General features: G+C 38.9%; 2 protein-coding genes and 1 long non-coding RNA gene across 6 annotated transcripts; 2 read left to right on the forward strand and 1 right to left on the reverse strand.

Annotated features, from left to right (window-relative positions):
* Nucleotides 1-5194: 5194 nt before the first annotated feature.
* Nucleotides 5195-104560, forward strand: APOOL (apolipoprotein O like). 4 transcript variants are annotated; one of them, XM_064278614.1, is made up of 10 exons: nucleotides 5206-5300; nucleotides 27220-27400; nucleotides 67114-67218; nucleotides 79390-79509; nucleotides 82534-82588; nucleotides 84053-84151; nucleotides 90796-90887; nucleotides 95126-95263; nucleotides 95442-95559; nucleotides 104028-104558. In XM_064278614.1, exons 3-10 carry the CDS (start codon nucleotides 67114-67116, stop codon nucleotides 104114-104116), a joined length of 816 nt encoding a protein of 271 aa, XP_064134684.1. In that variant the 5' UTR covers nucleotides 5206-5300; nucleotides 27220-27400; the 3' UTR covers nucleotides 104117-104558. The 4 variants fall into 4 exon arrangements, with proteins under 4 accessions (XP_010591001.1, XP_064134684.1, XP_064134683.1 ...); XM_064278613.1 differs by lacking the exon at nucleotides 27220-27400 and adding an exon at nucleotides 9801-9945 and having other exon boundaries at nucleotides 5249-5300; nucleotides 104028-104559; XM_010592699.3 differs by lacking the exon at nucleotides 27220-27400 and having other exon boundaries at nucleotides 5195-5300; nucleotides 104028-104560.
* Nucleotides 9953-12634, forward strand: LOC135228969 (uncharacterized). Its single transcript, XR_010319818.1, has 2 exons — nucleotides 9953-10218; nucleotides 11937-12634. It is a non-coding gene; the product is annotated as an uncharacterized LOC135228969 (long non-coding RNA).
* Nucleotides 104561-106988: 2428 nt separating the features above from the next.
* On the reverse strand, nucleotides 106989-121704 carry SATL1 (spermidine/spermine N1-acetyl transferase like 1). The gene is made up of 6 exons (XM_064278450.1): nucleotides 119691-121704; nucleotides 115795-115846; nucleotides 109726-109806; nucleotides 109023-109124; nucleotides 108383-108423; nucleotides 106989-107747 (listed from the first exon to the last, which is right to left on the reverse strand). Exons 1-6 carry the CDS (start codon nucleotides 121320-121322, stop codon nucleotides 107577-107579), a joined length of 2079 nt encoding a protein of 692 aa, XP_064134520.1. The 5' UTR covers nucleotides 121323-121704; the 3' UTR covers nucleotides 106989-107576.
* Between the last annotated feature and the right edge of the window lie 22475 nt (nucleotides 121705-144179).

Genomic DNA, 144179 nt, shown 5'->3' on the forward strand with positions numbered 1-144179 from the left:
ATAATGATCTCTGCTTCCTGGTATTCACATGCTTGTATAATCCCCTCCATTTGAATGTGGGCTGGACCTAGTTACTTTTAAATAATAAATAGAACATTATGGTGTGTTGTTTCTGTTATTAGGTTACAAAAGACTGCAATCTCCATCTTTCTAGCACACTCACTCTGTTTTTCTGGAACAATCTTGCCCTCTCTCTTGCTCTAATGAAGCTGTGAGATGTTCTATGAAGAGGCATTTGCAGAAAGCAACACAGGGAGGCTCCCAGCCAACAGCTAATGCGGAACCAAGGCCCTCAGGCCAACAACCCACAAGGCACTGAATCAGGCCAACAACCACATGAGTGAGCTTGGAAGTGGATCCTTCCCCAGTAAAGCCTTCAGATACGTCCATGACTGTGGTCAAAACCTCCATACAAGTATGGCAGGCATGGAGGTATTACACTGACCCTGGGCGTGTGGCACCACTGAGTAGTTTCTATTAATCCAGCAGTGACCTGAGTTTGGCTACAAGCTTCCTTCCGGAAAAGTGGGCATTGGAGGCTCTCCGTGGTTGCCAACATATTAACCTGTCTCTCTATGAGTACTTCTCTACTGCCTACTAAAACTCGAGCTCAAGTCTAAGACATAGCTCCAGGTACGCAAAAAGATGAGGCTGGAGAGATAAACAGTGGCCAGATAAATAAGAACCTGATGAGCCATGTGTCTTAGGTTAGGTTCTCCAGAAAAGCAAAACCAGTAAAGCGTATAAATACATATAGAGATTTATATCAAGGAAAAGGCTCACACGATTGTAGAGGCTGGAATGTCCCAAGTCCATGGGTTAGGATACGGGCTTCTCCTGATTCTCATAGCCACAGGCGTTGGTGAACCCAAGATCCACAGGTCAGACAGCAGGGCTCTTGCTCACAGTACGAAGATCGATGAATCCCAAGATCAGCAGGCAAGATGGCAGGTAAGTTACAAGCTCAAGTCTTGAAAACCAGAGGTCAGACAAACAGGAGACGGCTGCAGGATCCAGAGTGAGCAAAAGCCCGTGAGCCTTGCCAAAAAGTCCACTTATATTCGATGCAGGCCACATGCCCAAGGAAACTCCCTTTCAACTAACTGGCTTCTCACAGCAGATCCCATCATGGAGGTGATCACACTATATCAAATCTTATCATGGAAGTGGTCACAACATCATATGACTGCCAAACTACATCACAAATGCCAAACCACTAAGAATTACAGCCCAGCCAAGTTGACACACAACCTTAACCATCACGCCATGTTAAAAATTTGGATTAATAACTATGTGACCTTGGACAAATTAGCCAAGGAGATCTAGGCAGAAGCAGCAGCATAGTACAAAAGCCCAGAAAGGTGAAAGAAAGTGGAGGATGTTCCTGGTACTAGAAAGGCTTCAGTGCGGCTGGAGTATTGAGTGTGAGGACAAAAGTAGCCTGAAGGTGAAAAAGTAGACCAGATCATACATGGCCTTAGATAAGCAGGATGACCATACACCCCTGTTTTCCAGAACAGGCCCAGTTTTTATACGTTGCTCCAGGGTAATTACATATAGTGTCCCCACAATGTTCCCTTAAAAGTGTTGCAGTTTGGATGATTCAATTATTGGTCTTGACTCAATACTCCCATTTCATTCTCTACAGTGAAAATAAAGTGATCATCTGATAGCATCTACCCATTTTCCTGAAACACTTCAATGGTCCTCCATTGTTTTTAAGATGAAGTCTAAGCTCCTTAACGTAAATACATATATAACAAATGAATACATGAATGAATTAATATACATAGTCTGAGGTTCAGATATAGGTCTAGGCAGGAGATACAGTTTGGGGTCATCTCCATATAGTTAGTAATTGAAGTCATAGGAAGCAAGAAATTATCCAGAGTGTATAAAGTGAAAAGAATAAAGGTCTGTGGAAGAAACTCCAATGTCTATTCTCCCCTTCTATAATAATAATAGATCCCATAATTTTTAGCTGGACGCATCACTGCTCAGAATATAGACTTAATTTTCTAGCCTCCCTTACTACTAAGTGTGGCCATGTGACAAGGTTCTAGCCAAAGGAATATAAGCAGAAGCAGTGTATATTACACTTTTGAGAAGTGTCGTTAATGTGAAGGGGTGTATCTCTCTTGTCCCCCCTTTCACTTTCCTGTTATTGGAATACAGATGTAACAGCTGGAACTAGTAAAGCAATTTTGAACCAGTAGGTGGAAGCGCATGTTGAAGATGTTAAAACAATGAGATAGAAGAGGCCTGGATTTCTGAAAATCACAGAGCCACCATATCAGCCCTGAACTGCCTACATTTATAAGAAAAGGCAACAGACAGTAGGTTATTACTGATATATATGATTTTCTGTCACTTATAGCTAAACCTAATCAAGACTTAGTGAATGGAAAGAGAGGAGGAGCCCCCAGAGGAGAATGAGACAACAGTCAGTTTGTGTTCATTAAAAAAAAGAAGGTTTAAAATAGCCACCATAAAGAAGAGGTGAAACAGCTACCTAATGTTAGTTAGATTGGTCCAGAATGGAGGTTTTTTTCAGAGGATAAAACAAAATCGTTCCAATAAGGTCAGGTAGTTGAGTTTATTGCAAACAAAGTAGTGGAAGAGATGTACCATGAGGTTTAGATTAGCTGGAAAAGAAAATGTGACTGGAAGGGCCTAACAGTGAAAAAGGAGAGATGTGGTGGTGGTTTTAAAACATGCCTATAAATTATTTTGTATATCTTCCTTCAAAAGTAGAGCTTACTTCCTCTCCCCTTGAGTATGGGCTGTACTTAGTGACTCATTTCCAATGAATAGAATGTGATGTATAACATCCAAGATTAGGATATAAAAGGTAATATAGCTTCTACCTTGTTCTTTCCCTTGGGTCACTCATTCTGGGGCAAGCTAGCTGTCATGTCATGAGGACATACTTGTTTTTTACACTGCTAAATTTTGGGGATAAATTGTTATATAGCCATAGATACCTAATACAGACATAAAGGACCTAAAGATCTTGATGAGGTTAAAAAAAAAGAGTGTGGATCAAAATCAAAGAGCTTGAAGAATAATAGTTGAGGTCAGAGACGAGAGTACCTGAATTTAAAATCTCAGAGGTGGAGTAGTTCTTAATGATAACAGAGTCAAGGGTATGGCCATTGTTATGGATAACTGAACTGGAATGAGTGTAAAAGTCACTGGAGATGAGGGTATCATGGGTCTACAAGGATACTGAAGTTGCCAAGGATCACCAAACATCATCAGACAAGAGCCCATACAGAATCCTAGAATGTCAGAACTGGAAATGACATATAGTAAGTCATCCAGTCCATCTAGTTTTTCTAAGTGTGGCCCAAGGACTACCTGCATTAGAATCACCTGAGGTACACATCAGACATTTCCCTACCTTAGGCCAAATGAATACTAACATCCAGGGGGTAGTACACAGGAATTTGCATTCTATAAAATTGTCCAGGTGATTCTTACACACACTAAATTTGAGCACCTTTGGTCTAGTTCAACCCTTTAGTTTATAAGACTCCTCCGTTAGAGGGGTCCCTGGATGGCAAAAACTGTTAAGCACTCAGCTACTAGCTAAAAGATTGGTGGTTTGAACCCACCCAGAGGCACTTCAGAAGACAGGCCTGGCTTTCGAAAGGTCCCAGCCTTGAAAACCCTATGAAGCAGTTCTACTCTGCACACATGGGGTAGTTGTAAGTCAGAATCAACTCGACAGCAACTAACAACAACCTCTTTTAGAGGCCAAGATCTTATTTTGATTCTAATACTTTCAATTACACAAAGCTGCCTTTTGTGCCCAAAACAATCTGCAACTTTGGTAAATCCATAATAATAATCAATATTTAAAAATAAATTAAAAAAAAGAAAATCCATATTCTTTATACACGATCTGATTCCCGTGTGACTTCTCTTCTGCTTTCTACCTCACTCACCAAGCTCCAGTAAATTTGTTCCCACCTCAGGGTCTTTGCATTTGTTGTTTCTTCTGACTGGAACACTCAGATATTCATAAGTGGACACTCATGTTGCCAAGTCTCAACTCAAATGCCATCTCCTTCAAGTTTTCTTTCCTTCCAATCTAAAGTAACTCCAGCCCCAACCCTGTCACCCTCTATAGTATTTATCACTATCTGCAATGATCTTGTTTATTCATTTGTCTTTTTTTTTTTTTTTGGTCAAAAATGTACACTTAAGGTCCACCAGGTCAGGGCTTGTGTGGGTATTGTTCATTACTTCATGCCCAGCAGCGGGGCACCAAAGGCAGGGGTGGAGTGGTCTACTCTGAGTGCAGGCAATAAGGAAGACGGATTATCTGTATTTAGAAATAATACATAATACAATGAAATAAAGTTGTTCTGATTTTTATTATCATCGCAGAGCTGGTGATCTAAGCAATGTCTGTGATAAAATACTTCTCCCTACAAAACTTTTTTTTTTTTTTTGCCTATGTTCTAAATAATTTTTGTGGTTAATGTCGAGTGTCATATAACGTATATGAAACCTTCAAATTAGCACACTGTTATAACATCATTTTACAGCCATTGTATTCATTAAAGTAAGTTTGGAGAACTCCCAGTTATACAGTAAGTCCTCAACGCATTCAGACTGAGCTACATGCATTCCTTCAGAGAATAAGTTCACAAGATTCGGAATTTTTGGAACTCGCTTCTAGTGCAGTTTGTGTCTCCAGCCCCTGTGGTATGTATCCCTGCATTTAAACAGGGACCAAAAAGAAAAATCAAACCCACTGCCCTCCAGTCGACCCCCACCCCTACTTGCCCCGTAAGGTTTCCAAGGCTGTAAATCTTTAAGGAGGCCGACTGCCACATCTCCTCCCAGGACCAGACATCTCGGTTAGTAGTCGAGCGCTTTAACCACTGCAACACCGGGGTTATCAGGGTCAAAACTCAAACCCGTTGCCGTGGTGTACATTCCGACTCATGGTGACCCTATAGGACACAGTAGAACTGCCCAATAGAGTTTCCAAGGAGCGCCTGGTGGATTGGAACTGCCGAGCTTTTGGTTAGCCATAGCACTTAACTACTAGCCACCAGGGTTTCCTTACCAGGGACAGGGAGCGTCGGGTACAAGGATGAAACTGTTTCTCCGGCCCGCAGCCAACGAATAGCTGCAGCAGCTTCCTGAAACGGCTCCAGGAGGGCGGAGAAAGGGCGGGAGGGCGCGGGGCTGCCCTGAAGAGAGCCAAGTCGAAGTGTTTTGTCCCTCTTCGCTCTCCGTATGAAAAGTTGGGCGGAGAGGTCACAGGCATGGCGGCCGTTAGGGTAAGTGAAAAGACACCTTGTTTAGCTTACTTGGGTACAGATAGCCTTTCTAGTAAGTGTAAAAGTGATCCTCTTAACTTCAGAAAGAGGCCTGACAGCAAGGGGCGGGGTGGAAGTAGAGTCATAGGAAGATAATCAAGGTCAGGGAGTCATTAACGTTTGAAGCTTCAAACTCTTAGCCTAAAAACACCTGCCTTTCCATTTAGATTTTCCTCGGCTTGGGACACCGCTTTCCTCAATTTCCTGCGGCTGACTGCCTTGCCGAGGCACAGTAAAAACTGCTGAGCTGCGAGCACCAGCAGAGGTTTGGGTCTCGAACTGGAAGAGAAATTCTGGGCGTTTGTCTCGGTGCACGGGGCGGGGCCTCTTAACCCTATCCAAAGACTTTGTTCGGACATGTTTGAGGGCGAAATAGGCTAGAATAGAGAGGTCCCAGAGTCTCTCTGCGGTACGCGGGTTTATACATATTGTTACTACTCCCTGGGTTCAAAAATTTTATTTTGCGTTCTGTAATGAAAAAAAGGTGCTTTTACTTAGGAAGGAGCCCTGGTGGTACAGTGGTTAAGAGCTCGGCTGCTAACCAAAATGTCGGCAGTTCAAATCCACGAGTCGCTCCTTGGGAAACCCTATGGGGCACTGCTTTGTTCTGTAGGGTCGCTATGAGTCGGAACCCGCTCGACGGCAACGGGTTTTTACTTAGGAATCTGTGTACGGGAAGTGACTCAGCTGGCTGTTTCACTTCACGAAGTAAGTTCAGTAACAGCAGTTTACAAATATTTAAGTAGCGGGTTTTAACTGAAAAATGACCTGCCAGACTTGCTGGAGATACAAATATGAATTCATTTCAGCCGAAGTTTACTTGAACTTTGCTCAGTATTCATCTTGATTCGCCTTTCTCACTTTGTTTCTGAAATTCAGGTTCTCATAATTTATCTGAACTATTGCAGCAACCGCCTAACTGGACTCATTGCCTGACTCTCCTGGAATCCATTCTCCTGTGCTGCCAGGGTAGCTTTACTAAAACGCAAATCTGATTATGTCCCTCACCTACTTAAAACCCTTTATTGGCGCTCCATCATCTGCCTTCTGGAAACAGGTCAAACTCCTGTACCTAGAACACCCTACCCTGCTTTAGTTCTCTAGCTTCGTTGCCTGCCATTCAGGAACCCTCCTCCCATCAATACTGAACTACTTGTTTCACCCTTCCACACCTTTTTACCTGCTCTTTGGCCCCTAAATGCCCTTCCCCATCCTTATCTAGTAAGTTCCTACTCACGGTTCATTCATTCATGTAACAGATATTTATGTAGGGCCTCCCCATATGCTAAGTACAGAGTGCCTTTTTCAACAGTGTATCCTCAACCTCCCCAGTCTAAATAACTCCTCTTTGTGCTCTCAGAGCACTTTAGGCATACTCTTACCTTAACGTTTATCACATTGTGAATAATAAACTATTTACTTGTCTCTTCTACTCTCCTGAACTATAAGCTTGAGCTCTATAATTATAACATATTAATCTTTGTATCCTTGGTACCTAAGGAGCCCTGGTGGTTCAGTGGTTAAAGCGCCAGGCTGGTAACTGAAAGGTCAGCGGTTTGAACCCGCCGTCTGCTCCACGGGAGAAAGATGTGGCAGTCTGCTCCCATAAAGATAATGTACAGCCTTGGAAACCCTATGAGGCAGTTCTACTCTGTCTTATAGGGTTGCTATTAGTTGGAATTTTTTTTTTAATCCTTGATATACCTAGCACAGGTCTGATTTATACTAGGTGATTAATATATTCTACATGAGTAAATAAGTGCCAGGCAATGAGAATAAAAGAGATTAAATTAAGCAGTGGAGATGCAAAAATAACACAAAGGACTAACTCACAGTAAGGGAAGTGCCTTGCCTCAAGAGGTGTAGGAAGTGCTCTGAGGACTCAAAAGAGAAAGAGCTCATACTTGGTTGAAAGGGGATTAAGAAAGGCTTCATGGAGCAGTTACAGAGACAGAAAAGGAATGGTCATTGGTAAAAATCAAACCAGAACAGTGTGTTGTCACAGAAGCAAAGAAAAGGAGAGAATTGAACAGGTCATCTAATTTGACAATTAAGAAGTTGCTGGCAACTGCCATTTATTAAGTGCTTACTACAGGCTAAGCACCGTGCTAAAATACATATGTTATTTCACTTAATTCTCAGGACAACTTTATGTGGTAGATATTATGATCACTGTTTTACAGAAAAAAACTAAGGTTTATAGAAGACAAATTGCCCCAAATCATAAAGCTGGTAAGAGCTGAAGTGAGATAAGATGTTTGAGTGGTAGAAAGAGAACCTAGATTGTAAGGGGTTAAGGAAAGGATATGGAGTGGTGAACTAGCATTTGTTTAGCACCTACTTTAGTCAGATGCTTTACATATATTATTTCAGTTTAATCTTCTTGATGACTCTAAGAAATGGGTAGTATCCCCCCTTTTACACATGAAAAAACTGAGGCTTGTATTAAGTGCTTGTCCCAGGTCATAAAAACTGCTAAGTGGGAGAGCCAGGTTTAAACACAGGTATATTTGGCTTTGAAGTCCATGATGTTCTCACTATTCATTGCTGCTTCTGGTAAGGTTGGTGTATACTATTTTGAGAAGTTTGATGGTGAAAGGAAGGAATGAAATCTTGGGATGAGGTAGGAAATTCTTGAAAAGGTATATATTACTTTAAAGAAAAATCAGGAGAGTTGAGCAAGTTTTGAGACAACGGGAAAGGTGCCTGGAACTAGTATAGAGGGAAAGATAATAATGGTAATCACAGCTGTTATGCTGTTGGACACACTAAATGTGTGCTAGGCATTTTGCTTAGCACTTTATGTGCATTTTCTCATTTATGTGTCATAGTGACCCTATGAGTAGGTGTTATTATTAACATCTTTTTACAGGTAAGGAAACTGAAGCGTTGAAAAGTTGAGTAGCTTGCCCACATCATACAGTTGTAAGTGGTAGAGCTGGTATCTGAAATCACATGGTCTGGCTCCAGAGTCTGTTTTTTTTTTTTTTACCCATATTTCATAGAGAGGTGTTAAAATCAAGAGGACAGGTGGAAGGATTAGCCTTGGCAAAGAGGAGACACCCTTTTGCTTTGGAAGCTGGAGCTGGTAGAGATAAAAGGTGAAGATCCAGAGATTTTGAGGAACAGAGGAAGGAAATTGAGGGAGTTCACATTAGATGTCTGAGTCTTCTGTGGGTAAGATCATCTGCTGAGAGAGGAAAATGTAGAATGTGCCTTTAGGAGGTAAAGAATGGAAAAGGCTTGGAAAAGCCACTGTAGAAAATTCAGTTAAGCATCAGTAGGCATTGAATAAAATAATTGCTGAAAAATGAGCCCAGCAGAGATTGGCTCTGTCATTGTGAATTTCTCCAGCAGTGCTCATAACAGCCTAACCAAAAAAACCAAACCCAGGGCCGTTGAGTCGATTCCGACTCATAGCAACCCTATAGGACAGAGTAGAACTGCCCTATAGAGTTTCCAAGGAGCGCCTAGCGGATTCGAACTGCTGACCCTTTGATTAGCAGCCATAGCACTTAATCACTACGCCACCAGGGTTTCCCATAACAGCCTAGGAAGGGAAAAATAGTGGGAATGCTTTAGTGTTGAGCATTGCTAAAGTGGGAATAATAATAATGTTCTAGGGAATTTGGAAGTTAGGAATTATGGAGCAGACAATTTATCCTAATAGTTGCCCAAACTGGATAAGGAGAGAAATGAAGAAAATGGAAGTGGTAGCCTAAGGTACTAGGGAGGGATCAGGAGACTGGCAGGCATAGTGAGGGAAAAGAGCAGGTTCAAAGAAATGGGAGAGGTGAGAGGGCATAAGGCACCAAAAGGGTTTATCTGTGTTAATTTTGAAGTCCTAGAGTTTAATAACAAGGAGTACGGTAGAGAGGAGTCCTGAATGTTAGTAGGTAATTGTCAGAATAGTTACCACATGTTAAAATATAAGAACCTGTTCGGCAAATGTGATGGAACATGGATCTGGAATTAGAACCGAGGAACAAGAATTGTGCTTATCTCCCTTGCTTCTTAAATCAGGGGTAAAGGCTGGAGGACTGACCTTCATTTAAAAGGATTGGGAAGACTATAGTAGTGTCAAACAAAAGCTGAGTTTCATTAATGCTAGAGGTTAGGAATGAATTTGGGGCCTGAAAGGGAATTTGTTTATAATAGAACATCAAGTAATTAATATGAAAATGTGGCCACCATTTATTGAGTACTTCCTGTACAGAACCAAATTCTGTAATTTCACCTCAATGAGACCATCTTTTTTTTTTTTTACATAATTTTTGTTTTGCTTTCAAGTGAAAGTTTACAGATCAAGTCAGTCTCTCACACAAAAACCCATATACACCTTGCTACACACTCCCAATTACTCTCCCCCTGATGAGACAGCCTGCTGTCTCCCTCCACTCACTCTTTTCATGTCCATTTCGACAGCTTCTAACCCCCTCCACCCTCTCATCTCCCCTCCAGGCAGGAGATGCCAACATAGTCTCAAGTGTCCACCTGATCCAAGAAGCTCACCGCTCACCAGCATCCCTCTCCAACCCATTGTCCAGTCCAATCCATGTCTGAAGAATTGGCTTTGGGAATGGTTCCTGTCCTGAGCCAACAGAAGGTCTGGGGGCCATGACCACCGGGGTCCTTCTAGTCTCAGTCAGACCATTAAGTCTGGCCTTAATGAGAATTTGGGCTCTGCATCCCACTGCTCTCATGCGCCCTCAGGGGTTCTCTGTTGTGTTCCCAGTAGGGCAGTCATCAGTTGTAGCTGGGCACCACCTAGTCCTGCTGGTCTCAGGATGATGTAGTCTCTGGTTCATGTGGCCCTTTCTGTCTCTTGGGCTCGTAATCGCATTGTGTCCTTGGTGTTCTTCATTCTCCTTTGATCCAGGTGGGTTGAGACCAATTGATGCATCTTAGATGGCTGCTTGCTAGCATTTAAGACCCCAGACGCCACTCGTCAAAGTGGGATGCAGAATGTTTTCTTAATAGATTTTATTATGCCAATTGACTTAGATGTCCCCTGAAACCATGGTCCCCAGACCCCTGCTCCTGCTACGCTGGCCTTCGAAGCATTCAGTTTATTCAGGAAACTTCTTTGCTTTTGGTTTAGTCCAGTTGTGCTGACCTCCCCTGTATTGTGTGCTGTCTTTCCCTTCAATTAAAGTCGTTCTTATCTACTATCTAATTAGTGAATGCCCTCTCCCACCGTTCCTCCCTCCCCCGTCTCGTAACCACAAAAGAATGTTTTCTTCTCAGTTTAAACTGTTTCTCAAGTTCTTATAACAGTGGTCTTATACAATATTTGTCCTTTTGCAACTGACTAATTTCACTCAGCATAATGCCTTCCAGGTTCCTCCATGTTATGATATGTTTCACAGATTCCTCACTGTTCTTTATCAATGTGTAGTATTCCATTGTGTGAATATACCGTAATTTATCCATTCATCTGTTGATGGGCACCTTGGTTGCTTCCATGTTTTTGCTATTGTAGACAGTGCTGCAGTGAACATGGGCGTGCATATATCTGTTCGTGTAAAGGCTCTTATTTCTCTAGGATATATTGCTAGGAGTGGGATTTCTGGATCATATGGTAGTTCTCTTTCTAGCTTTTTAAGGAAGTGCCAAATCGACTTCCAAAGTGGTTGTACCATTTTACATTCCCACCAGCAGTGTATAAATAAGTGTTCCCAGTCTCTCCACACCTCTCCAACATTTATTCTTTTGTGTTTTTTGGATTAATGCCAGCCTTGTTGGAGTGAGGTGAAATCTCATTGTAGTTTTGATCTGCATTTCTCTAATGGCTAATGATCGTGAATGTTTCCTCATGTATCTGTTAGCTACCTGAATGTCTTCGTTACTGAAGTGTCAATGAGAGCATCTTTTCTATACAGTTGATGAATATTAGTGGTCAAAGCCAAAGCATGAGTTACATACTTAATACAAATTTGGCCTGGCTGGTTTTGGATCTTTTCTCAGTCAATTTGTAACTCAGCAGAGACTTCTATCACTATACCTATTTGATATTTTTAAGTGCGTCAAATTCAGCAGGTTCAAAATCAGTTTATCTTTACTAAATTTATTTTCCTTCCTACCAAACATTCCTAATTTCAGTTAAGAACATCAGTATCTTACCTCAGGATCATCTTGAAGTGTCCTCCACATCCAAAGTGTTAACAAGTACTATGGATTCTACCTCATTCGTTCACACATTCATTCAAAAAAATGTTTTAATGCCTGTTATGTGCCAGAGATGGTGATAGACGTTGGGGACACAAAGATCAGTAAGATATGAACAGGTGGTATATAGAAGAAACACAAACTAAAAAGCACATGAAGATATGCTTAAATTCATTAACTCTCAGATAAATGCAAATTAGTACAATGAGATAACACTTTACACTGTGGATTAGAAAAAAAAGTAGGATGCTGGATAAGTCCAAATGTTGGTGAGATATGGAAATATAAGAACCTCCATGTTTTACTGGAGGGAATGTTGACTGGTGGTATATATAGCCTTTATGGAGAGCTGTTTAGTATTGTTCTGTCAAATATATATACATATATTTGTACTTGTATAAATATATGTGTGTGTGTATATATATATAGGACTTGAAGCACGTACTGATTAAGATCAAAGACCGCAGCCTTCAGCATGGATTACACCTCAACGTAAAACAAAAATCCTCACAACTGCACCAATAAGCAATATCATGGTAAACGGAGAAGAGATTGAAGTTGTCAAGGATTTCATTTTACTTGGATCCACAATCAACACCCATGGGAGCAGCAGTCAAAAAATCAAAAGACACATTGCATTGGGCAAATCTCCTGCAAAAGACCTCTTTAAAGTGTTGAAAAGCAAAGATGTCACCTTGAAGACTAAGGCGCACCTGACCCAAGCCATGGTATTTTTGGTCGTATCACATGCATGCGAAAGCTGGACAATGAATAAGGAAGACTGAAGAAGAATTGATGCTTTTGAATTGTGCTGGTGAAGAATATTGAATGTACCACGGACTGCCAAAAGAACGAACAAATCTGTCTTGGAAGAAGTACAACCAGAATACTCCTTAGAAGCAAGGATGGCGAGACTGCGTCTTACATACTTTGGACATGTTATCAGGAGGGATCAGTCCCTGGAGAAGGACATCATACTTGGTAAAGTACAGGGTCAGTGGAAAAGAGGAATACCCTCACAAGATGGATTGACACAGTGGCTGCAACGGTGGACTCAAGCATAACAACGATCGAGAGCATGGCACAAGGCTGGGCAGTGTTTTGTTCTGTGGTACATAGGGACACTATGAGTCGGAATCGACTTAACGGCACCTAGCAACAACATGGTCCTGAGTGTATATTGCAAAGATGTGCAGGTTTATAAGGGCACTTGTACAAGGATATTCCTTACAATATTATTTATAATTGTAGGGAGTCGTAGGGAATTTGGGTGTCCATCACTGACAATAGATGACATGCAGTAGATATCCATCAGTGGAGTACTGTGTAGCAGTTAGGAGCAGTGGATTAGATAAGGACACAGATGGATTTAAAAGCATAATGCTTTATGAAAAAAGATTTAAAAAATTATAAATGTAACGTAACACCAAAAAAGTAAGAAACAAAATGAGAAATGTAACAAATTTAAAAGACATATTTACATTACAACAGGATAGTTTTGTAAGAACTCAAACAAAAAGTTATTTGTTAAACGTAGTCAAATAACTACCTATGGTGGGAGAATGAGACTGATATTTGTAGATTAAAGGATATAAATGAGTGAATCAGTCAATCAGTTTTAAGAGAGGATTGACAGAAGAATGAGACTAAATTCTCAAGGAATGGACTCTAGTGGGTAAAACTGACAAGTAAATAAACAGTTACACTACAAGTAAAGAGATATCTAAAAGTTAATTATGAGAGCAAGGAGGGAATCGTTTAACTGCTTACTGAAAGTAAGGGTTGTTCATTATATTCGTTTATTCATTTTTAATTCATTTAATTCTTCAACAAATATTTGTTAAGCACCTACCATGGGTTAGAAACTGCTGGTTGCCAGGTTGTGGTAGATTTTATTTTTGCTCCCAAGTACTTATTCCCTCTTCCTTATATACCCCGGCCCAGATTTTTTGGTCCTTCTCTGCCAAAAGAATGACATATCTCAAGTAGGTGTGCTCCTTGAATCCTGGGTCCTGGAAGAAGAAAACGTGGAACAGGAGCAGAACCTTCAACAATTCATAGCCAACTTGCAATGTGAGCTAGAAATAAACTTTGTTGTTATAAGCCATTGAGATTTTGGAGGTCATTTGTAACTGCAGCAAAGCTGATACAGAAATATACTAAAATGAATGAAGAATAGGTCCTTGATTGGCCTACCGCCTATTTAAGAGAGGCAGACATGTAAACATAAATATCGTACCCTGTGTCTATAACGGAAACCCTGGTGGCATAATGGTTAAGTGCTACGGCTGCTAACCAAAAGGTCGGCAATTCAAATCCACCAGCTCTCCTTGGAGACTCTATGGGGCGGTTGTACTTTGTCCTGTAGTGTTGCTGTAGTGTTACTATGAATTGGAATTGACTTGACAACAGTGGGTTTGGTTTTGTTTTTTTGGCTTGTAACTATAAACCTGTAATATACCAGAATGCATAAGGGTATGCAAGAGGAGCCTGGGGAAGTCTGGGAACTCCTTAGAGAGGACTTTTGAGCTGGGCTTTGAAGTATGAGTGGCTGTGTGGTAAGCCTAAAAAAAAAAAAAAATTGCACCTCATAAATCCCCTGTATAGTCTACCGTAGGCAGGGGGCAGTGATTTTCTGTTCTGTATTTTAAAGGGACTAAATTGAATCTCACACAAAAACCAAGACGGTAGATTTCAAAAAATTGGTGTGCAAATATAAAACTGTCATGAGCAAGGAATTGCTAGGTAAATAATTTTATGATTTGTGTTTTGGCGCTGATTAAAATATGATTAAAGCAAAATATCTGCTCTGACTTAGTGTAATTGAAACACAAATCTTGTGTTTATCGTGAAAGAGCCAGTAGATACTAATCAGAACATAACTTTGTAAGCAGAGCTCTTTGCTCATCTGGTCTAATGGAAAGAAACAGCATAGATAATGGAAAAATAATATTTGTATTTAACTTTGGAATGTATTTTTATATTTACTTTCCAGCCTATAGTAAAAAAAAAACTGAAATTTTGGACCCCCATGTAAAAATTCATAATAAATTTCTCACCCTTATTTATTCAAAGCAAACTTCTACACCCTCACCCTTGCAATATAGGAACTGCATTGGGCAGAGCTATGAAACTGGCAGGGGCTGCCTCCCTTGCTCTGCTTGTCCTCCATGATCTTCTCTCCTTTTCTTATGTAAAGCAGAATAATTTATCCTTAATATATTGAATAATTATTTGTCACACTTTACCTAGGGTAAGGAAGGTGATGCAGTGCTTTGATTTAAAGGACCACACCTAGACTTGGTTTAACTGCTGAAAACCAAGCTACGTGAGGAAGTTGTATTTTCCTTTTATAAAAAAAAGTTACATAAAATAACTTCATGACTGATATTTTTAATTATATCAATAAAAATATAAAACGAGTTTCTACTGAATCATCATTGTGTTGACTATGAAGATAAGATTTATTAAAGAAATGAAAACTTACAGTAAGTCAGTTTAAAACCTCTTGAATTGTTTGATGGCAAATTATTATTGGAGAGGTTTGTTTAGCTGTTGCTGGTCCATCAGTGTTGTGTGGTTTAAAAAATAAATGGGATGCTGTATTCAAGATTTGCTTCATAATAACCTCTTATGGGAAGACTTTTCTGATTATTTCTACCTGCCTCCTCCCAGTCTAATTTAGATGTCCTGTGTCTTTATAACTCCATCATGTCCTTTTTGAAATAATTAGATTAACAAGATGTTGCAAAGATAGTACAGAGAGGTCCCATGTGCCCTTCACACAGTTTCCTGCATTGATTATATTTTACATAGGAAATTGACATTAGTTCAGTTTCTATGTATAGTTCTATGCTAGTTTATCACATATATAGATTCCTAACTACTGCCACAATCAGGATACAGATTCCACTACTAAGATCATCACCACTTAGATCTCCCTAGTGTTACCTGGGGTAAGTTCAAGAATTTTGGAGTTGATCCAGGAATATACAGGACAACAAGAGGCAGCAACACACACCAAGCTTTATTGAGTGGTTCTTAGAGGGTTGCTTGAGGGAGGAAGTCTCCCAGCAAGAGACCTTCCAGTGACAGAAGCGCAAGGCCACCAGCCAGAAGGGGAGTCATTTTTCTCTTGCTTTTTTCAAGATTCTTTGTCTTTGTTGCCTATTAACATTTTCAGTATGATGTGTCTGGGTGTAAATATCTTTGCATTTATCCTACTTGGAGTTTGTTGAACTTCTAGATGTGCAGATTAATTTTTTTTAACTTAATTGGGAAATTCTTAAATATTTTTCTCCATTCTCTCTGGTGCTCTCATGCGTATGTTTGAGCATTTAATTCTGTACTACATTTCTCTGAGAATCTGTTCATTTTTCTTCATTTGTTTTTCCTGTGTTCTTAGATTGCATAACCTCTGCTGATCTAAAAGTTCACTGATTCTTTCTTTTGCCGTCTCAAAGCTACCGTTTAGCTCCTCTAGTGATTTTGGTTCTTTTTAATAATTTCTCTTTACTATGTCCTCTATTTTATGAGGTAATCATACCTTCCTCTAAGTCTTTAAAAATGATTTTGTGTAGTTCTATGAACATATTTACAAAAGCTGCTCTGACATCTTTATTATGTCCATCATCTGTGCCCCTCAAAGACAGTTTCTATTGTCTGCTTTCTTTCCTGTGTATGGGTCACACTTTAGTTTCCTTGCATGTTTTCATAATTTTTTCATTAAAAACTGGACTCCTAGGTAATAAATGGTAAAACCTTGGTTTCTGGTTGTGGCCCCAACTGGAGGTTTTATTGTTGCTTATTTGTTCACTTGTTTATTTGATTTTCCTTAACTAATTTTGTGGTATCTCTATCCCCTGTAAGGTGTAGTTTCTGATGTCCCTGCCCAGATACTTTTACTGTTTTTATTTTTTCTTCAGTGATTCAGCAGAAATTTATTTTTATAAAAATATCCTTGTAGTTAGTTATAACAACAAGAATATTTTTCATAAGCCCAGCTTACATGTATCAGTATACCTACAAGGCTAAAACTCTATGCTAATTTACTTTTTTTTCTTTTTTTTTGTTGTACTTTAGATGAAGGTTTACAGAGCAAGGTCGTTTCTCATTAAACAATTAATACACATACTGTTCTGTGACATTGGTTGCCAACCCCACATGTTGACAACATTCTCTGCTTCTCAACCTTGTGTTCCCCTTTACCAGCTTTCCTGTCCCCTCCTGCCTTCTCGTTTCTGCCCCTGAGCTGGTGTGCCCATTTAGTCTCATTTTGTTTTATGGGCCTGTCTAATCTTTGGCTGAAGGGTGAACCTCAGGAGTGACTTCAGTACTGAGTTAAAAGGGTGTCCAGGGGCCGTACTTGGGGTTTTTCCAGTCTCTGTCAGACCAGTAAGCCTGATCTTTTTGTGAGTTAGAATTTTGTTCTTTTTTTTTTTTTTTTCCAGCTCTGTCCGGGACCCTCTAATGTGATCCCTGTCAGAGCAGTCAGTGGTGGTAGCTGGGCACCATCTAGTTGTACTGGACTCAGTCTGGTGGAGGCTGTGGTAGTTGGGGTCCATTAGTCCTTTGGGCTAATCTTTCGCTTATGTCTTTCTTTTTCTTCATTCTCATTTGCTCCAGTTGGAATGGGATCAGTGGAGTATCTTAGATGGCTGCTTGCAAGCTTTTAAGACCCTAGACGCTAGTCACCAAAGTAGGATGTAGAACATTTTCTTTATAAATTATGTTATGCCCAAATGTGGGAAGAAAACGTCCTGCATCCCACTTTGGTGAGTGGCATCTGGGATCTTAAATGCTAGCAAGTGGCCATCTAAGATGCATCAGTTGGTCTCAGCCCACCTGGAGCAAAGGAGAATGAAGAGCACCAAAGACACAAGGTAAATACGAGCCTAGGAGACAGAAAGGGCCACATAAACCAGAGACTACATCAGTCTGAGACCAGAAGAACTGAATGGTGCCTGGCTACCACCAGTGACTGTCCTGACAGGGAACACAACAGAGAATCCCTGATGGAGCCAGAGAACAGTGGGATGCAGACCTCAAATTCTTGTGAAAAGACCAGACTTAATGGTCTGACTGAGACTGGAGGGACCCCGGATATCATCGTCCCTGGATCCTGTGTTAGCCCAAGACTGGAACCATTCCTGAAGCCAACTCTTCAAACAGGGATTGGACTGGACTGTAAGACAGAAAATGATACTGGTGAGGAGTGAGCTTCTTGGTTCAAGTAGACACATGAAACTGTGTGGGTAGCTCTTGTTTGGAGGTGAGATGAGAAGGCAGAGGGGGACAGGAGCTGATTGAATGGTCATGGGGAATACAGGGTGGAGAGGAGGAGTTTGCGGTCTCATTAGGGGAAGAGCAGCTAGGAGTATATAGCAAGGTGTGTATAAATTTTTGTGTGAGAGACTGACTTGATTTGTAAACTTCCACTTAAAGCACAATAAATATATTAAAATAAGTAAATAAATAAATAATGTTATGCCAAATGAGCTAGAGGTCCCTTGAGACCATGGTCCCCAGCCCTCAGCCCAGTAATTTGATCCCTCAGGGAGTTTGGATGTGTCTGTGAAGCTTCCCATGACCTTGCCTGGGTCAAGCTGTGTTGACTTCCCCAGTATTGTGTACGGTCTTACCCTTCACTAAAGTTACCACTTATCTGCTGTCTAGTTAGTGTTTTTCCCTCCCTACACTTCCCCTCCCTAGCAACCATCAAAGATTGTTTCTTTCTCTGTGTAAACCTTTTCATGAGTTTTTATAATAGTGGTCTCATACAGTATTCTTCTGTGATTGACTTATATCTCAGTCATCTAGTGCTGCTATTAACAGAAATACCACAAGTGGATGGCTTTAACAAAAAGAAGTTTATTTCTTCACAGTAAAGTAGGCTAAAAGTCCAAATTCAGGGCATCAGCTCCGGGGGAAAGCTTTCTCTCTCTGTCACCCTTCTCATCAATCTTCACCCGGACTAGGAGCTTCTCCGCACAGCCCCCGCCCCATCCAAAGGACACACCCTGCTCCCCGGCACTGCTTTCTTTGTGGTATGAGGTCTCCCATTCTCTGCTTGCTTCCCTTTCTTTTTATCTCTTGTAAGATAAAAGATGGTGCAGACCACACCGCAGGGAAACTCCCTTTACATTGGATCAGGGATGTGACCTTAGTAAGGGTGTTAAAATCCCACCCTAATGCTCTTTAACAGAAAATTACAATCACAAAACGGAGGAGAGCCACATAATACTGAATCATGGCCCAGCCAAATTGATAACACACGTTTTTGGGGGGACATAATTCAATCATCAACTTATTTCACTCAGCATAATATCCTCTAGATTCATCCATGTTGTGAGATGTTTCTTCGATTCATCATTGTTCTTTATTGTTGCATAGTATTGTGTGTATGTACCATAGTTTGTTTATCCATTCATCTGTTGATGGGCACTCAGGTTGTTTTCATTTCTTTGCTATTGTGAATAATACCACAGTGAACATGGGTGTGCGTATGTCTATTTGTGTGATGGCTCTTATTTCTCTAGGATATATACCTAGGAATGGGATTGCTGGGTCGTATGGTATTTCTATTTCTAGCTTTTTAAGGAAGTGTCACATCATTTTCCTAAGTGGTTGTACCATTTTACATTCCCACCAGCAGTGCATAAGAGTTCCAAGATTCCTGCAGCCTCTCCAACATTTGTTATTTTCTTTTTTTTTGCTTCATGCCAGTAATGTTGGGGTGAGATGGTATCTCATTGTAGTTTTGATTTGCATTTCTGTAATGGCTAGTGATCTAGAACATTCCCTCATGTGTCTGTTGACTGCCTGAATGTCTTCTTGGGTGAAGTGCCTATTCATATCCTTTGTCCATTTTTTAATGGGATTATTTCTCTTTTTGATGTAGAAGTATTAGATTTTCCTATACATTTTAGGGATTAGACCTTTGTTGGATTTGTCATAGCCAAAATTTTATTTCCCAGTCTATAGGCTCTCTTTTTACTCCTTTGGTGAAGTCTTTTGATGAGCATAAATGTTAAATTTTTGGAAGATATCGGTTATCTTGCTTATCTTCTGGAGTTTGTGTATTTTTAGTTATGATTCGTATGCTATTTATGCCGTGTATTAGGGCCTCTAGTGTTGACCCTGTTTTTTCTTTTATGGTCTTTTTACTTTTGGGGTTTATATTTAGGTCTTTGATCCATTTTGAATTAGTTTTTGTGTATAGTGTGAGGTATGGATCCTGTTGCAGATGGAAGCCCAGCTTTGCCAGCACCATTTGTTAAAAAGACTGCCTTTTCCTCATTTAATGGACTTTGTGCCTTTGTCAAAAATCAGATGACTGTAGGTGGATGGATTTACATCTGGGTTTTCGATTCTGTTCTTTTGGTCTATGTGTCTGTCATTTTACCAGTACCAGGCTGTTTTGACTACTGTAGTTGTACAGTAGGTTCTCAGGGCAGGTAGTGCAAGTGCTCTGACTTTATTCTTTTACTTCAGTAGTGCTTTGCTTGTCCGGGACCTCTTTCCTTTCCATATAAAGTTAATGCTTAGTTTTTCCATCTCATTAAAGACTGCTGTTGGCATTTGGATCAAGATTGCATTGTATTTGTAGATTGCTTTGAGTGGAATCGACATTTTCACAGTGTTGAGTCTACGTATCCATGAGCAGGCATGGTATGTTTTTCTGTTTATGTAGGTCTTGTTTAGTTTCTTGCAATAGTGTTTTGTAGTTTTCTTTGTATAGGTCTTTTACGTCCCTGGTTAGATTTATTCCTAAGTGTTTTATTTTTTTAGGGAACATTATAAATGATGTTGCTTTCCTGATTTCTTTTTTGTAGTTCTCTTTATTAGTGTATAGGAATCCAACTGATTTTTATATGTTGATCTTGTATCCTGCTACTCTGCTAAATCTTTCTATAAGTTCCAGTGGTTTTCTTGTGGAGTCCTTTGGGTTCTCTATGTATAGTATCATATCATCTGCAAATAGGGATAGTTTTACTTCTTCCTTACCCATTTGGATGCCCTTTATTTCTTTTTCTTGCCTTATAGCTAGGACTTCCAGCACAATGTTAAATAGGAGTGGTGATAAACAGCATCCTTGTCTTGTTCTTGTTCTCAGGGGGAGTGTTTCCAATCTCTCTCCATTAAGAATGATGTTGGCTGTTGGTTTTATATAGATGCCATTTATTATGTTGAGGAAATTTCCCTTCTATACCTATTTTATTGAGAGTTTTTATCAGGAATGGGTGTTGGACTTTATCGAATGCCTTGTCTTCATCAATTGAGATGATCATGTGATTCTTTTGTTTTATTTATGTGGTGGATTACATCGATTGATTTTGTAATGTTGAACCATCCTTGCATACCTGGTATGAATCCCACTCGATTGTGGTATATTATTTTTTTGATATGATTCTGAATTCTATTGACTAGAATTTTGTTGAGAATTTTTACATCTGTATTCCACAATATTGATCTGTAGTTTTCTTTTTTTGCAGTGTGTTTGCCTGGTTTTGGTATCAGGGTTATGCTAGCTTCATAGAATGAATTCAGAAGTATCCCTTCCTTTTCTGTGTTCTGAAATAGTTTGAGTAGTACTAGTGCAACCTCTTCTCTGAACGTTTGGTAGAATTCTCCAGTGAAGCCACCTGGGCCAGGGCTTTTTTTTGTTGGGAGTTTTTTTTTTTAATTACGTTTTCAATCTCTTCTCTTGTTATGGGTCTTTTCAGATTTTCAACCTCAGTTTGTGTTAGTGTAGGTAGGTTGTGTATTTCTAGAAATTTATCCATTTCCTCTAGGTTTTCAAATTTGTTGGAGTATAATTTTTCATAGTACTCTGTTATGATCCTTTTTATTTCAGGTCGGTCTGTTGTAATGTCTCCCGTTTCATTTCTTATTTGGGTTACTTGTGTCCTCTCTTGTTTTTCTTCTGTCACTTTGGCCAATGGTTTGTCAATTTTGTTGATCCTTTTAAAGACCAACTTTCAGTTTTGTTGATTCTTTCTGTTGTTTTTCTGTTTTCTATTTCATTTATTTCTGCTCTGGTCTTTATTATTTCCTTCAGGTGGCTGTGGACTTCCTTTGCTGTTCTCTTTCTGTTCATTCAAGTTGTATAGCTAATGTCTTGATTTTGTCCCTTCTTTTCTGATGTGTGGAAACCCTGGTGGTGTAGTGGTTAAATGCTACGGCTGCTAACCAAAGGGTCAGCAGTTCAAATCCACCAGGTGCTCCTTGGAAACTCCATGGGGCAGTTCTACTCTGTCCTATAGGGTCACTGTGAGTCGGAATCGACTCGACGGCACTGGGTTTGGTTTTGGGGCTTTTTCTGATGTGTGCATCTGTTGCTAAAAATTGACCTCTGAGCAATGTCTTTGCTGCGTCCCCGAGGTTTTGGTATGATGTTTTCATTCTAGGAAATTTTTTTCCATCTTTGATTTTTTTCTATTACCCAGTGGTTTTTAAACAAAGTTTAATTCAGTTTCCATGTATTTGATTTTTTTCTTGCTCTTCCTGTTATTAATTACTATTTTTATGGCATTGTGATCAGAGAAGATGCTTCTGTTATTTCAGTGTTTTGGTTTTGTTGAGGGTTGCTTCATTGCCTAAGATGTGGCCTATTCCGGAGAACATTCCACGTGCGTTGGAAAAGAACGTGTACTTTGCTGCTGTTGATTGGAGTATTCTGTGTATGCCTATAAGGTCAAGTTAGTTGTTGGTGGCCTTTAGATCTTATGTATGTTTGTTGAGTTTCTTTCTATATTTTCTGTCCTTTACTGTGAGTGGTGTGTTGAAGTGGCCTACTATTATTGTGAAACTGGCAGTTTCTCTTTTCAGTTCTGTTAAAGTTTGTTTTATGTATTTTGGAGCCCTGTCATTGGGTGTGTAGCTATTTATTGTGGTTATGTCCTGATGGTGGATTGTCCCTTTAATCATTATATAGTGTCCTTTGTTTTTTATGATGGATTTTGTTTTAAAGTCTATTTTATCTGAGATTAGTATTGCCATTCCTGTTCTTTTTTGGTAGCTGTTTGCTTGGTATTTTTTTTTTTTTTTCTGTCCTTTGATTTTTAATATGCTTGTGTCTTTGTTTCTAAGGTGTGTCTTTTGCAGACAGCATATCGATAGGTCTTATTTTTTTATGCATTCTGACCCTCTTTGTTTCTTCACGGGTGCAAAAAAAAAAAATTTTTTTTTATTATTTTTTTTTAAGTTCAGTGTGATTAATCATAGGTAAAAGTTTATTGCTGTCATTTTGTAGTGCTGGTGTTTTCTTTGTTCCTGTTACTCTTCTGTGCTGAATTCCTTTTGGTTGTGAATTTTTTTTCCGTCTCTTTAATTTTTGTAGATTTTATGTTTACTGAGACTTTATATTTTCCTTCTTTATATTGATGAGTGGGTTTGTTAGCTTTCTTTGTGGTTACGTTGAAATTTACCCGTCTTCCTGTTTAAACCAGTCTTTTATTACTCGATAACACCTTCACTTCCTCTCCATTTGAAAGTCCTATGCGTATACAGTGTATTCCCTCTTTTATTGTTCTGATGTTGTCATTTACAGATTGATCTTTCTGGTTCCCTGTTGCAAGTTTTTGGTTTTGTTTTTTCCCTGACAGTTCATTATCTGCATTGGTATCTAGCTGATGCTTTCTTTTGTCCTAGATTCAGGTTGTTGTCTGATATTGTTGGTTCTCTAACCAAAGGACTCCCTTTATTAATTCCTGTATGTTTATCTTGATATGTTCTAATTTTGACATCATGTTTGAGCAAGAGTTTTACAGGATACATTTTTCTTGGTTGGCAGTTTTTTTTTTTTTTTTTTTCCTTTCAAGATTTTATATACGTCATCCCATTGCCTTCTTGCCTGCATGGTTTCTGCCAAGTAATTAGAACTTAATCTTATTATTTCCCCCTTTGTATGTGACTTTGTTTTTCTCGAGCTGTTCTCAGGATTCTTTGTCTTTAGTTTCAGCAAGTGTGATTATGTCTTCATGTTTTTCTTTTTGGGGTCTATCCTATGTGAGGTTTGTTGAGCTTCTTGGATGGTTGGCTTTTCCTTTTTCTTGATATTAGTGACATTTACTGTCAGCAAACCTTCAGTGATCCTCCCTGTTTTTTCCATTTTCTCCCCCTGTTCTGGAACTCCAGTCACACACAAATTCTTGCTTTTGATTATATCCTACATCGTTCTCAGGGTTTCTTCATTTTTTTCTTTGAGTTTTCCTCAAGGTGATATCCAAGGATTTGTCTTCAATTTCACTGATCCTGTGTTCCATTGGAAACCCTCGTAGCGTAGCGGTTAAGTGCTACGGCTGCTAACCAAAAGGTCAGCAGTTTGAATCCGCCAGGCGCTCCTTGGAAACTCTATGGCCAGTTCTACGCTGTCCTATATGGTCGCTATGAGTTGGAATCTACTTGACGGCACTGGGTTTTTGGGTTTGTGTTCCATTACTTCAGATTTCCTCCTAAAACCTTCTATTGCACTTGTCCATTTCTGAAACTTTGTTGTTCATATTTTGGGTTTCTAATTGCTGTTTTTGTATGCTTTCTCGTTTTTATTTATTTATTTGCTGTTTTGTACCTGTATCATTTTCCTGAATTCTTCCATGGTTTTATGTGCCTTTTCCATAATTTTGTCTGTATTTTCCAAGATTTTGTGTATATTTTCCTTATTTTTGTCTGTGTTTTCCTTCATTTGTTGAAGAACCCTGAATATTATAGTTTTGAATTCCCTGTCTGGTAGTTCCAATGCCTTTTCTTCTGCCAGAGGGTCATCTGGTGTTTTATTTTGGTTGCTCTCTTGAGCCATCCTTTCCTGTTTTTGTTTTTGTTTTTTAATATGTTTTGATATTGTCTGCTGTCTCTGGGACATCAGGAATTATTTTCTTTGTCTATTGATTACAGATTTGAGTGTTTCATCCTGCTTTTTTGTTTTATTTGGTTATGTCTGGGCAGGCAAGCTGGGTATGTTTTGTTGCTTGCTTGCCTGTGGGCACAATATCTCACCACCTTGTCCAGGTGGGCAGGGCTGGTCACTTAGCTGTGGTGCAGCAGGGTGGGTCTAGTGGGCATGAAGGGATGGGGATGGGTAGTTTGCAGCACAAACTGGGGGCGACAGGGCGGGGCTGGGTGGCAGTGCAAGGCAAGGTCCAGGGGACTCTGTCATTACTGCTTGGGGGCGTGGCACTGGGCACATGGTACAGATAGGCAGGAGGAAAAGGAGAGGATGTGTTGTTCGGAGCTATCTGGGTGGGTGAAAGAGAACAAAACAGAAACAAAAGCAAAAAGAAGCAAAAAAAAAAAAAGATAGTAAATAAAATGACAGCGCAGTAGGGTTTGGTGGGTGTGGGTGAGGCAGATCCGGCGAGGCTGTGTGCTGGTTGTTCTCTTGCTGAGTGGTGTGGCCCGGCCTGTTGAGAAAGGGCATGAGTGGCACACAGGCTACGTGGGCAGGAGAAAGAGAGAGAAGACACCAACAATCAAAAAAAAAAAAAAAAGGTAAAGAGCAACAACAAAAATGTGGTAGAGGAGCTGGCCGTTGGGGGTGGGGCAGAATTGGGGTGGCAATGAGCTGATGTCTTTCTTGTCAGGTGGCATGGCACAGCCGGTCAGGAAGGGGCAGAGGCAGCACAGGGCATAGGTGGGAGGGAAAGAAGAGAAGGGGAAAGATAAGGAAAAATAATATGGCGCTGAGGGAACTGGCCTGTCAGGGCGGTGCAGACCCAGGGAAGCAATATGTCAGAGACTTTCCAGCCAAGTGGTACAGCGCAGCCCGCCAAGAAGGGCGAGGAGCCAGTTGACGGGGCTGCGTGGATGGAGAAAGGAAAGAGACAAAACAAAAAAAAATAGGACAAAGCAAACAAACTAAAGAATCACAGCCCATCAAGAAAGGGAGGGGACGGCACATGGGGCTGGCTGGGTGGGAGAAAGGAAAGGAAGGAAGGGAGAGAGACAGAAACAACAAAAACCAAAAAAAAAAAAAAAGTACAAAGCAAAAAACAAAAATGTCACTGTGAAGGGGCCTAACGGTAGGGGCGAAGCAGAGCTGGGTGTCAGTGAACTGGTGTCTCTCCAGCTGAGCAACCATGGCCCTTAGGAAAGCAGTGGAGGCTGCATAGACGGAAGATGGATGAGGGGTGGGAAAGCATGTATTGCTGGTTACTGGGTGCTCTGTCTCCTGCTGGGAGCTCCGTGGAGTTGTCTTCCCATAATCCCTGCCTGCAGACCTTGGTGGCTGAGGTCCAAGATGGCAGATCCGCTCTTCATTATCTGGTAGGGGACCTCCACTCCATAGCTCTCCTCATCTTCTGTTCTCTGTTAGTTTCTTATTACATTCAGTGCTTGATCAAGCTCTTCCTTTCTTAATGTGGTGCTTAGGGTTCCAGGATTGATGTTTGTATCTGTTTTACTTAGTTTTTCGGGTCTTTGCTGAAAAGGGAGAGCATGGTGCTTCTGTCTATAGTGTGATGTTGGCTTCCCACTAGTTTACTTTTTCTGCTGTTTTTATTTTTAAACCTGGATTTCTAGGGGTTGCCCCTCTGTCAGTTCAGCACTGCTTAGTGGTCAGCCAGTGATTGGTCAGAGGTCGTGCTTAAGCCACTAAACCACTGAGGTTTTTCAGCCTTTACCTTTGAGCCTGTTTGTGGCTTGAAGACTGCTTTCACAGTTCAGGGAGTTTACAAGTTTGCCTCATATTCAGCCAGGGGTAGAGGCTCAGTATTTTCCTGTGCAATTACTCTTCAGGTGGCTCAGCCTTGGGCATGCACACAGCCTTCTGAAACCCTGAGGGTGACTGTGGTTTTAACAGGGCTGTCTTCCATTATCTCTTTCCTGATCTCTCCAATAAAAGTCTGGCTCTTCTGTTTCTACTGGTGTCATACCAAACAATTAGTCTCCATTGATTTCTAGCTGATAGTTCTATTTTTTTTTAACACCTTCCTGGGTCATAAATTGCTCCATCGTCTGATCCAAATAAACTTTGGCACACTGGCAGAAATAAGGGTTGCCAGTGTTTAAGGCTTGTTCTGATGCTCCCCTGGGTAGAGCCCCTGCCAAATGTACCCAGAATAACTTTTGCGTAACAAAATATGTGTGATGGTTAAGATTGTGTGTTCAACTTGGCGGGGCCATGATTCTCAGTGTTTATATGTGATCACTTCCATGACTGAATCTGCTGTGAGCAGCTGATCAGCTGAAAGAGAGCTTCCTTGGGGGTGTGGCCTGCATCCAAACATAAGCAGACATTCTGGCTTTTTTGATCACTCTGGATCCTGCACTGCCTCCTGTTTGTCTGAACTCTAGCTCTTGGGACTTGAGCTATCAGCTTATCTGCACTCCTGGAATTTGTCGATCTTTACAGCCTGAGAGCAGGAGCCCCTTTCTCTGACCCGCCCGTCTTGGGTTCGCCAGCCCCTTCAGCTACGTGAATTGAGAGAAGCCTTTATCCTGATACACAGACATGGGGCATTTCAGTCTCTACAATCGCATGAGCTGTTACCTTGATATAAATCTCTCTAAAACCCTGGTGGCATAGTGGTTAAGTGCTACGGCTGCTAACAAAAGGGTCAGCAGTTCGAATCCGCCAGGCGCTCCTTGGAAACTCTATGGGGCAGTTCTACTCTGTCCTGCAGGGTCGCAATGAGTTGGAATCAACTCGACAGCACTGGGTTTGGTTTTCTGGGTATATGTGTATTTATATGCTTTACTGGTTTTGCTTCTCTAGAGAACCCAGCCTAAGACAACATGGAAGATGCAACTCAGATGCTGTGACCACTAGAACAGCTCTTCTGCATCACAGAGCTGTGAGGGAACAGGGAACTGTAGTCTTCATGTCCTTCCCAGCCTGGACCCTCTTTATGGAGCAGGAGCTGGGGAAGGGAGAATGATCACCACCACTCACCTTGGTATAGATCTTTCACGTCATGAAGCTTGACTAGATGGGATCTGCCAGTTTTCACCAGCTGCTTAATGCACCCAGAATACCTCTTTTAGCTCAGGGAGGTGGAGGAGATGAGAACTGCCACTCTGCTGGAGAGCTCTCCGAAATAGATCTACTCCAACATAGAACTGTGAGGGGATGGTTACAGTTCCTAACTTCAGTGCCACTGCCTCCTGCTTTTCTTACTAAGTTCTCAAGTTCTGTAGATTTTTATTGAATAAATGCTTCCTTATTTGTTATAAGGACTTTAATTAATATCCAGGGAATTTGCTAATTTTGACCAGTTTAATAGATGTCTCTCTGAGGGGGATGTTTCACCAAGCTTCTCATACTGCCATTCTGGAAACAAATGTGAATATCTGATTTTGGGCTGTTTACACATAAAGCTGTATGAACAGTGGTGTACAGATTTTTGTGTGGATATGAATTTTCATTTCACTGGGATCAATGTCCAGAAGTGTAATTGCTGGGTTGTATGGTAAGTATGCTTAGTTGTTTAAGAAACTGGTTCTTGGTGTATTATCCCTTGTATTAGTTTCCTATTGCCACAATAAGAAATTATGGCAGACTCAGTGGCTTAAAACAACACAGACTTGTTACCTTACAATTCTGGAGGTCAGAGTTAGAAATCATTTTTGCTGGGCTAAAGTCAAGGTGTCAGCCGGCCTACATTCCTTCTGGGGGCTCTTGTGGAGAATACATTTCCTTGCCTTTTCCAACTTCTAGAGGCAGCCTACATTCGTTGACTCATGACCTCTTCCTCTGTCTTCAAAGCAATTAGTAGCTTGTCAGTAAGTCTTCATCAGTAAGTCTTTGATTTTCATTAGTAAGTGCTTTAAGCCCTCTTCACCTTTCAGAGGGCAAGTTGTGTCATCTCCAAATCGCAAGCTGTTAATGAGTCTTTTTCCAATCCTGATGTATGTTCTTCATATAGTACAGCTTCCCAGATTATTTGCTCAGCATACAGATTTCAATAAGTATGATAAAAGGATACAAGTGTGCCACATACCTTTTCCAGTTTTAAACCACATGGTATTCCCTTGTTCTGTTTGAACGACTGCCTTGAAAGTATTGAAGTTGTCATCTGTGACCCAAAAAGTGGAACTAAGTCCAGTAACTATTGTATGGACATGGGTGTCAGTTTAGTCTACAGAACAACTTTCTCATAGAGCTGTAAAAAGATGGAATGATCTATTGATAATTTCCTATTACTGAAGGAGTTCATATATAGGCTGCAGGGTCACTTGGTAGCATGTTTTAGAGGGGATTTAAGCAGCAGTTGTGTAGATGGACCTGAAGACTTTCAAAGCCCTTTTGCATTCTGAGACTGAAACTCTAATGTTAAGAAGGTGATATGCCTGATATACAGCCTTTAATTTTGAAGCCAATCTCTCTTTTTACCGTTTTATGTTAGAGTCAGTAATCATTAGGTTACTCAGGAGCTGTACTAGATTTTTCGGGCCAATTTGTTTGTTCCTCCCATCTCCTACCTGGTATCACAGAAGAGGCTAAAATTCATCGGTTGTATTGCTGTGACTGTGTTTATTTCCTCAGGAGTGTTTGTACATTAGATCTGTGAACAAAATAAATTACCCAGAAGAGAAGAGTACTGATGTAGTTAGTCACAGTCCTCCCTCACCTGCTGGTAAGGGCAGGCTGTTAGCTCCTCGTATCTCTCAGGAGAAGGAAAGGGAAAAAGAAGAAAAAGTAGGAAATAGAGATAAATTAGGTATTGAGAAACAACTATGAAGAAATAATTGCAGAAGAAAAGACAGGAGTGAGGAAAAGAGGGGAGAAGAAGAAAGCAAAAAAATGGGAGAAATTGGAGATGGGTAAGCTACTTTTTCCTTTACCAGAACTAAACCCAAACATGTTGCCGTCGAGTCGATTCAACAGGGAAGGAAGATTATAGCTCCCTTTTTTTCCCCACCCAAGTGACGTGATCCAGAGTTCATAAACAGCCCTATGGTGATGAGATTTTCCTTGTGAACGACCTGTCACCCACCAATTCCACACTGAAAGGAAAACTTTTCATACCTTTATAACTCCCTCCATTCCTAGATTTTTGGCCTCATAAAATGAAGCTTTTTGAAGAAATATATATGTATATATAAAATCATATGTATTTAATCAATTATAATAAAGGAATAGTTCTCCCTCGATGACTCATTGATCTGGGCATTTTTGACCATTTAGCCAAAATTGCATGAATTTAGATAGGAAGTCTTATATTTTAAAGTATTTATTTGATACAATATAATAATAATCACATTAATTTGACCAAGAAATTTTGTAATGTGACATGCAAAGTAGAATGCTGTTTCTGGTAAGAAAGAATCAGGCTTGTTCTATTGCCCGCTTAGATACAGACTTTAGGAGATTGAAACTTACCCAAGAAATACAAGGGTGGTGTTGCTAGCTGTTGTCAAGTCAACCCCCAACTCACGGTGACTGTTGTTGTTGTTGTTAGGTGCCGTCAAGTCAGTTGCAACTGATAACGACCCTGTGCACAACAGAACAAAACACAGCCCCGTCTTGCGCCATCCTTATGCTAGAGCTCATTGTTGCAGCCACTGTGTCAGTACACCTCGTTGAGGGTCTTCCTCTTTTCCACTGATCCTGTACTTTACCAAGCATGATGTCATTCTCCAGGGACTGATCCCTCCTGAGAATATGTCCAAAGTATGTAAGACACAGTCTCACCATCCTTGCTTCTAAGGAGCATTCTGGTTGTACTTCTCCCAAGACAGATTTGGTTGTTTTTTGGCAGTCCATGGTATATTCAGTATTCTTCGCCAACACCACAATTCAAAGGTGTCAGTTATTCTTTGGTCTTCATTATTCATTGTTCAGCTTTCACATGTATAAGATGGGATTGAAAATACCACGGCTTTGGTCACGCGCACCTTAGTCTTCAAGGTGACCTCTTTGCTTTTCAACACTTTTTGAAGAGGTCCTTTGCAGCAGACTTACCCAGTGCAATGCATCCTTTGATTTCTTGACTGTTGCTTCCATGGGTGTTGATGGTGGATCCAAGTAAAATGAAATCCTTGACAACTTTGATCTTATCTCCATTCATCTTGATGTTGCTCATTGCTCTGGTTGTGAGGATTTTTGCTTTTTTTATGTTGGGGTGCAATCCATACTGAGGGCTGTGGTCTTTGACCTTTACCAGTAAGTGCTTCAAGTACTTTTCACTTTCAGCAAGCAAAGTTGTGTCATATGCATAACCCAGCTGGTTAATGAGTCTTTCTCCAACCCTGATGCCCCGTGCTTCTTCAGATAGTCCAGCTTCTCAGATTATTTGCTCAGCATACAAATTGAATAGGTACGGTGAAAGGATACAACCTTGATGCACACCTTTCCTGACTTTAAACCAATCAGTATCCCCTTGGTTCTGTCCAAACAACTGCCTCTTGATCTGTGTAAAGGTTCCTCATGAGCACAATTAAGTTTTCTGGAATTCCCATTCTTTGCAATGTTATCCATAATTTGTTATGATCCACACAGTCGAATGCCTTTGCATAGTCAATAAAACACAGGTAAACATCCTTCTGGTATTCTCTGCTTTCAGCCAGGATCCATCTTACATCAGCAGTGATATCCCTGATTCCACATCCTCTTCTGAAACCAGCCTGAATTTCTTGCAGTCATCTGTCGATATGCTGCAGCCATTTTTGAATGATTCAGCAAAATTTTGCTTGCATGTGATGTTAATGATATTGTTCTATAATTTCTGCATTCAGTTGGATCACCTTTCTTGGGAATAGGCATAAATATGGATCTCTTCCAGTCAGTTGGCCAGGAAGCTTTCTTCCATATTTCTTGGCATAGACGAGTGAGCACCTCCAGCACTGCACCCATTTGTTGAATCATCTCAATTGATATTCCATCAATTCCTGGATCCTTGTTTTTCACCAATGCCTTCAGAGCAGCTTGGACTTCTTCCTTTAGTATCATTGGTTCCTGATCATATGCTACCTGTCGAAATGGTTGGAGGTCAACTAATTCTTTTTGGTATACTGACTCCATGTATTCCTCCCATCTTCTTTTGATGCTTCCTGCGTCGTTTAATATTTTCTCCATAGAATCCTTCACTATTGCAACTCGAGGCTTGAATTTTTCTTCAGTTCTTTCAGCTTGAGAAATGCCGAGCGTGTTCTTCCCTTTTGGTTTTCTATCTCCAGCTCTTTGCACATGTCGTTATAATACTTTACTTTGTCTTCTTGAGACGCCCTTTGAAATCTTCTGTTCAGTCCTTTTACTTCATCAATTCTTGCTTTTGCTTTAGCTGCTCGACATTGGTGAGCAGGTTTCAGAGTCTCCTCTGACATCCATCTTGGTCTTTTCTTTCTTTCCTGTCTTTTCAGTGACCTCTTGATTTCTTCATGTATGATGTCCTTGATGTCATTCCACAACTCGTCCAGTCTTCGGTCACTAGTGTTCAGTACATCAAATCTATTCTTCAGATGGCCTCTAAATTCAGGTGGGATATACTCAAGGTCGTATTTTGGCTCTTGTGGACTTGCTCTGATTTTCTTCAGCTTGAACTTGCATATGAGCAATTGATGGTCTGTTCCACAGTCGGCCCCTGGCCTTGTTCTGACTGATGATATTGAGCTTTTCCATCATCTCTTTCCACAGATGTAGTCAGTCTGACTCCTGTGTGTTCCATCTAGAGAGGTCCTTGTGTATAGTCACTGTTTATGTTGGTGAAAGAAGGTATTTGCAATGAAGAAGTCGTCGGTCTTTCAAAATTCTGTCATTCGATCTCCAGCATTGTTTCTATCACCAAGGCCATATTTTCCAACTACTGATCCTTCTTCTTTGTTTCCAACTTTTGCATTCCAATTACCAGTAATTATCAATGCATGCTGATTGCATGTTCTATCAATTTCAGACTGCAGCAGCTGATAAAAATCTTCTCTTTCTTCATCTTTGGCCTTAGTGGTTGGTGCGTAAATTTGAAAATAGTTGTATTAACTGGTCTTCTTTGTAGGCATGTGGATATTATCCTATCAGTGACAGTGTTGTACTTCAGGATAGATCTTGAAATGTTCTTATTGACAATGAATGCAACACCATTCCTCTTCAAGTTGTCATTCCCAGCATAGTAGACTATATGATTTTCCAATTCAAAATGGCCAGTAGCAGTCCATTTCAGCTCACTAATGCCTAGGATATCATCGTGACTACTCCGTTCCATTTAGCTAGTACTCTACAGTTTATAAACCCTTTTATCTATTATTTTGATTCTTAGAACATTGCTGTGGGAATTTTTAATAAGAGGAGAAATATTATCTAAGGTATGTATCTGCATTTTAGGATAAAATGTACTTGTGATAAGTTTTAGTTGTGATTGTGCTGGATCAATTGGGTCATTAAATGCTTCCGACAGTCTGGAAGCCTGCTGCAAAATTTTGAGATAAGTGCATTTTGGGGGAAGATATTTCTTAGTTTTTATTAGAGTCTCAAAAGTTAAGGTCACTAAATCAGCCTTAGAATTTCAGACTAGTTTTAGGACCTTTAGTTATTGTTCATCTGCACAAATATTTGGCATATAGGTGTTCAATAAATGTTACATAAAAGAACTTAACTAGGTTCTCTATGTGTACTGCCTTTTAAAATCTGATCATTTTCTTGCTTATTTTTTAGATCTTTAGCCCTACAAAGCACTTTGGATACAAAAAGGTGTAAGAGTACTCACACCACCAAAACCAAACCCGATGCCGTTTGGTCAATTCCAACTCATAGCGACCCATTAAGTCAGAGTAGAACTGCCCCATAGAGTTTCCAAGGAGTGCCTGGTGGATGTGAACTGCTGACCTTCTGGTTAGCAGCTGTAGCGCTTAACCACTACATGACCAGGGTTTCCAAGAGTACTTGCAAGGAGCCTACCTTTTAGTAGGAAAATGGGCTACATACATTGTTTTTAAAAGGTAAATAATAACATAATATTGTGTTTTTTAAATACCAGATCAGTGCTTCAGACAAGTAAGAGCAATGTGAATTCAGAGTGAGTGAGCTGGTGGGGCTTGAGCTGGGCTTTGAATGAAGAGTAGGGTGAGTACCTACTGTGTCCCAGGCACTGTTAGGTACAAGAGACAGGAGAGCATTCTAGAATGGAAAATGGTGAAAGATAGGCACTGAGGAAATAATGTGCTTGACATGTTTGGGGCATAGGAAGACTTATTTGATTAGAGCCAGAGGGTGTATGGAGTGGGGTAGAGTGAAGGTTGTTTGCTCGTTTGTTTGTTTGTTAAGCTGGAAGAACAAACCAGTGTTTCAGAAAGATTAATTCACCATTGGTGTATACTTTATTTAATCCTGTTTTGAAATTTTATAATAACTGAATTCTAAACTGACAGCCTCTGGAAAATCACCTCTTATTGGATTGTTGTTATTTTTTCAAATAAATAGAATGCCCTCCATATTCTTCTCCCGCGTCCGCACAAGGCAGACATAGCCTTATTTATTGTCTTACTACTGTGGTGAAAATGTACCCCCCAAAAACATGCCAGTTCAACAATTTCTACATGTATAATTCAGTGACATTGATTACATTCTTCAAGTTGTGAAACCATTTTCACTATCCTTCCAAATTGGTACACCTCCATAACATAAACTCACTGTTCCCTAAGCAAAAGCTTCACCTTTCCCCCTCCCTCTCACCCCTGGTTTCTATATACTTGCTTATTTCATATAAAAAAAAAAGTGAGATTATATAGTATATGTCCTTTTGTAACTGGCTTATTTCTCTCATTGTAAATGTTTCATGTTTCATCCATGCTGTGGCATGCGTCAGGATTTCATTTCTCTTTATGTATGTACGTGTATACCACATTTTGTTCATTCATCTGTTGATGGGTATTTTGACTGTTTTGGCTATTGTGAAAAGTGTATAATGAACACTGGTGTACAAATTCCTCTGCATTCCTGCTTTCACTTCTTCTGGGTATATATTTAGGATTGGGAATCCTGGGTCATATGGTAGTTCCATGTTCAACTTTTTGAGGAACTGCCAAACTGTTTTCCACAGTGGCTGTACCATTTTGCATTCCCACCAGCAAGGGATGAGGTTCCAGTTATCCACAACCTCTCCAATACCTGTTGTCTGCTGTATTTTTTGATCATTGCCATTCTAATGGGGGTGAGGTAATATCTCATTGTGGTTTTGACTTGCGTCTCTGTAATGGCTAATGACTTTGAACATCTTTTCATGTGCTTGTTGGCTGTTCGAATATCCTCTTTGGTAAACTGTTCAAGTCCATTGCCTATTTTTTGACTGGGTTGTCTTTTTGTTGTTAAGTTGTAGAAGTATTTTATATATTTTTTAACATATATACTTTATATGTTAGACCCTTATCAGACATAAGGTTCCACAAAATTTTCTCCCAATCTTTAGGTTGTATTTTCACTTTTTTGATAAAGTCTTTTGATGAACAAAAGTGTTTAATTTTTACGAGGTCCCATTTGTCTATATTGCCTTTTGCTGCTTGTGTTTTTCTTTCATATTTGATAATCCATTGTTAAAAACTAGGTCCTGCAGCCTCGCCCCACATTCTCTTCTAAGAATTTTATTGTTTTAGTTTTCACATTTAGGTCCTTGATCCATTTTGAATTGGTTTTTGTCCTAATTTTTTTTTTATGGGGTATGGGTACACACAGGAAACCCTGGTGGTGTAGTGGTTAAGTGCTATGGCTGCTAACCAAAGGGTCAGCAGTTCGAATCTGCCAGGCGCTCCTTGAAAACTCTATGGGCCAGTTCTACTCTGTCCTATAGGGTCGATATGAGTCAGAATCGACTCGATGGCACTGGGTTTGGGTTTGGTTTTGGTTGGGTACGCACATGCACATGTAAGGGGCGCTGTTAGGTGTGTTTTAAAATCCAGTAAATGATCTTGACGATATTTTGTGTTTTTCTGACCCTTATTACCATAAACTGACTAAAGTTGAATTATGGCAATCTTTTGTGCCATTTAAATGTTTATTTGTCTTAACTAGTTGTACTCCCTATGTGTTTTTTTTATTTTTAATTTTATAGCTCTTCAATTTTTATTTAAGATAAACTTGTGAAACTTTCAGTTGTTAAAAAGTAATAATTGCATCATAATTACTGAGTGATTGAAATGTTCAGAAATTTCAAAGTAATTTAATTCTTTCATATAACATCATAATTAAATCACTTGGTGCTTGAAATGCTTTAACATCAATGCTCTGTAATTTAATAAAACAGTAAAAATCTCATCTATCCATGCCACACCGAGCTGGTCAGTTATGTTCTGGCTAATTTAAAATTGGCCTTTTAAGTGCCGAAGCTTTAATTTTGATGAAAATTATATCCCAGATGTACCATATATTTCCCATCCATCTTAAACCAGAGAGTTTAACCCATTCTTCATCACTCAGTGTTTTCATTATTAAACTTTGCCAATTGTAATATGCTGTAGCTGTTATTCCAAGTGAAAATGCAAATATAGATAGTGGAAATGAGTGGATATTGAACCCAAAAATAGCTTTAGAACTTGCTATCTTGAAAAAGGTTTCTGGTGTACTATGATTTTCTTTCCATACAGTGAAATGAAATATGTATAACTCCTTGGCTTAATGAGCAGTGTAACATGTTCAGTAAATCAAAGGAGGCTTTTTTTCCAGGTGTTTTTCTGTGCTTCAGAAAGGGTCACTGCTGAAACTTGCGTCTCTTGACTCGCCTGTCTCATTCAAAAAATTATGTATTCTTTCTGTACCATTAACATAAGTACTTCCAGATGCATAGTAGACATTCAACAAGTATTATCTTCCCTTTTCCAGTTACTGTGAAAACAGTTAAGCACTCTGCTGCTAACTGAAAGGTTGGCTGGTCAGATCCACCCAGAGGTGCCTTGGAAGAAAGGCCTGGCAATCTACTTCTGAAAGGTCACAGCCATTGAAAATCCTATGTACAGTTCTACTCTGACACTGTTGGGGTTGCCATGAGTCAGGACTCACTTGGCAACTGGTTTGGCTTTTTGGAAGTTTTTTCCCCTGTTACTAATGTATTGACCTACAGGTATTATTTTGTCAGCAAATTCCTCTTCAGGTTATTACACTTTTACCGATACGCTGCAGGCCACATACTTCCTCTGAGTGTTCCTTAATATTTAACTTCCAAGTAAATACCAGATGCTTGCACCATCTAAAGTCCAGTTGGGGTGGTACAAAATGTTAAGTACTTGGCTGCTAAAGGTTGGAGGTTTGAGTCTATCCAGAGGTGTCTTAGAAGAAAGGCCTGGTGATCTACTTCTGAATTGACTTGATGGCAACTGGTTTATACATGATTTAAAATTACATTTCCTCAGGGGACATCTAGGTCAATTGGCATAACAAAGTTCGTTAAGAAAATGTTCTGCATCCCACTTTGGTGAGTGGCGTCTGGGGCCTTAAAAGCCAGCGAGTGGCCATCTAAGATGCATCAGTTGGTCCCAACCCACCTGGAGCAAAGGAGAATGAAGAACACCAAAGACACAAGGTAATTTTGAGCCCAAGAGACAAAAAGGGACACATAAATCAGAGACTCCATCAGCCTGAGACCAAAAGAACTAGATGGTACCCAGCTACAACCAATGACTGCCCGACAGGGAACACAACAGAGAACCCCTGAGGGAGCAGGAGAGCAGTGGGATGCAGACCTCAAATTCTTGTAGAAAGACCAGACTTAATGGCGTGACTGAGACTAGAGGAACCCCGGAAGACATGGCTCCTAGACTCTCTGTTAACCCAAAACTAAAACCATTCCCAAAACCAACTCTTCAGACAAAGATTAGACTGTACTATAAGACATAAAATGATACTTGTGAAGAGCGTGCTCCTTAGTTCAAGTAGATACACAAAGACTAAAAGGACAGCTCCTGTCCGTAGGTGAGATGAGAGGGCAGAAAGGGATAGCAGCTGGTTGAATGGACACAGGAAATCCGGGGTGGAGAGGGGGAATGTGCTGTCTCATGATAGGGATAGCAACTAGGGTCACATAACAATGTGTATATAAATTTTTGTATGAGAAACTAACTTGAGCTGTAAACTTTTACCTAAAGCACAATAAAAAAAAGAAAGAAAAAATAATAATAAAATTACATTTCCATTGTGGAAACGGAGGAGTGAGATGGAAGAACCTGGTTTCTTGATAAGCCATTGAATCAACCAATCCTGAAGTCTGGCGTACTTCTAGACTTCCTGTTATATAAGAGATTTTTTTTTTTTTCATTGTGGAAGCCAGTTTGAGTTGGAGATTCCAAAACTTTAGCCAGAAGCATCTTAAATGATACCTACTGTATAGGATTGTTGTAGAGATTAAAAGACTCAGTGTATGTAAAGCACCTTGCACATAATAAATGTGCCTTAAACTTCTACAGAACATCCTGTGTTCAGAGATCCCTTAGGTTTTCAGGAACATTATATTTAGGTACAGTGTAGGTAACTAGTTGCCACCACTACTACCAAACTGTGTATCTGTTCCATCATTCACTTGCTGGTTCTCTTCTTTAACAGTCATAGTGCACCTCTGCTATTATCTTTCATTCTATTCTTTCTTTTCTATTTCTTGTCACTTCCTCTACTTTTTGGCATTTGCATGAGAAATCTAGCTTTTTATACACACAGCTAGCCAATCATTGGTCCTTTTGCCTTTTTGTTGGTTACTGGATGTTCAGGGATGGTTTTTTGGCCACAAGAGATTTTTGAAATATGATGTCTTCTTTTTTTCCTACTTCCTTGGGTTTAGAACCCCTCTAGATGCCTAAAAGTTCTAGATGGCTGACATCACACTTTACCTTACGATAAACACAATTCGTGAAGGAGACAGGTTTCCAAAAGCCACAGAAAAATTTATCTCCTTTGTAGTCACATCATGTATATTTTGAAACTTAAAAAACATTAACATTGCTGAAATTTGGTATCATTGAGGAAGAATGTCTTTTATTGTACAATGTCTTTCTTCCCCTCCCTTATTTCATCTTGGGATTGTACTTGGTCCTGTGTCCCCAGAGTGTTGTTAGATTTGAGGTAATACAGTTTGGGATTCAAATATCTTATAAATATTATTTTATAAAAATGCTGGGTGATATGGAATAATTATCACAGAAAGTAGCCTTATATTTATAGTACAAGTAATGAGCTTCATAATTTTCCCCAGGTGGTAACTTTGGGTTTTCTTGCTTGTTTGTTTTGTTTCAAATTTTACGGTGGTAAATATATATAACACAAAATTTGCCATGTTAACCATGTTAAGTGTACAATTGAGTGATGTTAATTACATTCACCGTGTTGTGCAACCATCACCACCATCTATTTCTAAAAGTTTTTCATCACCCCAAATGGAAACTCAGTACCCCTTAAGCAATAACTTCCCATTCTCCACTCCCCCTAGTTCCTAGTAACCACTAACAAACTTTTGCCTCTGTGTTTGCCTATTCTAGATATTTCATATAAGTGGGATCATACAATAAATGTCAGTTCAGAACTAGGGGAGGAATTAGCAAATTCATGATGTGTCTTCAGTTTTCAAAATGTCTCTCTAATAAGTTTTGGTTTTATATATAGTCCTTTGGTGACCATTAATAAACTGTGGTTGCATTTCATAACCCTTGTATTTCATATTGAAACAAATTTCAGATGGGAGACCTCGGTTTAAGGCATAAAGCTGGCTTTTTCCAACTTTAAGCCTATGGAATCATATATAAAACCCAGTGCTATCGAGTCGATTCCAACTCATAGCCACCCTATAGGACAGGGTAGAACTGCCCCATAGAATCATATATAATAATGTATAAATAGAAGGGTGATCTTGAATATGCTAATTGTTACTCCCCTGCTGTGAGATTTAACACATAAGAAAAGTGGTGATTTAATTTGTAGGCCAAATGAAAATCAAAAGAGTGTGTAAAGATGATTACTTCATATTTTGGAGCTTGGATCTTAACATTTGTCCTAGGATAGACTACTTTGATCTGATGATTTATGTCATTAACTTATACCAAAACATATACTTGATACAAGGCTGGGGCTAAAGTGGATACAAAGATGCAAAGTAAAGTTAAAGAACAAATCTAATTAGAAGGTAAGGAAAGACCTCATAAAAGGAGTACCTTATTGAGTAGTTCTTGGAATGGCCAGGAATTTGGCAAAGGGCATTCCTGGGGACATTGTGAATAATGATAAGAAGACAGGGAAACAGTTGAGTTCAGCAAGATCAAAGAATTCCTGAAGGAAGAAAAGACAAGGCTAGAAAGGTTGTTGTTGTTAGGTGCCATTGAGTCAGTTCCGACTTACAGTGACCCCATGTACAACAGAACAAAACACTGGTTCTGTGCCATCCTCACAGTCGTTATTATGCTTGAGCCCATTGTTGCAGCCTCTGTGTCAGTCCATCTCACTGAGGGTCTTCCTCTTTTTTGCTGATCCTCTACCAAGCCTGATGTACTTCTCCAGTTCTCCAGGGACTGATCCCTCTGGGTAACCTGCCCAATGTACGTGAGACATAATCTTGCTGTCCTTGCTTCTAAGGAGCATCCTGATTGTACTTTCTCCAAGACATATTTGTTCATTCTTTTGGCAGTCCACGGTATATTCAGTATTCTTTGCCAACACCACAATTCAAAGGCGTCAGTTCTTCAGTCTTCCTTATTCAGTGTCCAGCTTCTCATGCATATGAGGTGATTGAAAACACCATGACTTTGGTCAGGTGCACCTTAGCCTTCAAGGTGAAATCTTTGCTTTTCAATGCTTTAAAGAGGTCTTTTGCAGCCTATTTGCCCAGTGCAGTGCGTCTTTTGATTCCTTGACTGCTGCTTCCGTGGATGTTGATTGTGGATCCACGTAAAATGAAATCCTTGACAATCTCAATCTTTTCTCCATTTATCATGATGTTGCTTATTGGTCCAGTTGTGAGAATTTTTATTTTCTTTTTGTTGAGGTGTAATTCATACTAAAGGCCGTGGTTTTTGATCTTCTTCACGAAGTACTTCAAGTCCTCTTCATTTTCAGCAAGCAGAGTTGTGTCATCTGCATAATGCAGGTTGTTAATGAGTCTTCCTCCAATCCTGATGCCCTGTTCTTCTTCATATAGTTCAGCTTCTTGGATTATTTGCTCAGCATACAGATTGAATAAATATGGTGTAATGATACAACCCTGATGCACACCTTTCCTTACTTTAAACCACTCAGTATCCCCTTGTTCTGTTCAAAATGATTGCCTCTTGATCTAGCTACAGGTTCCTCATGAGCACAATGAAGTGTTCTGGAATTCCTATTCTTCACAATGTTATCCATAATTTTTTATGATCCACACAGTCGAATGCCTGTGTATAGTCAGTAAAACAGAGGTAAACATCTTTCTGGTATTCTCTGCTTTCAGCCAGGATCTATCTGTCATCATAAATGATATTCCTGGTTCCATGTCCTTTTGAGAATTCCTGAACCAAAAAACAAAAACGGCCCAAGTTCAATAAAAGATAGTAAAACACACAAAATCATAAGAGAGGAAGAAACAAATAAAAAGCAGAAATGAAGAGAGAAAATTTCTCTTATGGATTCCAAAATACTGTAGTACAAATAATTGATAATTTTCAGACTGTGGTGCTAAATAAATGTTTAAAGAAAGCAAAATACACATAGAAAACAAAATAGCAGAGATCAGGAAACAAATGGAGAGACAAAATGAGAGATTTAACAAGAAAATTGAAAACATCTAAGAAGAACAAAGAGAACTACTGGAACTGAAGAATAAAATTTCTGATTTGGAAGAAGCAAAAGAAACACTCAAGAATAGAGTTGAACAGACTGAAGAGAGAATTGAGTATACTAGAAGACAAAATAACAGAACTTACCAAGTCTCAAGAGAAATGAGAGAAGAACCAAGAAAAGTGAGCAACCCCAAAAGGAAATGTGGGATTCAATTAAGAAATTTAATATTAGAATTATTGAAATCCCACAGCACCAAGACAAAAATAAAAGCACAGAAACAATTTTCCAAGAGGTAATCAAATATCCCAGAACTGAACAGAGAACCATGTTTGCAAATACAGGAAGCTACATGAACCCCAATCAGAAGATACACAGAAAGATTAACTCCGTGTCATATCCTAATGAAATTCTTGAAAACCAAAGACGAGAGAATTCTGAAAGCAGCAAGAGGAAAACGCAGTATAACATACCAAGAGCCTTTCATAAGAATTAGTGCAGATTTCTCCCCAGAAACTCTAGAGGCTAGAAGACAATGGAGTGACATATATAAAATACTGAACAAAACAATTGCCAACCAAGAATTCTTTACCTAGCAAAGTTGTCCTTCAAAAATGAGGGGGATATCAAGGCATTCCCAAATAAACAGAAGCTGTGGGAATTTTCTACTACCAGACCAACTTTCCAAGTATTACTATAGGGAACACTACTTAAATGTAAATGGTCTAAATGCCCCATACAAAAAGTAGAGAGTGGCAGAATGGATTAAAAAAAAATGATCTATCTTTTTGCTGTGTACAAGAAACACATCTTAGACATAAGGACACAAACAGACTGTAAATAAAAGAATGGAGAAAAACATTCCATGCAGCCAGTAAACAACAAAGAAGAGGGTGGCCATACTGATATATAAAATAGACTTTAAATCAAAATCTATAACAAGGGATAAACAGGGGCATTACATAATAATAAAAGGTCAATTCAGTAAGAAAACATAACAGTTAAAAATATATATGCACCTAATAGCCATGTAGCAAAATACATGAAACAAATACTAATATGAAAGGAGAAATAGACAATACCACAATAATAATAGACTTCAACACACCACTTTCAATTATAGACAGAACATCTAAAAAGAAAATCACTAAGGATATTGAGAACTTAAACCATAAGTCAAATGGATCTAACAGACTGTCATGGATTGAATTGTGTGTCCCCCAAAAATATGTGTCAACTTGGTTAGGCTATGGTTCCCAGTATTGTATGGTTGTCCTCCATTTTGTGATTGTAGTTTTAAGAGGATTAGGGTGGAATTGTAATACCACCCTTACTCAGATCACCTCCCTGATCCAGTATAAAGGGAGTTTCCCTGGTGTGTGGCCTGTACCACCTTTTTATCTCTCAAGAGATGAAAGGGAAGCAGGCAGAGAGTTGGGGACCTCATACCACCAAGAAAGCAGCACCAGGAGCAGAGCACGTCCTTTGGACCCAGGGTCCCTGCTCCTGCGACCATGGGAAGATTGAGGACAAGGACCTTCTTCCAGAGCCAACAGAGAAAGGAAGCCTTCCCCAGGAGCTGATGCCTTGAATTTGGACTTCTAGCCTTCTTTACTGTGAGGAAGTAAGTTTCTCTTTGTTAAAGTCATCTGCTTGTGTTATTTCTGTTATGGCAGCACCAGGTGCCTAAGACACAGACATATATAGAACACTCTACCTAGGAACCTTGGTGGCGCATGGGTTTAAGAGCTCAGGCTGCTAATCAAAAGGTTGGCAATTCCAATCCACCAGCTGCTCCTTGGAAACCTTATGGGGCAGTTCAAATCTGTCCTCTGGAGTCACTATGAGTCAGAAACAACTTGACAGCAACAGGTTCGGTTTGGTACCTAGCATCAGAACAATACACATTCTTCTACAGCACACATGGATCATTTTCCAGAGTAGACTATATAGTAGTTAGACACAAAACAAGTCTCAACAAACTTAAAAAGATTGAAATCATAACAGCATTTTCTCTGATCATAACAGCATTTTCTCTGACCATAACGGTATGAAAGTAGAAATCAACAACAGGCTAAATAAGGAAAAAAATAAATAAAATCATAGAAACTAAATAATATACTCCAAAAAAACTGGTGGATCATAGAATAATTGAAAAATGAATTTAAAAAATTGATATAATCAAACAATGAAAACAAAACATATCAAAACCTTTGGGACACAGAAAAAGCAATACTCAGAGGGAAACTTATAGCAATAAATGCCTACACTGAAAAGGAAGAAGATTGAAAATCATTAACTTAAACTGACTACCTGAACAAATAGAAAAGAGCAAGCAAAAGAAGCCAGGAAAAAAAAAAAAGAAATAAGATCAGGGCAGAACTAAACAAAAATAGGAGAACAATTGAAAGAGTTAACAAAACCAGAAGTTGGTTCTTTAAAAGGATCAATAAAATAGACAAATCACTGGCTAGATTAACAAAAGAAAAAAAAAGCCAGGAGAGGCAAATAACCAAATTAAGAAATGAAAGTGGTGACATTACAACTGATCCAATAGAGATAAAGATCATAACTGATTACTATGAAAATTTATACTCCAACAAATTTGAAAACCTAGGTGAAATGCCCAAATTCTTAGAAACACACTGCCTACTTAGACTAACACAGAGGTGAAAATTTTAAACAGATCTATTACAAAGGAGGAGATTGAAGATGCCATCAAAATAACTGCAAACAACAAAAAGCCCAGGACCAGATGGCTACACTGGAGAATTCTAGCAAACATTCAGAGAAGAGCTGATACCAATCCTAGTCAGTCTCTTCAAAAACAGAGAGGAAGGAACACTACCGAATTCTTTCTATGAAGCCAGCATAACCCTGTTAACTAAACCAGGAGAGACATCGCAAAAAAAATTATAGACCAATATCCCTTATGAACATGGATGCAAAAATTTCAACAAAATACTAGCCACCAGACTTCAGCAACATATCAAAAAAAATCATACACCATGATTAAGTGGGCTTCAAACCAGGATTACAACGGTGATTCAACAATAGAAAATCAATGTAACCCACCACATTAATAAAACAAAGTAAAAAATATATATATATGAATGGATGCAGAAAAGGCATTTGATAAAATTCAACAGCCTTTCCTGATGAATACTCTCAGCCAAATAGGAATCGAAGGGAAATTCCTCAACATAATTAAGGGTATATATATATTTTTTTTATGCCAACATTATACTCAATGGAGAAAGACTGAAAGCCTTCTCTTTGAGAGTGGGAATGAGACAAAGACACCCGTTATCACCACTATTATTCAACATTCTACTGGAAGTCCTAGCCAGAGCAATAAGACAAGAAAGAGAAATAAAAGATACCCTCATCAGAAAGGAAGATGTAAAACCATTTCTATTTGCAGGTTACATGATCCTATACATAGCAGACCCCAAAGACTCCACTTGAAAACTGCTGAAACCAATAAAAGAATTTTATGATGTTGCAGGGTACAAGATCAGCACACAAAAATCAGTTGAGTTCCTCTACACTAACAAAGACTACTCCGAAAAGGAAGTCAAGAAAACAGTACCACTTACAATAGCACCCAAATTGATAACATACCTAGGAATTAACCTAACTGGGAACACAAAAGACTCATACAATGAAAATTATAAAACACTAATACTAGGGACTAAAAGAGACCTGTAAAAAATGGAAAGACATCCTGTGCTTATGGATTGGAAGACCTAATATAGTGAAAATGTCAGTTCTTCCTAAAATGACCTGTAGATACAATGCAATCCCGATACAAATCTCAACAACGTTGTTTACTGAAATGGAAAAACTAATGACCAACTTCATATGGAAAGGAAAGAAACCCCAAATTGCCAAAGCAATATTGAAGAAAAAGGGCAAAGCAGGAGGCCTCACACTCCCTGATACCAAAACATACTATACAGCACTGTAATCAAAACAGCCTGGTATTTGGTTCAACGATAGACAGTAACCAGTGGAATAGAATTGAGAACTCAGAATTAAACCCAGCCGTCTATGGACAGTGATTAAGTGATACGGCTGCTCACCAAAAGATCAGCAGTTCAGATTCACCAGCTGCTCCGTGGAAACCCTATAGGGCAGTTCTACTCTGTCCTGTAGGGTCACTGTGAGTCAGAATTGACTTGACGGCAATGTGTTTGGTTTAGGATTATCTGTGGAGAACTGATTTTCGACAAGGAGTCAAAGTCCATTCAGCAGGGCAGAAACAGTCTTTAATAAATAATGCTGGCAAAACTGGATGTTCACCTGCAGAAAAATGAAATAGTACCTGTTTTAGTCATCTAGTGCTGCTGTAACAGAAGTACCACAAGTGGATGGTTTTAACAAAGTGAAGTTTCTTTCCTCACAGTAAAGTATGCTAAAAGTCCAAATTCAGGGGGTATCAGCTCCAGGGGAAGGCTTTCTCTCTCTGTTGGCCTTCTCTGAGTGCCTGTGCACAGGAGGCTTCCTGGTGGAGTGGGCTGCCTCCAGGCACTTATCAATGGAGCTAGGCTTGTCTACCCACGGAGCGAAAGATTTGAGTGCCTGTGTGCAGGAGACTTCCCGGCGGAGTAGGGTGCCTCCAAGCACTTATCGGTGGAGCTACTGAGCTTTTGGAACACTTTCCCCAGCAGGGCAGACATGGACATGAGGCCCCAGAGCCGAGAGAACAAGAAAGCGGGAAACAGAAGCTAAAGAGACTAAGGAGCACAAGAAGCCGAGCTGCCTCAGTCTCAAAAGGTATGGCCATGACCTCAGGGCTTTCACAGGGGGAGCCATGGCCTCTGGTACTTCTAAGGGTGGAGTCACCACTCAGATGGACTAGAATGGTGCGCCTAAAGCCCAGGGAGCAGAGTTGCTGTCTCAGTGGGCCTGAAAGGCGAAGCTGAAGCCAAGGGCCGATGGGCCTCCATTCAGAATCTGGAGAGTGTGGCCAACACCTAGGGTCTGGAAGGCAGGGCTATTGTGTAAATTGTCTCAGAAAACAGAGGATTATTTTCAAAGCCTTGAGGGCTAATGTAATGTGTTCTGCTGCCTTGCTCGGTGCCTGTTATCCCTTCTTTTCCTCTGGTTTCTCCCACTTGTAATGGAAATGTCTAGCTTGTGCCAGTTCTGCCGCTGTACCTTTGGAAGCAAATAACTTGTATTCTAGATTTCACAGATGAAGAGAAATTTTTGGATTTTGGACTTGGAGTTAAGACTTTTGCCATGATATGAAGGGGTGAATATGCATTTCATGTTGCAAAGATGTGATTTTTCAGGGGGCCAAAGGGTGGAATGTCATGGATTGAATTATGTCCCCCCAAAAATGTATGTATCAATTGGGCTAGGCCATGATTCCTGGTATTGTGTGATTTTCCCGTATGCTGTAAATCCTGCCTCTATGATGTTAATGAGGGAGGATGGGCAGCAGTTAGTGAGGCAGGACTCAATCTACAAGATTGGATTGTGTTTTCAGGCAATCTCTTGAGATATAAAAGAGAGAAGCGAGCAGAGAGACAGGGGGACCACATATCACCAAGAAAGTGCCGGGAGCAGAGTGCATCCTTTGGACCCAGGGTCCCTGCACAGAAGCTCCTAGTCTGGGGGAAGATTAATGAGAAGGTTGACAGAGGAAGCCTTCCCTTGGAGCTGACACCCTGAATTTGGACTTTTAGCCTATTTTAGTGTGAGGAAATAAAGTTCTCTTTGTTAAAACCATCCACTTATACTTCTGTTATAGCAGCACTGGATGACTAAGACAGTACTCATAACCTCACACCATACGTAAAAACTAACTCAAAATGGATCAAAGACCTACATGTTAAACCTAAAATTCCTGGAAGAAAACTATGGGACCCAATCTTTTGTGAAAATAGAAATACAAACATTACAACCAAGGCACAAATAGAAGACAAAATAGATAAATGGGACCTCATAAAAACTGAAAACTTATGCTCATCAAATGACTTCATAAAGAGAGTAAAAAATCAACCTACAGACTGAGAAAAAAAATCTTCAGAAACAGCTTATCCAGAGTTCCCAAACTATCTATAAAAAGCCATTGCCGTCGAGTCAATTCTTACTCATAGTGACCCTAGAGGACAGAGTAGAACTGACCCACAGGGTTTCCAAGGATTGCCTGGTGGTTTTGAACTGCCAACCTTTAGATTAGCAGCCATAGCACTTAACCACTACGCCACCAGGGTTTCCAAACTATAGGTACATTTAAATATAAAGGTGTGGGTACAGGCCTATTTAAATATAAAGGTGTGGGTACAGGCCTGTATATTCATTGAAGACAGAAATATGGATATTCCTCAAACGTAACCGAACACCTTCCAAGATTGGTTATCTGGGTTTGGAGGCTTAGGACTATAGTCTCATGGGACAACTCAGTCAATTAGCATAACAGAGTTCACAAAAATCATGATGTTCATTTTAGTGAACTGAGTAGCGTCTAGGGTCTTAAAAGCTTGTGAACCACCATCTAGGACACAACTATGGGTCTCTCTGTGCCGGGAGCAAAATAGTAAGAAGGCAACCAAAAGCTCAGAATAGAAACAAGTCTACACGAGTCACAACTTCATCTACCCTGAGACCAGAAGAACTAGATGCTGCCCAGCTACCATTACTGACCACTCTAATCAGGGCCACAATAGTTGTACCCTTAAAAAAAAAACTTACTGGACTGGTTGAGACTAGAGGACTGCCCAAGACTATCATCTTGAGATACTCTTTAAACCTTGAAACAAAACTAATCCCAGAGGTCACTTTTTAGCTAAATAACGGATTGGCTCATAAAATAACGAATATCACCTGTAAGTACTGTACTTCTTTAAAAAAAATCACCTATATGAGACAAATGGTCAACAATTACATTGAAACAAAGATGAGAATGTAAGGGGGGCAGGGAAACTAGATTAATGGAAACAGAACAACTGGAATGGAAAAAATGAAAATGTTCATGCATTGTGAAGAATATCACCAATGTCACTGAACAATTTGTATAGAAATTGTTGAATGAAAACCTCAACCGCTGTGTTAACCTTCAACAAAAACACAATAAAATATTATTAAAAAGAAATTTAAGTAGTCCCATATGGCTAGTGGCTACTTTACTGGATGGTGCACCTCTATGGGTTTTAAGAGATTATCTGCTCCAGGCCTTTAATTTTTGGACTGGGGTTTAGGCCTTTAATTTTACAAGTAAGAAAACTTCGGCCATGACATCACTAACTAGAGATTGCATAGTTGTTTAAGAACAGAGCTGGGCTACACACAGAAGTCCTGACATCTAAGTCAGTGCTACTAGACTTGAACACTTTGAAATTTTTAGGTTGCTAATTGTGATTATTACCTTTACTCCAACTATTATGTTTAATACTAATTACCCATTTCTCTCTTTCTGTTGCTTCTTCTGATTCTACATATACAGCCACACTGTCCCATCAAAAAACAAAGTATGTAACCTTATTTGTCTTTAGGACAAAAGTTTCCAAATTAATGTCTTTAAGTAGGAAATAATTTTTAATTGTGTGTGTTCTGATGAGCTTTATAATCCTTGAAATTCCCTGTTTGGTCTCCACATTCAAGGTATTCAATGTAGATAAAAAAAAAATGACCATATAATCTGGAGCATTATTTTAGTATAAGGTAATTACTTGCTGGTGACTTCTTGATTTTTAGAGAAACAGAGTGGGAAAATGTTATCTGCTGTAAAATTATACACTTGGAAATTATCACAACTTTGTAATCATGTGGAGCCATTCGTTATCAAAATTGGAAAGAACTTTAGACATTTTGTAGTGCATCTCTCCTTTACAAGTAGGGAATCTGAGGCACAGTGAAGGGGAATATACTTGTACAGGGTCACAAAGTGAACTAGTAACAGAATGAGACCAGAAGCCAGCTTTTCTAGTTCACAGCCAGGTGTTCTTTGATACCACTGTTGCCTCTGATCTTCCCAGGTGAACAAATCAAAGGGCACTGCAGCATGCAAAGTATTTTTAAGCTGCTAATGACTCTCCTGAATTCTGATGATTCATCTCAGCTTGTTCCAGCTCATTAAGTACTGGAAATAAATTCACCATGTTCCTGAGCCAAGTGTTTAAAAGCAGTTCACACCTGCAGTATTGCAAGCACAATTGATTTTTCTTACCAAATCCCAATTTGAAGCTCCATATAGCTGTTTGCATGGGGTACTTGTTGCATAGCTGTATTCGAATATGCCAGCATCTACTGAGGCTTGTCACCACAGGTGAAAAAGTATGGTTACCCTTTATTTGAGTGAAAGAAATCATAGTCACTTTTATGAATTATATTGGTCAAAGGCCATATACTGTAACTTGGAAAGCTAGGCCAGGATATAATGTAGGTCAGCCTGGCGACTTGAAGACTGAAATGTGGTGTTTTACTTCAGTTTCCTGCAGCATTGCAGCTCCTCTAGGCTGCCACAGCATGTGCTGCCACTGTTAGCCTGACATTTTAAAATTCACTGGCAGTTTTGATGAGCAAAGGTGCTTCAAAAGTTGAAACTACACAGTCATAAACTTCCCTGGTCCTTATGTCAACAAGTATATATTGCTCCACTACTCCCAAAGCGGAGCCCTGGTGGCACAGCGGTTAAGAGCTATGGCTGCTAACCAAAAGGCTGGCAGTTCAAATCCACCAGCCGCTCCTTGGAAGCCCTATGGAGCAGTTCTATACTCTGTCCTGTAGGGTTACTATGAGTCCGAATCGGCTTGATGCAATGGGTATACTCCCAAAGAGTTAACAGTTTACTTGGGGAGAAAATACTAATAACAGTGACTAGCTGCAAGTATAAGAAGCTCGTGGTAAGTGCTGGGGAGTATTGGGAAATAAGAATACCTGTGTATATTGCAGATGGATCATATGGGGAGCCAGATAAATACAAAATGGTTTAAAACAGTTGTGTTAGGAAAAAACCAAAACCAAACCCGTTGTTGTTGAGTTGATTCTAACTCATAGCGACCCTATACTGTTAGGAAAGAGGGGGCCAATTTATTTTCTTGAGCAAAAGAATTATTTTGGTTTGACCTGTAAAAACCCATTGCCATCAAGTCCATTCTGACTCATAGCAACGCTGCAGGACAGAACTGCCCCATAGAGTTTTCAAGGAGCAGCTGGTGAATTCAAACTGCTGACCTGTTGGTTGGCAGCTGAGCCCTAATGTTTGTGGAATGATAGCATAGAAAGTAAGCAGTAAATGGGAGCGATTTTGAAACAATAAGCTACTTCTTTTTTGTACTTAAGTAGCTGTAGAATATTGAAATTGGTAAAACTAGAATACTTTCTTCTGCTCCTGCCTTTTACCTATATATCTGAATTAAAACTGTCCTCATTCCTTCAACCCAAAATACTGTTGAAAGATTATATGTAGTAGGATGTGTCTTGTTTCATAGGTGTCTCTAAAAATTTTTTTCTTATGTAAAATTTCAAACATTTATGAAAGTATAGAGAACAATGTAAAATATCATATGCTTGTCACCCAGCTTCAATAATTATCAACACTTGGCCAATCTTGTTTCATCTATATCCCACCCCTTGGATTATTTTGAAGTAAATCCATGTTTCATCTGTAAAAATATCAGTATATATCTCATTAAAAATAGGGCCTATAAAAAATAAACACAAAACTATTATCACACCTAAAAAGCTAACAAAATTCCTTAATATCACATATCCAGTCATTATTAAAATATTCCTGATACTGTCATTTTTTTAAGGTTTGTTTGAACCTGGATCCAAAAATGCCCACATACTGCAGTTTGTTGATATGTCTGAAGTCTCTCCTTCCCTCTCCCTACCGTTATTTGTTGAAGAAACCTATAGAATTTCTGAAGCCTTGAATTTGCTTGCTGTATTCTCATGATGTGTTTTAATGTTTCTTTGTCACCTGTATTTTCTGTCATGAGCTCAACTGATAATTCTGATTCAGATTCAGAACTGCAGGTTATTGCTTTAACTTCATCAGTTGTACATATTTTTTTCCTTCTATATTGAAAATCCAAGTCTTTAATAATTCTAGCATATATGTATATTTGCCTTATTCCACAGTATACACCACAACAGTTTCGTGATAAAATGCTCACACTGCCACCAACAGTATGATTACTAAAAAAGGTTGTATAATGCTTTTGCTGTTCTCTTTGTCCTTGGGTGTATTCCATTAGGGGTGTACACTGAATTCCTTTGTTGTAAATCAACTTTGAATGGTTCCTGTCTCTCTGGTCATGCCACTACACAGTTTATTTCATCTTGTTTTCAGTTTTTAGGGCTTCCTTTTTTTTAAATTTAATTTTGTTTTATAGTGACCACAGATCTCTTGATATAAAGTAGCTTTTGCTACGTGATTATGTATCTCTAAAGCAGAACTAATATTTAGGACTAATTTTAGATTATAGTAAATATGGAGCCCTGGTGGCACAGTGATTAAATGCTCGGCTGCTGGCCGAAAGGTTGGCGATTCGAATCCACCAGCTGCTCCTTGGAAACCCTATGGGGCAATTCTACTCTGTCCTGTAGGATTGCTATGAGTCGGAATTGACTCAACGGCAACGGGTATAGTAAATATATTCTCTTTAATACAAAATAAACCAAAACCAAACCAAACCCACTTCCACCGAGTCGATTCCGACTCATAGCGACCCTTATAGGACAGAGTAGAACTGCCCCATAGAGTTTCCAAAGAGAGCCTTGCGGATTACGAACTGCCGACCTCTTGGTTAGCAGCCATAGCATTTAACCACTACACCACAAGGGTTTCCTAAATACAAAATAGGTAACAAAAATTCTTATAGTAGAGAACTTTAAATTTCAGTTCTGTTAGTAAATGAGAGAAAAGCCATGGTGCTTACTAGGCCTTTAAGTGATGAAATGTTAACAGTTCAGAGGAAGCACGTTACATGAAATTAAAAAAAAAAAAATACTGGAAAAAGGTATCCTTATGATTGAGAAGAACTTAGAAGGGACGAGTCTTATAGGAAAGTTACTTTTCTATTTGTAAATTTTCAAATGATAGAATTCTGTTCTAAGACCTGTTATCTTTTGTAGGGAGCCAGTTTTTTATCTCTCATTGATGTTAAACAAGTCATTAATATTGCTTGGAAGTTACAAATAGTTTTATGTCAGGGTATTGACTTCTTTGAAAACTAGGATTGCCTCTGCTAGTTTTAATGATGTTTGACTAACAACAGCCTTATGAACCTGTTAAGTTTCTGTAATACCTCTGAACTCTTACTTTTTAAACATCTTACTTCGGTTTCTAAATCAGGGGCGGGCAGTTTTTTTCTGTAAAGGGTCACCTAATAAATATTTTAGACTTTGCAGGCCATTTAAGATTTCTAGCCACATATTCTTATTAATTTTGTTTATTTTTGTTTTACAATCTTGAAATATGTTTAAAAAAAAATAATCTTAGCTCAGGGGCCAGGCCAGATTTAGCTTCAAGACTATAATTTGCCAATCCCTGTTCTAAAATTTTCAGTGCCCCTCTTGGATAGTGATGCCTTCTTCTCCAGTATAACCAGTAAAAAGGCCTGAGTATACCAACCTGCCTTTGATTTCTTTTGATAAATATCTTAGCCTTTTTTCTTTAGAGGCAGTAATTTGATTTTTGTTAACTGTTCTCACTAGAACCTTATTAACATTAAATGTGTGTAAGAAGAAGAATGGGGAGTAAGAACAGCTGCTTAACTTCTTTATTCAGGAATCAAAAGAAACAGGAAACTAAAAATTGCTCCTTTACCAAGTACAAGCCGTTTTCATATAACTCCTTATTTAATCTTCAGGATAATCATCAAAAGGTAGGTATTCCCATTTTTTTCAGATATATAACCTGAAATGCTAGGACAGCACTGTCCACTAGAATTTTCTGCTATGATAGAATTGTTCTGTATCTATGCTGTTAGCAGTTAAAAAGCAGCTAATGTGACTGAGAAACTCAGTTTTTTAATTGTAATTGAAATAACCGCACGTGGCTAATAATTACCATATTAGGCAGCATAACTCTAGGAAGTAACGTGCCCAGATTTGCACAAGAAGGTCCAGAACTGGATTTTAAAACCAGGTCTGTGCAACCCCTAAGCTCATGCTTTTTTCCGTTATACCACACTGCCTCATCAGTAAAAGTCAAGGTGTCTCTGAAGAGTAAAAAAAAAAATATGTGTAGGTCTCTGCCCTATTAGGTAGAAAATGTAGAGAAGATACTTAGACACTTTTCAAGGCCTGTTAACTTTTTCAGGCCGCTAGCACAGTTAATAAATCTGTACTTTGGAGCATTAAATGATAGTTATCAAGCAATACCTATGACTTTTTTTTTTTTATAGTCTACATGTTATTGCTTTGTATAAAATAACATGGCTATACTCTGAGAATGTAAGGGTGTTGAAAAATTTTTCAGATATCAGCATACTCCAAAGTGTTTTTCTTATATCTAGGCAGTAGTGCCTTAGGAAGAAGTAAAGTCTAGCCAGGTATTTGAAAACGAGCTTTTAAATGTTCTAAGAATTAACATCCTTCAAATAATAACCTTAGAACTTTATTCTCCTAGCATCCATTTTAATTTTTTTTTTTATTAATACCTGACATAAGCATGGATTTTAAATCCTGTTATTTCATTAGCGGACATTAACTGAGTATAAAACATCAAAAGCGATGCCTTTAGGGGGGAGGTAAAAACACGCAGTGCTGCTGAGTCGATGAAGGTAGGCCTGCATTAATCATCCAGTGATGCTGTCACATGTGCTAGAGCGATGCTTGAAAGGGGAAAGAAGCAGCAAAATGTCTCATTAGTGTTGATTCTTCATTTTACACTGTATTTCTGGAGTCTTAAATGAAGGCGCTCTGGTGGCACAATGGCTAAGCTCTCAGCTGCTAACTGAAAGGTCAGCAGTTCAAACTTACCAGTGGCTCCACAGAAGAAAAGACCTGGCAATCAGCTCCCATAAAGATTACAGCCTGGGAAACCCTATAGGGAAGTTCTACTCTGTCATATAGGGTCGCTATGACTCAGAATCAACTCCACGGCACACAACAACAACTTAATTAGACTCAGGCCTAGCTTAAACAGCCTATTGCTTAACTAGTACCTGTGGCCTTACTCTGCTTATAAAATATTGAAAAGGTGTCAGGAATGAAGTACAGGCCCTATCACGGTTGGTAGAATATTTAGAACCCTTTGACCAGTGTTTCTCCCAGGTCTTGCTCAATTCTACTTGTGTGTGATCCAAGGGGACCTCTATCCTGTGGATGGCCTTTGTCAATTTCAACAAGCCTCCTTTCTCATTTAGAGAACCAAGCTCTTAAAATATTTGTTCCCTGGAAAGCTTTTCATTTGGCCCTGTTTAATGGATGAACTTTTAGGCATTAATTTAGTACCTGAGTAAACACTGGAACACTTTGATCTTAATGCCAGTAATTTTCATGCATTCTCCTTTTTTTTTTTTATTTTGGTGAAAATACGCACAACAAAACATTTGCCATTTCAGCAGTTTCTACATGTACAACTCAGAGACATTGATTACATTCTTCATGTTGTGAAGCCTCTGTCCCTATCTTTTTGCTAATTATTCTGCCACCATTAACATAACCTTATTTCCCCCTACAAGCAGAAAGTCCTCCTTTCTCCCTCCCTCCCACCTCTGGTAAGCACTAATAAGCTTTGGTATCTGTATATTTGTTTATTTCTATATAAGTGAGATCATACAATGTCTTAGTCATCTAGTGCTGCCATAACAGAAATACCACAAGCAGATGGCTTTAACAAAGAGAAATTTATTCTCTCACAGTCTTGGAGGCCAGAAGTCCAAATTTAGGGTGCCAGCTCTAGGGGAAGGCTTGCTATCTCTGTTGGCTCTGGGAGAAGGTTCTTGTCATCAGTCTTCCCTAGCTGAGGAGCTCCTGAGCACAGAGATCCTGGGTCCAAAGGACATGCCATGCTTCCGGTGCTTCTTTCTTGGTGGTATGAGGTCCCCATGTTTCACTGCTCGCTTCTCTCTTTTATATCTCAACAGAGATTGACTTAAGATACAACCTAATATTGTACATTGAGTCATGCCTCATTAACATAGCTGTCGCTTATCCCACCACATTAACATCGTAGAGGTAGTAGGATTTACAACACATAGGAAAATAACATCAAATCACAGAATGGTGGGCAACCACACAATACTGGGAATCATGGCCTAGCCAGGATGACACACATTTTGTGGGGGGGGGGGGGGACACACAATTCAATCCATGACATATAGGATTTGTACTTTTATGACTGGCATTTTGCTCAGCTTAATGTTTCCAGGGTTCATCCATGTTGCACGTATCAGGACTTCATTTCTCTTTACGGCTGAATAATATTCTGTTGCATGTATATATCATGTTTTGTTTACCATTCATCTGTCGATGGACATTTCAGTTATTTCCACCTTTAACTACTGTGAATAATGCTGCAGCAAACTCCTATAGGGTCGCTATGAGTCGGAATCGACTCGACGGCACTGGGCTGGGGGTTTAAACATATATGCATGTTTTTGTTTGCATTCCCACTTTTACTTCTTTTGGATATATACCTAGGATTGGGATTGCTGAGTGATATGGTAGTTCCATGTTAAAACTTTTGAGGAATGAACAAACTGTTTTCCACAGCAGCTGTACTATTTTGGATTCCCACCAGCAATGGATGAGTGTTCCAATTTCTCCACATCATCTCCAAAACCTCTTGTTATCCATTCTTTGATCATTGCCATTCTCATGGGAACAAAGTCTTATCTCATTGTCAGTTTTGGCTTGCATCTCCCTAATGGCTAATGAGAGGAGGCCTGTTGGCCCAGTGCATAAGCGCTCGGCTGCTAACCAAAAGGCTGGCAGTTTGAACCCACTCACTGCTCCGTGGGAGAAAGATGCGGCAGTTGGCTTCTGTAAAGATTTACAGCCTTGGGAACCCTATGGGGCAGTTCTGCTCCATCCTGTAGGGTCACTATGAGTTGGAATCGACTCAAGGGCAGTGGGTTTGGTTTTAATAGCTAATTAAGGAGACCTGGTCGTGCAATAGTTAAGTGCTGGCCTGCTATCCAGAGGGTTGGTTGTTCGAACCCACCAGCCACTCCACGGGAGGAAAAGACCTGGCGATCCGCTCCTGTAAAGATTACAGCCTAGGAGACCCTATGGGGAAGATCCACTCTATCATATAGAGTTGCTATGAGTCAGAATCAACTCGACAGCGCACACTAACAACAAGAACAATGGCTAATGAGTTGCCCTAGGTGGTGCAAATGGTTTGCTCTTGACTAGTAACCTAGGCTGGCAGTTTGAACTCATCCAGCGGTAGAATGGAAGAAAGGCCTGCTGCTCTGCTTCTGTTAAGATGACAGCCAAGAAAACCCTAAGGAGCAGTTCTGTTCTGTAACACGTGGGGTTGCCATGGGCTGTAATTGACTTGAAAGCAACAAGTTTGGGTTTTGTTTTGCTTTTACTGGCTAATAATGTCGAACATCTAATCATGCGCTTGTTGGCTGTTAACCTACTTTTGTGAAATGTTTGTTCAATTCTTTTGCCCATTTTTTGATTGGGTTTGTCTTTTTGTTGTTCAGTTGTAGGAGTCTTTTATATATTTTGGATATATGGTTCTTGAAAATTTTCTCCCTATCTGTAGGTTGTCTCTTCACTTTGTTGATAAAATCCCTTGATGAACAAAAGTATTTCAATTTTTATGAGGTTCTGTTTATCTGTTTTTTCTTTTGGGGTTCATGCTTTTGTTATCATATCTGATAGTTCATTGTTAAATACCAGGTCCCACAGCCATGCCCCTATATTTTCTTCTAAGAATTTAATGGTTTGAGTTTTCGCATTTGGGTCTTTAATACATTTTGAATTGCTTTTTCTGTGTGGGGTAAAGCCTGGATCCTGTTTCGTTCTTCTGCATGTGGAAATCCAATTTTCCCAGCGCCATTTATTGAATATTCTTCTTTGCTCATTGAATGGACTTAGCACCCTTGTTGTAAATCAATTGAACATAGGTGTTTGAATTTATTTTTGGACTCTCAATTCTGTTCCATTAGTCTATGTATTATTAAACCAGTACCAGGCTAATTTGATGACTGTAGCTTTATAGTGTATTTTGAAGTCAGGAAATGTGAGTCCTCCTACTTTATTCTTCTTTTTCAAGATTACTTTAGCTATTCAGGGTTGCTTGCTATTCCATACAAATTTGAGGATTGGCTTTTCCATTTCTGCAAAGAAAAGCTCTTGGAATTTTGATGGAGATGGCATTGAATCTTTAGGTTGCATTGGATAGTATTGGCATCTTAACTCTATTACGCCTTCCAGTCCTTGAACACGGAATGTCCTTCCTTTTATTCATGTCTTCCCTAGTTTCTTTCATAATCTTTTATAGTTTTCTGTGTACCAGTCTTTCACTTTCCTGGCTAAATTTATTCCTAGGTACTTTATTCTTTTAGATGCTATTATAAATGATAATATTACTTTAATTTCCTTTTCTGCTTGCTCATTGTTGATATATAGAAATCCAACTGATTTTTACATTCTGACCTTGTACACTGCCACTTTGCCCAGTTCCTTTATTCTGGTAGCTTTCTTGTGGAATCTTTGGTCTATGTATTGGATCATGTCATCTGTGAAAAGGGATAATTTTACTTTCTCCTTCTCAATTTGGATTTCTTTTATTTTTGTCTTGCCTAACTGCTCAGGCTAGGACTTCCAAAATGATGTTGAATAACAGTGGTGAGAGTAGGCATCCTTGTTTTATTCCTGATCTCAGTGGGAAAGCTCTCAGTCTTTGAGTATGATGTTAGCTGTGTGTTTTTTGTACATGTCCTTTATTATATTGAGGAATTTCCCTTCTATTCCTTTTTGTTGAGTGTTTTTTAAATCATGAAATGGTGTTTAATTTTGTCAAATTCCTTTTTTTCATTGATTGAGATGATCATATGATTCTTTTCCTTTGTTTCTATTAATGTGGTGTATTATATTGATTGATTTTCTGATGTTGAACCACCCTTGCGTTCCTGGAATAAATCCCACTTGATCGTGGTATATAAACCTTTTAAAATGTTTTGGATTCGGTTTGCTGGAATTTTGTTGAGGACTTCTGCAACTATATTTATTAGATCCCTATTCGTATATAGTTTTCTTGAGGTTCTTTCCTCTTCTATTTGTTGGAAAAGATTAATTAGGATTGATGTCACTTCTTCTGTTAACGTTTGGTAGAATTTCCCAGTGAAGCTATCTGGTCCAGGACGTTTCTTTGTTGGAAAGCTTTTGATTATTTTTACACAAATTATGTAGATATTATACTTTTTTTTGCCAACCATGCCCTCCCACCAAGAGATATTCTGCTATTTTTTTTTATATTTTACTGTGAAAAATTTACCATAGCACGCTTACGAAAATACCTCACAGGGGTTTGCACGGCTGGCAAAAAACATATAATGTTTGTGTTATTAGCGTAAAAATACAGTATTGATTCAGTCCCTTCACTATGGATGTGCTATGGGTTTGTTGGGATCCTGTTTCTTCTTGAGTAAGGAGTTTATATGTTTGTAGGAATTTGTCCATTTCTTATAAATTATCTAATTTGTTGGTATACAACTGTCTATAGTATTTTCTTAAAATCTGTTTTATTTCTGAAATGTCATTTGTAATGCCCTTTCTTTCATTTCTAATTTTAGACGTTTGTATCTTCTCTCTCTTTTTCTTTGTAAGTCTAGCTAATTGTTGATTTTTTTGATCTTTTAAAAAACCAGCTTCTGGATTTATTGATTATCTCTATTGTTTTTCTATTCTGTATTTCATTTGTTTCTGCTCTTTATTATTTCCTTTCTTCTGGTAGCTTTAGGCTTAGCTTGGTCTTTCTCTTCTAGTTCCTTGAGTTGTAGAGTTAGGTTATTGACTCAGAATCTTTCTTCTTTGTTAATGTAGATATTTATTGCTATAAATTCCCCTCTAAGTACTGCCTTTGCTGCATTCCATAAGTTTATGTTTTATTTTCATTTTCCTTTAACTCTAAGTATTTTTTGATTTGTCTGTTGATTTCTTCTTTGACCTGCTGGTTGCTTAGTACTGTGTTGTTTAATTTCCACGTATTTGTGCATTTTCCAGTTTTTTTCTGTTGATTTCTAGTTTCATTCCATTGTGATTGGAAAAGATACTTTGTGTGATTTCCATCTTTTTAAATTTATTGAGACTTGGCTTTGTGTCCTAGAATATGGTCTATCCTAGAGAATGATACATGTACACTGGAGAAGAATGTGTGTCGTGCTATTGTTGGGTGGAGTGTTCTATATATGTCTATTAGGTTTACTTGGTTAATAAACCAAAAACCAAACCCAGTGCCGTCGAGTCGATTCCGACTCATAGCGACCCTATAGGCCAGAGTAGAACTTCCCCACAGAGCTTCCAAGGAGCACCTGGTGGATTCGAACTGCCGACCCTTTGGTTAGCAGCTATAGTACTTAACCACTATGCCACCAGGGTTTCCACTTGGTTAATAGTATTGCTCAAATCTTCTATTTTTTTTTTTTACTGATCTTCTTTCTAGTTGTCTTACCTATTATCAAAAGTGGTATATTAAAGCCTCCAACTACTATTGCAGGTTGTTGTTGTTAGGTGCCATTGAGTCAGTTCTGACTCACAGCGACCCATGTACAACAGAATGAAACACTGCCCTGTCCTGCACTATCCTCACAGTCATTGTTATGCTTAAGCCGTTTGTTGCAGCCACTGTGTCAGTCCATCTCACTGAGGGTCTTCCTCTCTTTTGCTGACCGTCTAATTTACCAACCATGATGTCCTTCTCCAGGGACTAATCCCTCCTGACAACAACATGTCCAAAGTATGTAAGACGTAGTAGTCTTGCCATCCTTGCTTTTAAGGAGCATTCTGGTTGTGCTTCTTCCAAGACAACTATTGTAGGTAGACCTGTCTATTTCTCCCTTCAGTTCTATCAGTGTTTGCTTTATATATTTGGGGGCTCTGAGGTTAGGTGCAAATATATTTATAATTGCTGTATCCTAATGTATTGAACCTTTTATCATTATTTAGTGTTTTTTCTTTCTTATAATAGGTTTTGACTTCAAGTCTGTTTTGTCTGATATTGAAATTGCCATGCCATTATTATTTCCATGGAATATTTTTTCCATCCTTTCATTTTCAACCTTTTTGTGTCTTTGTACCTAAGGTGTATCTCTTTTATACAATCTCTTTTTTTTAGACAGCATGTAGTTGGATCACGTTTTTTAATCCCGTCTGCCACTCTTTGGCTCTTGATTGGAGCATTTAATTAATTTATTTACATCCAAAATAATTACTGATAAAGGAGGACTTACTTCTGACATTTTGTTGTTCACTTTTTGTGTGTCTTATACCTTCTTTGTCCCTCTTTTCCTTCAGTGCTGTCCTTTTTTGTGAAGTGTTTTTTTTTTTTTTTTTACTAAACCATTTTGTTTTCTATCTTCTTTCCTTTTGTGTATAATTATTTATTTCCTTTGTGGTTACTTTGAAGATTATGTTTAGCATCTTACATTTCTAACACCCTGTTTATTATTGATACCAACTTAACTTCAGTAACATACAGAAACTCTATACTTATTTCGCTCCTGCTCCCCCTTTTATGTTGTTATCACTTATTATCTCTTTATGTCTTAGAAACCCTGACTGAAATTTAAGTATCTTTTATTTTTTTATTATTTTTTATGTTTTTGTCTTTATGAAGCATGAAAGATATGCTAGCTGGATTGTCTAATAAGAAAAATTCCTTAAATCTAGCCTTTATGCTCATAAAGAAATTACCTTTGATGTAGCTTTGCTTTTTCCTCTGTCTGTACAATTTCAAGTTACTGTCTAGTGTCCTTACTTATCCTTCTGCAGGACTTGCTTTAGTATTTCTTGTAGCATCTGTCTAAACCCATTGCCGTCAAGTCAATTCTGACTCCTAGTGACCCTATAGGACAGAGTAGTACTGCCCCATGGGGTTTCCAAAGACTCAAAGGATTCGAAGTGCAGACCCTTTTCAAAGTGCAGGACTCAAGGATTCAAAGTGCAGACCCTTTTGGTTAGCAGCCGAGCTCTTAACCACTGTGCCACCAGGGCTCCAGGTTCAGTCTAGTGGTTACAAATTCCCTCTGCTTTTGTTTAGGAATGTCTTAAGTTTGCCCTCATTTTTGAATAACAGTTTTACTGGATATAGTATTCTTGACTGGTAGTTATTTCCCTTCAGCACTTTAAACATGTCATCCCACTGTCTTGCGTACATGGTTTCTGAGGAAAAACTGGCACTTAATCTTATTGAGGAGCCCTAGTGTCACAGTGGTTAAGAGCTTGGCTGTTAACCAAAAGGTTGGCAGTTTGAGTCCACCAGTCGCTCCTTGGAAACCCTATGGGGGTCATTCAGCTCCATCCTGTAGGGTCACTATGAGTCAGAATTGACTCAATGTCAGTGGGTCTGAGGGTTTTTTTGTTGTTGTCTTTTGGTTTTTTTGGTTTAATCTTATTGAGGACTCATTTTATGTTATGTATCTCTTCTCTCGTGCTTCTCTCGATATTCTCTCTTTTTACTTGCTTTTCAAGAGTTTGATTGTAATATGCCTTGGGGTGGCTCTTACTGGATTTATACTACTTGGAGTTCCTTAAGCTTCTTGGATGTGTAAGTTTGTGTCTGTTGGCAGATTTGGGAAAATTTTAGCCATTATTTCTTCAAAATTCTTTTTATCCATGTTTGTCTCTTTTTTCTTGTTGTTAGGTGCCATCGAGTTGGTTCCAACTCATAGTGACCCTACATACAACAAAACGAAATACTACTCAGCCCTTCACCATTCTCAAAATCATTGTTATGCTTGAGCCCATTGTTGCAGCCACTGTGTCAATCTATTTCATTGAGGGTCTTCCTCTTTTTTGCTGTCTGCTTTACCAAGCTTGATGTCATTCTCCAGGGACTGATCCCTCCTGATAACATGTCCAAAGTATGTGAGACGGTCTCGCCATCCTTGCTTCTAATGAGCATTCTGGCTGTACTTCTTCTAAGAAAGATTTGTTCCTTCTTCTGACAGTCCGTGGAATATTCAATATTCTTCTCCGACACCATAATTCAAAGGCACCAATTCTTCTCTGGTCTTCCTTATTTATTGCCCAGCTTTCACATGCATATGAGGCAATTGAAAACACCATGGCTTGGGTCAGGTGCACCTTAGTCCTTAAAGTGACATCTTTGCTTTTTAACGCTTCACAGGGGTCTTTTGCAGCAGATTTGCCTAATGCAATATATCATTTAATTCCTTGACTGCTGCTTCCATGGGAATTGATTGTGGATCCAAGGAAAATGAAATCCTTGACAACTTCAATCTTTTCTCCGTTTATCGTGATATTGTTTTTTGGTCCATTTGTGAGGATTTTTGTTTTCTTTATGTTGAGGTGTAATCCATATTGAGGGCTGTGGTCTTTGATCTTCATCTGTAAACGCTTCAAGTCCTCTTCACTTTACAGCAAGCGAAGTTGTGTCATCTGCATATTGCACGCTGTTAATGAGTCTTCCTCCAATCCTGATTCTGTGCTCTTCTTCATATAGTCCAGCTTCTCAGATTATTTGCTTAGCATACAGATTGGATAAGCACGGTGAAAGGATACAACCCTGAGGCACACATTTCTTGTATTCCCTTGTTCTGTTCAAACGAATGCCTGTTGGTCTAAGTACAGGTTCCTCATGAGCATAATTAAGTGTTCTGAAATTCCTGTTCTTTGCAATGTTACCCATAATTTGTTATGATCCACATAGTTGAGTGCCTTTGTATACTCAGTAAAACACAGGTAAACATCTTTCTGGTATTTTGTGCTTTCAGCCATGATCCATTTTACATCAGTAATGATATCCCTTGTTCAACATTCTCTTCTGAATCTGGCTTGGCTTTCTGGCAGTTCCCTGTTGATGTACTGTTGCAATCACTTTTGAGTGATCTTCAGCAAAATTTTACTTGCATGTGATAGTAATGATATTGTTCATAATTTCCTCATTCTGTTGGATCACTTTCTTTGGAATGGGTGCAAATATGAATCTCTTCCAGTCGGTTGGCCAGGCAGCTCTCTTCCAAATTTCTTGGTATAGATGAGTGAGCACTTCCAGTGCTGCATCTGTTTGTTGAAACATCTCAACTGGTATTCTGTCAATTCCTGGAGCCTTGTTTTTTGCCATTGCCTTCAGTGCAGCTTGGACTTCTTCCTTCAGTACCATTGGTTCTTAATCATATGCTACCTCCTGAAATGATTGAACATCGACCAATTCTTTTTGGTACATGACAGTGTATTCCTTCCATCTTTTGATTCTTCCTGCATTGTTTAATATTTTCCCCGTAGAATCCTTCAATATTGTAACTTCTCCTCTGGGACTCCAATAATGTGTACATTATTCTGCTTGATGGTGTTCTGAGCTCCTTTAGGCTTTGTTCATTATTATTCATTCTCTTTCCTTTTTGTTCCTCAGGCTGCATATTCTGAATTGCTCTATCTTCATGTTTGCTGATTCTGTCTTTGCCAGTCTGCTCTTGAGCCCTTTCAGAGAATTGTTCATTTCTGTTATTGACCTTTTCAGCACCAGTATTTCTGGTTTTTGGTTTTTTTTTTCATTTCTATCTTTGTATTGAAGTTCTTTGTGTGTGTGTGTGTGTGTGTTGTTTTCCTGATTTCCTTTAGCTCTTTTTCCGTGTATTCCTCTAACTGAGTATGCCTGCTACTGTTGCTTTAAAGTCTTTGTCTGGTATTCCATTAACTGTTCTTCCTTGGATGGTTTCTGTCACCTTCTTTTAGTCTTTTGTTTGGGCTATCCTTTCCTGCCTGCCTCTTCATCTGCTTTGTTCTTTTTTTATTGTATTCAGGACATTAAAATATTTTACTCTGGTGGCTCTAGAGATTCTCCCCCTTTCCTAGGGTTTGCTCTTCTACTTTATTACTGTTATTATTATTTTAACTTATTGGAGGTTGTGGCTCTCTTCTTTAGCTCCAGACTTCCCATGTAGGTGTACCTGTCATTGTACTTTCCTTACTGGTCTCCTTGCCTATGAGTACTGGACATTACTGCTTCACTTACAGGTTCCTTGATTGGAGGTGCTGGCGGTACTACGCAACCCCAAACTCTATGGCTTGTAGCAACCTATCGTGGTTGCCTCACCACCAGATATTGGAAAACCAGACTTCCCTTGCCCCCAGGGGTGCCAGCTATGCCTCTCTAGTGTCTGCACCCCTGTTTGGGTTTGCCAGCTGTCTCTGTTTGCTCATCGCATATCTTCCCCTCTGTGAGAACTGGTCATATAACTGTGGTCTCAGTCCCCACACCACCAGGAGCTGCATCTGTTGCAGACTCACCACAAGCCTCCTCTCCTGGTGGTATCGGCTGTGCAACACTAGTCTCAAAGTCCCACCCCAAAAGCAGCAGCTGTTGCCGATTCGCTACATGTCCTCGCTGCTGATCAGGAACTCAGGCTCGCACTCTACTCATTGTGATGTTCTTTTCCAGGACTCACTGGAACTTTAGCCCCTGCTGCACTTAGCATGTTTCCCTGTCCCTGGTTTGTCTGCTCAGGCTTTCCAGACTGTGCTGTGTTCACTGTGTCTCTCTGTCCTGGGTCTGACTACTCACAAAGTCTGGCCTATGCTGCACTCACCACACTTCTACCTCCCGGGACTCAAAGGGACTCCAGGCGACATTGAGCATGCCACACTGTTCTATCCCAGATCTGCCTGCTTAGGGGTTCTGGCTTGCGCTGTGCTCCCAGAGCCTCTCTGTCCCTAGCTTTACTGCTCAGGAGCCCCCATTTGCACTACCCTTCTGTCACAGTGCTGATTACTTAGTACCTCTGGTCCGCTATGCATCCTCTACGTTGCTGCAACCATGGGCTCCCTGCCTGAGAGCACCAGCTGTAGCTTCCCCAAGGTGGACACACTAAACTGGAAAGAGGGGTAGGGCGAGGATGCTTGGTGGACCTCCGCTATCCCGTCATCTGTGCTATGTTTTCCTTGATTCATTGTTCATTTTGGCCCTCCAACCCTTTAACTGATATCCAGAGATCTGAGATTATCAATTTCATCAATTTTTGCTTGTTTTCTTCTAGAATTATTGTCGGGGGCAAGAGTGTGTGACTGCTTACACCGCCGTCTTGTTCCTCCCTTATTTCTTGCATTCTTAATTCACATCAAGTTATATTCAAAACAAAGGTCACTTTTGGCTTTAGATTAAGCAGGAAATAGATTAAAAGGAATGCATTTTGAGAAGTTAGGGGCCAAGCATTTAAAATAGAAGGAAATTATATCCATAAATAATCTAAATAAAAATTATATTTCAAGATGCACCTGGCATCTCTAGCGCTCCAGATCACCCTCATCCTGTTTTGCTTCTTCCATAGCATTTATCAACTTGTAATATACCATGTATTTATTGTGTTTATTGCCTATCTCCTCTCTACTAGAATGTCAGCTCCATCAAAACAGGTATCTTTGTTTTATTTACTAATGAATCCTAAGCACTTAAACCAGGGTCTGGCACATAGTTGGCACTCAGTTAATATTTGCGAACTGAGTGAATACTGTATTAGTTTTCTGTGGCTCCTGTAACGAACTATCACACACATGATGACATAAAACAACACCTATTTATTCTCTTAAGTTCTGGAGATCAGAAGTCCAAAATCAGTTTCACTGGGCCAAAACCAAGATTTTGTCAGGGCCACTCTTCCTTCAGAGGCTCTAGGAGAGACTTTGTTTCCTTGCCTTTTCCATCTTCTAGAGCTATACTTCTTGTGTTCCTTGTCTCGTGGCCCATTCCGTCATCTTTAAAGTCCCACAATGGAGCATCATCAAATCGCCCTCTCTCCTAAGGTCGTCACATTGCCTTCTCTCTTCTCTTCCAGATTTCTCTCTGCCCCCTCTTCTAAGAGCACTTGTAATTGCGTTTAGGGCCTGCCTAGATAACCCAGGATAATCTCCACATCTCAAGATCCTTAAATTATTCACATCTGTAAAGTTAGTTATTGTACAAGGTAACATTTACAGGTTCCAGGGATTAGGATCTGGATATCTTTGGGGGTCATTATTCAGCATAGTACAAATACCATGATCAATTCCATTTAATCCCTCAAATTGTAAATTCACTTTTTTCTGGTGTCATGAATTGAATTATGTCCCCCCAAAAATGTGTGTATCAGCCTGGTTAGGCCATGATTACCAGTATTGTGTGATTGTCCTCCATTTTGTGATTGTAATTTTCTGTTAAGAGGATTAGGATGGGATTGTAACACCACCCTTACTCAGGTCACCTCCCTAATCCAATGTAAAGGGAGTTTTCCTGGGATGTGGCCTGCACCACCTTTTATCTCTCAAGAGATGAAAGGAAAGGGAAGCAAGCAGAGAGTTGGGGACTTCATGGCACCAAGAAAGTGCAGGGAGCAGAGCAGGTCCTTTGGACCCAGGGTTCCTACGCAGAGAAGCTCCTAGTGCGGGGGAAGATTGATGAGAAAGCCGACAGAGAGAGAAAGGCTTCTACTGGAGTTGACGCCCTGAATTTGGACTTGTAGACTACTTTTACTGTGAAGAAATAAATTTCTCTTTGTTAAAGCTATCCACTTGTGGTATTTCTGTTATAGCAGCACTAGATGACTAAGACACCTTGTCATTATGGTATTTATTTTGTATGAAGTAGGTTGTTAACAGGTGAAAATAGTACTCTGTCATCCAGAGGAGAATTTTAGGAACTATGTCATAAAAATATATAATTTGTAGTGCTTGAGTTTAAATTTGATTTGAGTTTAGATTAAATTTAATTTTAAATTATTTAAATGAAACCAATAGTGTTCTTCAGATATCCCCAAAATTTATCAAGAAATGTAAGATGGGAAGCTTTTCAATTAAAAAGGTATTTTTGATGTATCTTTCCAGATGGGAAAGCTGACAACCTTGCCTACAGGTCTGATATGTGCATCTGTAAGTGTCCGTGCAGCCAAAGAAGAGGATCCCAGAAAGCAGCTAGTGAAACCAGAGCAGGTAATTTGCCTACTACAGGTTTGTGAATTTTGTATGAGATAAAGATGATGGAAAAGCTGTGAGTTTGTTACAGGTGGTGTGAATAGTTAAGTGCTCGACTACTAGCTGAAAAGTTGGCAGTTTGAACCCACCCAGAGGTACCCTGGGAGAAAGGCCTGGCAGTCTGCTCCTGAAAGGTCACAGCTTTGAAAACTCTATGGAGCAATTCTACTCTGCACACATGGGGTTGTAATGAGTTGCAGTCGACTTGACAGCAATTAACAGCAACATTCATCAAAAATGGTTTTAAAGTATTTGTTAGGCACATTTTATAAGTTCAGAGAAATACTAATAAGGTATCTCAAAGTAAACACTGTATTATATTTAACCCAAACATCTAAAATTCTAGCTCCAATGGAAAACAGTTGATTTTTCTTAATGACTGAAAGACCTTTATTAGTTAATAAGTAGTGTAGTATCTTAGAAATTCTAGAAAGGCTGATTTTTTTGTCTTGAAAAACTAATACAGGTACACCTCATATTAGGAAACGTCAGTTCAAGGAAATCATTAAGATCTCAGTTTTGGAAGTGACCCTAATTAGATGTTTTCTAGTTCATCCTAGAAAACATGGTACCATAATCCCCTCTACAATATGCACACTAAGTGGCAGTTTATCCTCTACATGAATAAAACTCTAGGTAAAGGAATCTAAGCCAGCCCATTATGTTTTCTGACAGCTCTAGTTCATCTTAAAGTCCTTCTTTGTATCAGACACAAACCTGTCTCTTAATAACTTCTACCCATTGGCCTTACATTTCTTGCATTGGTGCCATACAGAAAAATTCTCGTCTCAGATATCATTGCTATTTTCATTAACTAATACTTAAAGTAGTATATCCTACACAAGCCTATTCGTTGCCTTAACCATTCCTCATAAGGCATAGCTTTGACTTCTTCACTATCATGATTATTCTCTAGCGAACGTGTTCAGGATGCTTAATGTTTTTTCTTCAGGTGTAAGGATTTTGACCACTGCGGGATAGAATCAGACTCTGACTTCCCTTCTTCTAGATATTATATTTCTGTTTATGCTGCCCCAAGTCACATTTGTTTTGTATTTATTTTTGTTTTTGAGTGCTCATAATCATCCTTGATCGTAATCAAACTTTGACAGACTGAACTTGGCAGTTCTGTAAAATTCATTAAATCATTTACATGTGCTATTTATTTATTTATTTATTACTTATTAAGCTGTGTCTTCTCTAAATCTTTACTTGTGCATTTGGACTTTTTAAACTCCGTTTCAGGTACATTTATGCTTCTTTAAATTTTATTTTGTTGATCTGGCCCATCATGCCAACTTGTTGAGATCTAATTTTGGTTACCATTTCTGTCCACCACTATACTTTTATCTTCTCTAGCCTCAAGTCACCCCTAAGAAATACCTATATACTAATCATCTGCTTAGTAATATATACTTGAATAAGACAGGCCTAGATCAGAATCCTGTCCTTACCACTAATTGGTTGCATGACATTGACCAGAATTCTTAATGGTGGCCTAAGTATTCTGTTGTATGAATATGTCATTATGAAATGTACAATTTTCATGAATTTTTGGAAATTTAGAAAGCTTCCAATTATTTTGCTATTGTAGTCAGTGCTTTAATGAACCACTTTTTATCTAAATCTTTTGTACATCTGTAGTTATTTCCTCAGGTTAAACAAGAAGAGGGAGAAAGAGAATACCAGGAGTCAGCAAGCATGTAGGGAAGTGAATCTACCCTAAACTGCTAATGAAAATTTATAAAACATTATCCAGTGCTTAGAACAGTGCCTCATACACACCAGAGGAGCTCAGTAAATTCTTTTTGTTGAAAGAGTGAATACCACCTTTATGCATATTAGTCTAGCAAATGTATTAATATTTTGTGCCTTCTGACCTACAATTATTCGAGAAATTTAACCTTAGAGGGGTGATATTTTTAAGCCTACCTTGACACTCCCATATTTGGACAGCTCAAACTCTAGGTGAGACGATTGGTAACTAGTATTTGGCCCAAATACCTGAATTTACATATTTCTGAATTTTAAAAGTAAAATTAAGCTCTTTAATGTATTATAGGATACACAGAATTCCTTGTTATATTTTTATATTCCCCAGTACATTTAAAGTAGAATATAAGTGAATAACTTATTCAACAAAGTCGCTTGCGAATTCTGTGCCAGGAACTATTCACGAGGATATATAAGACAGGATCTGTTACTTGAGGAACTTAGACCTTCTGACGGATGAAAATGTGATTTAGGTGGAACATTTCAAGGAAATTTTATTGTGTAAAGTGAGTTATACATCCGTTTAAAACTATTTACAATAAAGCCTCTATAAACCAGAACACTTTATGAATGAGATGTTTAGTTAATTGAATCTTCTGGTAAACTTGAGGCTAACCAGATAATCTTTTTTTTATTTCAACTCTTCTTAGTAAACATCTTTTTCAAAAGTATCCATGTTGTTGTTATTAGGTGCCATCAAATCAATTCTGATTCATAGTGACCCTATAGGATAGAGTAGAACTGCCCCATAGGGCTTCCAAGGCTGTAATCTTTACAGGAGCAGATTGCTACATCTTTCTCCCATGGACTGCTGGTAAGTTCAAACCGCCAACCTTTTGGTTAGCAGCCAAGCACTTAACCATTGTGCCACCAGGGCTCCTTAAGTATCCATATACTCCAGAAAGGTCTGCCAGGCCATGGGGCAGTCTTTTTTTTTTTTTTTCAAACCATGAAATTTGGAGTACTCAGATCTGAAATATTGGCAATTGGGCTACATGTGGAAACCCTGGTGGCGTAGTGGTTAAGTGCTACGGCTGCTAATGAAGAGGTTGGCAGTTTAAATCCGCCAGGCGCTCCTTGGAACCCCTATGGGGCAGTTCTACTCTGTCCTGTAGGGTCGCTATGAGTTGGAATTGACTCGACAGCAGTGGGTTTGGTTTTTTTGGGGGGCTATTAAAAAAAAAAACTTTTTTTTCTTTTTTTACATGTATATCAATAACCACAGACATCCCTGGAAGCTTCTTTTTTTAAATACCTCTTTGATGTGAGTTTGACTTGTTTTTACCAAGAAATGAGAAGAAAAATACTGATTTAAAAGTTCTAGTTATTTGGAGTCCATTTAATTTTAAATGTGGTTTTATAGCCTACCAAATCTAATCATAATTCCTAATCAAATACAAACAAGTTGCATTTATACAGTAAGTGGCCCGGAGTCTTCAGTTCATAGTGGCAATGCGCTTCCCTCAGCGAAGACTATTGTAACAGCTTTTTGGCCGATTCTTAAAAAAAAACTCACAGTAACGTTGAAATCCTTTTACCATAAACCTTTCAGTTACCCTTAAATGCTCATATTCTAACAAGGAAAATGCTTTAAAGCACTGGATCCTAACCATTTTGACCTCTTTGAGAATCTGATGCTCTTCCTAGAAAAGTGCATACATAAAATTTCGCTTACAATAGACCTCAGATGAAGAACCTCTTCTTTAATTTCAAGTACGTTGTTGTTGTTAGGTTCCATTGAGTTAGTTCCAAATCAAAGTGACCCTATGCACAACAGAATGAGACGCTGTCCGGTCCTGCGCCATCCTCAAAATGTTTGATATGCTGGAACCCATTGTTGCAGCCACTGTGTCAAGCCATCTCATTGAGGGTCTTCTTCTTTTTCTTTGACCCTCTACTTTACCAAGCATGATGTCCTTCTCTAGGGACTAGACTAGTCCCTCCTGATAGCATATCCAAAGTATGTGAGACAAAGTCTCGCCATCCTCGCTTCCAAGGAGCACTCTTGTACTTCTTCCAAGACAGATTTGTTTGTTCTTCTGGCACTCCATGGTATATTTAATATTATTCGCTAACACCATAATTCAAAGGCACCAATGCTTCTTTGGTCTTCCTTATTCATTGTCCACCTTTCGCATGCATATGAATGTGAGGCAATTGAAAATATCATGGTTTGGGTCAGGTGCATCTTAGTTATCAAAATGACATCTTTGCTTTCAACACTTTAAACAGGTCTTTTGCAGCAGCTCGGCCCAGTGCAACACATCGTTTGATTTCTTGGCTGCTGCTTCCATTGGTGTTGATTGTGGATCCAAGTAAAATGAAATCTTTGATGACTTCAGTCTTTTCTCCGTTTATCATGATGTTGCTTATTGGCCCATTTATGAGGATTTTTGTTTTCTTTATATTGGGGTGTAATCCATACTGAAGGCTATAGTCTTTGCTCTTCATCAGTAATTACTTCAAGTCCTCTTCATTTGCAGCAGGCAACCTTGTGTCATCTGCATATCGCAAGCTGTTAATGAGTCTTCCTCCAATCCTTCATAGAGTCCAGCTTCTCAGATTATTTGCTGAGCACATAGATGGAATAAGTATGGTGAAAGGATACAACCCTGACGCACACCTTTCCTGACTTTAAACCACTCAGTATCCCCTTGTTCTGTTTGAACAACTGCCTCTTGGTCTATGTAAAGGTTCCTCATGAACACAATTAAGTGTTCTGGAATTCCTGTTCCTCGCAGTGTTATCCATAATTTGTTATGATCCACACAGTTGAATGCCTTTGTATAGTCAATGAAACACAGGTAAACATCTTTCTGGAATTCTCTGCTTTCAGCCAAGTTCATCTGACATCAGCGGTGATATCTCTGGTTCCACATCCTCTTCTGAAACCAGCCAGAATTTCTGGCAGTTCCCTGTCAAGGTACTACTGCAACTATTTCCGAATTATCTTCAGCAGAATTTTACTTGTGTGTGACATAAATGGAATTGTTCAATCATTTCCACATTCTGTTGGATCACTTTTCTTTGGAATGGGCACAAATATGGCTTTCTCCCAGTCGGTTGGCCAGGTAGCTGTCTTACAAATTTCTTGGCGTAGATGAGTGAACACTGCATCTGTTTCTTGAAACATCTTAATTAGTATTCCGTCAATTCCTGGAGCCTTGTTTTTTGCCAGTACCTTCAGGGCAGCTTGGACTTCTTCCTTTGTATTATCGGTTCTTGATTATATGCTAACTCCTGAAGGGATTAAACATCGACCAATTCTTTTTGGTACATTGACTCTGTGTAGTCTTTCTACCTTCTTTTGTTGCTTCCTGAGTCATTCAATACTTTGCCCATTAAAAAAAAAAAATTTTTTTTTTTTTTTTCCAAAATTGCAACTTGAGGCTTGAATTTTTTTTTCAGTTCTTTCAGCTTGAGAAATGCTGACCGTTTTCTTCCTTTTGGTTTTCTAATTCTAGGTCTTTGCATTTCATTATATATAATACTTTGTCTTTTCAAGCCGCCCTTTGAAATATTCTGTTCAGCTCATCGTTTCTTCTGCTCACATTAGCTACTCTGCATACAAGAGCAACTGTCAGAGTCTCTTCTGACATCCATTTTGGTCTTTTCTTTCTTTCCTGTCTTGTTAATAACCTTTTGCTTTCTTCATTTATGATGTTCTTGATGTCATTCCACAATTCATCTGGTCTTCAGTCATTAGTGTTCAGTGCATCAAATCAGTTCTTGGGATGGTCTCTAAATTCAGGTGGAATAAACTCAATGTTGTACTTCGGCTATTGTGGGCTTGTTTTAATTTGTTCATCTTCAACTTGAACTTGGACATGAGCAACTGAGTCTGTTCTACAGTTCATCCCTGGCCTTGTTCTGACTGATGATTTTGAGCTTTTCCAACATTTCTTTCCACAGATGTAGTCAATTCTAGTCCTGTGTTTTCCATCTGGTGAGGTCCACATGTGTTGTCACCATTTATGTTGTTGAAAAAAGGTATTTGCAATGAATAAGTCGTTGGTCTTGTAAAATTTTATCATGCAATCTCAGGGGCCATCTGAATCACTAAGGCCATATTATCCAACTGCCAATCCTTATTCTTTGTTTCCAGCTTTCACATTCTAATTACCAATAATTATCAGTGCATCTTGATTGCATGTTTGATCAATTTCAGACTGCAGAGATTGGTAAAATCTTCAGTTTCTTCATCTTTGGCATTAGTTGTTGGTGCATAAATTTGAATAATAGTTGTATTAACTGGCCTTCCTTTTAGGCGTATTGACATTATTCTACCACTGACAGCATTGTACTTCAGGATAGATCTAGAAATGTTCTCTTTGACTATGAATGTGATGCCATTCCTCTTCGTCATTCCTGGCACAGTAGACTGTGTGATTATCTGATTCAAAATGGCCAATATTAGCCCATTTCAGTTCAATAATGCCTAGGATATTGATGTGTATACCTTCCATTTCATTTTTGATGGCTTCCAATTTTCCTAGATTCATACTTCGTACATTCCATGTTCCAATTATTACTGGTCGTTTGCGGCTGTTTCTTCTCATTTTGAGTTGTGCCACCTTCATTTGCTGAAAGCTTGACTCCACTCATGTCATTAAGGTCAACTCTACTTTGAGTCAATTTGTCCTACTGTGGTGGCTTGCGTGCTGCTGTGATACTGGAAACTTTGCCACTGGTATTTCAAATACCAGCAGGGTCACCCTTGGTGGAAAGGTTTCAGCAGAGCTTCTAGACTAAGACAGACTGGGAAGAAGGACCCAGCAGTCTGCTTTTGAAAAAAATTGGCCAGTGAAAACCTTATGAATAGCAGCAAAACATTGTCTGATATAGTGCCTGAAGATGAGCCCCTGAGGTTGGAAGGCATTCAAGATACAACTGGAGAAGAGCTGCCTCCTCAAAGTAGGGTCAACCTTAATGACATGGATAGAGCCAAGCTTTCAGGACCTTCATTTGCTTATGTGACATGACTCAAAATGAGAAGAAACAGCTGCAAACATCCATTAATAGTTGGGATGTGGAATGTACAAAGTATGAATCTAGGAAAATTTAAATTTGTCAAAAATGAAATGGAATGCATAAACATCACTATCCTAGGCATCAGTGAGCTGAAATGGATTGGTGTTGGCCACTTTGAATCAGACAGTCATATGGTATACTATGCCAGGAATAACAAAGAGGAATGGCGTAGCATTCATCGTCAAAGAGAACATTTCAAGATCTATTCTGAAGTGCAACACTGTCTGCGATATAATATTTATGCAGCAACCACTAAGGCCAAAGATGAAGAAATTGAAGATTTTTACCAACTTCTGCAGTCTGAAACTGATCAAACATGCAATCAAGTTGCATTGATAATTACTGGTGATTCAAATGCGAAAGTTGGAACCAAAGAAGGATTGGTAGTTGGAAAATATGGCCTTGGTTATAGAAATGATGATGGAGATTAAGTGATAGAATTTTGCAAGACCAACGACGACTTCATTGCAAATACCTTTTTTCAACAACATAAACGGTAACAATACTGGTCCTCACCAGGTAGAATACACAGGAATCAAATTGACTACATCTGTGGAAACAAATGAGGGAAAAGCTCAGTATCGTCAGTCAGAACAAGGCCAGGGACTGACTGTGGAACAGACCATCAATTGCTCATACGCAAGTTGAAGTTGAAGAAAATTAGAACAAGTCCAGGAAAGCCAAAGTACGACCTTGAGTATATTCTACCTGAATTTAGAGACCATCTCAAGAGTTGATTTGACACATTGAACACTGATGACTGATAACTAGATGAGTTGTGGAATGACATCAAGGACATCATACATGACAAAACCAAGAGGCCATTAAAAAGTCAGAAATGCTAGAAACCATCAAAATGGATGTCAGAAGAGACTGTGAATGTTTGTCTTGAATGTGGGGTAGCTAAAGTGAAAGGAAGAAATGAAAGTAAAAGCTGAACAGAAGATTTGAAAGGGCTACTCAAGAAGATAAAGTGAAGTATTATAATGAAATGTGCAAAGACCTGAAGTAGAAAACCAAAAGTTCAGAACATGTCCAGCATTGCTCAAGCTAAAAGAACTGAAGGAAAAAATCAAGTTTCAGGGTGCATAGTGAAGGATTATATGGGCAACATACTGAATGACACAGGAAGCATCATAAGGAGGTGGAAGAAGTACACAGAGCCACTGTACCAAAAAGAATCAGTAGACGTTCAGCCATTTCAGGAGGTAGCATATGATCAAGAACCAATGGTACTGAAGGAAGAAGTCCAAGCTGCATGAAGACATTCTCAAAAAAACAAGCCTCCAGGAATTGACAGAATACCAACTGAGATGTTTCAAGAAACGGATGCAGCACTGGAAGCACTCACGCATCTCTGCCAAGAAATTTGGAAGACAGTTTCCTGGCCAACCAACTGGAAGAGATCCATATTTGTACCTATTCCAAAGAAAGGTGATCCAACAGAATGTGGAAATTATTGAACAGTATCATTAACATCACATATAAGTAAAAATTTGCTGAAGATCATTCAGAAATGGTTACAGCAGTACATCCTCAGTGAACTTCCAGAAATTTCAAGCCAGATTCAGAATAGGATGTGGAACAAGGAATATCATTGCTGATGTCAGATGGATCCTGGCTGAAAGCCAGAGAGATGTTTACCTATGTTTTATTGACTATGCAAAGGCATTCGACTGTAAATTATGGATAACATTGGGAAGAATGGGAATTCCAGAACACTTAATTGTGCTCATGAAGAACCTGTACTTAGACCAAAAGGCAGTCATTCGAACAGAACAAGGAGATACCGCGTGGTTTAAAGTCAAGAAAGCTGTGCATCAGAGTTATATCCTTCCCCCATATTTATTCAATCTGTATGCTGAACAAATAATATGAGAAGCTGGACAATATGAAGAATGGGGCATCAGAATTGGAGGAAAACTCATTAACAACATGCGTATGCAGATGACACAACCTTGCTTGCTGAAAGTGAAGAGAAATTGAAGCAAGCACTTACTGATGAAGATCAGTTGAAGCAAGCACTTACTGATGAAGATCAGAGACCACAGCCTTCAGTATAGATCACACCTCAACATAAAACAAAAATCCTCATAACTGGACCAATAAGTAACATCATGATAAACAGAGAAATTACAGAAGTTTTAAGGATTTCATTTTACTTGGAACCATAATCAACACCCATCGAAGCAGCAGTCAGGAAATGAAAGGATGCATTGCATTGGGTAAAAGACCCCTTCAAAGTATTGAAAAGCAAAGTTGTCACTTTAAGGACTGAGGTGCGCCTGACCCAAGCCGTGGTGTTTCATTCGCCTCACAGGCATGTAAAAGCTGGACAATGAATAAAGAAGACTGAAGAGGAATTTATGCCTTTGAGTTGTGGTGTTGGTGAAGAATATTGAATATCTCATGGACTGCCAGAAGAACGAACAAATTTTTCTTGAAAGAAGTACAGCCAGAATGTTCCTTAGAAGCGAGGATGTCAAGACTTTATCTCCCATACTTTGGACATGCTATCAGGAGTGACCAGTCCCTGGAAAAGGACATCATGCTTGGTAGAGGGTCAGCAAAGGAGAGGTACACCCTCGACCAGATGGATTGATACAGTGGCTGCAACAATGGACTCATGTATAACAATCATTGTAAAGATGGTGCAGGACTGGACATTGTTTTGTTCTGTTGTACATAGGGTCACTGTGAGTCGGAACTGACTCGAGGGCACTGAACAACAGCCAACAACTGCTTTGAAGAGACAGCTCTTTCCCATTCATATTTTGAGTTGCTTCTAACCTGAGGGGTCATCTTCAGGCACTATACCAGACGATGTTCTGCTGCTCTTCATAAAATTTTCACTGGCCAGTTTTTTCAGTAGACTGCCAGGTCCTTCTTCCCAGTCTGTCTCAGTCTGTAAGCTCGGCTGAAACCTGTCCACCAAGGGTGACCCTGCTGGTATTTGAAATACCAGTGGCAAAGCTTCCAGCATCACTGCAACACCCAAGCCACCACAGTACGACAAACTGCCAGACACGTGGTGAAATCTAATGTATACTGTGGTGTAAATGAAATATCACCAGGTTTTGATAGGAATAGGGGAGAGAATAAGAAAAGTAAATGCCTAGTGAAGCTTGGAATTCAGTTAGGCTCAAAAATAGAAAGGCTGGGGATGTGATGGACAAATATATAAGTAAATAATTTTCCCCGTTCTAATGCCCAGGCATTCACATACATGCCCCTTTTCTAGAGGAGCAGGGGAACTTTCCTTCATGCATTATGCTTGCTTTATATTTTTAAAAATACGTCTTTTATATAAAAATACACCTCTGACCTCCCTAATTACACGTAGTTGCTAACTTGGTGAATTTATATCCATGCATTAACTCTTTAATCTTATCATGGGTAGCAAATGGTCATTTAGTGGTAAAACAAGGCTTTTGTGACCCACTCCTGGAAGAGTTTCACGAAACCTGTACTGTCTCATGTTTGCTATTGCTGTAGGAATAATCCAAAGCCACTGGTGATTTAGTTCACTTGCTGTTGATTGGTAAACTTGATTCTCCCCCGATTATGTCTTTATGATACTTCCTAGAAAGTTTCTATACCCCAAACCTTTAAAATACCTAAAATATAGCCTAACCTAAAAAATAGCTTTTTTTTTTTTCCCTTAAGGAAATAAGACCTTACCAGGTTAAACTCTTTAATAGTGCTTTTATGTTTTAAATTTGTTTTTATTAAGAATTGATTAGCATCAAAAGGATGTGTATTCAGTATATTAAAAGGTGTAAAAACATAATAATATGATGAACAACCATGTACCTATCACCCAGCTTAAAGGAAAAGGAAAACAAAATTATCTGTGTTCCCATCCCTCCCTGTCATTTTAGAGGTAACCTTTACCCTAAATTTTGATTATTGTTTTCTTCCTTTATTTTATAGATTTACTTTATATGTCTATATTAGTAACAAAATATATATTTTTGGTTTTGCATGTATGTGAACTATAAACTAATGGAAACATACTTGCATGTAATTTTCTGCAATTTAACTTTTTGCTCAACATTATATTCCTGAGATTCATCCAAATTGTTCCATTTAGCTCTAATTTATGAATTTTCTGTACTGTATGATATTCCATTATATGGATATACCACAATTTAATTATCTCTTCTACTGTTGGTGGACATATGAGTTGTTTCCAAACTTTTGCTGTCAAAATATTTCTGTGAACATTTTATGCACATATTTTCAAGTATATGTACCTAGGAGTGGAATTACTGGGTCATGTATGTGGCATCTTCAATTTTACTATAACATCCTGAAGTATTTTTAAAAGTGTTTATACCAATTTACATCCCTGCAGCCAGTGTCTAAATGTAGCCTTCACATTCATGCCAACACTTGATCTCATCAGAGTTTAACTTACCAATCCAGTGGAGGTGAAACACCGTCTCATTTGCTTTCAGTTTTCACCTCCATAATTACTAATGGAGTTGAACATAATTTTATATATATGTCCTTTAGTGGATGTATAGAAGTATCACATTTTGGATTAATTTGTATTTCCTAATGAATAATTTTGTTGAGCATCTTTCCATGTGCTTATTTACCTCTATAAATCTTCTGTGGCGAAGTGTCTGTTCAAATTTTTGGCCCATTTTTATTAGGTCATTTGTTTTCTTAACAGAGTTTTGAGAGTTCTGTATATATTCTGGATTATGTCGGTTTTTTTTTTTTTTTTACCAACCTGGGAGCACTTTAAATATATTCTTGGATTGAGGTTTCTCAGATTAGCAAGGTAATTTCATTCTGCAGAGTTCTCTTGTGTTTGCCGATTCTTAAAAAAAAAAAGGGTTATTTCCCACCACTGCACTCAATGCCCAGTCTTTGAGACAGTCAGTTTTCCTTGCAGTTCCTTGGGATACAGGGTTTATTTCTAGTTCACCCTTAAGTTGAGTAGATAACAGTTTGAGATACCAGCTTTGTAGTGTCCAGATTGCCCACCTTACACAGTTCGTGGTTTTGTTTCATGTTCCTCATACTCCATGCACCATATTCACCTGTTTTATAGTAAATGCCTTCATAGTAAAACCTGGTTTTATTGGTCATCCCTCTGGGTTTCTGTTTTTACTTAATTTATGGCCTCTGAATATTCTTTATAGCCAGCTTACCCAATTATCCCTGCATCTAAGGTGGTTTTAAAAAATATTTTGTCCAGCATTTTTAGTTGTTTTTAGCAGGAAGGTTGATGAGGATTTCTGTTCTTTCATACTGCCGGAAAAGGAAGTTGATCTGTTTTATGTTTTTGACATAAACTTTTTTTATCTCTAGCTCCCCATATATACTGCACCACCTCTCCAATCTAAATATGTTGAAGAACAGCCTGGTCATTTGCAAATGGGCTTTGCTTCCATCCGCACTACAACTGGTCGTTATGTTGGCTGGTTCAAGGTAAGTAAATTCTGATACTAATTTAATATTGGAGATTTTTAATTTTTATTACATACCAGTTATTCCAGTTACCTATCGATATGTAAGAGACTACCCTAAAATCTAGTGACTTAAAAAACAGCAGCCTTTCTATTCTATCTCATGATTTTGTACGTCAGGAATCTGATCACAGTTCAGCCGGAGGATGCTTCCATTGTATGTCATGTTCACAGAGGTCACTCACTGGTGTTCAGTTGGTGGATGAACTGATTTATATAAAGTTCAACACAGCTTCATTCACATCTCTGGCAGCTTGTCAGAGATGACTGAAAAGCCTGGGTTTATCTGGGATTGTCGACTGGAAAACCTAGACATGGCTCTCAAGAATGGTGGTCTCGGGGTGGTCAGGTATCTTACGTGGGCAGTCTAAGGCTCCCAGAAAGAATGTTCTCAGAGGCCCTAGGCAGAAGTTGCTAATCTTATTCTTACCTGTCCTCGAATGTCCAAGAAAATCGTTTCCACATTATTCTATTGTTCATTCAAGTCACTGATGCCAGCCCAGTTTTAAAAGGAAGGGAATTAGATGCCACCTCTTAATGAGAGTAGCAGTAAAGAATTTGTGGCTGTATTTAGTCCTCTGTACCACCACTGCATAGGTCAAAGCAGTTCAGCAAGCATGTGTGTGTTACCTGGCATGTACAAGGCATCGTTTGGTCTTTTACATGAAAGGCTGAGATTACTTCTGAATTGTTTCTTATTTGGTTAAACAAAACGTTGTTCAGTTGTTGGATTAGGCTCATAAAATCATTTTGACTACAGTATAGCCATTGGGCAAAGCAAAATTCACCCAACTTTACTGTTTAATTTTCAGTCAGCGTTATTCATCAGCAGAGTGGTGGAGCAAGCTGTTAAACCGCTTATCATCACATCAACATAGTTGTGCTAGTATCAGTATTACCAGCTGTCGATGTCAGAATGATAATGTTGGTACCATTGTTTTTATTTTTTTTTTAGTCTCATGACCACACAGCTTTTCCTCAAATCTAGCCTAACCAATTGTGAATTCCTATGCTTTTTATTTTCTAACCTATTCTCTTAAAAAAATTTCTAATGATCTTATGAAAAACAACATAGCCTTAGGTAAAATACCAAGCCCATATGAATTTCGGTCATTCCAGATGATACTTCAAACTTCTGATGAACACATGGTGTTATTTTTGAAAGTGTGTGCTTGTCACATACCTCTTCTAATAGCACTAGTTGTCTTTTAGGTACACAGCACACATTCTTAATAATTTGGTCTTGGAGGGAAGTAACTAATTAGGGTCTGAATCATGCCCCTGAAGCTATGTGTTGACAGCTGGATGATTCAGACGTAGGTGTCCTGAGACCAGATTTTCCATTGCGTTTTCCAATTTGTATTCACCGAGATAAATTGTTGCTGAGAGATCCTTAAATTGCTATTGTAATTATCATCCAATTTAAGACTAAAAAAGCATTATATTCTGTTAATATGCCAAAATGAATAAGTTGAAGAATAGCATTTTTTAATGCATTTTATCCTCAATGTAAACTATTCTGTCTTTCTGGTTTTTCTGTAAAAACGTAGCTATTCTTTAAAAATTACTTCTAACTCAAGTTACATTCTGCATTAAACCTAGGATCACGTAGGGCAAAGTCAATTCCTAATGCTGCACCTTAGTATGTTGAAATTTAGGTAGCAGTGACCCCAGTGGTAAAAGTGAATTCCTAAACACAGCTAAGGATAATTCCCCATAAGAAGTGACTAGCTTTCTTCCTCAATGGTTTAATGATTTCCAAACAGCTAGTCAATAGATATTTTCATTTGGAAGATGAAATTTTCCTGAGAGACCGTTCCTAAGGAGAACTAGCTCAGTGGCTGCAGCTCTGGGCTGGCTTGTACAGCTTTAAACTAGGACGGACAGGATGGACCTCTGCGTCTCTGATTAACATTACAACGTCCAAGAAGAAATTACTAGGACCGAGATAGCTCCGTGGCAGTAACTTACTTCTTTCCTGTCTAATATATTCATTTCTAGTTTCTTTGCTTTGAAAATCTCTTGATCTTGTTTTTTTTTTTTACCCCCATGGTTTTATAGCAACTAGTTCAGAGAAGGAGACCACATGTTTGAATTGTGTTTTCTGGCCCCTACAGTAGAGTACAGCATAACTATGGGTAAAAAAATTTTTTGTGCCTTTATTTTTCTTCTGATATATTTGAGATAATAGCTATCAATTAATAACTATTTATAGCTATCTTCCTTGCATTAAAACAAATTAGTTAGCATCAGGTAAGAGAAAAAAATTACTTTAAAGGTTTAATCCCTCCAGAGTGTTAATAGGATCTTGATTTGTAGTAAATTTATGTTCCTGTTTAAAAACAGAACGGACACCAGTCTGTGTAGGATGATTTTTATCCTACGATAAATGTCTTTATTAGATTTTTTCTAATGCTAATACACACTAAGAAAAAAAGGAGAAGATGAAGCCCTTTTCTTTAGTTTTTTCCCCCTTTGCTTTTTCTCACAAATTATGTTGTTGCTCTTGCATCTTTGTCAGTCAGATGTTTCTTCTGAGCTTCTATACCACCCTTCGTGTTTTATTTAAATTACATTCATTCTTCTAGGCAGTTGTAAAATGATAAATCTGTGTTGCTGCAATATTTTTTCTCTGAGTCGCACTGAGTTTTTTTATAGGCATTACTCTTCCTCATTTATATGAAGAAAGTAGTAAACAAATATTACCCCTGTTAAATAGAATGGAAGGCAAGAAAAGAGAGGCTAAGTTTTTTCATAGTGAATAAATAGGAAAGCTGGATTTAGATCTGGGTACAATGCCATGTTATTAATCTCTATTCTTGAAATACTGAGAAACTTTTTTTTCTAAAAGGCGAGCAACAACTATTTACCTATTATTTCATCTATCAAGTAAACGTTTTGATATAATCTCAGAGATGTAGACTATTTTATCCAATTATTGACAGCTTCAAAAATCCAAATGTCATTTTTCTCTTTTTATGCTTAGGGTGTATATGTCTTTGTGAAAAATGGGATAATGGATACGGTACAATTTGGGAAAGGTAGGTGAGTAAACTGTCCATAATTAGAAATGTTCTATTGTTTTTAAGTTGCAAGATTTAAATGTGAGAAAAATAAAAACATGATGTGTTATCTATTATCAGGCTTTTGCCAACTCAGAAGATACTGTGTAGCAGTTTGTTAAAAATAATAACAAAGCAATAGTAACTACCATTTATTTAGTGATTAGTATGTACTAAGGTACTGTGCTTAGCATTTTCATAATTTATCTAATTTTATTTTTGTAGCAATTCTGTGAAAGTTAGTATTATAATTATCTCCATTTTATAAATGAGGAAACTGAGGTTTAGAAACATTAAATAGGTTACCAAAGTCACATAGCTAGTAAGTGCTAGTGCCTGGACTTAAACCGAGGTCTGTTTTAACTACAGAGTCCATATTATATATTCATAAAGCACAAATTAAGATGTCTCCATTGTTTTAAATCATTTTAAATAAATGTTATTTGCTGCTAAAATACACAGTATTTTGCTATTGATTGCTAGGGAACAATATGGCAGTCACCCTGGAATATTTATGCTAATGTTGGAAAGCATTGTTTTTGACTCTGTAGTTTGTTATATGGTATTTAGCAACAGATATAGCTTCCTAATATGCTTGGCTTACGCCAGTTATCAAAATAAATATGTACTGGGATCAGAAAAATCAGCTAAAATTTTAGATGTCTCCATGAAGTTTGTGACTTATACTTGAATTACTATTATTTTATGTACGTAAGAATTAATTCAAAGTTATATCCCTCATCGATCTTGAGGAATATGATTAAATAAGTGATTGCCATTAAATAAACTGTGATGGAAGAATGTATTTTTGGATTGTGTATAACCAGAAACAATTTAAATATGTAAAAAGCCAAGAAATCTGTATTGTTGCCCATTCTTCATCTCTTTTTACCTAGGCTCACTTCTCATCCTGACCATTGGTTTTACTTAAGAGCAACGGCTGCTCTGGGGTAGATTGGGGAGCAGTGGCAAACAAGGCCTAGTAGCTGAGTGTATCCCTAGAATATTATTCAAAGCTGCCTAATAGAGTATCTATTTCGATTCTTACTGGATCTTACCAATTTTATAGATAAGGGCAGAAGCATGTGCATTGTAGAGATATAATATATACACAATCAGGAATTCACTTCACAATAATCCATATTAGGGTGTGCACTCTACCATCATATTTCATTAAAGAATAATGAGCACCTGTATCATTAAGAATGCAAATATCAGTAAATCAGCTGCTGAAGGAAGATTTCATTTTTGTAACAAGTACCTATTACAATTATCTTTTTAAATGCTGTTCATGTCATTATTTTGTATATTTCTTTTGAAGAACATTCGAACCAGCTACTACGTGTTACCTTAGCAAATCCCTTTAACCTTCTTGCATTATGCCTATGTATAATGCCCAATTGTGGTATATCATTTGTATTAATTTTTAACTGATTTTTTGAGATGCATATGTTTATCTGAAGAATCCGCCTGGAGATTTTCTTCCCAAAATTGGAGTGATTACAGTTTCAGGATTGGCAGGCTTGGTTTCAGCAAGAAAAGGTAGGGTTTAAAAATATATATTCTCCTTTTAATGTCATTATATTCTGAATTTTGCTGCCATGAAGAAACCTCATATCACTTTATTGAATATTATCCGACGGCACTGGGTTTTTTGGGTATCAGTATAGGCTACCATAAAAATTTTTAGATTCTATAGTATAGCATGTTTACTTTTATAAAGTCTGTATTTTCAAAAAATATAGCTATTCCAAAAGATGTCTAGCATCATTAGTCATTAGGTAAATACAAATTAAAACTATTCTGAAATACCACTACACAACTATTAGAATGGCTAAAATTAAAAAGACTGACCATACTATGTGTAGTCAAGGATATGGAGCAACTGAAACTCTCATCCATTGCTGGTGGGAATGCAAAATGGTACAGCCGTTATTGAAAACAGCTTGGCAATTTCTCATGAAATTTAAAATACACTTAAACCATATGACCTAGCAATCCCACTCCTGGGTATTTACCCTGGAGAAATGAAAAATTATGTTCCCTCAAAAACCTGTACGCAAATATTTATAGTAGTTCTTTTCATAATTACCCAAAGCTGGAAATAACCCAAATGTCCTTCGAAGGGTAAGTAGATAAACTGTGATACATACAGCAGAATATTACTCAGCAACAAAAAGGAATGCACTATTGAGACCTGCAACAATTTGGATGAATCTGTTGAAAGAAGCCAGTCTAAAAAAGCTACATACTGTATTATTCCATTTATCTGACATTCTCAAAAATAACAACACTGTAGCGACAGAGAACAAATCAGTGGCTCCCAGGGTTAGGAGTGGTGAGAAGGTGTGACCGCAAAGGGATGGCATGAGGTAGTTTTTTGGCATAATAGAACTGTTCTGTATCTTGATTGTGGTTGTGGTAACATGACTCTCTACATATATTCTAATTCATAGAACTGTACACCAAAAAAGCCAAATTTACTGTATGATAATTTAAAAATAAAAATTAAAAAAATACATGTAATTGTTCTGATTAAAATTATTATCTGCCATTTTATTTCTCATATTCTAGGAAACATTTTTAAAAAGGTCTTAATAGTCTCTAGCTACAAAAAAAAAGATCTTGAAAGTTTTGTTAATGTAAAAATATATACTAATCACTCAAACTGTTTCTCTTCTTAGTCATAATCACCCATATTCTAAGGGACTGTGTTTAAAATTTCAGACGGAGATGCTGACATCTAAAAAAATTTGATTCTCTCCTGGTCTCATCCTGACTAAGGTTGCTGGGACTGCCATCAGCCAGCTCACAATGGAGTTTGAGAAAGTAGACAGCTCACTACTTTCATTCAGCATGAAAGCTCAATATGTTTGGTTCCTTTGCCTCGCTTTACACACTGTGTCACTATCAACTTAGCCCATCCTTCCTACTATGCCACTTGTATAGTTGGTCCCCAAGTTCATTCATTCACTAGGAGGACTCACAGGCCTCAGCACATAGTTTTATTTATGGCTAAGATTTATTACAATAAAAGGAAGGAAAGCAAAATCAACAAAGGGAAAAGGCACATGAGGCAAAGTCCAGAGGAAACCAGGTGCAAACTTCAAGAATTCTCTCCCAGGGAAGTCACATAGGACACACTTAATTACTCCAACGATGAACTGTAACAGTATGTGTGAACTGTTGTCAACCAGGGAAGCTCTTTAGAAACTTGAGTACCCAAGGTTTCTGTTAGGAGCCGGTCACATAGGCACTGTCCGCCCAGCATGTACCAAAGTTCCAGACTCCCAGAAGAAAAGCAGATGTTCAGCATAAATCACATTGTTTGTACAGTTTAGTTACAGTGATCCACTGTTATCATTTAGGGAAAGTTTTACATCAGTGTAGGGAACTGCGTATCAGTCACATTTCCAGATACCAGCCAAGGACCATCCTTGCAAGCAGGCCTTTCTAAGGACAGCAGTCTCAAGCCTTCTTTGTTAAGTTTTTTTCTGTACACTGTTAAAAATAACTCTCATAAGCACATACTGAAATTTTGTATTTGACCATCTTTCACCTCTGGGCATTGAAAATCCCTCTCAGTAGTCATTACTACCACCCTTCTTCACCCAAGCCCTTATGAAGCTAGTGTAGTTCCCCGGTCCGTAGACATTTTAGTCACCTTCAATCCATTCTCTGTCCATGCCTCAGTTTTTAATTACTGTCCCCAAACTAAGTTACATACGTTTGGAAGACGCAACTCAACCAGTCTGAACTCTGATATCAGATAACCTTGTGATTGGTTTACCCAGCTTTATTCCTCAACGCAACCTCAACTCAAGCGCACCTAATTGGATACCAAAACCTCTGTGTAATTAACTGTAAGAACATTGCAGCATTTTAACTCTAACCTATATATCTCACCCCAGTGGACCTAACACTCTCCCTCTAGCTGATATTAACACCTCCCTATATCCTGTTTTGGAGCCCTGGTGGAGCAGTGGTTAAAGAGTTTGGCTGCTAACCAAAAGGTTGGCACTTCAAATCCACTAGCCGCTCTGGGGAAACCGTGTGGGGCAGCTCTACTCTGTCCTGTAGGGTCGCTATGAGTCGGAATTGACTCGACGGCAATAGGTTCGGTTTATATCCCATTTCTTATTCTAACACTGTGAACAACTTCTAATTTAAAACATATTATAAATGATTTGTTAAGAAATCATGGAATGAGAACCATGTATCTGATAAGGGTTTAATATCCAGAATATATGAAAAACTCCTATAACTTAACAAAAAGACAAGTGACCCAATCAAAAAATGGGCAAACACCTGGAGTGAAGGTGAATGAAGAACACCAAAGACATATGGCAAAGATGAGCCCAACAGGCCAAAAGGGCCACATAAAGCAGAGACTACGTCAGCCTGAGACCAGAAGAACTAGATGGTGCTTGGCTACCACCGATCACTACCCTGGCAGGGAACACAACAGAGAATCCCTGATGGAGCAGGAGAACAGTGGGATGCAGATTTCAAATTCTCATAAAAAGACCAGCCTTAATGGCCTGACTGAAACTAGAGGGACCCTGGAGGTCATGGTCCCCAGACCCTTTGTTAGCCCAAGACTGGAACTATTCCCGAAGCCAACTCTTCAGACAGGGATTGGACTTACTGGTGAGGAGTGAGCTTCTTTGCTCGAGTAGACACACCAGACTATGTGGGCAACTCCTGCCTGGAGGGGAGATGAGAAGGCAGAGGGGTTGAATGGACACCGGGAATACAGGGAGCAGAGGAGGAATGTGCAGTCTCATTAGGGGGAGAGCAGCTAGGAGTACATAGCAAGGTGTGTATAACTTTTTGTATAAGAGACTCACTTGATTTGTAAACTTTCAGTTAAAGCACAATAAATAAATAAATTTTAAAAATTTTAAAAAAAAGGGCAAAAGTATTGAATAAATGTTTCACCAAAGAAGATATACAAAGAAAAGATGCTTGATGTCATTAGTAGTTGTTGTGTGCCATCAAGTCAATTCCAACACATAGCAACCCTATAGGACTGAGTAGAACTGCTCCATAGGGTTTTCTAGGCTGAAATCTTTATGGGAGCAGATCACCAGGTCTTTTTTCCTACGGAGCAGCTGATGTGTTTGAAATGTTGACCTTTTGGTTAGCAGCCGAGCACTTAACCATTGCACCACCAGGGCTCCTCTTATGTCTGTAGGGAGATGGAAATCAAAACTGCAGTGGGATACCATCTAACTCCTACTACGGTGGCTACAATTAAAAAAAAAAAAAGGACAACAACAGGTATTGATGAGGCTGTAGAGAAATTGGAACCCTCATCCATTGCTGGTGGGAATGCAAAATGGTACAGCCACCGTGAAAAACAGTTTTAACAGTTCCTCATAAAGTTAAACAGAACTAACTACCAAATGACCCAACAATCACAATTGTAGCAACATACCAAAAAGACTTGAAATCAGGAACACAATAGACTCTTGTACACCAGTGTTCATTACAGCACTGTTCACAATAGCCAAAAGGTGGAAACAGCCTAAATGTCCCATCAACAGATGAATGGATAGACAAAATGTAGTATACACATGCAATGGGATAACATTCTGCCAAAAAGACTAATGAAGTTCTGATACATGCTACATACAACATGGATGAATCTTGAAAACATTATGCTGAGTGAAATTTAGTCAGTCACAAAAGGAAAATATTGTATGACCCCACTTATATGAAATAGGCAAATATATAGAGATCAAAGTTTATCAGTGGTTACCAGGGATGGGAGGGAGGGGGAAAGGGGAAGCCTTTGCTTAGGGAGCACTGAGTTTCTGTTAACGGTGATGGAATAATTTGGAAGGGATAGTGGCGATAGTTGCACAGCATAATAAACAAAATTAATGTCACTGAACTGTACATGTAAAAAATGTTGAATTGGCCAATGTTTTGTTATATATATATTTTTTAATTTTGTTGTAAAAATATAAAGAATACAACATTGGCCAATTCAACATTTTTCCTGTGTACATTCAGTAAAACCAGTCACATCAATCATTTATGTATTTTTTGCCACAATAAAAATAAAATAAGAAAAAGAATAATTGAAATCCAGTATTATAATATGTAAAATCAGACTCAGAGAATGAAATTTTGATGTAAATTGGCCAAAGTGTATTTACTCAGTTTCTCAGTGAGCAACTCATAGTTCTCCTGTAAGAGAAAACATTCCTTAGGTCATTCGTCGTTATCTCAGAATGTTAGAGCTGGATAATCTAACCCAATGTTTTCAAACTACGTATCTCAGCCTATTATTAGGTAGTGAAATAAAAACAGTGGATCTCAGGAAGCATTTTATTAGGAAAAATAAAATACAGGAGAAAAGCAAATATCAGTGTGTTTTATATATTTTTTTTTTATATATAGTATGGCTAAATATTTTGAAACTTGTTTTCAGTGAAGTGTGTGTGTCTCTGATAGATCATAGGTCATAATGTAAAATTTATTCTTTATGATGAGTTATGGGTCAGAAAAAGTTTGAAAGCTATTTGTGTATTCTAACCCTCTTATGTTACAGATAGAAGTCCAGAGAAATTAAAGCACTCAATGAATAGTACACAGATAGTTAGTGGCTGTGTCTAGAGTCCTTCCCAAATTACAGGAGGAGGGCTGTTGAACCCAAATGAAATGTATTTTTTGTAGACTGGCCTCTCCTGTCAAGTAAAGAGAGGATGAACGTAAGTCTTTTTAACCTCTAAAATGATACATGAAGGAAAAACTACCACCTTCCAACTTTAGGAGTAGCACAATTAGGGGAATTTGGCTGAATCAAGGGAACTTACAGCAAGAGATGTTAGGACAGTAAAATCAAGAACAAATCTACACTCTTAGCAGATCCTGGAATAATAGTAAATAGAGCTGGAGTAAAGAGCAACTCACAACATGTTTTTATATACCTAGACCCTCTTTTACAGCACCACTAAAACCAATATAAAGGAAAGCCAAACTAGAGGTTGAAGCAACCCACCTACTCAGTCTACTGTAGACAAGACTGTAATAGTTCAGCCTGACAGAGAAATACCTCTTTTTACCTTCCCTAAACTGCAAAGTTGCCTGCTAATATTGCCAGCTATTTTTCACCTTAGTCTTTATTGATATATCAGGTAAGCAGTTTCCTTTCAAATTGAGGGTTGTAAAAGCCATTCCAGAGGATAAAAGTACTTACTTCACTTAAAGAATTCCTTCATCCAATTGTCCAGATCATATTTAAAGAGCCCAAGGTACTCAGATAAGGGTTTATTTCCATAATTAAGATACATATTGTCTTGATCAGTGATCTGTTGGAACTAAGCTATAGCTTCGATCCATGGGTTTCAAACTGTTCTGTAGAACCCGTGGTTCCATGGAGGTATTTAGGGGTGGTAAAGGGATAAGGGAAAAGCCATCCAGGCAGGGTTCAAGCCTGAGAATCCCACTCCCAGAGCAGCTTCAAGTTTATAGATTTTATATATTGAAGTTCCTAGTAAAATTCTATTTGGAGGGATTTTTTTTTTTTTAAGGGATTTTACTGTCAAAAAAGAAGTTTGAAAATAACTCTTAGGTAGTTAAGTCAGTTTTGGAAATGCATTAATTATCTCACATTAGAATTTTAGAATTATAAATTATTCATTATTCTAAATCAGTGACATGAAGGAGTTAGGTACCTTTTAAAGTTCTTAGCTGATTAGTTAGTTGAATATTTCACCTTCCTAAGGACTTAATCAAGAAAGGATATATAGAAGAGAGAGTCCGTTTCATTTTAATGATGGTGTCACAAACATAATAGGTGATTAATTCTCTGTATTTTCATGCTTTATTAGATAACTTGAAAAAAATGTGGTTACAACTTTGGGTTTCTTAGGACATGAAAATATACCTCGATTTTAAATTAGAAGAAAATTGGCAAACCTTTTTGTGGAGGTAATTATCAGTGTTAGATTGAGAACACTTTTCTTAAATTGGACATGACAACAAAGGGGTATTAATTAAATCGAGATCCTTAAGGATGTTTTAGCTACTGTCTTAATCCGTATTGTTACCTAACGAACAATTTAACATAGAGTGATGACTTGAAGGGAAATAAAGAGAACATTAAGGTTATAAAATCATTGAGTCTCTGGTTGCATGTGTTTGGAGTTTAATAATTTGCTTGAATTTTATAGGTTCTAGATTTAAGAAAATTGCTTATCCACTGGGACTAGCCACTGTAGGAGCAACTGTTTGCTACCCAGTTCAGTCAATAATCATTGCAAAGGTAAGTTCTTTCTCAATGATGACGACATTTCAATATTTGTTTAAGCTCTAAGTGTGACAAATTTAAATGTTGCATGGCACCTGTAACACTTAATTTTCAGAAAGATATAGTTTATATCAACTCTTACATTGGCAAAATCACATTAGCATCTCAGCATGGTAAATGCTATTCTTAATTACATGACTGTCACAAATAAATAGGACGGATTTATTGAAATATAATTGAGCAATATAAATGCTGGTTTGGGGATTAAGTTCAGAGACACTGAATTAGAATTTATGGGGAGAAATATTGCTTTATTGTTGAGGTATGTAAAATTCAACTTTTAATTAGTAGAAAATTACACCTGCTGGCAGCTGTTCCATTCAGCAGATTAACATAATGCAAGAAACAACCAATTGGTAGATAACGGAGGGTTCAGAAGATTAAAAAAAAGGTACATGTATACAAACTCAATTTTGAAACCACCTGGAACTAAGAAACCCCTTCTGTAAATGCTTATAGTTGTTCAGTAGTTCTCTTGTGAGCTCATCAAAACATTCCCCTAATGGTGTGAACAATTCATGTCAGTATTTTTTTGTATTTCATTTCTTTAGCACACGTTTGGATTGAGAAGGAGAACTTCAGCAAATGCAATCTTTTCTTGTTCTCCTTCTTAATTGCCAGCATTTTCCCTGCACATTTGAAGTAGTGTGTAGTGTTATCAGAAGGACTTTCTGTACTTGTATTCTCATTACTGCATCTCTTTAATTATTGATGTCGACAAAACTGCCTGTTCAGTATTTTGAGAATGTCAAGGATATAGTGCATATGTAGCTTGTAATGTGGTCAAGCTATAAAAGCTGATAAAAAAAAAAGCAAAGGAAAAGAGCATTATTCGTTATATCTAGGAAGAGTTGAGATAATTTATGGAAAAAAAGATACACTTATTTTTTAAAACTTTCCTAAGAATTTACATATAAATAAGCTACTTCAATTCATAAAATGTTAGTGCTGAAGAAAACTCTGAACTCATTTAATTCTACTTCCTCATTTTGTCATTTACCAATAAGGAAACTATGGCCCAGAGAGGTTTCACATTGAATGACTTACCCAGGGTCATACTCAACTCCAGGTGTCCTGCTTTGCTGTTCATTACCATTCCCAATGCTTCTCCTTTTTTCCTTTAAAATAATGACTTCATGTGTTTTATAAAAATACCTACTTATCGTAAATAATTAATACAGAAAAGTATAGAAAAAACTAAACCCACCCCAGTGCTGTCGAGTCGATTCCGACTCATAGCGACCCTATAGGACAGAGTAGAACTGCCCCATAGAGTTTCCAAGGAGCACCTGGCAGATTCGAACTGCCGACCATTTGGTTAGCAGCCGTAGCACTACGCCACAAAACTACTCACCTTAAATCCTTCCATTCAGAAAAATAACAGTGTTGACTTTTAATCCATTGTTATTCTAGACATCTCTCCTTGCATATATAAAAAGACAGGTGGGTGGATTGTTCTTGTTACATGCCCTCAAGTCAGTTCTGACTCATAGCGACCCTGTGTACAACAGAACGAAACACTGTCCAGTTCTGCACCATCCTCACAATCCTTGTTATGCTTCAGCTCATTCTTGCAACTACTGTGTCAGTCCATCTCATTGAGGGTCGTCGTCTTTTTTGCTAACCCACTACTTTACCAAACATGATGTCCTTCTCCAGGAACTGGTCCCTCCTGATCATATCCAAAGTACGTGAGATGAAGTCTCACCATCCTTGCTTCTAAGAAACATTCTGGCTGTACTTCTTCCAAGACAGATTTGTTCGTTCTTCTGGCAGTCTACAGTATATTCAGTATTCTTCACCAATACCATAATTCAAAGGCATCAATTCTTTGATCTTCCATATTCATTGTCCAGCTTTCACGTGCATAGGAGGCAATTGAAAACACCGTGGCTTGGGTCAGGTTCACCTTCGTCTTCAAGGTGACATCTTTGCTTTTTAACACTTCAAGGAGGTCCTCTGCAGCAGATTTGCCCAATGCAATGAGTCTTTTGATTTCTTGACCACTGCTTCCCTGGCATAGATTGTGGATCCCAGTAAAATGAAATCTTTGACAACTTCAATCTTTTCTCCATTTATCATGATGTTGCTCACTGGTCCGGTTGTGAGGATTTTTGTTTTCTTTATGTGGAGGTGCAATCCAGACTGAAGGCTATAGCCTTTGATCTTCATCAATAAGTGCTTCAAGGGCATTGATTGTTGATCTACGAACAATAAAATCCTTGACAATTTTGATTTCTTTGCCATTTATTATGATGTTGTTTATTGGTCCAGTTGTAAGGATTTTCATTTTCTTTATGTTGAGGTCTAATCCATATTGAAGATTGTGGCCTTTGTTCTTCATTAGTATGCGCTTCAAGTTGTCTTCACTTTTAGCAAGCAAGGTTGTGTCATCTGCATTTTGCAAGTTGTTAATGAGTCTTCCTCCAAACCTAATGCTGCATTCTTCTTCATAAAGTCCACCTTCTCAGATTATTTGCTCAGCATACAGAATGAATATGTATGGTGAATGGATATAACCCTGCCGCATATATTTTCCAGTTTTAAACCACACAGTATCCCCTTGTTTTGTTCAAATGTTCAAACCTGTATGTTTAATCTATGTACAGGTTCCGTGTGAGCACAATGAAGTCTTCTGAAATTCTTATTCTTGGCAACGTTATCCATAATTTGTTATGATCCACACAGTCGAATGCCTTTGTGTAGCCAATAAAACACAGGTAAACATCTTTCTGGTGTTCTCTGCTTTCAGCCAAGATCCGTCTGATAACAGGAATGATATCTCTTGTTCCACACCCTCCTCTGAATCCAGCTTGAATTTCTGGCAGTTCGTTGTCGATGTATGACTACAGCTGTTTTTGATTTATTGTCAGCAAAATTTTGCTTGTATGCGATATTAATGGTATTGTTCGATAATTTCTGCATTCCATTGGATAACATTTCTTTGACATGACCACAAATATGGACCTCTTCCAGTCAGTTGGCCAGGTAGCTGTCCAAATCTTGCCATGGATGATTGAGTGCTTCCAGCATTGCATCTGTTCGTTGAAGCATCTCAATTGGTATTCTATCATTTTCTGGAGCCTTGTTTTTCGCCAGTGTTTTCAGTGCAGCTTGGACTTCTTCCTTCAGCACCATCAGTTCTTCATCATACGCGGCCTCCTAAAATGTTTGAGTATTGACCAATTCTTTTTGATACTGTGACTCTGTGTATTCCGTCTATCTTCTTTTGATGCCTCCTGCATCATTAATTTTTTGCCCACAGAAACTTTCAGTATTGGAACTCAAGGCTTGCATATTTTCCTCAATTCTTCCAGCTTGGGAAATGCTGAGCATGTTCTTTCTTTTTGGTTTCCTATCCCCAGGTCTTTGCTACATTTCGTTATAATATTTTACTCAGTCTTCTCGAGGCACCCTTTGAAATCTTCTGTTTACTCTCTTACTTAATCATTTCTTCCATTTGCTTTAGCTACTCTGTGCTCAAGAGCAAGTTTAAAAGGAGAAATGAAGTCTTGATACATGCTATCATATGAATGGAGCTGCTGGAAGACATTATGCTGAGTGAAACTAGGCAACCACAAAAGGACAAATATTGTATGACTTCACGTCTATAAAAAGACTAGAAAAGGCAAATGTATAGAGAGCTTATTCTTGGTTACCAGGAGTGGGAGGGAGGGGAAAGAGGGGTTAACAGTGATGGAAATACCATGTTGATTTAGGATAGGGTTGCACAGGTGCTTATTGTAATTGCTGTCAGTAAGTCGTACACCTGTAAAAAGTTGTCCTTCTACCAAATAGAATATAATCCTGTGGAGAAATTCATTGATGGTTTTTCTTTTTTTATGAGTAGGAGAAAGTACCTTAAAATTTTAAGCCAAAATATTAACACATAGCATCTTAAAATCCCATTTTCTTAGCTGTTGATTATCTCAAACTACCTTTCTAAAACTCCTGTTAAATACACATAAAATTTTAAACACATCTTACAATATGAATGCAAAGTATAAACTTTTAAGTCTTTTATGTGAGGCAAATAATGTTTCATATAAGATGTAGAAAATGGTGATTTGTGTTATGATCTAAATATTTATATCTTTTGATACTGGGTATTCATATAAAGTACCTGATGTAACTTTAAAAATATTTGTTATTTTAACTTTTTGAAATATATGTTATTTGATTATTTTAATTAGGTAACTGGGAAAAAGGCATATGCTGTAAGCCAGCAAATCTATGAAGCAGTTAAATCATTGTGGACAAAAAGCAACAAAAAAGAATCACTCCCTGAACCTAAAGAAAAAACTGAGGTGGAGTTTCAGTGGACCAAAAAGGTAGACCTTGAGTTATTTCGATGGATGTTGTCTTGGAATGAGGGTGGTAACACAGGTTAAGGATAGAATGAAAGTAGATGAAGGGAGCTTAATATTTTCTACGATAATTTTTTTAGGATATTTTATCATTTTTGTAAAAATGGTTCACTTATTAAGTAAAAATATTTTTGGTAAACAGGTAGGAAGTTATGCTGAAACAGAAATACCTACAAAGACAACTCAAGCCCTGAAACATTCAGTGCCTTTGCCAACAGAACTCAGCTCCGAAACAAAGACCAAATCAGAACCCACCTCAGGTTTGTTTGGAATAATTCAGTTTTGTAATTTGATAGTATTGTAATTCATAGCTTGAACTTATTTATGTCTCTTCATCAATGTTTTGTTTTTCTCATATCTGTACTTTGTATCTTTTTAGGTTATGAGGTACTCAGGGCCTGGGATTTTTTTAAATTGCCACGGAGTTCATAACACAGATCTTTGTGTATGACGGTATAGAGTAGCACTGGTGGGTGGGTTGGCTGAGTGAAGCATTTAATGTCACTTTGTAAATATGAGCTTTTTATCAGGTGGGGGGAAGATGTGCCTTTCCGGATTCTATCAATGTCAGGCTATAGGTGTGCATAGAAGAAATACCAACTTCTGTTTCATTTAGGCTGTTTCCCTCTCTTAGCCTCTTTATTTATTTATTTTTAGATTTCACTTTCCATAGTTTTATTCAGTTTAGGTACTTGGAGTACTTTCACGTTCAAGTAGTAGAAATGGCACCGATTATAATACTAATTGGGAGAAAGATGTAGCAGTCTGCTTCTGTAAAGAACTGCAGCCTTGGAAACCTCGTGGGGGCAGTTCTACTCCGTCCTGTAGAGTCACTATGAGTTGGAACCGACTTCTGGAAATGAGTTTTCGAGTATAATGCTAATAACTTTGTTATTATTAGATACTGGCAATTAGTACTTTGTGGGACCAAATTAGTACTTTGTGGGACCAAGTAGTGGTAATTATACTTTCTAGGTAAATACTGCTGTAGTTGCACTATGATCAAAAATAAGGTAATGGTGTTTAATACCATTTCAACTATGTGTTCACCTACACTCACCAGTCACTGTCTTGCATAGGTTTGTCTGTCTGTGCAATGTGAATGTTTTATTGCAAAAGGGAATACGAGCAGAGAGGTAGAGACTTAGGCAATAATATGAATATCTATCTTTTATTGAAAACCTACTATGATGTAAAGGGCTGTAAGTATATTATTTAATATTTATCCCAAAACAAAAAACTGGGTGTGTAGTAATTATTTCCACTCTATGGTGAAGAGACTGGGACCCTAGGAGCATACATAACTTGCCCAAAGTCATACAGCTTGTGAGTAGCAGAACTGTGTTTATAGCCTAGATCTTCCTGACACCAAAGTCTAAACTCTTTCCAGTGTGCATAGATCGTTTAAAACCAGAGCTTAGCCTCTAATGTCTACTTCCTCCCTCTCTTTTTAAAAGCTGTCACTGAGTAACAAACCTGATTTTACTATTTTCCTCTGTCACCTCTCCTTAATCAAGATAAGTTATACAGTTTTTAGATGTCTCTGAATAATCTGCAATTGAACTTACTCCCATAAGTGTATGACGTATCTGGTCATTTTTCTAAATGCCTGTCAATTCCCGAGTATCTTCGTGAAGATGAAACATACTACAGCTTAATGATGGGGCCAAAGCCATCACTAGCTAATGTCTTTTCTTTACACATCTGGGTTCTGGAGCTCTTTACCCTCCTGTCATATTTCAAATGGTGGTGGGTAATGTGATAGATGAAAAGCACTCTGTGGAGATATGCAGAGGGGGGAGAGATATGCCAGTGCCATTCATTCTTATCATATATAATTCCAAGTTAATTATACAATAGACCCTTGGGATTCAGTGTTTCTACAGTTTGCATGCAATCCCAAAGTTCCATGATGTGGAAATCAGTAGTGATTTTGAACACAGATTTTAGAGTAAGACCTTGATCTGAATCCCAGATCCAACATTTACTAGCTCTGTTACCTAACACATCAAACCTTAGTCTCCTCGTATGTAAAAGGAAACAATAATAGTATCTTTTTTTTCACATGGTTCTTGTGAGGATTAAATGAGATAATGCACGTGATGCATGAAGCACAATACCTAGCACATGCTAATCTCTCAGTGAATATTAGAGATCATCATTATCGTTTGCCTAGAGTAATTATCAGGAACCCTCGTGGTGTACTGGTTAAGTGCTACAGCTGCTAACCAAAGGGTCAGCAGTTCGAATCCACCAGGTGCTCCTTGGAAACTCTGTGGGGCAGTTCTACTCTGTCCTTATAGGGTTGCTATGAGTCGGAATCGACTTGACGGCACTGGATTTGGTTTTTTTGGTTTTATAGTAATTATTTTGCTGATAAAGTTTCACTGAGCACATGTTAGGAGCAAGTCACTTAGCTGGTGAGCCTAGTCCAACATCCCTATCTCCAAGGCCACCACTTAGCAACATGTAGAACAGATGGGGTGCAGTGGGGACACAGTGTACGACTGTATGCGGTGGGTCTGAATCTGAGTGTACTGTTCTCTATCATCCTTACGCATCTTATGGCAAAAGTTATATGCTATTTCAGGAATCACAGATTTGGGAATTTGGTGTTATGGACCTCTTCGAGAATCTGATGAAAGCAGAAGGAAGTCTGTCTCCCAGGATTACTGTCCCTCTAGAGCACGTGTTGGCAAACTATGATCTGAGTGCCAGATTTGTCTCACCACCTGTTTGTGTGTGGCCTGTAAGCTAAGAATGGGTTTTAGATGTTTTAAAATGGTTGAAAAAAATCAGAGTAATATTTGTGACAAGTTAAAAATTATATGAAATCCAAATCTCAGTGTCCATAAGTGGAGTTTTATTGAAACAGCCACACCCATTCGTTTACTTATTGTCTATGGCCGCTTTCATACTCAGTAGCTGAATTGAGCATTTGTAACAGAGATCATATGGCTCACAAAGTCGAACATATTTACTCTCTGCCCATTTACTGAAAAAGTTTGTCAACCCCAGATCTAGAGGGAGGGACCTACCACACATATACAACTCTTCTCCCTGTCATAATATTTGCCAGATTTTTCATGCAGCGGGAGACTAAACAGCCAAGCATAAAATTGGTGAAGGGCAACGCTTAATTTCCTATAGTCTTAGTGTGGAAGAGACAGAAACCTCCCAGGTTCTCAATGAGTAGCTTGGGAGGGCTACATCTGAGGAAGAGAAAGGAACCAGAGGTTAACTGACGGACTCTTACTAAAACTGCAGCTGGGCTCACATCCAACTCAATGCCTGATGGGAGGGAGATAAGTCATTTGCATACAAACAAACAAAATACTAGTCATACAAAGAGCCAGGAAGATGTGACTGTCAATGAAAAGAAAAAAAAAAAATAGCAGACCGTCAGGTTATTTCAATATTGAAGTTAACAGACAAGGACTTTAAAATAATTATGACTACTGTGTTAAATACAAAAACTTGATGGGCAAAATGTTTGAAAAGATGGAGAATTTCACAGAGAATTGGAATCTATTAACAAATCCAGTGGATATCCTAGAATGAAAAATATAGTATCTGATATTAAGAGCTCATTGGATAGACTTAATAGTAGACTGTTATACAGCAGACAGAAATTAATGAACTCAAAGACAGGTCAATAAAAAATAGCCAAACTGAAGAACAGGAAAAAAAAAAAAAAGGAATGGAAAAAATAGAACAGTATGAGAAAAATACTTTGCAATGAGAAACGTCTTCAGATATATAAATTATTGAGAAGCTGAATGCACAATATTATCCCAGTTTTATGTGCTAGAAACATAAATAGATTTTCTAACAATGCTAACTTCACTTAGCAATTTAGTAGTGATCTGCCCCTTCTGTTTTACCTAACCTATAATCTAAATGAGATAATGTGTGACCTATATTACCAATGAATAAAACCCGAATAGATGGCACCAAATGGCTATTTGAGAGAATAATTAATTGCTGTTTTATGACTTTAAACATTTTTATTCCTTTCCTGTTTGTTACAACACCAGTTTTTTTTTAAGTCTGTTAAAAAAAACTTTAAGCAGAATATGTTGTATTAGAGATTAGAAATATGATAAAGTACAAAGAAAAGCATTATAATGATTAGGGAATTGAGATCTAAGAAGTTTTATGACTGTTAATCTCTTGGAGGACTGGGAACCCTTGATCAGCTCAAGGGGTAAAGAAATTTCAAAGAGGAAGGATATAATCTAATCCTTAATTATTCAGAAAAGCATGAGGTGAAGTTTTTTTAAAAAAAAAAAAAAAAAAGGCAGAAATCAAATGACCCAGGAGCACTGGTGAAGAGCTCGGCTCCTAACTGAAAAGTCGTCAGTTGGAACCCACCAGCTACTGCTCCATGGGAGAAAGATGTAGCAGCCTGCTTCCTTCTGTAAAGATTTACAGCCTTGGAAACCCTATAGGGCAGTTATACTCTGTTCTATAGGGTCACTGTGAATCAGAATCAACTCCATGGCAGTAGGTTTGGTTTGGTTTTTTTGGTATGTGGTGCAATGGTTAATCACTTGGCTGCGAGCCAAGAGTTTGGTGGTTCGAAACCACTCAGTGGCTCCCTAGGAGAAAAGACTTGGCCATCTGCTTCAGTAAAGATATATAGCCTAGGAAGCCCCATGGGGCAGTTTTGCTCTGTCCTATAGGGTTGCTATGAGTCAGAATCGACTCCAGGCACACAGTAACAACATGTAGTTCTAAACCAGACAGATCCGTATCACAGTTACCGTATTTTTTTTTATTAACTTTTATTGAGCTTCAAGTGAAAGTTTACAAATCAAGTCAGACTGTCACATATAAGTTTATATACGCCTTACTCTGTACTCCCACTTGCTCTCCCCCTAATGAGTCAGCCCTTCCAGTCTCTCCTTTCGTGACAATTTTGCCAGCTTCCAACTCTCTCTATCCTCCCATCCCCCCTCCAGACAGGAGATGCCAACACAGTCTCAAGTGTCCACCTGATATAATTAGCTCACTCTTCATCAGCATCTCTCTCCTACCCACTGTCCAGTCCCTTTCATGTCTGATGAGTTGTCTTTGGGGATGGTTCCTGTCCTGGGCCAACAGAAGGTTTGGGGACCATGACCGCCGGGATTCCTCTAGTCTCAGTCAGACCATTAAGTCTGGTCTTTTTGTGAGAATTTGGGGTCTGCATCCCACTGATCTCCTGCTCCCTCAGGGGTTCTCTGTTGTGCTCCCTGTCAGGGCAATCATCGGTTGTGGCCGGGCATGCAGATAACATGCACCTTCTACATTTGTTTGCCAATGGGGCCCTCCCCCCAGGAGGTATTTCAGTAAGTGCCGCAATGCCAGTTCTTTTTACATGTTGCTGTGAAAAAATTAGCATAGCACACTTAATGGGGGTGAGGCCCAGTTAGCAAACAAATGTTAAAGGCACACGTTATTTGCATAGAAATACAGTTCTTGAGTGTTTTCAAAATTCATAGACTCAGACCCTACCTACCTCGGACATACAAAGCAGAATTTCCAGAGATGAGGCTGCCAAACAGGTGGATTTTAGGAAAAGTTCTACAGCAAATTTGGATGAAGATTTTTCTAGTTGATAATGTCTGACCTAAGCTATGAATAAATTAAAATTTTGAGGCCTTTTAACAAATTTTGAGAGGTGGAGAAGATCTAAAGGTAAATGGGCCTTTCAAATAGAAGAAATTTAGGTGAGTTTGAATCTTTCGCCAGACTTTGGACAAGAATATAATTGAGGAAGTGGGTAGAAGTGCCAGAGGACTTTCCTAATTGATGGACATTGTTAAGCAAATTAGAGAAATTAAGACTTATATAATTATCTTTCACTTGTCTGGAATGCTATGTCTTTGATAATGAAGAAAACTATTTTTAGTACACTTTTCACTTGTACAGTTTCCATCAGGTGGCAGTAAAGATAAATCTGAGGAAGGCAGCTCGAGAGGGCAGAGCCACTAGCAGGAGGTTAACCATAGACCCTTTCTCAAAATAATGTTTTTAAATGTATAAAACAAAATACATAGTAATATATATTTCCTTAAGATGCATTAAATAAGACCTAGCAATGGGTCTAATAAATCTGAAAACCAAACCCGTTGTTGTTGAGTTGATTCCAACTCATAGGGACCCTATAGGGCAGGGTAGAACTGCCCCATAGGGTTTCTAAGGAGTTGCTGGTGGATTGCAACTGCTGAACTTTTGATTAGCAGCCAAGCTTTTAACCGCTGTACCACCAGGACTCCATAGGTCTATTCCCAAACCAAACCCATTGCCGTTGAGTCGATTCCGACTCACAGTGACCCTATAGGGCAGGGCAGAACTGCCCTATACGGTTTCCAAGGAACGGCTGGTGGATTTGAACTGCCAACCTTTTGGTTAGCAGCCATATCTCGCCATAGCTCTTAACCACTGTGTCACCAGAGCTCTAAAGGTCTATTAAAAAAAAAAAAAAAAAGGTCTATTAGCTACCATAATTTCAAAGTAGTGGTGATTGTGAATATTTTGAGATATCTGCAATTGTAATGTGTTATGAAAATACCTGATTTCTGTTGATGACTAAATCTGAGGTATTGCTAATACTATTGTGGTTTGTTGCCTACATTCATTTTTTTTAAAAATATTCATTTTGAGTGAGAGGTTAGTAAAAATAAAGACATTTTCCCCAACCAAGTTTATAGATCACATAAATTCTATTCACAGACCCCCAAAGGGACCCTGAGTTAAGAATCTCTGTGCCATGGACAACTAGATAAGGGTCATGTGTAGTAATTACTTATGATCTGGTTGTTTTTTAATACATTTGGTGATGGAGTCACATACTGTTATGTAACACTTTGTAAAAGAAAATGTTTCTGAAAAGATAGGTGTTAGACAAATTGTTATATTAAAACCTATTTCTCCACTTTATTTTCACTATAAACTGGAAATTAAATTCCTCTGTGGGTGGAAGAAAGCGACTTCCAGATGTAATAAAATCATTTTAAAGTGAATCAAATTTTGAAAAACCTTTAAAATAAAAACAAGTTTCTAAAAACATTTTTAATATTATGTTATAAAATAACTATAAAGTTGTTCCTTGCCTACTTGCCATACACAAGGTATTGTGAATTATCATATTTTATACTTAAAATAATTGCAGCTGTTATTACTTTAACCCCCATTTTAAAGCATAGCCAGGGTTGTGTTGGGGTTAGACAGACCTGGATTCAGCCCTGGATATACCACTTACCAGCTAAGTGACATCAGTCAAGTTAACCTCTCCAAAGTAAGATTTTCTTATCTATAATACAAGGATAATATAAAAATAACATCTACTTCATGGAGTGGTATTGTGAGATAATGCATGAAAATAACTTAGAATGGTATCTGGCACACAGTAAGCTTATCAGCATCACCATTGAGCCACACATTGCCAAAATCCAGGAGTCAGTTCTCAATCTCCATTTTAAGCCATCCATCAGTACCCCCTTGTTGAAACAATTTCCATACTTGGCCTGTGGGTATCACTTGCTCTTGGTTCTCTTACCTCACTGACTGGCTGTTCCTTCTCCGTCTTCTGTTACATCTTCCTAATCTTATTGACTTGAAAATATTGGAGTGCTTAAAGGGCTAATTCCCTGAACCTGTTCTCTGACTCCCTAGATGATCTCACCTAGTCCCATAGTTAAATGACATACAGGCAAGGTCAGTGACATTTATGAACCAGCGCAGACCTAACCTCTGCCCTGTCCAGACTCACATTTCCAGCTGCCACAACTAACAACAACTTAACATGTGTACTTGGATATCTAGTAAGCAATTCAAATTTAATACCCTCAAAACTTAACACTTCATTTGCCTTCCTGCTCCCAAAATTTTCCCTATCGCAGTGAATGTCAGCTCCATGTTTTCAGTTTCTCAAGTTAAAGAGTCTCTCACACCACATAATCCATTTAAGAAAGTCTTTCCATTCTACCTTCAAAAGTTATCCATAATGCAAGCCCTTTTCACCACTTCCACTGCTACTGCCTAATTAAAGTCATAGTATCTCTCTCCTGGAGTATTGCTGGTAGCTTCCTAACTGGTCCCTGCTTCCACCCTTGTTCCCCTGTAGTCTCTTTCTCCCCATAGCCAAGAGTGATCTTTTTAAAAACGTAAGATCATATCACTCCTCTGCTCAAAACTCCAGTGTCATCTCATCTCACCTAAAATAAAATCCAAAGTCCTTACCATGGCCAATGTGAACTAGCTTTCTACTTTCTTTCAGATCACATGTCCTATCACTCTCCCGCCACACCACCACCACAACCACCATTATTTTATCTGCTCTGTTTCAGCCATATTGGCTACCTTGCAGTTCCTCAGATAGCCTGTTACATTACACTTGCCATCTGCTCATCTCGTAAGGCATTTCTCTCAGATATCTACCGGGCCTTCACTTCTTTGCTCGAATATCCCCTTTCCAGAAAGGTTTTCCCTTGCCACCTATTTAAAATTGTAAATCACCCAAGCACTCCATATGCCCCCTCTTTATTTTTCTATATCGCACTTACCACCATCTGATATATATTTTAACTTATTTTCTGTCTCACCCAACTAGAACGTTATGTTCATGTTAACAGGAATTTTTATGTTTTGTTCACTGTTCTGTTTCCAGTACCAACTAAAAATTTTTTAAACGAATGACTAATTTTTTTTTTTTTTTTTTTTCATTTTAATACTTTATCAGGTGCTACACAGTTTATACCTGACCCCAAGCTCATGGATCACGGGCAGTCCCATCCAGAAGATGTAGATATGTACAGCACTAGAAGCTGAGATAGACTGCATAGAGAACTACGAGATGTGTGAAGATGCAAATAATGATGAAAAAAATCATGTAATGGGTAAACTGTGATACATAGAGTATAACCTAAATCAAGTGTTTTCCCCTTACGTTCTGCAATGTAGAGTTTGATCAGTCACGTCAGTGATAATAAACTGAATGCAATCCAGACAGTATTAAATGATTAGTGAGGAGACAGTGGTAGAAGTACTAGGATGCATTTGATGACTTTTAAGAATATTTATAAGAGACCAAAATGGAATAAAAACATGAACACTGATGAGGCTAAAATCTGAAAATATGTACGTATATCTACACAAACATATCTGCTCTAGCTTTTCCAAATTAGTGTCAGCGAAATTAGAATGATGTGTGGAAGGCCATCCCCTTGCCTTTTTTTTGCATTTTCCAGAGCTGGAATAAAATATGCATATTTTTTGGCACTTGTGCTTGGTTTCGTCTCTTTTATTAACGTTAACTTCCCATAAATGTCCAAAAACACCTCTAATTCTTTAAAATGCCAATATGCTATGCAGGATCCCCAATGCTGTTTAGCAGTTTGGTTTTTTTTGTTGTTGTTTTTTTTTTTTTTACTGGTTCTTAGGTAGTTTCCTATTCTATTCCCCTGGAGAGTTATTACGGATGGACCTTTGTTCTCAAGCCTCCTATACCTGCCAAAGATGACTATTTTTTCTGTTTCATAGAGGGAAAAAAAAGTCATTAAGTGTGACCTCATCTTCTTTCCATCCACCTTCAAGAATTATCTCTTTTCAGCCATGCAGCCCCCTTTTTTAAAGTGAATGCCTCTATTTGTGTTCCTGATTTCATTCCGTCCCATTTTTTCTAGGACCATACTCCATTTTGTTTTGTCTTCACTTTTGGTTTCTCCCCTTCTTTCTTTTCCTCGACCTCTAAATAACTTCAGGTCTTCTGTATCCAAAAACAAGAGAAAAATAACCTTTCCTTAACCCTTGCTTCTTCCACTCGAGCTATCTTTTGTCTCCTCTTCCTATGATTGCCATACTTCTCTAAAAAGTAATTGTCATTTTCTTACTTCCTCACTTGCAGTTCCTCTTTCACTTGCAGTACCATACCATGCCCCTATACTTATTTGAATTTTCGGTAATTATTGACTCTTGACTACTCCCTCCTTGAAACACACTCCTCCCTTTGCTCTCTGTTATTATTGTTTCTTTTGTCATTCATTCTTCTTCCCTCGCCCCTGTTCCTTAAATGCTGAGGCTGCTTATGTTGCATCCCTAGGCCTCTTTTCTCATTCTACATTATCTCTCTCATTTTCAGTCCACACACACCAGTTGGCTTCAGCCACCATTTCTGTGACATTATTATTTATATTCCCAGCTCCCTTATTTCTCCAGAGCTGTAAACCTGTATTTCTGATTGTTATATCCACCTTACATCCCCTATATATCCCAAAGTCAGTATGCCTAAAACTAAATTATCTTTACATCTCTTCATTTCTATATATAATATATATATGATGAGTATATATAATGGATAATCTGTTTTGTTTTCTGTCACTTGAGAATGTGTTCTGCTTGCAAGTAACAGAAAATCAGTTTACACTGCCTTAAACAAATAAGGGTCTATTAAAATCCTGGCTCGTTGCTGCCATAAAGAATCTAGATTTTTTTCTCTCTTTCCATTCTGCTCTCTTTAGCACGTTGATATGTCACCTTATTGTCCTAAGATGGCTGCTGTACCTCCAGGGAGAGCACACACGTTCAAGGTAGGAAGGAAGGGTGGGGGAAAGATGCACCAGATGCTTCTGGCCTATCAGAAAATTAAATGCTATCTGAGAACCCCCTCAGAAGACTTGTGTCTATATCTCAGCCATAACCTTTCACATAGCCACGTTTAGCTCAAGGAGGATTGGGAAATTACATTTTTTCTATACTGAAGAAGGCAAGGGACAAGGGGCTGTGAATGGGTGTTAAGTTTAACATACAATATCTGCTACCCTATTTTTATAGCCCATCTCCTGTCTTACTGTTGCCATAATAGTTATCTTTCTGAAATCTTTAATGGCTCATCATTGGCTACATAATCAAATCAGAACTCCTTAGCATGACATTACAAGGCCCTTCATATCTGATCCCAACTCACCTTTCTAGTCCTATCTTCCCTGTCCCCACCCCACCCTAGTATCAATGTAATAAGTGACAGACCACTTATTTGTTGAACATGCTTTGCTCTTCTATGCCTCTTTTTCTCTGCCTTCTTGGAATACTCTTCTTTCTCATCCTGCTCCATAGTCCAACCTCCTACCTATCCTCCAAATCCAATTCCAGTGCCACTTTTCTCAATTATCCCAGGTAGAATTTAGGTGCTCTTTCTGTTCCCTTGCAGTGCGTATTTATAGCTATGATAGCCAACACAATTTATTATAATTAATATTTCCTCACAGATCAGGCTCCTTGCAGGTGTGACTGAGTCATCTGTGTAGTCTCTGCCCATGATCATACCTGGTACATAGTAGGAATTCATATGTTCTGCCATGTGGCTGGCACCACAAAATCCAAAGATAGTTATAATTCTACCAAAGGGCATATACTCTGTTAGGAAGGATAGAAACATCTATACAAATACAGTGTGGTATGTGGTATCTGCTCTAAGGTAAGTACAACCAAAAAGCTTATAGATGTTCAGAGACGGAATGCAGTTCTAGGACAATGTCAAAGAAGCAGTGGTGCTTGAGCTGCTCAAGGTGGGCAATCAGTTCCCTTACTAGTTTTTGACAAGAAAGCTCTTCAGAATTCAGCTTAAGTATTTGAAATGAATCTTTAGTACCTCAGATTGTTAACAATCAAATACACCCAATATTTCATCACATCTGAGATACTATTAGGATCCCTGGTGGCGCAGTGGTGAAGTGCTCGGCTGCTAACCTAAAGGTCAGCCGTTCGAGCCCAGCAGCTGCTCTGCAGGAGAAAGATGTGGCAGTTTGCTTCCATAAGGATTTACGGTCTTGGAAACCCTATGGGGGCAGTTCTACTTGTCCTATAGGGTCGTTATGAGTCAGAATCGACTCAACGGCAGTGGGTTCTAAGATGCTACTATTTACCTCTAAGAGAGAAAAGGCTGCCAGTTGATCATTATGCTTACCCCGATTTCAGATGTTAAAATGTGGGGAAAAAAATCTTAAATTTGGTGAAATACGGCAAGTAAAAAAAAGCTTAAAGTCAAGTATAAGTGATTTTTGACTTACCTGCTCATTTGGGTTATCAGCAGTGCTCCTAGCCATGAGTATATGATTTGGGATAATAGGGAGTTGACCATAGCTGCAAAATCTACTTCAGAGTAAAAGATCTACTCCAACCAGACTGTTATCATCATTTGTATTGTACAACATTCAAAGCCAAACTGTCGTTGAACTCAGGTGACATTCAGATGTTGAGGCCTGTGTTGGGATGTGTTGTTACGCATCCTTCTTCATTCTTCCCCTGCCATTTCCATGAGTTCTTCTCTATTAAATCTGAACAGGTGCCAGCCCTCCTCAGAGGAAAGGTCTAAAGCCCCCCGATGAGTATAGTAGTCAATAGAAGCCTGGTTCCAAATAACGACAAGGAGGTGCATGCAGTTGCACTGGCTTCTGATGGCTATCTGTTTAAAACCAAACAAAAAACTCTTATCAGCAAGTATAGTCTTCATTAACACATTTATTTCATTGAAAGTCTACTATATGTGAGGTGGTTTGTGTACAAAATACTTCAAAATCATTTTCTCTTGGATTTTTTTACAGCTGTAAAAATAAAAAACCCTCACTGTTGCGAGCTTTAAAATCTCTCTCGAGTCCAAAACTGGTTTGCAAAGTCCGCTCATTGGTTTTTCTGTTGACTGTTTTTTTCTTCATGCTACAGAAAATGTTTACCTAAGAGAACACATGTTTTTGTATGTATTTCTAGAGCTCACAAGGGTCTAGCTTTTACACTATTTTCCAAGTCATACTGTGGACCTATTTTATGGGCAAAATTGCCTTCTAATCTCCCTCATGCTTGCGTCTTTCTGCTTTACAGCAAAAAATATATCATGTGGTTGTGGATTATATACAAATCAGTTTTTTATTAAATGTAACTCAAATATAACCTATATGAGTATCTGATTTGGAAAAACCAGTTTAATTTGAATAAAATATTAAAGTATATTTTGGGGTTATGTCAGATAATGAGATTAATTATCTAATTAAATAATAATATTTGGTGATGAAATTGAGTATCATTACTAATTGTAAAACATACCTGACTTAGCCTCTTCAGCATTTCAGCTCCGATACCTAGGCCTTTTGAATAGGTAATGCAAAGTGAAAACAGCAAGTTAAAAAAACTCCCTTAACACAAGTTATTTGCTTTAGTTTAAAATAAAAGAGCTCTGTATCTAGTTATTACATATTACACATATCTAGTTATTACATATTACACGTGTTGAAACATCTCATGAATATTTTTCATTCTTTTTCTCATAATTGGAATGTGATTCCAAAGGCAGTGGAAAAGAGTTTGCAGTATATTTTAAATATTAGTGAATAGGAAATGAGTTTTTGTCACTATCATCTTATGACAGGGTATATTTCATATTTACTTCTAGTCAAACAAACCCAGAATGTCAAAGCATTTCTTAAAGATAAAAGTATAGCTATGGTAACTTTGCTTATTCCAGCCCTCATGGGAACTAATAAAAAAATATTTTGTAATCAGTGGCTGGGTCTTCACCACATGCAAGGATAACTAGGATAGTATCAGATTTATGAAACAGAAATGAGTTACATAAGCTAACTTTAAATACCACATTTATACTAAACTGTTGTCTATAATCCTTAACATTAAAATATACTGTTTTGATTTTTAAAGTATTTATAAGTAATACTAAATGTATTTTGACCTCGATAAGCTCGTATGACATAAAAGTCCTCCAGGTGAAGTAACTTGCCAATCCAGGGGTCGTATGCAAAGTAGTACATGGCAAATCCAATGGTCACTGTGTCTAAAAGAGGGAAGAGAAGGTAGGTATAAAGAGGTTAATGCTTTGAATCGTAGAAAGTATTTTCCCCCAAAGTGGAACATCTTTCTTTTGTTTTTTAAACAATTAAGGTAATAAAAGGTCACTGGACAAAATTTCAAATACTAGAAATATATTAAGTAGAAGGTATAAGTCCCTTATAATACAACTTTGAAGAGGCAGAACCTCTTAAGAGTGTGGAGTGTATTTTTCCCACGCATATGTAAACATAGGTACATATCACACACTTAAAAAAAACTGATTGTATACTCTTAAACTCTTCTCCTTGCTTAATAGCCACTATATGCTATCAAACTGTACTTTGTTCGCACAGTGGTACATATCACACACTTAAAAAAAACTGGTTTTATACTCTTAAACTCTTCTCCTTGCTTAATAGCCACTATATGCTATCAAACTGTACTTTGTTCGCACAGTGGTACATATCACACACTTAAAAAAAACTGGTTTTATACTCTTAAACTCTTCTCCTTGCTTAATAGCCACTATATGCTATCAAACTGTACTTTGTTCGCACAGTGGGGAAAATATACCCTAGATTAAACTGGAGAAAGAAATTCTTTACCTGATGGTTTATGTTGATTTTGTACTTCTGCAATCAGGCAGTAGAAAAGGGGATTGTCCCCAAAGCCATCCCTGAGTAAATCTGAAATATCAATTCGCATACAGTATGTCAAAAAGTTTACAGTAATAGGTAAGAGTAGGGCATTAGTTCATCAAATATCTCACTTGCCTCTTGTCATGGATTGAATTATGTCCCCCCAAAAATGTGTATATCAATTTGGCTGGGCCATGGTTTCTAGTACTGTGTGGCTGTCCTCCATTTTGTGATTGTAATTTTATGTTAAAGAGGATCAGGGTGGGATTGTAATACCCTTAAAAAAAAAAAAAGTCATATTCCTGATCCAATGTAAAGGGAGTTTCCCTGGGGTGTGGCCTGTACCACCTTTTATCTCTCAAGAGATAAAAAGGAAGGGGAAGCAAGCAGAGAGTTGGGGACCTCATACCACCAAGAAAGCAGTGTGGGGAGTAGAGCGTGTCCTCTGGACCTGGGGTCCCTGTGCAGAGAAGCTCCTAGTTTGGGGGAAGATTGATGAGAAGGCCTACAGAGAGAGAAAGGCTTCCTCTGGAGCTGACACCCTGATTTTGGACTTTTAGCCTACTTTTATTTTACTGTGAGAAAATAAACTTCTCTTTGTTAAAACCATCTACCTGCGGTATTTCTGATACAGCAGCATTAGATAGCTAAGACACGCTACACTAGAACAGAAGGACTTTTTTTTGTAATAATTTTTATTGTGCTTTAAGTGAAAGTTTACAAATCAAGTCAGTCTGTCACACATAAGCCTATATACACCTTACTACATACCCCCATTTACTCTCCCCCTAATGAGTCAGCCCGCTCCCTCCCTCCAGTCTCTCCTTTCGTGACCGTTTTGCCAGTTTCTAACCCTCTCTACCCTCCCATCTCCCCTCCAGACAGGAGACGCCAACACGGTCTCAAGTGTCCACCCGATACAAGTAGCTCACTCTTCATCAGCATCTCTCTCCAACCCATTGTCCAGTCCCTTCCATGTCTGATGAGTTGTTTTCGGGAATGGTTCTTGTCCTGGGCCAACAGAAGGATGGGGACCATGACCTCCGGGATTCTTCTAGTCTCAGTCACACCATTAAGTCTGGTCTTTTTATGAGAATTTAGGATCTGCATCCCACTGTTCTCCTGCTCCCTCAGGGGTTCTCTGTTGTGCTCCCTGTCAGGGCAGTCATCGGTTGTGGCCGGGCACCATCTAGTTCTTCTTGTCTCCGGATGATGTAAGTCTCTAGTTCATGTGGCCCTTTCTATCTCTTGGGCTCATAGTTATCGTGTGACCTTGTTTTTCTTCATTCTCCTTTGCTCCAGGTGGGTTGAGACCAATTGATGCATCTCAGATGGCCGCTTGTTAGCATTTAAGACCCCAGACGCCACACTTCAAAGTGGGATGTAGAATGTTTTCATAATAGAATGTATTTTTGCCAATTGACTTAGAAGTCCCCTTAAGCCATAGTCCCCAAACCCCCACCCTTCCTCCGCTGACCTTTGAAGCATTCAGTTTATCCCGGAAACGTCTTTGCTTTTGGTCCATTCCAGTTGAGCTGACCTTCCGTGTATTAAGTATTGTCCTTCCCTTCACCTGAAGAAGTTCTTATCTACTAACTAATCAGTAATTAACCCTCTCCCACCCTCCCTCCCCTCCCCCCGTAACCACAAAAGAATGTGTTCTTCTCAGTTTATACTATTTCTCAAGATTTTCTAATAGTGATCTTATACAATATTTGTCCTTTTGCCTCTGACTAATTTTTTTTAATTTCACTCAGCATAATGCCTTCCAGGTTCCTCCATGTTATGAAATGTTTCAAAGATTCCTCACTGTTCTTTATCAATGCGTAGTTTTCCATTGTGTGAACATACCATAATTTATTTAACCATTCATCCATTGATGGACACCTTGGTTGCTTCCAGCTTTCTGCTATTGTAAACAGAGCTGCAATAAACATGGGTGTGCATATATCTGTTCATGTGAAGGCTCTTATTTCTCTAGGGTATATTCCGCGGAGTGGGATTTCTGGGTTGTATGGTAGTTCTATTTCTAACTGTTTAAGAAAACGCCAGATAGATTTCCAAAGTGGTTGTACCATTTTACATTCCCACCAGCAGTGTATAAGAGTTCCAATCTCTCCGCAGCCTCTCCAACATTTATTATTTTGTGTTTTTTGGATGAATGCCAGCCTTGTTAGAGTGAGATGGAATCTCATCGTAGTTGTAATTTGCATTTCTCTAATGGCTAATGATCGAGAGCATTTTCTCATGTATCTGTTAGCTGCCTGAATATCTTCTTTAGTGAAGTGTGTGTTCATATCCTTTGCCCACTTTTTGATTGGGTTGTTTGTCTTTTTGTGGTTGAGTTTTAACAGAATCATATAGATTTTAGAGATCAGGTGCTGGTCGGAGATGTCATAGCTGAAAATTGTTTCCGAATCTGTAGGTGGTCTTTTTACTCTTTTGGTGAAGTCTTTAGGTGAGCATAGGTGTTTGATTTTTAGGAGCTCCCAGTTATCTGGTTTCTCTTCGTCATTTATAGTAATGTTTTGAATTCTGTTTATGCCTTGTATTAGGGCTCCTAAGGTTGTCCCTATTTTTTCTTCCATGGTCTTTATAGTTTTTGTCTTTATGTTTAGGTCTTTGATCCACTTGGAGTTAGTTTTTGTGCATGGTGTGAGGTATGGGTCCTGTTTCATTTTTTTGCAAGTGGATATCCAGTTATGCCAGCACCATTTGTTAAAAAGACTATCTTTTCCCCAGTTAACTGACACTGGGCCTTTGTCAAATATCAGCTGCTCATATGTGGATGGATTTATATCTGGGTTCTCAATTCTGTTCCATTGGTCAATGTGCCTGTTGTTGTACCAGTACCAGGCTGTTTTGACTACTGTGGCTGTATAATAGGTTCTAAAATCAGGTAGAGTGAGGCCTCCCATTTTGTTCTTCTTTTTCAGTAATGCTTTACTTATCCGAGGCTTCTTTCCTTTCCATATGAAGTTGGTAATTTGTTTCTCCATCACATTAAAAAATGTCATTGGAATTTGGATGGGAAGTGCATTGTATGTATAGATGGCTTTTGGTAGAACAGACATTTTTACTATGTTAAGTCTTCCTATCCATGAGCAAGGTATGTTTTTCCATTTAAGTAGGTCCTTTTTTTTTTTTTTTAGTTTCTTGCAGTAGTACTTTGTAGTTTTCTTTGTATAGGTCTTTTACATCTTTGGTAAGATTTATTCCTAAGTATTTTACCTTCTTGGGGGCTACTGTGAATGGTATTGATTTGGTGATTTCCTCTTCGATGTTCTTTTTGTTGGTGTAGAGGAATCCAAGTGATTTTTGTATGTTTATCTTATAACCTGAGACTCTGCCAAACTCTTCTATTAGTTTTAGTTGTTTTCTGGAGGATTCCTTAGGGTTTTCTGTGTATAAGATCATGTCATCTGCAAATAGAGATAATTTTACTTCTTCCTTGCCAATCTGGATGCCCTTCATTTCTTTGTCTAGCCTAATTGCTCTGGCTAGGACCTCTAGCACAATGTTGAATAAGAGTGGCGATAAAGAGCATCCTTGTCTGGTTCCCGTTCTCAAGGGAAATGCTTTCAGGGTCTCTCCATTTAGAATGATGCTGGCTGTTGGCTTTGTATAGGTGCCCTTTATTATGTTGAGGACTTTTCCTTCAATTCCTATTTTGCTGAGAGTTTTTATCGTAAATGGGTGTTGGACTTTGTCAAATGCCTTTTCTGCATCAATTGATAAGATCATGTGGCTTTTGTCTTTTGTTTTATTTATATGGTGGATTACATTAATGGTTTTTCTAATATTAAACTTTGTTTTTTTTTTTTTTTTTTGCGTACCTGGTATAAATCCCACTTGATCGTGGTGGATTATTTTTTTGATACGTTGTTGAATTCTATTGGCTAGAATTTTGTTGAGGATTTTTGCATCTATGTTCATGAGGGATATAGGTCTGTAATTTTCTTTTTTTGTGATGTCTTTACCTGCTTTTGGTATCAGGGATAATGGTGGCTTCATAGAATGAGTTATGTAGTATTCTACCATTTTCTATGCTTTGAAATACCTTTAGTAGTAGCGGTGTTAACTCTTCTCTGAAAGTTTGGTAGAACTCTGCAGTGAAGCCGTCCGGGCCAGGGCTTTTTTTTCGTTGGGAGTTTTTTTGATTACCTTTTTTTGTTATGGGTCTATTTAGTTGTTCTACTTCTGATTGTGTTAGTTTAGGTAGGTAGTGTTTTTCTAGGAATTCATCCATTTCTTCTAGGTTCGCAAATTTGTTAGAGTACAATTTTTCATAATAATCTGGTATGATTCTTTTAATTTCAGTTGGGTCTGTTGTGATATGGCGCATCTCATTTCTTATTTGGGTTATTTGTTTCCTTTCCTGTATTTCTTTAGTCAGTCTGGCCAGTGGTTTATCAATTTTGTAAATTTTTTCAAAGAACAAGCTTTTGGCTTTGTTAATTCTTTCAATTGTTTTTCTGTTCTCTAATTCATTTAGTTCAGCTCTAATTTTTATTATTTGTTTTCTTCTGGTGCCTGATGGGATTTTTTTGTTGCTCACTTTCTATTTGTCAAGTCGTAGGGACAGTTCTCTGATTTTGGCTCTTTCTTCTTTTTGTATGTGTGCATTTATCGATATAAATTGACCTCTGAGCACTGCTTTTGCTGTGTCCCAGAGGTTTTGATAGGAAGTGTTTTCATTCTCGTTGCATTCTATGAATTTCTTCATTCCCTCCGTAATGTCTTCTATAACCCAGTCTTTTTTGAGCAGGGTATTGTTCAGTTTCCAAGTATTTGATTTCTTTTTCCTAATTTTTCTGTTATTTATTTCCACTTTTATGGCCTTGTGGTCTGAGAAGATGCTTTGTAATATTTTGATGTTTTGGATTCTGCAAAGGTTTGTTTTATGACCTAATATGTGATCTATTCTAGAGAATGTTCCATGTGCAGTCGGAAAAAAAAGTATACTTTGCAGCTCTTGGGGGGAGCATTCTGTCTAATTCTATGAGGTCAAGTTGGTTGATTGTAGCAATTAGGTCTTCCGTGTCTCTATTGAGCTTCTTCCTGGAAGTCCTATCCAGAAGGACTTTTTAAGGTAAAAACAAAACTGAGATTATTATGAAATAACTTCAATTCAAAGATAATACTGAAGTCCTAAGGCAGGAAGATGGAGTACATGAAGCATTTTTTTTGTTGTTGTTGTTTTAAGATTGTTATACATCACCCTGAGCAGTATTTTTCTAACTACAATGACATAATGACTTTATCTTAGTACAGTAATACTGTTTTAGTTTGAATACTGCTTTCATAGAGTGTCCGTTACTTTCAACTTTATATTTTTTAATGTTTCCATTAGGCCAATAAAACAGTTAACATTCTGGTGGTGTTATTATCAAGTGCAAGAACATACAGACTGTCATATGAGATGCTAATCCATGATCCACGTAGCTCAGGGTTCTATTTCTGACCAAGGCACCAAGATTGCTGTGTTAGGGCATGGCCCAAAAGACCCCACAAAACAGCCTTTCTTCTGAAGTTTGCTATGGATCTCTCGCCCAGTACTGTGGCAAAACCATTTATCTCTTTGGAAGAATGTTCTAAATTTTTTACAAAGAGTCATCCTTGCTCCTAATTTTCTAGGATCTAATAAATAACTTTCTTCGCCATGCATAATTTTATAGACTTTAATCATCTAAGTCTTCATCTTTCCTACCTAAAAAGTTCTAATTCATCATGAACTTCCTGTTCCTTTTGCCATCGGGTCAATTCCAACTCATGGCGACCCCATAGGGCAGAGCAGAACTGCCCCATAGAGCTTCCAAGGAGCACCTGGTGGATTCGAACTGCAGACATTTTGATTAGCAGCTGACCTCTTAACCATTGCGCCACCAGGGCTCAATGCATATGGATATTTTTAATGTCATGGTCTTTGTGTACCCAGGACAGTAGCGTCCACATATTCAAGTAAATATAGTACTGTGTGCATACATTATGCCATGTTTATTTTTCTACTTCTGAAAATACCACAGAACATCTTACCCATTTCTGTTACCGTCACTGCATCTAGCATGTTTTCATAAGCAGCCAGTTCCTGTCAAAGGAGAAAAAACTTTGAGTTTATGATTTAGTAACAAATTCTTAAGATGATAACGATTGGGAAGTTTTTATTGAGAATTTATTCACTTGTGATGTCCCTTGCAGTGTTAAAAGTGAGTCACACTTGACCCCCACCATCTACAAACTTAAATTTTAAAACAACACATTCAACAAAATAATATATATAAAGGGGGATTAATTACTTTGATACCTCACTCATGAGGGTCAATTATCCAGTTACCTAGCCTTGAATACAACCAGAAACTTAAAAAGTAAAGCAAAAAGGATTTCTGAGCATTCAAAGTAGGTATCCTTAAGTCTATGTTTTGTAAAGTCCATAGACCTTACAGAAGAACCTGCCATGTGTTTGCCTGTCAGGTGTTTTTCCCAGTTTAACTTTAGACTTTGTTTATTTTGCTTTTTACTGTTATCTTTTTTTTTTTATTTACATATTCAGATTAATCCTTTATGGTTTGGATCTCATGCTTGGAAAGGCAATCTCCACTTCCAGATTATTCTTAAATTCTTAATTGATTCGTTTGAATTTTTTTGTGTAAGAAGTGAGGTGGAGTTTTATCTTCGTCTTCCTAATTGTCCTAACACCATTTATTGAATAACCCCTTTATTCACTAATTTGAAATGTCTCCTTTATTATATTCTAAATTCTGTTCCACTGATCTATCTCTGCACTTAAAACCATAGTATTTTAATTACTTATAGGTTAATAATATCTGATAGGGATATCACTCTTTGGAACTTTTCTAGAAATGGTCACGTTCATAGTTCCAGGTGAAAATTTGGGGGTTTTTACTGAGAGTACATTAAATTTATAATGGAAAAAACTGTTAAAATATATAAGGAAGACAAAAAGGGCCAGATTATGTAAAGCCTTGGTAAGAAATTTGGATTTTATTCTCAGTAAAATCAGAAGCCCAGTCGAGTCTTGAGAGCTTTGACTGCCATGTAGAGAACGCATTGGGTGGGGAGGACACAATTACTTTTGTCTTTACCTTCCCTCACACACTGTAAACTCCTTGAGGGCAGAGACTGTAATTTAATAATCTTTGTATCTTTTACAGTACTTAGCACTTGGCTTTTCCCCTAATATGCATTCAATGTTTGTACAATGAACAAAAATACAGTGTTAATACTACACAGCACTCGTCTGTGCATCTCCAATGATCCAGAACCACACTTCAGGAACCACCATAATAAATGTTGTAGTTGCCTAGCTATGCAATAAACCCTGGTGGCATAGTGGTTAAGTGCTACGGCTGCTAACCAAGAGGTCGGCAGTTCAAATCCACCAGGCGCTCCTTGGAAACTCCATGGGGCAGTTCTACCGTGTCCTATTGGGTCGCTATGAGTCAGAATTGACTTGACAGCAGTGTTTTTTTTTTTTTTTTTTTTAGCTATGCAATGACTAGATCCCAAAATAATGGTGTGGTTACAAATAGGGTAGAACTGGTGTATACAAAGTATACTTGGAAGAATTTTTGTGGGAGGACAGTAAATAGAACCTGCAATATTTTCAGCTAGAGAATTACCACGATGCCAAACTCTAATAAACTGCTTTGCAAAAAGAGAATGTTTTATAACTTAGCAATGAACAGGAGATAGGACAAATGGAGAAGAACATAATGCCCAAAACTAATTAATCATTACATGCATATCTGTGGTGGACAGTAACTCAATTTTCTAGTATTTTTGTGGAGTCCTTGGGTGGTGCAAACGGTTATGCACTCGGCTGCTAACTGAAAGGATGTAGGTTTGAGTCCACCCAGACACGCCTCAGAAGAAAGGCCTGGCGATTGACTTCTGAAAAATGAGCCATTGAAAACCTTATGGAACACAGTTCTACACTGACACACATGGAGTCGCTGTGAGTTGGAATCGACTTGATGGCAAATCATTTTTTTTTTTTTTTGGCACAGTGAATACTAGTTAAAATTACTCCCAAGAAACTTGTGGTGTATTTTCAGGCACATGAGACAAAAAGCAAAGTAAACGTGGTCAGAAACTCCACAGATACAGGTTCACTGGAGTAGGAGAGTCCGGTGATGTATTTTTCCCTTGATAATAACAATGGGCATTGTTTGGAAAGCTAGGAAACAAGTTTGTGCAGATAAAGAGATTCACTGTGGTTCAATAAAAAATTTATTAATTTCAAACCAGGTGTAAGATACTAGAGCTACAAAAAAAAAAAATCTTCTAAATTATTTTCTACCACCTGGAAAATGTGGATCCGGAATAATTAGCATGTTGAGCAGAGTAGTTTGATTGATCATGTAATCACTTAGACTAATGCCAGCTGGAGAAATGATCTGGGAACTTGTGGGGATGGAACAGAATTGAAGCCATGGGAGGATATATAATCCAGTTCTTAAAGCTATGTAACCTGGCCTAACCAAAAAACCCAAACCCATTGCTGTCAAGTCGATTCCAACTCAGAACGACCCTATAGGACAAAGTAGAACTGTCCCCATAGGGTTTCCAAGGAGCAGCTGGTGAATTCAAAAAACCAAAAATAACAAACCCACTGCCTTCGAGTCGATTACCAACTCATAGTGACCCTATAGGACAGAGTAGAGTTGCCCTTATAGAGTTTCCAAGGAGCGCCTGGTGGATTCCAACCACCGACCTTTTGGTTAGCAGCCATAGCTCTTAACTACTATGCCACCAGGGTTTCCGGTGAGTTCAAACTGCCGACCTTTTGATTAGCAGCCGAGCTCTTAACCACTGTGCCACCTCATTTAAACAGATGAATTTTACTAGAAAACTTTGGTTATTTTTTTTCGGCCATTAAAACACATTCTCCAATCAAAGGGAACACAACTTTGGCTTAATTTAGAGATGATTTAGATATATTGGTGAGCAGATGGAAGATTTTCATTACAAAACTCTTATATAAGATTTCCATATCTATAGTCTATGCCTTGTTTCAGTCATGTATTTACTACATAACGAGTGTGGGCTACTGCTTTAATATGGAATTGTTTAGGTTTTGCATCACATAAGCAATTGCCTTCAGTGCCACAGAACTTCAGCACAGTAACGATAGCTATTGAACTGTCCCCTTTACTGAACTGGAATGATTTCCAACAAAGTGATTAAAATAAACATGTAAATCAGAAATGTTTAACTGTCATCCTTGGACCCTTGAGGGCTGTCTATGGATGGGCTTCGGGGATCAAGGAACATCAATCAGTGGATCATGGCAAATTTGTTGTGTATGAATATTGTTTTCTGGGCAGAGATTTATCAGCTTCTATAAGTGGTTATAAGTGGGTGTTATATAAGAAGCAGTGAGCATCCCCAGCCCCCAAACTTACCATTAGTACCTGAAATTCTATCATCGGTGGGTCATTCAAGTTAAGCATTCCTTTTCTCTAAAATCTTTTTTTTAAGTAAAAATTACCCCCAGGAGAGACAACACATTTGGTCCCTGAAACTTCCATGAAGTGGTTCCCCTCATGACCTTTTCAGCCCCCACTTATACACAAACACACGCATACATGAATGAAACTATGAATTCCAGAAGGTTGTATAACCAAAAACCAAACCAAACCCGTTGCTGTCAATTCCGACTCATGGTGACCCTATAGGACAGAGTAGAACTGCCCCATAGAGTTTCCATGGAGTGCCTGGTGGATCTGAACTGCCAACCTTTTGGTTAGCAGCCGTAGCACTTAACCATTACACCACCAGGGTTTCCAGAAGGTTGTATACACAGGTCATAATTTGCAGAGCCAGTATTCAAACCCAGCCTATGCCTCCCTTGCTCTCTTTTAGCCCTAAACTAATGCCATGAAGCTCCACAGAATTAAGGAGAGGCTTACTTTAATCAGGCGCAGTATTTCAGGGCAGTCTCGAGCCTCTGCAGGTCTTATCCTGAAAGAACTCATGCATAGTTGCTTCATGCTTGCTTGGCTCGTGCCTGGTTGTTTCACGCCTGGTTGGTTTGTGTCAGGTAAGCTTGTGCTTGGTTGGTTCATGCCTGATTGACTACTGCCCGGTTGGCTCATGCCTGCTTGGCTCTTTCGTGGTTTGCTTCTAACTAGTTGGTTCATACCAGATAGGCTCGTGCTGGGTTGGCTTATGCCTGGTTGACTCATGCCTCGTTGGCTTGTGCCCAGTTGGTTCTTACCAGGTAGGCTCATGCCCTGTTGACTCGTGCCCAGTTGGCTTGTGCCTGATTTGTTCATAGCAGGTATGCTGGTGTCTCGTTGGCTCATGCTTCCTTGGTTGGTGCCTAGTTGGTTCATACCAGTTAGGCTTGTGGTTGGTTGAGTCATGCCTGGTTGGCTCATGCTTCCTTGGCTCCTGCCTGGTTGGTTCATACCAGTTAGGCTTGTGCTCATGGCTGATTGGCTCACGTTTCGTTGACATGTGCCTGGTTTGCTTGTGCCTGGTTGGTTCATACCAGTTAAGCTGGTGCCTGATTGGCCCATGCCTCGTTGGCTCATACCGTGTTGGTTCATACCAGGTAGACTTGTACCTAGTTGACTCAGGCCTGGTTGGCTCATGCTTCGTTGGCTTGTGCCTGGTTGGTTCATAGCAGTTAGGCTTGTGCTTATGCCTGCTTGGCTCATGCTTCGTTGACTCGTGCCTGGTTGGCTAGTGCCTGGTTGGTTCATACCAGTTAAGCTGGTGCCTGATGGGCCCATGCCTCGTTGGCTCCTACCGGGTTGGTTCATATCAGGTAGGCTTGTACCTGACCGACTCTTGCCTAGTTGGCTCGTGCTTCTTTGGCTTGTGCCTGGTTGATTCATACCAGTTAGGCCTGTGCTCGTGCCTAGTTGGCTCATGCTTTGTTGACTCATGCCTGGTTTGCTAGTGCCTGGTTGGTTCATACCAGGTAAGCTGGTGCCTGATTGGCTCATACCTCCTTGGCTCATACCTGGTTGGTTCATACCAGGTAGGCTTGTACCTGGTTGATTCATACCTGGTTGGCTCATCCTTTGTTGGCTCATGCCTGGTTGATTCATACTAGCTAGGTTTGTGCTTGGTTGGCTCATGCCTGGTTGGTTGATGCCTCCTTGGCTCGTGCCTGGTTGGTTCATACCATTTTGGCTTGTACTCGTGCCTGGTTGGCTCATGCCTCGTTGACTTGTGCCTGGTTGGTTTTTAACAGGTAGGCTGGTGCCTGGTTGGCTCATGCTTCCTTGGCTTATACCTGATTGGCTCATACCAGTTAGGCTTGTGCATGGTTGGCTCATGCCTGGCTGGTTCATGCCTCGTTGGTTCATAACAGTTAAGTTTGTATTCACATCTGCTTGGCTCGTGCCTCGTTGGCTCGTGCTGTCTTGGTTCATAGCGGGTAGGCTTGTACCTGGTTGGCTCATTCTTTGTTGACTCATACCTGGTTGATTCATACTAGCTAGGTTTGTGCTTGGTTGGCTCATGCCTGGTTGGTTCATACCATTTTGGCTTGTGCTCATGCCTGGTTGGCTCATGCTTCCTTGACTCATGCCGGGTTGACTTGTGCCTGGTTAGTTCGTTACAGGTAGGCTTGCATCCGGTTGGCTGGTGCTTGGTTGGTTCATGTGTGGTTGATTTGTGCCTGGTTGGCTAATGACTAGTTGGTTTATGGCTGATTAGCCAAGGACTAGCTGCCAAGGACTGGTTGGGAGAGGACTCGTCCGCCGATGGCAGATTGGCAGAGGACTGTTTGGCCAATGACTGTCTAGATAGAACAGGAGCCCTTAACTACAGTGCTGTGGTGTGCGGCTGTCGCCTCTTCCCGGGTGTTCTCAACTTGATCTACACTTCGAGATACCCTTCCTTCAAGGTGAGAATGGGAGGAAAAAAGGAGGGTTACCAGAAGAGGGTTATAGATGCCGGCGGTTTGCTAGAGTTGACCTCACCGGCAATCACAGCTACAAACTTGGCTGAGTTTCAGGTTGTCATCTGTCCTTTCCCTGCCAACAGGCTGTAAGTGAGGGGAAGAAGAAAATGACCCTGGGGGAGTATTACCGCCTTACACCCTTGCTCAGTGGTTGCCTCATAGTGATGAAGTCACAATGCCCCCCGTATATACGCGCATACGTGCTCCCCCACGTGGCGAGGGAGGGGCAAGGCAGGGCCGGCTTGGCCACGACTTCACTTCCTCTTCTCAAGGAGTTTAAGATAGTAAAGTAAGACACTGGACAGAGTCTCAGAGTTTAGGCCTAAGAGAGCCGGCTGTTTTAAGGAACCAATTCAAAGACACTGGCTTCAACCTTTCCCCCTTTACCTCCGTCGCAGTCCTCAAATACTGACTTCCTATTTCTACCGTGATTTCCACTTATCACACCTTTCCCATACAGGTAGAAACTAGAATGGTTTACAGAGTTGTCCCGATGAGGTGCTGAAGTTAAAAATAAACATAACTACAGCAACCATTAACTGAGTTCTTATTTGACGCAGGATCAGTGGGAAGCACTTTGCATACAGTATCTCTTTCAATCCACACAGCAACTTTATTATCCCCAATTGTGAGGAAACTGGCTCAAAAGAATTGGTAACCTGCCCAAGGCCTCGTAACAGTTGGAAGAGAGCCTGAATTCAGAACTAGGTCTATCCAACTCCATTTCTAGGCTTTTTACTGCCTCCTACTCAGACTCTGATCATTCTCCTCTCCTTATCTGTGTGATCATGTTTCCCGCTTCTCCTCCCCCCCCCCCCCACTCCCGCGCAGAATTCCTTCTCCCATCAATTTCATCTGCTGGCTCATTTCCTCAGCAATGTATATTATGTAAGTGATGCTAATATTGTTTTGGATGGAGTGTCTTTTTGTTTGTTTTTAGTACACTAGAGAACTTGGTTGAAGTTTGAGGGCTTATACTGTGGTAAGGGCTTTACATATGCATTCTCATTTAATTCTCAAAGGATCCTGTGAAGTCTGTACTGTTGTTCCTCATCTTATCAATTAAAAAAAAAATCTCCACATAGAAAGATTAACTAATTTGCCCAAATCTAGTAAATGTCAGAATGGGAGTGGGGTCCAAGGCCCATCCCATAGACCAAAGGGTTCAAATAAAACCAGAGAGCCCAATCATCCTCCAGCCTATGCTGGCTATAAATGGAACCCAGAGAGCTGTTATGGATTGAATTGTGTCCCCCCAAAATGTGTGTCAACTTGGCTAGGCCATGAGTCCCTGTATTGTGTGATTGTCCACCATTTTGTCATCTGATGTGATTTTCCTATGTTATAAATCCTACCTCTATGATGTTAATGAGGCAGGGTTAGAGGAAATTGTGTTAATGAGGCAGAACTCAATCTGCAAAATTAGGTTGTATCTTGAATCAATCACTTTTGAGATAAAAAAAAGAGAGAAGGGAGCAGAGAGACGGGGGTACCTCATACCACCAAGAAAGTAGTGTCAGGAGGAGAGCATGTCCTTTGGCTCCGGGATCCCTTCTAGACCAGGGGAAGATTGATGACAAGGACCTTCCTCCAGAGCCAATAAAGAGAGAAACCCTTCCCCTGGAGCTGGCACCCTGAATTCAAACTTCTAACCTCCTAGACTGTGGGAGAATAATTTTTTCTTTGTTCAAGCCATTCACTTGTGGTATTTCTGTTATAGCAGCACTAGATAACTAAGACAAGAGCCTACAGTCTTAGCATGGTAGGCAAACTAAGTCACATCACAGAACTACGCCAAGCCCAATAAAAATTAGATGTAGGTACATTTCAGATGTTGGTCCAACGGTAATAATAATAGCCAGCCAGTGCCATCGAGTCGATTCTGACTCATAGCGACCCTATAGGACAGAGTAAAACTGCCCCACAGAGTTTCCAAGGAGTGCCTGGCGGATTCGAACTGCCAACCCTTTGGTTAGCAGCCATAGCACTTAACCACTACGCCACCAGGGTTTCCGTAATAATAATAATGAGAGTTAAATTTTAATAATGAATGCTTCCTGTGGTAACTGGCATGAGTCTAAGCACTTTACTTGTATTAATTCATTTAATCTTCACAACAATCCTATGAGGAAGGTCATGTTATTATCCCCATTTTACAGGTAAAGAAACTTGGATTCAGGGAGGTTAAATAGCTTGCATTAGGTCAGAGTTAAAAGTCCAGAGAAAATAATGGCTACCATTACTAAAAAAAAAAAAAAAAATTTTTTTTTTCCTAGCAATTAATAATACTTTAAATTTCTGGATTTTTTAAAAATTTTAACAGCAAAGAATAAAATTAGGTTTAATGTATTTTTTAATTAAGTGAAAAAAAGGCTAAAAGGGAAAATCCAAGTACAAAAAAAAAAAAGTACTAGAATAGAATAATTCAGGAAACATTTATAAAATAATTTATCCCCACTTTTACTCTTAATTATTAAGCAATTTAATCATTTTGGTTTTTTCTAAATTGCCAGGAAAAGGTTGAAGTAATTTTGCTATTTGCTTTACAAAATCAAATGATTTGCAAAATGTATTATGGGCACGAGTGATGTTTGTCTTTTCCTCTGTTAGAGGAGGAAGCATATGTTAAAAAAAAAAAAATGTTAAGTTTCCTTAAAGGGGTAAAATTTGAAAATGCAGCTTATTGTTATAGAATTGGATCCCAAATTTCCTTTTCATTTTGACTCATGAAACTTCACATCAGTTGAAGACCATTTAGTGTTTTTTTGTTTTATATTTCCTTTTTAAAGAAAGGTTTGAACATTATACAATTGTATTTTAAAGGGACACTCACACAAAGATGTATATTGTCCACAGTTACTTATTAAGGCAACTTGTTCTTACTTATTAAGGCAACTTGTTCTATCTTGGAAACGCAGACTGCAAAAAAAAAAAAAAACTGCCTACTGTTGCTGGTACACCTCCAGGGGAAAAAGAGAGTTTTGTGTTTTTTTGAAGATTTAAACAAAAAATTTTCACTAGTCATCTTTGCCACAAGGTGGCAGTGTTATCCAGTTGGGAAACAAAAGAATGCGAAACATCGTAAGCTTGTTTATATTTAATAAAAGTGTACGTATTTGAATTTAAAGTTTTCTTCCTTTCCAGATATTATCAGAAAACTTTATAAAATCTAACTTTAGGCTTAACTTACTATTTTATTTAAAGATATAGTCTAGGTAGTGAATTTTTATAAGCCAAAACCCGTTGCCGTGGGGTTGATTTCAACTCATTGCGACCCTATAGGACATTGTACTGCTCCATGTGAAGTTTCCAAGGCTGTACTCTTTACAGGAGCAGACAGCCACATCTTTCTCCCGCAGAGCAGCTGGTGGGTCTGAACCCGTCCACCTTTCGGTTAGCAGCCACGCATTTAACCGCTGCGCCACCAGGGCTCCTTTTTTAAGGTAAGCTCAACCAAATTCTGTTTCTAGTTGGAAATGTGCATGAATTGTCTGCTCTACAAAAATGTTTTGAATTCATATGAGGTGTAAAGCACCCCCATAGACTGCAAAATATAGTTACGTTTAAACATTTCAATTCTCATGACTACAATAAGTAAGACCCTCTTTTCTGAAGACACTAAGTAAAACCCAGTATTAGGAATTCTGATTCCAGCTTGGTTTCATCTAAATGAATACTCACAATTGAGAAAGGCATCATTATAATTTTCATCTATAGCAAGCAGAGTTTAAATTTGTCGGAATCTCCCTATGTCTCAGAACCATTGTTTTTTCCTGTCCTTTTTAGAAGACTGCTCCCCCTGTAAAATGTTTAAAAAAAAATTGGAAGAAAAAAATAGGGTTGGGGAGTGCTTAGAACAATGAGCCAGACTGAAACAGAGCAGACGCATGATATGGGGTGTTTTCTGAAATAAAAATTTAGTGTACTTTGAAAGCACTCATGAATAAGCAGTGCTTAATTTTTTGTATTTGCTGTGTTTTATTTCATTTAAAAATACATGCTTCATTGTAGAACATTTGGAAAATATCTCTAACAGTCAGACAGAAAAATTACCTCTAGAGTTTGCTCTGATTGGAAAGGAGCACATCTAAGAATTTGATCTAACGTCATTAGAATCTAACTGCTTTAATTAATTTTCATCTTTAATCCATCTCTTTGCTTATACTGTTCGCTTAGCTGAGGGTGGAGATCAGGGATCGATGGCTTTTTGTTTAGAAAAGTTCCCCAACAGTAGCCTTTTAGTCTGAAATGGGGCCGAGCGTTTTATATGCTTTTTATGTAAGAAGAAGAGCTTAGAGTTTTTCAGGGAGCAGGCTGGAGAAAGGGGTTGAGGATCTCAGGGAACCAGGGCAAGAGGGATTAAATGGAAGGGGAGAGTTAGTGACTAGAGGAACAAATCCCTGTAAAACATTGGTAGGCTGAGGCCAAGGGCATTGGTGGTTCAGGGGTAGAATTCTTGCTTTATGTGAAGGGGAGATTATCTACTTCTGAAAATCAGCCAATGAAAACCCTATGGATCACAACTGTCTCATTGGCAGCCAATTGTGGGAATGGTGCAGGACTAGTTTCCTTCCATTGTGCATGGGGTCACCATGAGTTGTGGGCAGACCCCTCCCTGAGGGGAAGAGGGGTGATTATAGGTTTTGCCCTTACATGGGGTGGGAAGTCGTGTTATTTGGCTATTACCGGAATAAATGACTCCAGAAGACTGGAAGACATTTGAATTACCTAAGAAATGCATAAAATAGAAATGAAATCTCTCTCAGAATCTTATCTGGAGATAACCACTATTTGCATTTCAGTGACTATTCTCTTTTTTATGAATACATGTATATTTTTTTAAATAAAATTGACATCACTTAACAATATATCATCAGTCTTCCTCAGCTGCATAGATTACATATAACATTTTAACATTTTGTTATCATTCAACAAATATTTATTAAACACCGGCCATGTGCCAAACTTTTCGAGGCCCTGTTGAACATTTACCAAGTATCAGGTACTATGACAAGTGCTTTATATACATAACCCAATTTAATCCTTACAGTGAGGAAGGCATAATGATCCTGATTTCATAAAAACCCACTGCCGTCGAGTCGATTCCGACCCATAGCGACCCTATAGGACAGAGTAGAACTGCCCCATAGAGTTTCCAAGGAGCGCCTGGAGGATTTGGACTGCCGACTTCTTGGTTAGCAGCCATAGCACTTAACCACCACGCCACCAGGGTTTCCCCTGATTTCCTAGACAAGGAAATTGAACCTTAGAAAAGTTTACCTGCCTGAGATCATACATCTTGGAAATGTTTGAGCCAAAACTCCACAGCCGACTGTTCTGAACCAGATGCTGGGTCACTTCACTGTTTAAGTATGCATTTTCATGTATTTTTCCATTTCCGTATTTGATGTGTATTTAAATTGTTTATAATTTTGTGGTATCAATGTTCCAGTGATCACCTTTTTATTGTAAATTTTAAAATAAATATCACTTTAAATTTCTCCTGGAAAACCTGGAGATTTTTTGGAAAAGTAGCAGTAGATGAAGCCCAGACAAAAGCACTATTTTGGTTGCTTAATTAAATACTTTGCATTTGATATAGGACAATCTGGTAAAAGATCTCACTTGGTATACACATTTCAGCAAATACCCAAGGGGGTGTCAAGTGTGCACATTCTTTTCATGTTAAAAAATTGTTTTTACTCTAACTCAAATATCGTAAGGAGAATTAGAGGGAATTAGTGAAGAGCTATCCTTAAAGGGTTTTTGGATCCTTAAAGGGTTTTTGGATACATTAGTAGCAAATAATGATAATTAAAATTTCTGCCTTTTTTAAAAATCAATTTTATTTTAATAGCAAAGAGCAAAATCAGGTTTATTATATTTTTAAATGAAGTGAATAAAAGACTGAAAAGAAAAAAAAAATCTAAGTACTAGAATAGAATAATTCAGGAAACATTTATAAAATAATTTATCCCCACTTTAATTTTTAATTATTAAGCAATTTAATGTAATTTAAACTCTGTTTTGTTTCCCCTTCAAGTATTACTCCTTTTAAGCTGCCTTGTAACCCAACTAAATATTGTTATAATCTTGATTTTCTAGTCTCTTCACGCACTCCTGTTCCTGTGCTAGTTCTGTCTCCTGGGTATGGTGGAGGTGAGGCAAGGGATAAGATAGTGCAGCTGTGGTCCCATGGAGATTTTATATACTCTTATTTGTACTCAATAATCTTACTATCCTTTCATCACTTAGTGGTTGTCTTTCTGAAATGTTTTCAGTTTATAAAGGAAGTCCCAGCTCCAAAGAGAAATAATGCCAATGTTTCCCCACCTCGAATCTAGAAGCAATATTCTTGGAGAAACTGAGAGGTAAAGTTAAAAGTTCTTTAGAGAAACATAATAATTCTGGGATGAAAGCAGACCAAAAAAGGCTAACACGGATGAAGAAATTGGATAATTAAGTTTACTTTGGGATTATCAGGAAACATTCAAGATAGAAGGAAGCAAAGTTAAAGGAAGTACATTTCCAGAAACTGAGTTTATATCAATGGTGTTTGATGAGAGAGTTCTGCTTCATTTGAACTTTGGAACTGGAAAGATCATTGCAGTAATCTATCTTCTGTAATATCTTGGGCTATTATGGAAATGGTTTTTTACCATGAACAATGTGCTTAGTAAATAAATAGTCTCCAAACGCTAGACATTTTGCAACATATGCTCTAACACGCTTCTTTTCTTCTACAAGTCTCTTACAAAAAATTTAGAGTTATCCAGCATAGAGAGAGGGGAAGAAAAATAAGTCCTGCTTAAGTTGGCCCTTGGCCCTGTGCCGCCATCACTGATTTGGTGATGGTGCTTTCAGTTGGCTGGATTGTATAGCATCTTGGAGAATAAGCTCAGAATTCAAAATGCCCTCAAATATGGTAAGAGATAAAAACTGAAGAAAATTGGGCTTGGCATAATAAAAACATAAATAAAACAAACATTAGAAACAAAAACTCTAGTTCAAGAATCAGTTCTATACTGAGAAACTTTGAGTCTTTAAAAAGCTTAACTTCTATAAGCTTAATTTTCTCACCTGTAAAATAGGTATATAATAGTGCTCAACCTACCTCACAAATTTGTTGTGAGGATACATTCAAATGAAAAAATGTATAAAAAATTACAAATGTAAGGGATTATTATTATATTTAGAGAGAGAATAATATATGTTTGTGTAAAATAAGAAATAACTAATTGGCCAAATTAATGACAGAAAATAATTGAGTGGCCCTTCTTAATCTTCTTGACCTCCTCCTCCTCCTCCACGCCTTCCTTAAATGTTAATGATCCCTGTGGTTCCAGCTTTGGTCATCCTCTCAAGCTTCCCTCCACCTGTGGGGTTTTATGCACTTGCATGTCTTCAACTACTGCCAATATGCTGAAAAATTCCAAATATGTAGCCAACCAAGTATCTCTCTCCTGAGTTCTATATCTTTTTATTGAACTCCCTGCTAGAGATCTCCATCAATAGGTGCCACAGGCCTCAAATTCATTGTATCTACAACCACACTCATCTTACACACACACCCAAGCCCCATTTTCACCTAAACCAAAAAACCAAAGCTGTCGAGTCCATTCCAACTAAATCATAGCGACACTACAGTGACCCTATAGGGCAGAATAGAACTGCCCCATAGGGTTTCCAAGGAGCAGCTGGTGGATTTGAACTGACAACCTTCTGGTTAGCAGACAAGCTCTTACCTACTGCACCCCCCAGGACTCCAACTTTCACCTAACCTGTGGCATGGCATCTATCTTCCCTTATCTGTGTTTCCTTGCTCCTTGCTTAATCTGCTCTTTTATATCTCAAAAGAAATTGACTTAAGATGCACCCTACACTAATACTGACTCATTAGCATAGCAAAGAAAACCCATTCCCAAATGGGATTATAACCACAGATATAGGGGTCAGGATTTACAATGCATATTTTTTGAGGGCACAATTCAACCCATAACGCCTACTTTTGCAGAAAAAGAAAACTGAAGCTCCTACCACTCTCAGGCTGCTATTCTTCAGTCAACTTTTTTATTATGTATTTCCCATGAAATTTCTGTGATCACGCATATACAGCCTGTCCCCACTCTAGAAGGAAAGCTATATCAGAGCAGGAACCATGTCCGAGTTGTTCACCACAAACACCTGGTACAAAGTTGGTGCCTGATAACTATAAACGGAAAGCAGGCACGCTGAACTCCTATCATCTCCAACAAGCCTGGCTTTTCAAGCCTCTGTGTGTCTTTGCACAATCTATTCCCTCTAGCTCTGCTCTTAGGCTAAAGTTCAAATTCCTTATGGTGCATACAAAGCCCTACTTAACCCAGCCCCTGTCTGCCTCTTTGGCTTCTTCTGTTGCCACTTCCCTCCCCACCTCAAACTCTGCTCTTCACCTACATTGACTTTTCAGTTTCTGAGTGCAGTCCTTCTCCTTTTCATATCCAAGCAAGTCTCTCTTCTTACCCACCTCCTAACCCCCCACATCCAATTGCCTAGTTAATTCTTACTCATTGTTAAAGTCTCAGTTTAGACATAACTTTGTGCAGAAGTCTTCCCTGACTCCCTTTAGACAAACTTGTCCCCTTATGCACTCTCCGTTGCACCCTGTTCCTCCTCTATACAGCACCCAAAACAGACAAACAAAAAGCCCACATCAGAATTGCCTGGGAAACTTATTAAAATGCCAATTTCTGGGATTCACCCTCCAGATATTCTGATTCAATGGGTCTGGGATGATGCATTTTAACAAGTACCTCAAGTGGTTCTGATGGACACTAAAGTCTAAGAACCACATTCTGTCATAGTACTCATCACCCTGAGTTAAAAATTGTATGCTTTTCTCTTCCCTCTAACCTGTAATGAGAGCAGGGACCATGTCTGTCTTATTCACTACTGTATTCCTAGTGCCTGGCAAATGGTAGGTGCCCAATAAATGTTGGAATGAATAAATGAAGGAATTTATATATGAAACAAAGATAAGAAGGACAAGGAAATGGTTTCCTGAAATGGGAAGAACCACATGAACTCTGGGTGACCCTTTGAACCCTGTAAGTCAATAATTACAAAGAGATATGCTCTTAAGGACACACACACTAAGTGCAAAACATTTACAAACTCCCGAATTCACTGTCATAATCAGGGAGTCCTGGTGGTGCAGTGGTTAAGAGTTCCGCTGCTAACCAAAAGGTCAGCAGTTTGAATTCACCAGTGCTCCTTGGAAACCCTATGCAGCAGTTCTGTAGGGTAGCTATTAGTCGGAATCGACTGTTGGTGACGGGGTATGAGTTTCATAATAGTCTTTTAAAGGACACTGTAGATGATTTTTCAGAAACAAAAACGGCATTACACAACACAGCAAACTGTTAACTCTGGTTGCCACTGGAGTGTGGGATTGAATGAAAGGTAAGGGATTTTGGTTACTTTATATACTTATGTGACCTGATTGGGGTCCGTGCCCTGGAGCAGTGGAGCCAACGAAACATACTCCAAATCAGAAAGAGTGAGAAAGTTTATTAAGGAGATGTATATACATCACTGGGGACCTGGCAGCAACACAGTCTGTCTCTATGGAGCCCCAGAGAACAATTTTACATTAGAGCTTATACAGAATCTTACAAGGGTTAGAAGTGTCTTTGTAGTCCGAAGATAGAATCTTACAAGGGTTAGAAGTGTCTTTGTAGTCTGAAAATGGCCTGGCCAGAGGAGTTATTCATTACAAGATAGTGACAAAAGACTCTTTATGAGACTAAAGAGACACAAGCTGAAACATCTCTTTATCAGGCTAAAGACTTACATATCAGACACCTGGGCTCTAATCTCTATGTGGGGGGTTGAAAGTCACAGGTGGCCAGCACAAAACAAAGTTACTTGCATCAGATTAAAACAAAGAACAAAGTCATTAACATTAGGTCAAAACAAAGTCATTAACAAAGGTGTGTGAAGGAGGAGGCAGTCAGAGGAAGGAGAAAAACTTACAGGTTCATCACGGCATTAGTTATGTCAAGCTCTCAGTCGCCCACTTTGAAAAAGGAGAAAATATGCTGGGGAGTATTAGGGTCACATACTCCCCTTTAAAACTTGGGTGACCTTATACACCTATCCCAAGTTTCAACCTATTCTTTATAGATCAGAGTGTTTCAGGTGAAAGGATTGGACTCTTCTGCCTGCAATAGGTTTGAGCCATCTGTTGGACAGCTTGGCTCGGGACAGAGTGTCATCTCACATATAGGCATAAATTGGAGACAGTAACAGATTAATAGGCCTATAACAACCAATCCAATTCCCCTAATGCATAAGGTTCTTAAAAAATTCTTAGCCAGGTAAAATCTGGCAGCCAAGGGATCAGTGAAGAAAAATCAAATTTTTGATGAATCTTGTAACAGGTTCCCAGCTATAAATATCAAAATATTGTAACTCTTTGTGTGTTTAAAAATGGTGATATTTGTCAACGTCTTTAGGGAAGTACAAACCCCAATGATACAGGACTTGAAGGCCGAATTGGCATGCAACCCTCTGTCCAGACAGAAATCAGTAATGTTTAACACTTTTCTAGCAATATAGATCTAAAATTTTTCATCTTTAACAAGGGGTCAGGGGGGGCATTTATTTCAGGGACAAAGATTCCCCAGGCAAAAGTCTCTCTGGCTCTTAACAGTAATCCAATCCAAGCTAGCATTAAAACTATTTTTACTTTTTAACCCTAGAAAAGTCTTAACTTCAGGCCGTCGATGGGTTGGCCTTTCCACTCCTTCTTGTCACTGTAGACTGGGCAGGGCTTGACACAGGAATGATGGATACACAGTTTGACTCCTGCAAGCTTCAGGACTGTGTCAGTGCTGAGTGGTGCGGTGAAGGGTCCAGTCTACTTAGGCTGTAACCGGAGGTCCTTCTCTGAGGAGCACCTGGTCACCTGGTCATTGGGCTGGAAAGATATCTCAAGGGGGAACTTCTGCCCAATTAACTGGGAAAGAATTTTGGTTAGAGAAAGCAAATATGTAGACATCATTACATTAAGGGGCTGGGTGGAGGATTGTGGGCAGAGCTGGTTGAGACAATATGGTTTTCCATAAAGTATCTCAAAAGGACTGATTTTAAGTTTTCCCCAGGGTGCAGTACGGACTCAGAAGAAGGCCGGGGCAGAACATCTGTCTGGGGCAGCCTGGTTTTTTTGACACAGTTTACTAAGATGGCGTTTTATGGTCTGATTCATTCTTTCACCCTTTTCGCTAGATTGAGGTCTCTATGTTGTATGGAGTTTCTACATTATTCTTAAGGCAGTTGAAACCTGTTGTACCTCTCTCTAGCCATCTCGGTCAGGCAGGGAAAAGTCTCTAACCTATCCTGAAGAAGAATCTACACATACCGGTAAGTATTTTAACCCAGGAGGCCATGGCATCAACCAACCACTCTTTGAACTGTGAGTAAGACAGTCGCTGGGAATAGCACTGGTTGGATGAGTGCTAAGTGAGTTGCTTGCAGTTGCTAGGCGTTTGCTGGTAGTATTGTCCGAGAGAGGCCTTTTTCATCACGAGATTTCAGCATGCACTTAGAAAATCTCATCCCTAAAAGGGGGACCGAGCATTCGGGCATGTATAGAAAATGGTGGGATAGCTTAGTTTCTCTTATTTCACAGTTTATTCGCTGCAAAAAAGGATTTAGTCACCTCTTTTTCAGTCACCCCGGCAACTTGAGTACCGCTGGTCAAGGTAGTCCCTTTAGTCTTCTGGGTGAGTACCGATAAGGCTACTGTGGTATCAACCAAAAAGTCTACTGGCTAGCCTCCTACCATAACTTTTCATAATTCCTTTTTCAAGCTTCTGCCCCCTTTCGATCTTGCCTGGAGTTTTTCCATTCTTCTTTTGGGGGGCACTCACTTTTTCAGTGTCCCTCCTCTTTGCAAAATGCACATTGGTTTTTCTTTAGTCCCAGCCCATGCTTACCTTGGTCTCGTCATCTTCCTCTAGAAGATCTTAGAGTAGCGGCCAGCAGATTGACCTGTTTCTTCATGTCCTGATCTTTTCCTTGGCCTCTTTTACCTGCTCTCTGTTAGGTAAAGACCTTAAATGTGTTCGGACGCCAGGAACGGATTATGGACTGACATTATCTGAGGTGGCCCTTTTGCAGCCGGGACTGGCACCTCCTGGAGTGGGTAAAGCCCTCCCGGGGAACTGGGTCGAATTGTACCCCACTGCTAGTACGGGGTGGGGAGACCATATCTGTCCCACCTCCTCTGCCGCCCCCCCCCCCCCCCCGCCTTTCAATGCCTTCCCGTCCTCAGCTTTTGATACCACCTGGGAGGGGTCATGATTGGGGTTTTTCAAGGTGGGGAAATGAAAAGAACATCCTCTGGTTCTTCATCTCTTATCTAGTCATCGTCATTCGCCTGCACAAAAAAAAAGAGGGGCTAAAACAGAGGCTTTATCCTTTTTTCATACCGTAGTCATAAAACATTTCACATACAGCTTTTCATCTCACTTGAGTACAGAACAGATCAAGCTTCGTAACAGTACCAAAATCTCCAGAACCATTTACAGACCACACTCGATTACGCAAAATTTTAAGACGTCTCCTAGTTAGGGAATCCCATCCTAAATAAGTCCAGTTCCTAGTGGACTCTCGGCCAGAACCTTACCTCCTGGGCACGCACTCGCCATGGGGAACCTCACCGGTCTCTCATCCAACCTCGCGGGACCTAGTCACCCGTTCTTGGAGGGAGTCTGTGAGAACCAATGCTCCTGGGGCTTTTACAGAGGATTTACCACCCAATGCCCAGTTACCTACCATGGCCCACAGAAATTTTCTCCCTCTATGTGGAGCTCACCGCCATGGAGTCCTCCCCCGTCGCCAGACCTCTGGGCCACCACAGGTCGAGAGACCTCCACAATTCGAGGAGGGGTGCACCTTCTCTCTTCCTGGGTCCATCCCAGGGGCTCGGTCCTTAGGGAGCTGGAACCAGGGCCTGAGTAATTTGAGCCCCACGTTGGGCGCCAAAAATTTGTTACCTGATTAGGGTCCGTACCCTGGAGCAGTCGAGCTAATGAAACAAACTCCAAGTCAGAAAGAGTGAGAAAGTTTATTCAGGAGATGTATACATCACGGTGGACCCAGCAGCAACACAGGCTGTCTCTATGGAGTCCCAAAGAGCAATTTTACATTAGAGCTTCTGTAGAATCTTACAAGGGTGAGAAGTGTCTTTGTAGTCCGAAAATAGAACCTAACAAGGGTTAGAAGTGTCTTTGTAGTCTGAAAATGGCCTGGCCAGAGGAGTTATTCATTACAAGATAGTGACAAAAGACTCTTTATGAGGCTAAAGAGACAAATCCCTTTATCAAGCTAAAGACTTATGTATCAGACACCTGGGCTCTAAAATCACAGGTGGCCGGACAGAAGGAAACAAAGTTATTTGTATCAGATTAAAACAAAGAACAAAGTCATTAAATTAGGTCATAACAAAGTCATTAACAAAGGTATGTGAAGGAGGAGGCAGGCAGAGGAAGGAAAAAAACTTATAGGTTCATCATGGTGTTAGTTATGTCAAGCTCTCCGTCACCCATTTTGGAAAAGGAGAAAACATGCTGGGGAGTATTAGGGTCACACTTATGTATTATTTGCATATTTTTTATTAGGAGCATATATTATCCTTGCAATTTAAAGTATTAACAAAAATAATTGTTTTAAAAAGTCAAGGGCTGTGCTTTTTAAAAAATTTTTATTTCGGTGAAAATATACACAGCAGAAGATATACCCATTCATCAATTTCTACATGTACAATTCAATAGCATTGGTTACACTCTTCATGTTGTGTCAGCATTCTCGCTGCCTCTGCTCATATTGTTTCACCATCATTGACTTAAACTCACTACTCATCTAAACTTCTCGTCTGTGCTTTAGAGTTTCTCTTGGCCCTTCGAACTCACAGAGACAATTCTTTAAAAGAGTGCAGTGCTCATAGTGAACATTCTTTACTAATTAAGCTCAACAGTTGTTTAAAGATGACTTCAGGGGGTAATTTCAGTTCACAGTTTGAAGATTTTCTCAGAGCAATAGATTTGGGGGTTCCTCCAGTCTCAATAGGTCCAGTAAGTATGGATTCTGTAAAAATTTGAAATTCTATCTCACAATTTTTTTCCCTTTTGATCAGAATTCATCTATTACTTTTGTTACCGGAATAAGGTTCTTGCCTCTCACTGGTCAAGAATGAGCAGGTAAGGCACATAGTTTTCCACACAAGCAAAGCTTTATTGAAGAGGCTTGCAAGCAAAGATGAGGAGAGCCTAGAGCAATGCTTCCCCTCATCTCACAGAACAAAAGACAGACCCAAGTTTTAAAAAGTTCTTGGGTGGGAAAAGATTCATGTTTATTCACGGACACGGGTGGAGGCATGTTAACTAAGGAACGTGTGCACAGCAGCTTTCCAAGATGGTTCCTGTCCCAGAGGCCTCTGGGATTCTTACCAGGACTTATTATGGGGTGTCACGCCTGAGCAGTCTCTCGCTCCACATGTTTGATTCCCTGGCTGGGGCTGTAGCCCCTCACTGCCCCTGGTGGAAGGTCACACAGTGATCACAGGTGGATGTTCTGTGCATGTCCCTGGGCCTAGTTTTCTCCAGCTGCTTCTGAAAGGCAATTTTAAAGAAGTTTGCGGGCTGTTTTTACATCCCCTGCCCCATTGTTCTGGGGAATGGCTTAGTTTCTTTGCCTTGGCCCATTTATTGCTATTTTGTTTGCAGATTCGGGAGCCCCTCTGTTCTCTGTCTTACTAAGTCTCTAGGTTCCACACTCAACTAACCATGCCAGTCTCTTTGCTGTCTCTCAAACAGCCACCCTCTGATCTCAGGGCCTTTGCTCCCTGTCTTACTTTCTTATTCAAAACATTCAGTAATGGTAGCTGGGCACCACCCAGTTTTTCTGGTCTCATGGCTAAGGAGGCAGTTAGACCTGCAGTCCAATTTCTTGTCCAATTCTTTGTTCTTCTTCCTGTTACTCCAGGCAAATGGAGACGAATTGTTTTATCTTGGATGGCCACTGGCAAGCTTTTAAGACCCCAGGCACTACTCACTGAACTAAGGAATGAACGAGTAACTCTAAAAACAGTATTAGGCCAGTTGACTGGACAGTCCCACAAAGCCCTGATGCTCTACCTTCGAACCAACAGAACTAACCCCATCAAGTGTTTGGATGTACTTAAGTAGTATCAAGGGCTGTGCTATTAACTCTATAATTTCAAATACGTCTACTCCTCACATATCGATTATCTTTTTATCTGATTTTTTGCATTTACAACAATAGTAAAAAATCTCCTACCTAGTCAGTAGATTTTTGTGCATTAACAATATATGTCTGGCAGTAACAAATGCCAAGGTGTGAGGCAAGAGTAACACTGGCTGTGATGGTTAAGGTTATGGGTCACCTTGGCTGGGCCATGATTCTCAGTGGTTTGGCAGTTATGAAATGATGTAATTTGGCAGTTATGTAATGATGTAGTCATCTTCCATTTTCACATAATGCTGATTTTCACACAATGACCGGTCTTCGAACCTAACCATGTCCATAAGTAAGGAGTGAGTGTATGCTACTCCACAAATGTGCATTTGGAGAGTTGCTTATAACCCAACTTTCTCTGTGATATGTAGACATTAGGAATTAATGTGGAATGATTTGGCTCTGTATATTTGCCTTATCCCTTATTTTTCCTGTCACATTTGAATATGGCCCCCTCAAGGTACATCCTTTACATCATTGATCCAGTGGAGAAGTCCTTAGTCTGAATCCTAGCACTACCATTTAATAATTTTGAGACCGTAAAAAAGTATATCTCTCTGAACTTCAGTTTCCTTACCTATAAAATGGTGCTAATAATACCTGCCTCACAGAACTGTTGTAAAGAACAAATGTAAGTTTATGGGTAAAGCACCTAACATGGGGCTATGTGCTCAATAAATGTCAGTTTTCCTCTTCGCTTCCCAGTGTTTTATGCATTGGGGTTATATTGGTGAACAAAGCCAACATGGTCCCTGTCATCATGGAGCTAGCAGTATAGTGGGGAAACAGACATTATGTCTATCTTTCTACCTGGTAAAAGGTGTGATAAGCACTATGAAGAACCACAGAGTGCTATGAGAAAGTATAACAGGGATGTTCTTTTTTTTAAATGTGGGAGTCAGGTACCTTCTTTAGGAAGTGACAATTAAATTGAAAGCTGAAGGATGAGTAGGGAGTTGGCCAGGCAAAAAGTGAAGGGAAAAGCAAAAAGAACACTTCATTGCTTTAGTCTTAAGCATGGCTTTTCCTTTCACTTGAAGGTAGAAAACATAAGGCATTATGTGTGTGTGTGTCATGGATTGAATTATGTCCCCCCAAAAATGTGTGTATCAATTGGGCTGGGCCATGATTCCAGGTACTGTGTGATTTTCCTGTTATGTTGTAAATCCTGCCTCTATGATGTTAATGAGGGAGGACCAGTGGCAGTTGTGTTAGTGAGGCAGGACTCAACATACAGGATTGGATTGTGTCTTGAGGCATCTCTTGAGATATAAAAGAAAGAAGCTAACAGAGAGACGGGGGACTCATCCACCAAGAAAGCGGTGCCAGGAGCAGAGCATGTCCTTTGGACCCGGGGTTCCTATGCAAAGAAGCTCCTAGTCCGGGAGAAGATTTATGAGAAGGCCGACAGAGAGAGAAAGCATTCCCCTGGAGCTGACACCCTGAATTTGAACTTTTAGCCTACTTTACTGTGAGAAAATAAACTTAGCTTTGTTAAAGCCATCCACTTGTGATATTTCTGTTACAGCAGCACTAGATGACTAAGACAGTGTGTGTGTGTGTGTGTGTGTGTGTGTGTGTGTGTGTGTGTGTGTGTGTGTGGAGGGAAGAGAGAAAAGAGATTTGCCTATTACCGTAAGTAAAAGGTAGATATCACTTCTGATATCTTATAGTATATCTTGTGTAGTATATACATACCTTGTAGTAAAAAATGAATGCTAAAATGATTTAAAATCTTTTTGTTAGCAAACCTTAAATAAGTCTTCTCTACAATTCATTAGTGCCATGAAAGTGTAATAATAAAACTGTCCTTCCACAATCCAGCCAATTCCTTTTTGAATCATTCTACTGAAGATCTCACCAAATGTTATCCATTGCTTAGCAGTGCCTTCAATTTCAGTGTCTAATTTTTTAAACTCATGAACTGCCTGCTCAGGGTACTTAGTCGACTCCCGATGTATATAATAGCCTGCCTAGTGATGTAGCTCAGGGGATTCACTCATTGTAATCACAAAGATTTCTTTGCTCCACCCCCCCAAAAAAATTCAGATGTTTTTAATATAGACCCCAAACCAAAAATAAAACCAATCCCATTGCTGTCAAGTTGATTCCGACTCATAGCAGCCCTATAGGACACACTAGATTTGCCCCATAGGGTTTCGAAGGCTATAATCTTTACAGAAGCAGACTGCTGCATCTTTCTCCCATGGAGTGGCTGGTGGGTTCGAATTGATGACTTTTCAGTTAGCAGCCAAGCTCTTAACCACTGCACCACCAGAACTGCTGATATAGACCCAGAGAACCTTAAATTAAGATCAAAGTTTCCAGAACTAATCTAGCCTCTCAAGAGTCAATCTGAAGATCAATCCATGACCACAAGGTCTCCCTCCTTCATGATTTCTATCCAATCCATCACGAAAAGAGCTCATCCTTCCTTTGAATTCTGTATCTGTTCCATTCTCCCCACTCTGCATTACCTCAGCCTGGATTATTGCAATAGCTTCTCCTTTGGTCTCCCTAGCTTTAACATTTCCCTCTCTAGTCTCCCCTTCTCATTGTGTCCAGGTTATTGATTATATAATTTATGTTTTATTTACACATATTGCATATGTGCGTGGACTCATTCTAAGCACCATAAACATATTAATTTATTTAATACTCCCAACAACTCTATCATATAGGTAATATTGTTATACTCATTTTATAGGTGGGGACCCTGAGACACAGCAAGATTACGTAACTTGATAAATGAATGATTTATAAAGATCAGCACAAAGCTTGTTCCTATGAGGCGGAGGCTAAAGGTGTCCCTAATGACTAACTTTAACAAGCTGCTGTACCACTCCATCGTCTCTAACATTAACTACTCCCTCTTGCCTCAGTACTCTCCCTCCTGTCTTTGGGTTCCCTAATTCCCTGCCACATCTCACAGAACTCATGAACCATATAAAGGAATTGGCTTATGTGGTTGTGGAGCCTGGCAAGTCCCAAATTCGTGGATCAGGCGTAGACTTCTCCCTGGCCCTCAGTCTCTGCCCAAAGACACTCAGCTTTCTCGCTCCGTGGCCTGAGAAGCCGACTGCACCGTATCCTGTGGGTCTCTCCTACTTTGGTGGTGGTGGGCTCTTCCTTTGCTCTGGAATTGGCTCTCTTTTAAGGCAAAACTGACCAATCCCCTTGGTAGGTCACAATTACCCTATCACACAATCACCTGGGTGGGAGTTACAAGACCGTGGCTAAAAAGGCCACACACAAATGTAATTAATCCACTGTACTTGCCCAAGGTCACACAGCTAGTAAGTGATAGAACTTGGATTTAAACTTAGGCTGTTTGGTGTCAGAGTCCATGCTTTTAAACATTACCGTATATTGTTGCTTTCAATATAATAAATCAGTATCCTGGTATTCCACCCCTGCTGATTTTCCTTTCTGTAAATTCCTTCAGCACTCATCATCTGCACCACTTACATACATTTTTTTTATTATGTAGTTTTTATGTAATTGTTCTATGCCTGTTCATTTGGACAACACAACCAGGGGGTAAAGTTCTTAAGGAGCGGCAACCATGCCTTATCAGTAGCCCTCAGAACCTCCAGCACAGGGCTAGGTATCTAATAAATTGCCCAAGACTTGAACCAGTCTTCAGGGGCTGTAATAACCAACAATGGCCCTTATCCCTTGTCTTCACAAGATTCACCCTCCTGTTTCGGTTAAACCAGAATATACCATCGCAGGAAACTTATCATCCAGTATAGTTAAAATAACGCATGAGTTAAAGTTGAAAGTTCTTTTGAAACATTGGACAACTGACTCAGGGAATATTTTAATCAGCTCAACTTCCTCAAAGTCTGCATCTTATATTTTAGTGAGTTATTTTGCAAAAAGGAGAGATAAAAATAAAATAAACAGCTAATTAATTTTGGTTACTACCTTGCTGATTCAGATCCTTATGTAGTTAGTATATTGTGATTTAGTTTGTAATTTAGAGTCAAAAAACTTGAATCCTTGTCCTAGCTCTAAGACATTACTAGTTATATGGCCTTGGGTGGTTACTTATTCTCTCTGAGCCCTTTGACCTCACCCAACTCATGTTTTCTCATCTGTAAGATGGGGGCAATATCTGCCTTCCTTCAAAGATGGTATTGAGGATCAAAGAAGATAGTGCATGTGAAGGTATTTTGTAAACTGGAAAGCACTATACAAGTGTAAGTTCCGTTATTTTTTTGTAGTATTAGGTCTGAGAACCAAGAAATGTTAGTTTGAATTTTAGACCTGCCACTAATCCAAGCTGTATAATCTGGATGAATACATTTAACTTCTCTGAACCTCATTCTCTCCATTAGTAAAATAAAGACACTTGAGTTTTAACGTTTTGTGATCTAATGATCCTGATTTCCTTTATACCCTGTTGGCAAATGACAAAATATCTGATACTAAAAAAATAAAAACCTGAAATTGTTACTGAATTTTTCAACCTAAATGATTATGATACCATGAAGTATAAATTATTTTATATCATTGCCTTGTATTGCCACATAGTAGTTACATAAATCTTTTACATGAATAAAATAGTAATTCTTTTTGTTTTCTGTGATTATAAATGATAACATATCAAATGCTATGTGCATACTTCCTTACATAGAAAAAAGTAAATTACCCTATTTATTTGCATTATTCAAAAAAAAAAGAAAGAAATATATATTTTAGGGAGCTCTTGAGAAATGAAAAGAATTTTGTACCAGGAAGCAGAATGTTTTTCATCTGCTCATAATTAAAGCTCCAAAAATTTATGAATTCTGAGTATTGTATTCTAGTAGTAATAACTTAAAAATTCTACAAATACACACATGCACCAAATTTTAGGTTTTCTGCCAACAAAATACTTTAAGACAGAAATATTTAAGGCACATTAAACTAAAAGACAGAAATGTTTGACTCATAAGAAAGGGAAGACATGAATGGAGGAAAATGTAGAAATTTGGAGAATAGATTGAAAGAAGGAGGAAAGCATTCATTCAGTTAAGCATTCAATCAGAAAACATTTATTGAACACCTACCATGTGCCAGGCATTATATCAGGCACTGAAGAGACAAAGATCAATAAGATAAATCTTTGTTCTCAAGGGTCTTGTTATAAAGACATACACGTACATATATTACTAGTAAATGTAAGTTTTATGCCAGAGATATGCAGAGGATATGAAAGGAGCAGGCAGAAGGAACATCTATGAGCTCAGTTTTATGTGAGGAATAGGAGTTATATGTGTTAAATGGGGATGGGGTGTATTCCAGGTAGTAGAAGCATTTAGGAAAGTCTGGAGATAACTAAAAGCAAATAGGATCCTGAGATCTACAAGTCATTTAACACTTAGAGTGTGAGTGGAGGAGTTGCAATAGCTGAAGATGAAGAGGTAGACAGGAGCCAGATTATAAAAGTGCTTGGTAGGCCTTGCTAAGGAGTTTGGTGTGCCTGAAGGTGATGGAGAGCCATCGATGGAATTTAAGCAGAAGACTGATATGGCAAGATTAGTGATTTAAAGAGATAAATCTAATTGAAAAGGGGACAGAGGCAAAACTGGTTGGGAGATTGTTGCTTTTATTTAGGTTGAAAGAATGAGGTGCTGAAATAATGAGGTGGAGAAGCAAAGGGGATGCATTCAAGAATTATTTAAGAGGTAGAACTGAGGGGACTAGGTGACATGTGGGGATAGAGGAGATAGTGGGACATAGGAAGACACCCAGGTTTTGGGCATGAGTGAATGGAGTAATAAGAGTGAAATTTATCCCAACAGGTGATATAGGAGAAGGAGGTAAGATAATGAGTTCAGTTTCAAGCATATCAAATTTGAGATGTCTAAAATTTCCAAGCATAGATGCTCAGTAAGCAGTTGGATATCTGGGCTGAAGGTAGATTTAAGCATACTTTCAGAGAGATGGTAGTTGAGGTCACAATCACAGTGAGATTACAGAAAGTACAAAAAATGAGATCAGAGGCCCAAGGATAGTGCCCTAGGAAGTACCATTGTTTAGGGACTAAATGGAAGTGGAGCACCTGAAGAAGACTGAAAAGAATTGTCTATAGAAGTATGAGGAAATTCAGGAAGATAATAATGTCAAAGAGGCCAAGGTTGAAAAGTTTTAAGAAGGGAATGGTCACCCGTGTCAAATGGCCACAAATGTTCATAGAAGATAAAGACCGAACAGTACTCACTAGATTAAGCAACTAATTAAATTATGGGCAACCACAATGAGTGCAGTTTCAATTGCCATGGAGTAATGGGAATGAAATGAAACTGTGTAGGCTGAGGAGTAGATAAGACATGAGTGAGTCAATGAGTAAGTATTCCTGTAAAAAAAAAAAAAGCATGACAGAGATGTCTAACCTCCTTGTCTAACTTCACAAGGGGGAGGAGAATCACCATCATGAACAGCCCAAGGCTGATTCCTACGAGGCAGAGGTCAGAAATACCTCCTCTCTCCAACCTTTATACCAATTCTGACACCAGCCATCCCTCCCACGCACTCTCTACTTCTCCGTTGGGTTCGACAATCAATTGTTGCAATGGCTACACAGAGCTCAGACAGTACTCACTATTATGGAGTTTATTAGGAATGTAACAGTTTAAAATACAGGATACAGTTCTTCAATCAGGACAGCCTCTTCTCAGTCGTGCCCACAGGCAGTCCTCTTTCTGGTCGTCGCCCCCTTGGCTCGGCCACTACCCTGCTATGACAAATGTTACAAAGCTCTTTAGCTCTGCCAGTAATGATACACACCACTCTGCTAGCAAGCTTCAGCCTGAAGGCGCTCAGCTTTCTCACTCCTTAGGTCTATGAGCCTAGCTCCTCCAACAAGTGCCCAGAGGCACCCAACTCCACCAGGAAGCCTCCTGCTCAAAGGCATTCTGCTCTCTGGCTCTGTGGGTTGGCAAGCCTAGCTCCACCAAAAAGTGCCTGGAGGCACCCCACTCTGCCAGGAAGCCTCCTGCTCAAAGGTGCTCAGCTTTCTTACTCCATAGGTCTGGAAGCCCACAGCACCATCTCCTGCTGGTCTCCTGGTTCTGCTGCCTCTACTGCTGCATTTCTCTGCAGTTGCTTCTCACTCTCTCTCACCATCTCTGGTGTTACAGCTCTCTCTCTCTGACTCCTGGGTCTAGGATATTCTCTGCATAGGGACCCT

This window comes from Loxodonta africana, chromosome X (assembly GCF_030014295.1).
Source record: "Loxodonta africana isolate mLoxAfr1 chromosome X, mLoxAfr1.hap2, whole genome shotgun sequence".
NCBI lineage: Eukaryota > Metazoa > Chordata > Mammalia > Proboscidea > Elephantidae > Loxodonta > Loxodonta africana.

Excerpts from the sequence above, each read along its gene's own strand:
- APOOL (XM_064278613.1), top strand. The coding sequence starts at position 9,895 with ATGTCTGAAGAATTGGCTTTGGGAATGGTTCCTGTCCTGAGCCAACAG. Across the intron at positions 79,510-82,533 it reads GTTATGTTGGCTGGTTCAAG|GGTGTATATGTCTTTGTGAA; the intron begins GTAAGTAAATTC and ends TTTTATGCTTAG. Across the intron at positions 82,589-84,052 it reads TACGGTACAATTTGGGAAAG|ATGCATATGTTTATCTGAAG; the intron begins GTAGGTGAGTAA and ends TGATTTTTTGAG.
- SATL1 (XM_064278450.1), bottom strand. The coding sequence starts at position 121,322 with ATGAGTCAAGGAAGCATGAGCCAACCAGGCATGAGCACAAGCCAAAAT. Across the intron at positions 115,847-119,690 it reads AAATACTGCGCCTGATTAAA|GAACTGGCTGCTTATGAAAA; the intron begins GTAAGCCTCTCC and ends CTCCTTTGACAG. Across the intron at positions 107,748-108,382 it reads TGCTGAAGAGGCTAAGTCAG|ATAGCCATCAGAAGCCAGTG; the intron begins GTATGTTTTACA and ends GGTTTTAAACAG.